Genomic DNA, 126,004 nt, shown 5'->3' with positions numbered 1-126,004 from the left:
TTTTGACTTCAAGCCCAGGTTGCACATGTTCTGGAATGAGCACAGGGCAAATGTGATTCCAGAACACTGTCAACCTGCATTTGCATACTCATTGCACTGTTCAGCAGTCAGCAACATGCAGCATGATGGTTAGCAGGCTGCACCAGACATTTACAATCCAGATGATGCCATTCTCATGCTCCATTTCCATTTTTATATAATTTGCCTGCTAAGTATTGGGTAGGACAGTCGGCTGAGCCTAGAATCACCTTCTTCCGAAAACATGAAATTTGCTTTCCAAGCACATCTACCATTCCTCCTGATTTCCCTGAGGAGCCTCTGTGAATCTCATCCCCTCTCTGTGTAGTCTTGCTTACACACTTCTCTCTTACCACATTACACACTTGTTGATGTGGGCTCAGCACAAACTTGCTTACAGAGACATTTCAGAGATCTGATGTCATATCCAGTGCTGCTGGCTGCATATAGCCTACTGTTATGCATACTTTGTTGATGTTCTGTTGTAAAGGACAACAAGGAGATTTCTTTTCAAAAAGACACTGATATTGTAAAACAGCCTAGCATCATCAGTAATGGGCAAGTGCACAAGGGAACGATGAAATGTCATCATCTCTGTCAGGGATACAAATAATAACACTGTGTACAGTTTAAGTTACGCTCAGCTTTGGCGATCTGTGCACTTGTAATTTTCAAGTCTGCACATGGCAGTCAGTTGATATGTGGTTGGGTTTTTGCTGGAACATGAAATACCAAAGAAACCACATCAAAACAATCTCATACTGTCCTTCAGGGTAGGGGGCTTTTCCCTGTCTGCCAAGGTGCCACTGAAAGCTAGGGCCCTAACAATGACCTGCAATAAACACCACGCAGTGGGTGTGACCCTTGGGATTTCAGGACATGATGGTAAAAGCGCTCTGTGAACAAGCTGTCTATAACTTTGAGATGCAGCTGGATTTGGTGGTGGTGAAAAAAGGCCTCTTGACATAAGGCGTCTGTTTAACTTGGAGAGGCTCTCTTGTACAGAAATGTCACAATATGGGAGATCAATTGCAGCCATCTGAAAACCCAAATTGTACTAGTTGACTGGTGCTTACGTAGGTTTCCATGCTCTGGAAGCCCCCACATATGGCACACGAGACAAGCATATATATATATATTTTCCTTTTCAGTCTCCATGTATGAAAAAAAAAAGAAATATTCCAGTAGAAACACTTCACAGGCATTATATTTTGATTTCTGACAGAAGCAATCAGACTTGGCAATCTCTAAAATGAACAGTTATGGACTAAAAATTGAGGTAAGGCTGAGGTGCTCTTTGTGGTTTTGAAATAGTTCCTGTTCCATCTAGATTTCTTTTTCATCGGTGTTGTACAGTGAGTTGCGGAAAATGAAGACAGATGCAATTAGCAACAATGTTTGGACTCAGCCTTCTGGAGCCGGCGGCACCGTGTTTACTTTGAAATCTGATTAGGTCCCCTGTCTGACCAAGTTGCTTTCACCTCACCGCGAATAACTGTGTACAGATGACTTCAGCACGCTTTGCCTCTGATGGACTCCCTCTATTGCACCTTTGACCTCACCCATATCCTGAGTGAGAGGCCCTGAGCAGGAAATTATGGCACATCACAATTAGGCTTCCTCACTCTCCTGCTCTTCTCTCCCTTGGCTTCAGTGCCAAGAACAATATTCAGTCCCATGTCAGAGCAGCACCACGCTGGTAATTGATGTTACTCACACAGTATGAAGCTCAGGATGTATTGCTCCCCTGACACCTCGTGTAGTAGTGTGATTGCTTATTGTGGATCGGAGTATTACCACATGTAGTATATTATGTGTTGCTAGATTGGTTTTAATAGCCCATCGTCCTTTCTCATTAAATTCGAACAAGGATTTAACATCACCATGCACGAGTTTACCTCTCAAAGTCTTCAGCGCAGGGTGTTGGTGATGGCCACATTCATCATGAGAAGTGATGGTAATTTATACTAAGAAAAACTCATCCTTACAAGTTTTTGAAATTGATTTCCACACGAACACATTCCTGTGCTCCTCCTGGAATTTATTACAGTAAAAAAAAAGTCTTACTGGAGGAGCCTAATCTTACATAATGCTCATGCAGTCTTATTAAAGAGAAAGTTTGATCTCTAAGAGAGTATTTGGCAGTGACGTGACAATTCTGACACCTCGGAGCCAAATATTGAAAATTTTTCTCTGTCGTATCCAAGAATCACATCATCTTCATCTTAGGTTGCGGCAGCTGGTGAAGTTCATTCATTCCAACAGCATTTTTTATATGGTTTCAACTTGAAATTTAAAGCACTTCTACAACCTCTCAGGGGTCTAAGCTGAGGTTTGACATTCATATAAGTCATAGCTATTGTTCACTGGTCTTACTTTCTTTCCATTATTTCAAGAGTGGTTTTATTCGGAGTCCTCCACTTAGCTACATAAATACACACAATAGCAATTATTACAGAAATTTAAAATCCACAGGAAGAGGGATATTCAAATCTCATTCCCCGTGCAGTGGAAGCCTGTAACTACACAGCATAATCTGGAGTTATCAGATTTCACTTTTCTTTTCTGGTAAGAATGGTCATGACCGCAAATTTGGAGATAGCGCCATGTTCTCTGTAATGTCATGTTTTCAAAGAAAATTGCAGAGGAAAAGTGAAGTTATGCAGAACGAGAGGAGCAAGCATGGGAGCAGAGCTTGCAGAGGAAGGATTATAGGGGTCAAGTATTGATCGATTCCCATGTGTGCCTTCTGTGATATTGCTGATGTCTCTGAGTACAAGTCACTCCTTGTTTGTGCAGCGGACATGTGTTGCGCAGATGTTCTGCCATGCTTGGTGCCACTGGGTGCTCGCTGGAAGTTTGTATTGTTTTCTGGCCCATGGGCTTGGTCGATAACCTTCATCCCATTGCCATCGAGTGTGACAGTGCTGAAGTCAGCACTGGGCACCGAATCAGTAGTGTGGGCCGCTGATTTATAACCTGACACACACGCGGAGCGAGGTGATGCATATCTAAAAAGTTTACAAAGGAATCATTGAAATTCATATGAGATGCTGGAATTCAGATTCGGAGGGATGCTTGGCTTTGCAACATCCAGCGCTGAGTCATTTGTCTTCAGGTCTTATTGATTTATATTTTGACAGATATTAGAATGAGGCCAGTGGTGGGTGTCTTTGGCAGTGTCGTCTCCTCTCCCTCTCTTGGATTCATTTGTTGACCAAGAAAGCTTTCAGGGAACTGGAGAGCTGAGGTTTTTCATGGAATATTTGGCCCATCACTCCAGCGCCCTTTAAGTTTATCCCATCAAGGCCGAGGAGTACTTTCTGCAAGACAAACACGTGGAATGATGGATAACTGTTTTGCATGCTGAAATGTGTTGGTGTTCCTGAGAGCATCCCGGCATTTAACCTGGAGATCATGTGTGGTCAAAGCTATCGCTGCCTGCAACTGCTTCATCTTACAAAAACACACACTCTTTGATTTAAAGAGACCGTAATGCTGGATGACTGTTTATATTTGCTCCACTTTTGTAGGCTTTGTTTAAAGTTTTGATAAGCCTTTAGCCCAAACCTCTTCATTCACAAGCCTGGCTGATAGCATGGGAGTTGCTGGGAACAAATCATTAGTTACATTCAGTCTGCTGTTTGGGTTGACCGAGAAACACCTCAGCAGGAGGAGATAACAAAGTTGCATAAATATCACCAAGACACAGTTATGTTGGAGAGCAGACCACCGTGAACTGTATCCACGCAGAGGCTGAAAGTGACAAACAGCAATGGAAGTGTAGTAGGGCTCATGTTTGCAGTACCTGTGCACAAATATCAATTGCACACTGCCATTCTCTCAATTCGGAGACACGCAGATCAATCCTGCTGCGCTGCGATGGCCACAGCTATCTAATGAAGTCAAAGAAGAGAAGCCTACATCCTACATCTGTTTGGTCAACATGGGATAGTTTGTAATGCTCCAATGGAGACAGAGCTGACCCCCCAACAAGGTGTAATTTGGTTTTAGGGGGCAGAGCTCGGCTCAGGTGGGCCACAACCTGCTTTAACCACTGCTCAATTGATTTGTGTGTCAAATTCCGGTTTGGAAGGGTTTATGGGCCAGACCATGTCTTGGCCAGGAGGAGACCCGCAGTGTCTGCTGGTTGCCTGGCAACCTAATGTTGATGACAAGACTTCAGAAAGTCACTTCTCATAGCTAAGAAATATTCTGGTAGATGCTGCAACGAAACGATTTACACTTCGTATGGTTTTTAGAGTAAAAACAACTGGGCGTTTTCCCTTGTTTCCAGTCTCTGTGCTGAGCTAAGTTAACCCTCTGCTAGCTCCAGCTCCATACAGATATGAGATATCAATATTTCTATCTAAGTCTCAGCAAGAGAGCAAATAAACATATTTCTCAAAATGGCAAACTATTCCTTTAAGCAGCTGTTACTTTTAGTTTGGTCTGCTATAATTGGTTCTCTCTAGTCTGTCTCCCCCATCTCAAGATTTACTAGAAAGAGTCCAGCAGGAAATTGCCTGGATCCATCCCCCTGAATTGCTTTATTGTTGTCTCAGTCGCCCCTTGCCCATTTTCCCAACTCTCTGCAATTCATGGGTTTGGCTTTGCCTTTCTCTAAGGAGATGGATGATCAAGCTGGCACTGGCCCTTTTATAAAACATGGTTTGAGCATAATTCAGGCTCTAATGGTGTTCGTGGCTAGGATTGTTTGGTTTGCAAATTTCAATATGCACTCTAAATGAGACTTCTATTAGCAAATGTAAAAAATGATCAAGGGTTAGTTTTGAACAGAAAAATAAGACATAATTAACTTAACACACACATATTCTATAAAGGGAGAAGTCTTTGCACAGTCAAAATTCAAATAGTGACGTCTATGTTTTTGTGATTTCAGCATGTTGTCAGCAAAATAATATTAGTGTGGCGTCAGGGAAGAAAACTGAACAAATTCTGAAAAGAATAAAGATTTCCCATGCACATGTTTTTCCAAAATCCTTCTTCCCAAGCACCTTTCTTTTCTTTCTGTTTTCTTTTTAATGAAGATTGGCTGGTTGAAACATGAGAAACCAAAGCAATTTGGCCTTCATATCAGTGTTTAAAATACATGATTTCTTGTCAGCTTGGATTTAGCTTGTGGTGTTTAACTTATCTGAGAATGCTTATTGGCTTTGCCTGGACCGGTGAAGATCTTTCCCGCTGCTTCCTAATTCAATATTGTGTAATAACAAGTATTATTGCCTGCACATAAAATGCAAGCACACAACTCACGTTGCACTGAAAATCTACAATATAGTGCGTGTTTATGTAACATGGAGGAACAATTATTGGGTTCTGATCATTTTGCACTGAAGTAAGGCTGGAAGGACACATAGAGGTTTTCCTGCTTGGTAAGGGCCTTTATAGAAATGATGATAGGAGTTGAACCTTACGTTTCACTTTGTAGAAAAACAAGGCTCTAAACAGGGTTATTGATGTTTTCTTTGCGCACCCTTCTAAACTTGTCACAACATCACGTCAGTATAACATTTGTATATTAATATATTACTTATTAAACTAACAGTGTTCAATTGGTACAACTTTTGTTAAACATATACCCATGAACACGTTAATGACTATTATCTTATCATATTACATTATTGTATTCTGCAAAGTCCACCTTTATGACCCACGGTACACATGAAAGTTGTTTTTTTTTTCAGTAGCTATGAGACGTATAACTATAATGCAAAGGAAGACTGACTAAAATATTATGATGAGACAAAAAGAAGTCCCTTCCCTGCTCTTGCGAAAAGTCTGACCCTACCTTCACCCAAAAGAAAAATACAATAGCTTCCCCCTGTAGTGATCCCTCAATAATTTTTGTACAGCCCCTAACTTAAAAATTCTGTCAAGAAAAGTAAGGCACATGCTCTAAGTATGGTTCCAGGATGGAAAATAGGAGGTTTAAACATCAAATATTATGACTATGCAACACAGAAAAGTGAATAAGGTTTACAACAAAGTATATCATTCGAATGCTTAAAGAAAATACTGAGCAGGAATACACAGGGGAAAGAATAATACTATGCACAGAACAAAAAAACATGATGAACTACATGTACAGCATGCATAGCTGCCCATGTCAGTAAAACTTGTAGAAAAAAATTAATACAGAAAGTATTTCATTGTGACCTTATACAGCCAATAATAGCGGCCAAATGGCTGGAGCTTTCAATTATAGAAATTAAATTATGAATGATCTAATGGAGACAAATTCCCGAACAATAATTGCCAAACTGACCAAATGATTGTTAGGGTGACTCTTTTCACTGTGAAATGCTTTCCTGAAATGAAGCAGATGACACAAAGGAGTCTTCAGCAGAGTAAAAGCAGCCCTTTCTCTTTTTTCATTTCAAGCGAGCTGCCACTGAGCCAGAGCTGACTGTGTCAGAAGCACCCAGTAAAACAGCAACTGGCCATGGTGAGTGGTGTCTGTTTATGACTCATTTCTACCTGCCGTCAGGCGGCTGGGAGAAGTGGGAGTGTAGGAGAGCGAGGGAGCCCAGTGGTAACAAGGGAAGAATTGTGCGAGGATACGAGACAGTTCCGTGTGGTTGTCAAGAAAACAAGGTACTAGTGAAACCTATTAGAGATGGGCCATTTAGTAGCTGATGTTGGCTGCTGTTGGCCGGGTATGGTCAACACATGGCCACCTTTATGAGGCAGCTGCTGAAGGAGGAGAGAGGAGGATGGTTCAGATGCACAGTGAAGACATTCTAATCTTGTGGAAAAGTCAAATGATTGGAAACGATCTGGTTGTTTTCATTCAAATTTAGCAAGCTCGTGACTGGGGGCTCGTCATGACTATATTTGCCCTCAAATGGTTTTGATCCAATGAAGAAGCCATATACAGTCACACACTGGCTTTTCTGAGAAATATTGGTGGTGTCTGGAGGAAAGCCTATGTTTTCAAATTCAACAAAGTGTTCACTTGGATCCCTCTTTATAAATGAAATGTTTCACTGTATCAACACCACAAGGAAATTATAGGAATTTTGAAAGGTTTACAAGTCACAGTCATGCATCCTTCTGAGAAACCAATGAAGTGAAAAAAGCACACACATTTCCATACATGAGCAAGAATGAAAGTCTGTTTCTCCACAAAAGGGAGCTGAATATTAACTTTAATTGGAACATGTATATATGTATAATAGATAATACACTGTATATAGACCTCACAAGACAATGTTACCCACATTTTACACTCCTGAACTGACAATTCTATTAAAGATGCAATTTTTTTCTTATCATTAAGGAATTAATAAAGTCACCAAATCCTGCACACTGCATGACTGGAACAAGGAAGCGATTTGAAACTATGGAATTTGCCATGAAGAATAACTGAGCAAAAAAATATCAAAATTGAATTGTGTAAGTATTTCAGCATATCAGAGCTAAATAAATTAAAAGGAGAAAGGGGAACAGTGATGCAAGAGCTCATGCAGCAGCTCCAAAAGCTATACCAACTGTCAAAATAGCGCCCTGTTAGAATTAGTTCATATTTACATCATGCAGTCAATGTACAGCATAGACTTGGAAACAGTCGTTATAGCCCCATTCTATGGATTTCTCATAGGGGATGCTGAGAGTGACGCTGATTGGCCCGCCCCTGTGTACAAAGCTGAAACGGGCTTCCACTTCCTTTCCCCGGAGCAAAGATGGCGGAATACGACCTCACCACCAAAATTGCCCACTTTTTAGACCGTCATCTCGTTTTTCCTCTTCTGGAGTTCCTGTCTGTCAAAGAGGTACGGACTATACTAACACATAAACACTTCGGTACATTTTGTCGCAATTTCAAGAAACTATATATGGCTTTTGAACACTTAAAAAGGCCATGTACGACATACAATTGTCCACGTTTTCTGCCGTTATGTAAAGTAGATACTTTTAACCGGCGTGCATCCGGAAATGTAGGTTCTTGCGTTCAAAATAAAAGCGGAAAACCATGTCGCCTTTGACAAAAAGGGATAAATGTCTGTGAGATTAGCACTAAAGAAAGTAATCTAATCTATGCAGTAAATGTGCAATTAAATATAAGTGAAATTTGTCATGTGAATTATTACGCGGTACATTATGACAACGTGGAGACTTCAGTTGATTTACATTTGAAAACAAAGTATCGGAAGTTCTGCTTTTGATTGTGATTATGACTTTACTCTGGTCGAGCGAGCTACACGCTGTTTCACATTCAGGCAGTAGTAGGAGTACGCGTTTTCCTCACTCGGAGTAGTATGTGATATACAGTTGTTGGGCGGTGCTCCCTAACAAGTTAGCATTCAGCGGGTCAGCGGTGTTTGCCGCCCAGTTGGGATATAATGGTCAATAAAACAGTCAGAACTGGTCTCTCAGGCGATGCTAACCGCTGGAAGCTAACAAACGTGCTTCATTTGCAATACTATCCACTAAGGTTAACAGCTGGAAAGAGATTATGAAGAATGTTCACAACACGTAACACATCTTTTAGCGGCAGACACATGCCAGGTAGCATTAGCTTTGTAGGTTAACTTGAAGCTAAGATGAGCGTTATTAACTTTCCAGCCGTCTCCAGTTACATGTAATATTAGTTGGCTAACAATAGCTATCATTTTTGGCCTAGGTTAGGCTGAACGTTGTTACATTGACGAACAAAAGCCAGCATGCCATTGAGGCTTGTTCAGTACAAATATCGTGTTTATTCCCATGAGCACGAGGGGGGGTCATGTGGGTATGAATGGCAAAAATGGGCTTAGTTCATTATCCAGTAAGTAAGTTTGTGCCTTGTCACAACTAATAAATTGGAACCATAGTGTCAGTCAACCTCTTGTTTGGTAAATATTACAGAAAATGTCCCCTCACCTCCGCTTTCTTTTATTGGTCTTTTCCCTAGATCTACAATGAGCAGGAGCTGCTTAATGGAAAACTGGACCTCCTCAGTGACACAAACATGGTGGACTTCGCCATGGATGTGCACAGAAGCCTGTTTCCTGAAAAGGAAATTCCCCATAGTAAGTGTTGACGCCTGGTGTATACACACTCCTCATCCCCATTTCTCAAGCAATTGCACAATGCTTTGCATGATAGAAATTACAAAGGGTAATGGCTACAAAACTTTGTTTTAAGTGCCGGGGTGCAGATCATGTATATGTTGGTTTATGTACGGTTATGTAGCTAATGATTTTCTTTATCCTCCCTGTGCCAGCTCTAAGAGAGAAGAGGACTGAGGTTGTGGCCCAACTAAAGCAGCTGCAGTCAGAGACGGAACCCATTGTGAAGATGTTTGAGGACCCGGAGACAACGAGACAGATGCAGTCCACCAGGTAAAACCAACATTTTTTAATCAAGTGTGGTTTATTATTATTATTATTATTATTATTATTATTACTCTAAAACTGATTTTAAGCAATACATGTTTTTCCTCATTGAGGTTGTGAAATTTATTGCTCGTCTTACTTGCCATAATTCTAGGATTAGTAAAACATGTTATTTGAAATAGTAGACTGCACAGCAGTACTGCAAAGGGATTTTGAATGAAAAGTGTACTCAGCCTTTTCAGGGGCGAAGTCAGCAAAGACAAAAAGTAAAAAGGGACAGATGCAAGATGCTGTGGTTAACTTAATTAAGACTGTTTTGTTGTCTGCAGTGATTAAAATAGTTTGGTCATAGTTAGTCTTTTATCCTGTCTTTTGTGTCTTGGCGAGAGTGTGTACAGTTAATCAAAAGCATTTTCCATTTTCATCTATTTCCAATTGGTACTGTTTTATTATATTGTTTTAGTTGGGCTATAGACATTTGTTTATGTAAGAAACAGATTTGTAGGAACTGTTATAAGATTTGAAGCCTGATAATAGCAACATTGTCTTAGCACATGTCTATGTCATTGTTAGTTTGCTGTCAGCATGGAGTAAGGAGGAAATCTTCCTTTTGGATAAGGAATCATGTGTCTTGTCTTAAGTTATGCTATTTTTTTTCATACCATTGGATTTTTTGAAACAATAGGAAACTCATCTGGGGTCAATGAAGAACTTGCACTGAAGCCAAAGGACATGCAACAGTTTTATTCCGCTGTTATGGCCTGAATAATTCTTGATGCATTTGCTTGTTTTTAACATTATTTCTGGATTAGAGGATCATCCAGTGCTGGAAATGAGAAATGGCTTGATATTTGAACCCCAGTGCCCTGTACTTTAATACATGCAGATCCACAAAGCATTTTACGGGGTAATACAACCTGCTGGTCTTACTACTTTTATTGAACAATTGGCTAATAGCCTTTTATGCTTTATTCGGCTTTATTTGGATAACTACTGAAACCCAGATATCCTAGTAAATCATTTTGGGACCATATTTATAAAAAGGTTGTCATTATTAGACACACTGTGTCGATTATGACCACCATTAGGCTGATCTATGACTTATTTTCTCATTTGTCTGAACTTGTTAAAGCAATGAAAAACACTTTTGGGTTTTTCAGTCAAGATGCCAATGGCTCCTTGACTTTTCAGTGCAGAAGATGGCAGTAATGCTGTGCAGACCTTTACATGAACGGTTGCCACTTGTTGGACATCAGCAGCTGATTCTCATCTAAACCTCATAACAAGTGCAAAGCATAATATAAGATATTTTGTATTACTGTTAAGACAGACGTTATTTGGATAGTATTCTGTTTCCCATTTTGTGTCCGTGCAGAGGTATACATCTGCAGTGCTGTTTGACATGTTTTAAAAAGTAAAAAAAAAAAAAGAAGCATTTTTGTACTGACATGGATGGCATGGCTAGCGACTCAGTTAAATAACGAGGATCTGTGTTCCCATAATGCACAGCAGGCTGACATTCCACACTACAGGAAACCAATATATAGTATCAGCAGAGACGACCTCTTCTGAAGCAGTGAAGAATCCTGCCTTAGCCTAAATGAGATTCACTTAAGACACATTACACATGTGCCAGCAAATGCACACAAATTCATTCACATAGAACTGAACATACTGTACCCGAGAAACACGCATCGTTTCAATGTGGTGTTCACATAAATACCAAGAAGGCAAAGTTGTAAAATGCAGTTGGGATACAACAGTTTAAAACGAGTTTAGAAGAGCCAGTGCATTCCTTTATTTTGACAAAGCCATAGAGACTCAGCGGCACTCTCTCACCAGACATAATTTGTTAGACATGGCTAGCATAGATCTGTAGTAGCCAAACCAGATGTAATAAACAGCCCATCACCCTGTTTTAAAAGTGAAATGGTCTTCATTTATGCACAGCTCTTGATTTAGAACTGAAGTGGAAAAATATACCTGAAAGGGACTCCAAACACCAGGATTTCAGCCAAACAGCAACTCAAGTTAAATGACCTCTAACTACAAGAACTGTGTTTTTTTTTTTTTTGTTTTCTTTTGCAGAGATGGACGAATGCTCTTTGACTATTTGGCAGAAAAACATAACGTAAGTTGACCTGATCTGCTGACATCTCACTTCTTCAATGCATTTCCCATGGCTCTTGTGTGAACCCATGGTTGTTTTAGGGGGGAAGTGGGAGGGGCAGGCAGAGCAGGGAAATGCAGAATTACTTCCCAAAACCCTTAACTCATTTTCGGGGTTTGTATGGCTTGCACAAATTCTGCGGACATTTACATTCTGTGGTGAATTGTTAAGAATAAACGGAGTAGCTCGGGACTCGTGGATAGAGCCGCAAGAATGCCGGAGGTTCTATATTTACCGTGATGTTTGGCTTCTTACCCTCCCCTCCATCGGTTCCCTCCCACTCCGGAATCCCGCTGACCTGCATGCTGTCCTCAGTGCACCTCCACACAGACCAGGCTCAGGGCCCCTCAGCATGCTATGGGAAAGGCTTGGGCGGCCCAGAGCACCCACTGCGTTTCACAGTTGTACCGAATCTTAGTGAATGGCCTGACGTCAGTGCACACTGCTCTGAGAGACTGGACAGCAGGAAGGACAGTTAAATATAGGAAGACAAGTAGGCTTGAAATGATAGCCCTATATATACACATATGCGTTTCTAATTTAGTTCACATGACCACTTCTTGGCAGATTCCTTACAAAAGTTAAATATTCTCTTGCCATTCATGGCAAAATACCACTGATATGATATAGCAGTGTTTACTCTATATTCATTTAGCAGTGGTATGCCACCACAGCAGGAAAAGTATGTTACTGTTACAGATAAATCTGAAATTAAAATTACACCTTTCTATTTAGTTACGATGATCTAAGATATATTTGGGTGTAGCCCTGATGTTTTAGAAGTAAAATATTTATTATAATTACACCTTAACCATGAAATGCCAAGCGATATGACACTGGCATTTTCTTAGGCACCACAGCTGCATAAAATCACAGAGCAAGCATGCTATTTGATTTCAAGAATTGTTTGTCCATGATTCACATTTTCTCCAGTGCTGATATTGGTACTCTCGTATTTCTCTTGAAGTTTCGTCAGGAGTACTTGGACACGCTGTATAGATATGCCAAGTTCCAGTATGAGTGTGGAAACTACTCTGGTGCCGCAGAATATCTCTACTTCTTCCGTGTCTTGGTAAGTTTTCAACTCTTGTCATTGACATTCAACACCAGTTAACATTAATGGTGATGCTAGCTGATAACTGTACACCTTCGCTCACTCAACAGAGGTCTGTAGTATTTTACTATCCTCATTTATATACTGGCTGGAGGCATTTCTCTGACATATTAAAATTGAACATCACATTATGTTTGCCAGATTGCTTTAATTCCTCAAAAGGCCAATGCTTGCATAGGAGAGGAAAAGAACACTTAGAAGTAATTGAATGTGAAAAGCTTACGTCATTGCCTGTTCAATTCCCTGCACGTCTTTTGTATTAAGAGGAGACTGCTGCTCTAAGACTTGAGTAGGATCTTTTACTGGGCCAAGTGATCAGTGGCGGACTGCATAATCTGTCTGTAGTCTTCTCACGGGGCAGGCCTCGGTAGACAGCTTATTGATTTGAGTGCTGTGGCCAGAGAGTCCCTTGTCACGACTTCTGAGGTTATGGTGTGCTGAAGTTATGCAAGGCGTCTCTTATATAGCATCAAGAGGCTGTGCATGTATGATGGCGGGCGTACTTATCGTGAACTTATCAAATGCTATCTTCACTATGCTGCTCTTTCTCTATGAAAATCTCTAAAAATGATGAGCTGTAGGAAGAAGACAAATTTCTGCAATATAAAGAGTTTGAATAATTTTCAAAATTTAATATATTTAAAAATTGAATAATGCCAACAGATGTTACCCCGTTTCCTTTATAAACAAAGACGCTGGTTGCCTGGGTTCTGGTATTTGTGGCCTCTCTCCCTTTGCCCTCAGAAATGAGTGAACAACAGAGAGTGATCCAGGTACAGGTTGACTACAAGGACTACAGGCTCTCTCCAAGCTTGAAAGTCTGTCAGTGTCTCAGCCAAAAGTTTAAGTCACTGCAGAGTTTTGTTTTAACTTTGTGAAAGCCGCCACCTAATGTTTTTGTTCAGATTCTTGAACAAGTGATCCTTGAATTTTAAATTTTTGTTAAGCTTTACCTGCAGTTAGTTAGTCTAGTCTTAGGCTAGTCTCTGATTACAAAAGAAGAGTTAGACTAGTACAGGTAGCTGTATCCTTAGGGAGGTGGACATTTCTGGAGTTGTGGATTCGTCAAGAAGCAACATACTGATTACATTTAAAGGGCCTTCATGCTAGAAGTTTTTAGCAGGAGCGGATCTATTGTTGACTACATTCTGTGGCTCATTTTCATTCGCCTCTGAAGCTGTGTGTGCCCCTGCAGGTCACGTGACATGATGAGGATTTGGTTAGCAACTCAGATATTTTAAATTGTCAGCTCTGCAACAGTTTTAAAGCTTGTATAATATCCAATAACAAATCACTGTGGGTGTTGATGGATTGGGTTGGAGGAAACACAAAAGCACAAACGTCACCAACAATAAGCCACGAAGCAGAGGTTTTGTGGTGTCTGTTATTTAGCATTGCATTTTTTTTAATAGAAAAGTTTATTTACCTTTTTTTCCTATCCATGGGACTAGGAGCTGTGGAGGAAAATCAAATACCAGGACGTTTGATACACTATCACTGTAATTTTATGCACATTTTCTATCACTTTAGAAAAGGTTACAATGGTATGATGGTTTTGCAACAGGGGGACTGGTGCCACCCACTGCTTATTCTTGATAGACCAACTCCTAATAAACACTCAAAGGTTGTGGATGGAAACAAGCACTCATTTGCATTTTCTTTTGCAGATTTTTGTGAAATTCGGTTAAAATTTGTGATAGATTTGGATGGAAAAGTTGTCAAGTGTATGAGACCTGCAACCAATCCATCCTCAGTTATGCAATTGTTACCTAATCTGAAGCTGTCTTCAAGATTACATGTAGGGAATCTAAAATTTTGTAGCTACCCCCCTGTTGACTTGGGTTTTTGAAATACAACACACATTTCCAGTGGGAATTTAGCTCTGTTTTGACTCCTTTGGTGTTATCTTGCATCAAGTGTGAGGAAGTTCAACTCAGCTGAATGTCCTATAATGACCAGAGGAACCAGTCTGCATAGTCGGTGGTTTCCAAGTGCCACTCACTTGTCGTCTTGCTTTTGTTTGTCTTTGGTTCAGCATTTGACTTTGCGGTAAAGCAAGGACTCATGCCAAACACAGCCCTAAAAGAACGGGCAAGAATAAGATCAACATTTTGTCTATTCATTAGAGTGAAAAACATTAAGACCATCTTTTGTTCCTAGTCTAATTGGCATTTGATACTACACTGCGTTGCCTCTTGTCTTTTGGATGACAGTGGCTCTGGCTAGTCATGCACTATGCATGCAGTGTCCCCTCTTCAAAATCTTGGCAGTGACTCAAGCGATGATGAACCCACTTTGCTACAAACAGCCCTCTTAACCCAAAGCAGTTGGGTACTTCATTTGATGGGTTTTTCACTGATCTGCTCAAATCTGTGGAGGGAAGAGTTTCATCTTAGACAAGATGACGGGTAATTCGCCCAAGATTTCCACTTCCACTCCATACCAAAAAAATGCATTAAGAAAAGTCTTCAAAAGCAACGGATATGTCCCACTGTTCCAACAACAGTTGTTTATGGCTTTGCAACTCAGTCTAAATAAACCAAAATTGCTTTAATTGAGGTATGTTGTTCGAGGTCCAGCACATTTTTTTTTCTTTTTACCCCTCAAATTGTTAGACCCCTCATTTTAAGTTCCAGCCAGATCAGGCTCTGTAACTTGATATCTGTTGCTTACTCTTGACAATGCAAGAAGCTTTTAGAGAAGGAAAAGGTAGAAATGGATTTCATTAGTGGGAATGTGTATACCCCTCTCCCCCTCCCCTCTTTATGGTGTTTTGTGGACCTCCCATCCTCACAGGCCCCTCTTCTGTCTCTCCCTCCCCTGTATGGGAGAGGTGAGGCTCCATAAAGTCATTTAACGTGGGAAACCCAGTCAATTAAACGAAGGAAGCCAGCCTTGCAAAATCCATGCCTCAGGTCTTGTTACAGTGTGGCCTAGCCCGAAAAGAGCAACTTATTCATATCATCACTTAATGCAGGGATTGAATGTTAAGAATAAAGATTGAGTGTCCCGACAGATCCCCAGCACAGTAAATTTATTGTTGCTGGTCAGTCAGCGAAAATGTGCCCATTTCACAAACCAATGGAAACTTAAGGTAACTGCTGGAAAAACCCAGGTATTGAAACTTTTCTAGCGTGGCCACTAGTGAAAGCCAGACTGTGTGTGTGTGTAGAAAGCTGCCATAATGACCTGGAGGTCAGCCAAACGTAGCAGGCTGGGACTTCCAAGAGAGGGGAAAAAAATAACAAACAAAACACTTCAACAGATGAAATGCTGACCTTTATTTGGGCAGTGTAGCCAGTTTTTTTTCTCACTGTTACAATACTTATCTTTCTTGTGACTTTTGCACTGAAAAAAAAATCATAATGGACCTGTATCGTACTCTGTCATCAGAGAAACTCTGCTGTTCTCTCTGGCCGGATGGGCACACACACCATTTTACTGTGTTCTCCTTTGGGGGAATACTACAAGAGATTTTCCAAATATTTTCCCCTTATCTGGCATTGTTTCATATTATAGTAGTTCACTGAAATATTATCAGAGTGTAGCTGGTCTTTGCCAAGTAAACTTTATTTCTGAAGGATCTTACCAATTTGTGGGGTTCTAGCGGAAATCTGTTCTTTTTTAGTGTTTCCTCTACTTGTCCATCTGTCGTGTCTCACAGCTTCAGCGGCTGTCCGACGGTCCGCGGGGGTGTGTGGTTAGCATCTAGGTTTCTCTGGCCACTCGGCAGACACCCACCACGACTTCCTGCTTGACTCATGTCACTGCGTCTGGTGTTTGGTGTTATCGTGAACTACTGTTTCTCATGAGCCCTAGGGTGTAGTCCAATGTCCACTCCTGAGTGATTGCCTTGCTGAGGTTCAGAGGCATTCTCAACCTGTGTTTCATTAGCTGATTCTTTTTTGTTTGTTTTAGTCTGTTCTGGAAATCAGAAACGGTAGCCTGCAACATTTTTGACAGTGATTATCCTCAGAAAGATGTGTCTTGTTAGCATCAGTTCATATTTCAGCCTAATTACCTTGTGATAGCGACAGAGTTGTCCAGAGTTACTGAAGGCAATGGATCGAGGTTATTGCAATTACCATTTTCATGACTGAATTGGAGTAAAGTTTGCAAAAGATGTTAACAAAGCAGATCTCACTGGTAGCATTACACTCCCACTGAATATTTTACACATTAGATACTGTTATTTGGCAGGTTAGTTAATGTCATGTTTAAGTGCCTGACAATCAGCCTGGGATATTTCTTCAGGCTCGACACTAAAGCTTCAGTTAGTTATGTTAATTATCAATGGATATATTTGATATTTTTTTACGTTACTGTTTGGTCAGTAAGATAAAGAAAATCTGTATGGTACGAGATCCCAAAGTGGTTTCTTAAGACTGTATTTTTTTCAGAAATAGTCCAAAAACCCGAAGGTAGTCAGTTGACATTGATATGAAATAAAGACAAGCAACTAAATCTTCTAGTTTGAGATGCTGTGAGCAGCAAATGTTTTCTATGTTTCCATCAGTGCCAGTACCTACGGAGTATCCTGTCTTTTAATACTTTCTGAATGACATTTTCTGAGGAACTTTGCACAAACCTAAGCTGATTTAATTTATACTCAAGTTTGTTCTTTTTCTGCAAACTCTCTGTCTGTGCTCATAGATTTTAGTGATGGTGTTGTATCAGCTAAATAAAGCAACAGAATGTGCCCTCGGGCATGGATGATGTAGTTTTTTTGATCAAAGCTCGTACTGTATCATTATTTCACCAACCAGCATTATGCAGTAACAGTGTCACACTTATGTATACAGTAGATCCTAAAACATTCTCTATAAGGAATTTATTCTGGGATCGGTACAGAGTCTTGTGCTAGGTGTGTCTGTCCCACCCATCAGATTGATTGTTATTCTTTCAGATTTGCGCTGAGCTCATTTTTCATTTAATTGAATTATTGACACAATTTTGGCTTTTTCAGGTGTGGCATGTAGGAAGACACAAATATTTGGTTTAGATTTTTTTTGTTGGTTGTATAAAGACTGATCTGACAATGGTGTGGCATTGTCAAAGATGGACTTTACCATCCTGACCCTATCTCCTCTCTCTGTAATGAGTGAATAAAAGCCAAGATGAGTGGATAACCTCCTCTGTAACTCTTTTGACCATTCTTTTGTCTCATGCTGATACACCATTAGATTGATCTGATTGAGAATTATCTTCAGCACTACCCAAGTAGACTCTCTCTCAACCAAAATGTTTTATTTTTAGCAAACAAATTCAGACAGCATAGTGACACACATGCTCGAAATATGCCTTCACGTAATGTACTAATCTGAAAGTATCAAACTGCATGGTCAACTGCAATGTTGTGGCGGTATCTAGAAGTGCAGAAAATTTGGTTTTATTAAAAGCAAAACAGTCTTTCATGATCAAGTTCTCTTTCTCTGTCAAGCTTCATCCCCTTATGATGACGTAATTTAATCAATTTATCCAGTATAAATAAGAAAAGTGATTGTATTGTGCAACAGTGCCACTGAAGCCAAGCAAGCAGTGGCAAGCCCAGTCTCACTGTGTACGGATGCAGATGTTACTGAACTGTCCGTCAACCTGTACAAGGAGACTCTTAATAAAAAATTGCTCTCTCAAGTAATGTGGAAAAGCTGTTGTTTCGTATGTTGGAGTGTTGTGTACTTCAGGTTTTAACAGTGCACCATGTCTGTTTCCAAGGTCCCATCTACAGACAGGAATGCCCTGAACTCGCTGTGGGGCAAGCTGGCCTCTGAGATCCTGATGCAGAACTGGGAGGCAGCCATGGAGGACCTCACCCGCCTGAGAGAGACTATCGATAACAGCGTAAATGCCCCACTTCTCAGAATTTGATACCTCATTTAGATTCCCTTACATAGACTCTCATATTGACATTTTGCTTTCAGTACAGCTCTGCTTTGGCATTTTATTCCTTACCCACATGCGCTCATCTGACTACTTAAGAACTTGGATTTGAGTATGAAGTGTTTGCCTGTATTTGATTGATGGTTATGTAGGAAGCAAGAACACTTCGAACGGTTGTTTTTGTGCCATACCGGAGAATAGGACAGCTTATATATGACTGTGGCAAAACATATTTTAAAAATGTCTTTCTCTCTTCTGTGCTTGTTTTACTCTTCCTTCCTTTCTCCTTCCTGCCTGTATTTCCATCTTTGCCTTGTCCAGTCTGTCACCTCCCCTCTCCAGTCTCTCCAGCAGAGGACATGGCTCATCCACTGGTCTCTCTTTGTCTTCTTCAACCACCCCAAGGGCAGAGACAATATCATTGAGCTGTTTCTGTATCAGCCACAGTAAGTAACATTTATGATATTATATTATTTTATTTTAGTTTCATGTTTTAACTCACCGTTTTTGCACCCAGAAAATTGCAAAACGTTTGAGAATACCAAGTAGTTGTTAAGATAAGATCCATTTCCAAAAAACAAGGGCAACAGGAAAGACAAAGTTCTGAAGCTTGGTTGAATTTTGACTCTGACCTGTATATTTTATTCGGAGAAAATTGGTTTGCATGCATTATGAATTTTGTGTGATTATGTGTGTGATGGAAAAAAATAATTTAACGCTTGCTTTGTGTAGCCCAGCGGCAGCGACACTCTGACAGGATTGCATTTCAAAGCAAAGTTCATCCTTTTTCTCACAAGTGTCACCTTTTCATTGTAGTGGAGTTTTTTTTTTTCATCATAATTCATGTTTGGTAAATTCAACCAAAAGTTGCTGTATTATACTTCAGAGAGACTGTATAGCAACTCATACACACTCTTTGAATATTTTGATAATGGTTGTTGCAGACTTCTCCGGTTCCGTTGCTGTAGCATGACCATTTGTCTATGTGTGTGTCTAATGTATATCGTGCAGTATGTGTGTAGTTACAGTGTTTCCTGTAGGATTTTTTTCCAGCATCAGTGCTGAACTGTGTGAGTTTCATTTTGAAGATATTTGTCATCAAACATGCTGAAACACGTAGGGCTTCAGACACATTTGTACACAGTTGTAGATGTTGAATTATGTTTAATAGACTGCTTCAAGACCCACCTAGACAGCCTATGTCCTGTGGTTGGTATTGTCTCTCCTCCTCTCTCCTCTCTCCTGAAGTTATACTCTTCCTCTTTCCTCTCTTTCCTATCCTCCTCTCACCTCCCTTTCCATTCTTTGTGATCTCACCTGTCCTACCTGTCATCCTGTCTAATAATGGAATGCATGAAGTACAGTACTTGATTAAGCAAGCTACAATAATGCAATTAAATAAATCCTGCTTGGCATTTTCACATTTCACATACAGGAGACAAATTACCTGCCTTCCATCCTCGTTAATTTTATCCAACTAACCTCAGCTTTATTATGACCATCATCAGCCTTTCTTTTCCTTACCAACCAGTTTACCAAACTCATCTGAAAATTGAAAAATATTTCAGATGACTTGACTAAGTAAGTGTATAGAGGTTCACGGTGATCAAGTTTAAAAAAAATATGTGCCATGATGGTCTGTCAACATTGGCCAAAAATGACTTTTGAATTTTCACTCTAAAATAAATCCACAAGTTAAAATATATTTAAATTTCAGTTGGAAGTTTAATTAAAGTGTTGGAAATTTTGACATTATTGAGAATTATGTCAATGTTCACACACTGAAAGTGAATCACGAGGCCTACATTAATTTGAATGTGAAGCAAACAGTCGCCTGCTTGGGAATGAGACAAGTTTGATATTCTGTGAATGAGCGTGTTCCTCGCAAGCCGATAAGAAAATCAGATTAGGGCAAACAAAAGCTCGATATCTACATCTGCCGTTATACTTTTGATCCATATCCCCCAATACAACAATAATGACAGGAAAAGTAATCCTTGGAGAAATTGGTGGAGATTATTGTCAGAAAATTGATGTAATGTTATGGCCGACTCATTGTTTTCTGTGTTTGTATGTTGGCACAGTATGGCATTTAATATTTTAAATACAGAGAGGGGGCCCCCTTTGATAAAGAGGAGTGGCTGACCTTTGAGCTTTTCTGCATTGTTTCTATATCTTCGCAGAACTTGGTTGGAAAAGGTAGGTAGCATAGCCGTCATTGCTGCCAGCTGCGCTTTCAAATGACCAGTGACCATTAACACACTGCTAAATAGTGGTTATGTTTGAGGGTGTTCAATGTATGGTCATTGCTCATCCCTGACTCTGGCTGCTAAAAGTAGATATGGCAAATCTATTGTGTTTGGGGTGATTTTTAAATAGCGCTGCACTGCTGTTGACTGCAAAAAGGGAAAACGCTGTTAAATTTGAAATTTGATCTTTATTTTGTACCATGTGTCCATATTAAAGTATATTGTGTTGAAAATTGAATTGTAGCTCCAAGGTAATTCTTGATTCTAAGAGGATTTGGAAAAAAGGCCAGTTGTTTTATAGCATTAACTTAATTTAGAGAAGGCCATTTGCTTTAATAGCGCATTTTTGGGTGGTGGGCTTCTTCATGAACCCTGCTGGTATTTTTAAAGTGGTTTCAGAAGTGTGTGTTTTCGTGTGGTCTGTTTACTCTCCAAGTCGAGAATGAGGCCATGTGTATTGCAGATCGGAAACTTTATACTCTGTGTTAAAATTTGCACACCACCTATTTTGATGTCTTTGCTCCCTCCCCCGCTTCTGATTGCAGGCTTGTATAATATACAGATGATTGGGCTCCACAGACAGTATGACGGGCGACCACAACACAGTGCACTCAAATGTCTGGTTCCCTGAATTTTACTCAGTTTTTAATTTTATTGTGGATGATTAAGGAGGCCTGCCCAATAATTACCAATGAAAAGCTCACCCAACCATCTGTGTGGACAAACTGAGGTAGTTTTGTGTGCTTTGCAGTTTCACAGTGTAGAAACCTCATGTTTTCCCCACTGAGGCTTGGCTCTTGTTTCCCATCTCTTGACCAGTACTTCCTTTGGCTGAAGTTGGTGACCAGTGGCTGGCCTTCAGCTCCACATATGACCTCCCTTACCCCTGCAGTCAGCAGATGTTGGTCCAAAGCTTTGTGTACTATTGACAGACTGCACTGACTTCAAGGGAAACAGTGCTCAGTAACCAAGTATGTTACAGGTGCAAACTGGGCAAATACGACTGCAGTAATATATCGCGAAGCACTTGTTTGGTTGTTCAACATAATTTTCATGTCCAGACGAGAAGTGAAATGGGACCTTGTTACCATGTCCCTCTTCTGTGTTGCCCCCCCTTTGAACAGTGGAAATTGGAACTTACACTTGATTTCTTGGCTGCTTGCCTCAGTAGCATCTTCAGCAAACAAGTGCTGTAACGATTGTTGCCTCAAAACTCAAAAAAAAGAAAAAAAGAAAAAGATAAAGTCCCCTAAGTAGGATAGGGTGAATGCCCCCCAGCTATGATATAGTGACTCATGCAAGATTGCTTGCTACTGGAGCCCCCCCCTGGAGAGTGAGTAGGTGTAAGTTAATCAGGAACACAGCACGGAGCTTTGCGGTCTTCCACGGGAGTCAGGCAAGAACAAAGGGAGAGTTCCCCTAAAAGCAGGCTGCTGATGGCTTTGCCAAGCAGCCCACTGCTGTTTTTAGACTCAACATCACTACTGCCACAGGTCCCCTGTCCCTTTAATTGTTTCAGCTAATTAAGCTGTTGTCGGCACTCTCTCTGAACACCATGTGTTCCTCTGGCCATGGCTATGGGAGACCTGAAGGGGCCTACTCCACTTCCTCTCTTCAGATTTAATTTGCTCAATTGGAGGTTGAGTGGAGGGTGAGGTTCAAAGGCAGGTATTGAGAAACCAATAAGGAATTTTGATGATGTTAATTGATTGCCATGTTGACAAGGAAGCACAGTTTAACGGAGCACAGTCTCCATAGTTATTGTGGGATTAGGATCAGCCTGTAACAGTCTCCTGTCTCTTGTGTTCAGCCCTTAGCCAGTTGACCTGTGGTTGAAACATCAGTCCCTGATGGATTGGGTTTCAGCTACTGGGCAGGTCCCTGCTCACTGATCTATATCTTGCCAGGGTTTCCTTTTCCTCCTGCCCACTCATAGGACACTAATGAAAGAGACGGCTTAAAGCTGGGACCTGTGTCCAGAAGTGAGGGTCCTGTTAGGACATTTATCTGTTTTAGCTCCAAAAGCTTTTTCTCTGTCCTAAATGCCAGGAGCCCAATAGGCAGCCAAAATGTTATAGTGTGTGTCCTTGTTAAGATCATGTCTTTGATTGTTCTGATAAGTGATTACCTTCATCCTCCCTCATTTCAGATACCTCAATGCTATTCAGACCATGTGCCCACACATCTTGCGTTACCTAACCACAGCGGTCATTACAAACAAGGATGTCCGTAAGCGCCGGCAGGTTCTGAAGGATTTGGTAAAGGTCATACAGCAGGTATTGGACTTAATTATTTCTCTGGTTTTTACAAAGAGTTTACAAAGTGCACACAGTTATCAGGTCATTGCTTATAGACCATACAGGCTTTGAAGGATGAGTAACTGATCATGTAACCCAATAGCATTGCTCACACTTTCTTTAAAGCGCAGGAAATTTATATGGGTTTGGGTCTAAGCTGGAAAAGCTGTGAACCCAGTACTTCTGATGAATGGTAAATTGACTGACTGTAGTGCACTGATGGCTTCTCCATCATTGACAAGTAGCTATTTCAAGAGATCTAAGCACTGTCTTGGTGGGTTGTTAGTAATCACTAAAACATGTGCTCAGTGCTCTCTGCTCTGTAGCCTCAGGTCAGGTTGGGTCTCTAAGCATGATTTGGAACTCGTCAGAGTTCAGAATGTGTTTTCGCTCAAGTCCTTGTAAATTGTCATGTTTATTTAACTATTGTGGAGCAGGTGATTATTATCATTTCATGGCCATTGCTGTCAGTAACTTTAACCAAACTATGATTTCTTATTTTTATTTTATATTTTTCTGAAAATATATTCTATATAGTACCAATTTCTGTTTGATCAAAAAAACAAGAATCACATGTACATTTCAATTTTTCCAGGAATCTTACACCTACAAAGATCCAATCACAGAGTTTGTGGAGTGCCTGTATGTGAACTTTGACTTTGACAGTGCACAGAAGAAACTGAGGGAGTGTGAATCGGTGAGTAACCACTTCATTAACCTTACCAAAATTCATTTAAACCTTTTGTTTCCAAGCTTTGAGAAGCAGTTGGTCCTTATTGTGCCTCTCCGTGACAATACAGAGGTCTTGTGAGGACCTCTGATTTGCAGATCAGACTCCTGAACTTTCACATCTTGTATCGTAGTAGACATTGTCTGACCTTCTGCCTGTTCACACAGCGTTTACTTTTGCTGGCCCTCTGAATGGGGCCAGTGCAGACAGCACAGTGATAGTCTGTGCCTTGTATCATACTGTCAAATATAGAGGTCCTCTTAGACACTGCATGACTCAGGCTTCTGTCAGATTTTACTGTGGCCTGTAATTGACCCATCAGGCTAGTAGTTAACAGTAAAAGCTTTATAAGCAAGTCTCCTCAGAGGCGTGCAGACACTCGTTTTGAGGGGGACATCTGTCACAGCACCACCATTTAGAGCATTTATTTCAATTTTGGTTTGTAATGTTTTAATGTATCTGTAGTCCTTGATGTGACAATAGAATATGGGTAGTATACCATAAAATTCCTCTTTGTATGTTGACCACAAAACTGAACACACAGTGAACACTGATGTGTTTCGAGAAGTTAAACTGACCTTAAATGAGATGATATTTACAGATCTGTGGAAAAAAGCTTGACAAACTTGTGTCAGATTTATTTGATCATTATGTCTCGACCAAAATTCCTGTGATCTTGTAATATCTCTCTGATACAGTTTTAAAGTAAAGGTTTTGCAGGTTTTCAATTAAGAAAGTGGGGTGTGTCAAAAACCATTAGACAATTTGAAGGTCTTCATTTTGCATTTAGGGTCAGCTTTATTTAAAATGGTTCACTGTTGTTGGCCAGTACACTAATTCTTTTGTTATCTTCTAGAAATTCCTCAGGTTTTTTTTGTTTTTGTGTATGTATAAATCTTTTGATCTTCAATGCTGCCACCACAATTTGGTTTTCCCAGATGACTGCTGACCTGCAGAGGAATAAAAGGCAAAACTGCAAAACTTGGGGTTATTTGCCCCCTTTTTCATCTTTTGCCTCTCAACAATAAACTTTCAAAATGAAAAACATCTGGCCTGATCAAATGGCTCTTTCCCAGGAGTAAATGTTTATAAATCACGTCAGCAGTTTACTGACGGTTCCGTTTCATTTTAACCTATTTTTAAGCTAATACAAAGAATATTCAGCTTCCCAAGTCACTATTTACCAAATGGTTTAAAGCATTTAAACCCTCAAAAAAATCTCTGCATGGCCACAAACAATCCAAAGCATGTTTCAGAAGAAAATGAGATTTTTCCTGGGCAAATGCCTCCAGGGGCCATCTCCAAATGATGAAATGTACTATCAACAATATTAGAGCTGTATCGTATTTCAGCTAAGACATGACACACCCTCAATCATCGACCTTGTTAAACACTTGCGCGCACTTTTTTAGGAAATCTCTGGGTTGGTCTTGACCTCGCCTCATGGGGTTCTGTTTACAGAGACTCTTCTGTGGTTAAAACAGACTCTCAATCCCAACTACTTCTCAGGTCAGAACCCAAGTTATTCCAGGTGCTCTTAACACTACCTGTCAGTCTTATCAGAGCATGTCCAGTAGGCACAAAAGCCCTCTATTGACCTCATTCAGTTCAAAAGCAGGTCTAGCAAGGTGGGTGGTTTCAAAAATGTTTAACGGCACCTTTAATGCATTACCTGTGATGGTCTGCAAACATTTTCCCAAAATGGTCTTGTTTGAAGTCAGTAATGCAGTTTTTTCCACTGCAGAAATTCACACGCAAGCCTTTAAAAAGCACATTATTTCAGAGGTAAAGGGATGTTTCACAGACTGTGCAGTGATTGAGGTAAACGGATACTCCATTGGGATGGGCTCTTGTCTTGATGAGCATTTGTAATACATCAATTTCAAGCCGTTGAGAAGTGGCACCCATCTATTTGTTGTAATGGCCAGATATGGGTATTGTTTTCAGCTCTCCTGTCTTCTGTACCCTGTATAATAGTTTGAGCCAAGTGCTCTCAAATGGGGTGTTTAGCTTGGTTTAAATTGTCCTGTTCAGGCTATACAGTTTTTTTTGTTTCTTTCCCACCCCACCCAAATCTGGAATCACTGTCAGATGTTAGATGGTTGCATGTCAAAGAATGAAAAGTATAGGTCTACCTATAGTCAGGCCCTCAGATTGTGCATAAAGGGGCTCTTCGAGCCCTTTCAAAATTTGTTTAAGCTTTGTGGTTTGAATCCCAGATGACAGTAATTAGGGCACTTAACTGTTCAAAGTTTATCAGCCTTAGATAAGTGTTGTCATAGCTGAAACGTGCGTTGCCTGATAGCGCCATGTAGTTGGGGTTTATTCAGGCAGAACTCTGGGCAGATAGCAGCTTTCTAAGCTTAAGCAAACAAAGAGCTGGTAAGTCTTGGGAGAACTTTTGAAGATGGAGGTCTGTGATGTGAAATAGCATTCAGTGGAGAGTTGGAATGCAGCACGTACTGAGAAATGGGAGCATTTCGCACAGTGGTACCTGTGGGTCATGAACATTTACAGGAGATGAATTGGCCATATGCAGTAGTATCAAAGAGCACAAGCAAAGTTGTATTTCTTACTATAACAAGACACAGTGATACTGCATATGGACGGCTGAAAAGACTTGCTCTCATCTGCGAGTTTATTTGGACTGGCGATACTACAGCTGTTGGATGACTGTAGCCGTGAAATTTGGCCATCCTCAACACTGAAGTTGACACTGAACCACCAGACCAGATGACTGGTGATAAGTTACAGACAATGTGGTCATCTCTGTGGTTGGCTCTGTTCTTGCTGTATTGCCTCATGTGGTGTTGGTAGAATTTGAAGATTTGTGGTTGAGTTGAAGCACCTTGCAGGGCCTGGGATTACTTATACCTTATACAGGGACTTTCATCCTTTAAAACTTTTTCCAAAAAAGCCTTTTGGTAATGTAAATGTAGCCACTGCGATCCTCCCCTCCCTGTTTACTCTGACTATATATCAAAAATGGAGGTGAATTTAGTTTCAGTGAATAGGTTTTTTTCCCCTAATTGAATAAGACATGAATTCCTAGAAGTAGACCGATTGAAACTTGTAATGCTACACTCATGACTCCCCTGTGCTCAGTCTGAAAGTCCCAACGTGATTGTCCTAACGAGTCTAAGTAAAGCTCTGACTTTTGTGCATATTGAACTCTTTCACCTTGAACTCTTGTAAGAGAAACTTTGAGGTCGACACAAATAACTCTTTGTAAAATATTTACACTACTCTAATGTAACATGTTTTCTGTCTTATAGGTTCTTGTGAATGACTTCTTCCTGGTTGCTTGCCTGGAGGACTTTATCGAGAACGCCCGCCTCTTCATCTTTGAGACCTTCTGCAGAATTCACCAGTGCATCAGCATCAGGTTGGTCACTCAGTGCAATCCAAATAAAGCAAAACTACCATTTGCAAGTTTGACTTCTCATTGGGGGCACTACAGTTTCTTTTAAATCCTGATCAGGTTGCGCAGCAGAATTCACGCAGACATCTCTTAAGACTACCAGGAAGTCCTGTTTGCTGTCACTAGACTTTGTAAGCAGTCACTGAACAGGAAGTACAAACCTGGGCTTAATGATTAGTGGAATTTTCCTTGCAGACAAGTGTTTATTGCCCCTTCAACATACAGCCATGCTGACCCCACACATCTTGAGGATTAAGTATTGTGAGGTTTAACTGCTTCCAGTTCTCCACAGGTTGGTATAGTCACTAAACTTTTAAGACCACCTGTCCAAGGCCAATTCATGTACGGTTTTCTCTCAGGAAGAGGTCAGGGTTTAGACGGCTTGGGACGTTCCCAGCTGCTGTAACATGCAGGAATCTTTCAGCCTTTATTTTTTTTGTCTGAATGGAGGTCAGAGGGTTTTGTAGGACTCTATTGACTCCTAGTTCAAAATTCAGTTTAGTTGCATTAAAATAAAATTGACCTTGGATGCCTCCCCAAAACCAAGAAATTTAGTTAATGCTAATTATAGTGAGCATTAGTGGAGAGAAAATAAAAGATTATAGTAATTGTCTGCAATTAAGAGAGATTATGGGATTTGGCTGCCTCTTTATATAATTTTTAGAGAGTGACAAAGATAAAGACAGAGCATTCACCCTTCTCAGTCATTAATCCTCATCTTTGTAATGGTGAATTTGTGCTTACTGCTGTACATAATCTCTGATATTAGAAAAGGCATATACTCTTTTGTTTATTCTGTTCCTCATTAATTTATAGTACAAATTTTCCACTGCTTTAAGAAAGCTTTATTCATAGTATATTGCCCCTCAGGCATATCATGAATGCTGTAGGTTTGAAGGAAGGTCTGCATTTCAAATATGGTCCACAAACACATGATGCCCAATGGAAAGAGGGAATGAATTACTTCTGTTGACATGAAAATGATTGCATTGACTGTTATATAGAGCCGTGGAGGTCTGTAGTCAAGGTTGAACCGTGGAACATGATCAGGCCCTGTCGAAATCTCCAGTTGCAGATTGTCTGGAATTGATTAGGAGTCCTAGTTCTTTTTTGGCAGACTTACTGCTATTGGATCCATTTACTTGTTAAAGACCACAAAGGTTAGTGGTAACACTGAAAGAGGAAGTGGAACGGTGATTTTTCTACTTTTCACCTTTTTTCTGTGTTTTGGGCTCTCAGTTTGTTGACGCCTCTAAAGCAGGAACACAAATCAGGGCCAGTTTCAGGGATTTCCGTGTTTATTTTTGGTGGTGTTATGACGATGGACAGAACATGTCTATTTTTGAAAGACACCCAAATTCCAAGTCATTAGTCCTCTACCCAGAAGCCCTCTGCACCCAAGCGTGGACTCAAATGAATTTGATGGCTGCTTTTAATGAGGACATTTTTACAGCTGTTGGCCATGATGGTTTCACAGATATTTAGCTCGCCTTTTGCCCACAGCTTGGGACACAAAAGTAGACCAGAAGTTGGCGTAATTGAGTTATTTTACGCAATAAATGCTTATGTAAAATGCACTGTAGGCAGTGAAAATGTGATTCAGCCTGCACTCGTAATTGCATACACACACATCCTTTTGTCTAGACTTTTCAGTGTCCCGTGTGTGTGTTTTCAATTTAGCTTTGTTTTCCTTGTTTGATTTACAGGGTTTATTTCCTTAGTTCTCCCATGATTTTCAGTGGCGAGACCCTGCTTTGACCTCAAATGCACACTTGTCCTTTGACATTTTGAGTAAGTGCACTAGACACATGATCATTTGGGCAGTTCTTTTCCCCTCATCATGAGAATGTATTTGTACACAACACACAACAGCTCACTGGTAGTTGGAAGGAGAATCTTGTGTATTTGGATGTAACACTGAAGATCTTTCCACCTCACAATTGAGTCATTAAAAAGACCACACGATCATTTCGGTTTCCCCGAAAAATCTATTTTACCCCAAGCCGAAAGTGAAGTTGCTCCAAATGGCTTGGAGTCTCCCAAATGCTATCATATGTTAGTGTTTAACAATGCATTCATTTTAGACCAGCCATGTTAAGAAGCGGGCTATTTTTGAGAAGGATCCCTCCCATCCTCTTTTCTGCTCTAACAGAGTTAGACCCCGTTGCCTGACCCCTCTCTTCAAGTGTGAGGTTGGTATTGAGACCCAAAGGAGTCCCCTAGCCTGAAGTCGAAAGCTCAGGAGCCGGAGCGAGTAAGGGGTCGAAATGAAAGTGATCCCTGCTCCCCCAAGGAACAGGATCATGATTGTGTAAAATAAAACCAGTCATGGAGGCTGTCTGCTTGGCTTTAGGGCCAAAGGATGTCAATAGTGTAGGTTGTTTAAATCTCACCCATTCCCTGCCTCCTTTCACATCTCCCTCCTTTTCTCTTCTTTCCCTTCCCTTTTTTCTTATTTTCACTCTGAGATTTAAGTAGTGGTAGCTGCTGTACACCTCTGAGAGACAATGAGATAAAGTAAACCTCCTGTGATATACAAATGTCCTTCCTGGGAGGAAAACATTGCCAGACCTTCTTTTATAAATTAGATTAGAGGAGTTTGGCTGGTACAGGCCAACACCCTGGGCCTTTTGGGGCACTCTGTGTTCCTGTGTTATGCTGCATAGATTACGTTTAGAGGGTTAGGGGTTAGTTTAACTCCCTGGTGAGGAAACCAGATCGTGTTTGTTTTGATCATCATATCTGACCTGGACTTGACTGACATGTGCCCCCACTTTACTGAATTGCCAAACCAAACACCCAGTACCCCTGCGCAGCAATCACTTAATCACACAGGTAAAATGGGAATCAATAACAAATTTCATTCAAATTTGCCTAAATTACTTGATTGTAGGATAAATAAGTGAAGCGTATTTCTGTGTTACTATACCCTTTATGTGTTATTGCCCTGCTACTATATGTTATGTGTATGCTTTGTGAAGCTTATAGTAGCCAGTATTTGTTGACTGTGTCAGATGGGCATTAATTCGACTTAATAGTCGTTTTTGATTGAGTAGTTTTTGATTGTATTAGATATTACATTATTCATCGGAATACCACCAAGTCAATCAAATCTTTTATTGATTAAGCTATAAATATGAGCTACAACTGTTCGTTACCATGCCATTTGCTCTACATTAGCTACATGTAGACCTGCAAACTACAATCGTTGATGTTAATAGTGTCGGTCTGTGATTGCCAACATGTGTTAACCATCACAACCTGAAGTTGAGTGATTAGACAGCTGACACTTTTCCAAACTTGTTAGGTTCCCAAGAATGATCCATATGAGCAATTTCATTGTCAAGCATCATTTTTCTCCAGGTTTTGATGACCTGAAGTGTAATCAGCTGTCCAGCAGAGCTGTGTTAGTAGTCTGTTGGGGTGAGTGATGGGTTGATCAGTCTCTCTGTATTCCCTTTCCCCTCCTCTGGGCTGCTGAGATACACAACTCACAACTGGTGCTTTTCTGTCTCGTCATCCACCTCCTCCATCACTTCACTGCGGTGTGGTGAAAGTGTTGAGAGATGTGCACTGTCACTTGGAGACCAAACCCCATTTTGCTCATTATGCTGAGGTAATGCTGTTATTTGTTGTTTACGCTTTTAATACCCATCCAGACACTGACATCATTCCACTTCCCTTCTTTATGTGGTTTTGCCACCATTTGACCAACATTCATGGGTTAGAAAGTGGTAGTCTTTTTTTCTTTTTCTTTTTGAACCTTGAGGTAAGACAGACATTATCACAATTCCCAAATAAGATTACTTTCCACCAAAAGAATGTCTTAAATAAGTCAGACTCTGAGAGCGACAGTTGAAATCAGTAATAGTGGTGTTGGTGGTATCTGTGTTTGCAGAGCCATGGCATGAGAAGTGGTGTGGTCTGGGCAGATCCTAGCTTACTAACTGAAGGAATCTCTCAAAATGTGATTAATGGATCAGGAAGTGATAATTAGTGGAGTAAATTGTTTTTTATAAAGGCTTTATGACACCCAATATTTTGTACAAACACACACAGGCTATACACAATGACAAATTCGTACTTACAGTATTTCATACAGTAGTGTGTTCGTAAGGTTTTTTAGGGGTGGGAGGGCGTGCTTTCGAGATGAGAGGTAGGGTCGCTGTAGTAATTGTGGGCAGTGCACTGAGGGGTTGAGGATATTTATCGGGGCCCTTATATGAAATGTGGTAGGCGCGGAGGGTGGTGGGGGTCAGACAGAAGGAAGGGGACAGGAAATGTGGGGGGAAGGGGGGGTCTAGATGGGGGTATCAAGGGGGGTCGAGTTATTTTGAAAGCCACAAGGGAAGCCAGCTGCACTGGGGAAAGCTTTGGATCAAAGAATGCCAGCCACCCTCATACCTCCCCTCCCTCCACTGTGACACATCCATGTCTAGCTGTATCAAAGAGCAGGCTGGCCTCCAACATGGCTTTCATTTTGAGCGACAGTCACTGTTTGGACCTGTGTGTCATGACAAGCCTTAGCAGCCAGGTGGAGAGAGAGTGTGTCTTGGACAGAGGTACAAAGAAATGAAAGGATAAGTAACCACAGAGGCTCACAACATGGGGTAGTTCCAGCACTTCTAATTGAGTTATTCGTACAAGTCTGTAAATCAAGCTCCCATTAGTAGAGGGCTATTACAAGTGTTTTTTGGGTGTGTTTCTTGTTGTGTACCTTTTGCCCTAATACAATATGTTTGCCATTCCGTAATGCCCTCAGATGAAAACAGTGATTTGCCTTCTATTGTGCAACATCCATCATTATGTAGTGTAGTGCTAACAATGTTATTTGGTGCCATTGCATATTTCATGTATGCGTGAAGTTTAATTTATGTCGATGCTTGCAAAGGACTAATCTTACAGAGGAACCAACCAACTGCAGAGAAGCCATGTGCACCTTAGCCACATTTTTGGTAAAGACAGTGGTACTCTAGTGATACCAAGAGCAGTGATTTCAGATTTAGTTTGTTTATCTCATGACATCTGTTTTTTTAATGTACATGCAATTTTTATAATTTGAACGAGACTATGCTGTGTCTTATTTTGAGCTTAATACTAATGGCTGCATGATAAAATGGCTGCAATGGCAATGCTAAAAATGGCAATGCTGGTCTTTCATTAATTATAGGGGTCCTCACATATGGTAAGAATCGTCCCATAGCAGTAGTGCTACAGCTTCCTTAGCATCCTTGGCTATTCTCTTCATTTTCAGGACGATCTGCCCAGCACTGAGACACACGTTCCACACTTTGTGTTGTCTTATACCCCGGTTAATGCAACATGTCTTTCTGTTTCCTCAACAGCATGCTGGCAGACAAACTGAACATGTCGCCCGAGGAAGCTGAGAGATGGATCGTCAACCTCATCCGCAATGCCAGGCTGGATGCAAAGATTGACTCCAAACTGGTGAGACGTCTGTCTTCTTCCTCAATCAGTCAGCTCAGTACTTACCTAATTAATCAAAGCTTTTTAAACAGCCCTCTGCCAATCGGGGTCGTAGTGACAGTCATGTAACCCTTTTAGATGTTCCTTCTGTGTGACTTGAGAGGGATACAGAGGCATTATTTATGGCCTGATTTTATAATTGAAGGATATACTGCAAGGACATTGTACCCATAATATCTCACCCTTGTAAGGTCGGCTTCGTGAGGCTCCATGTTGAACCTGCATGTTTTGGCACACACATCACAACAGTTCTCTGTAATCAGCAAATCACAGCCCAGTCCTCCAGAATGACATAGAATTATCTAGATGTGTCTACAGGAAAGGTGAATGGGACCTGAGCAGCCGTTCCTTGGTGTTTGTAGGATGAGGCGTCTGCAGGACCATATGTGATTGGCTTATTGGTTGTTATTGTTAATCTGTAGTCCATCTGTGTCTGTATTTCTAGGGCCATGTGGTTATGGGGAACAACGCCATATCACCTTACCAGCAGGTGATTGAGAAGACCAAGAGTCTCTCGTTCCGCAGCCAAATGTTGGCCATGAACATTGAGAAAAAGCAGGCCCAGAGCACCAAGACCGAGGTGAGTAACACACATACTGTACGTACAAAATGCACACAAACCACCACTCCCAGCACGTCGCTGAAGGCAGCCATCCCACCCTTAGCCGATCAGATTGCTAGAAGGTCAACGTGAACTCAGGGCAGTTCAAAGCGTCTCAAATGATCAGCTCAGAACAACAAGGCTAAAGAATGTTGATGAACAACCATCAACAAAAGCCCTCTTTACACGAAATAAGCCAGTAAGAGCAAGTTTAACAGAGCTTTCATCCTTCCATTGCTCTTCAAAGGCCTAATGACAAGGTAGATTCCAAACAACCATAAAATGATGCCTGAGCACTGACTCAGCTCAGCAACGTAAATAAGGTGGACCCTCACACTGGCTTTTGGTGAACATTACTCAAAGCCTGGACTTCCCTGCACTTAGGACCTGTTGCAGATGTCTGGCTCAGGGTCCAGTCATCCCATTTAAGTGTGTTTTTGATGTTGACCTTGTGCGTTTTTCGTGGTATGTAGTCTGTTCAAGTACTACAAGTACACACAATGTCATAATCACGCACATAGTGAGCTGGAGCTGTGAGCTATTGCTTCACACAACTCTCCACTCCTTGAGGACATGCACATGTGTCAAAGCAGATTGATGGGTTGGTTACCTCGCCCGATGTCTGACAGCACCAAGGCCACAGAGTTAAAACAGACATGTTAAATGTTCACTTTTTAACTGTGTGTCTATTGAGTGGCTATCTTTTGATGTGCTCAGTTACCCTCCTCCCTATTGTTTGAATGTGTGCAGCAGAGTGCAGCAGTAACCCTGTCCTGTAAAAACACAAACCCCCTCTCTCTCATTAAGGAGTTTTTGTAATTTGACAAAAGAGGCTGCAAACAACTCGCAGAGCACCATTACATCCTGCTGTCCTCAAGGCTACAAATCACTTACATATAGAGAACATTTACTGCTTGCCATCTGGACCGGCTGCTGAGGGTCCCTGTCAACCCTCACAGCCACCCAACGCTTACCAACAGAACACACACATTACACACACCCAACAAGGAAAACGTCAGCACTTAACTGCTTGCACATGTATGTTACTTTTTCACAATTCCCACAATCAACAACAAAAAAATTGTTTTTACGAGGCCCGGTGATCTACAAATGATCTAATTTTCCATTTTCTTCACGCTTTTCTTCCAGACGCCAAACTGGGCAGGTCAGGAATCAGGATTTTAGCCACACAGTGAAGATGGACCCATCCCACTCATTGTGTTACTTTTTTTCCACACTTGTCTCTCAAGGAGCACAGTACTGCTTTGCACTTGGTTCAAGTCATCACCAATTCAATAAAAGTGACCAACAAAACCATTTTCACCCATGATTGCCTTATTTCTGGACATTACAAACGGCGGTTGAGGTTTGAGTGGTCAGACTTTTTTGTATCGGTAATACTTGATGAAGTTTTAATGTGCACATTGAGTCACCGAGTGGGACAGTTAAGACTGCTGCGTGTGACGCGGCTCATGTGTGCGTCGTAATGATGAATGGCTGTTTAGTCTGTTGGTTTTATGGTGTTTTAGTGGTTCGCTTTACCGTGGCAAGCAGTCACGCTGAGTGGGACGTCAGCCCAAGGGGGCACACAGAGGTGATGTACAGTTACCAGTGGTCACACTCTCTGCCAGTCATCCTGCCCATCTGAGGACATGAGGGAGCCATAAAGAACCATTAGCCAGACGGACACAATCTTTTTAATGTCCCACCCCACCCCCGCTTCCCTCTGCTTTTGACCTTCTCATAACTCAGTCCTCTGTCTCGCCTTCGTCACAGTTGCTCTCAAACTGTCTTTCATTCCTTCACATGCCTTTTAATTTTCTTCTTGCATATAATTTTACTGCTAAGCACACTACACATGCTTTATTAGGCTAAATCAAAAGTCTGGAAAGTGTCTCATCACCTGCATGTACACTTAAACCACATGAAGTGATGTATCAGACTCTGTAAACAGACTCTTAAACAGAAGTATGACATTGTTTTGTTGAGAAGAAGAAAGGGGACAGTAAAAAGTGAATTGTATTAAGATGAGTCTGAACGAGTTTCAGCTCTTAAACTGAACCAAATAGAAAGTTGGAAACTTTGGCATGAAACTGCACTGCTGTTCGTCAGTCAATATTTTTTCATACCTCGTCAGGATCCACAGACAGAGCATGAAGATCCTGTCATTCAGCGCTGCCATGTTTTGGTTTCCATTTGTTTTGTTTTTACCTGCAATAAGTCAGTCTTGACTGCCAACTGCAGACCTTCAATGAGTCTGGAAGTTTTTTAAAAGATGAAATCTGTGCACAGAATTTTCAAACTGATAGCATCACAAATGTGCAAGAAACTACAGGTGTGTAGTGGAGATGTAACTGAAGGCCAAGCTTGACGATGGGTGTGGTCCACACAAAGGTGCCATTGCCCCCTCCCCACTTTACGCCCCTGGCCCACATTTGTTTTAAGTTGGGGATCACTGTATCCCACTCTCAATCATTCCAGTCCACTTGAAGACATTATCTAAAACTAGACCATCAAAGACCATCTTGCGGTGGGATCACCAGCTGCAATGTCAAATCAGTGTGTATGTTGCAATGGACATGAGAAAGGTGAGTTTGGTGGAACAGGTGAGCTGTGGCAGATTTATTCAGTGTGCCTCCTTGCATGGTCAACTTATCATATGTAAGTTTCCATCAATATCTCTGTTTTGCTGAAATATTTCCTGGCTTGATAAAGAAATGTACAGAGTCACAACTGTGCAAGAGGCAGTCACAGAACTACAGAGGTGTGTAGTTGATTTTTGTTGTTCAGATTCTGCACCCACATGTACATACTGGGGTTGAGTGCGTCGATTCACTATCTTATCGGTACTTTAATAATCATAAACTCCTCTACTCTTGCTTGATTTGATCATACCTGTTGAATTCAAATATTGCTAAATCCTGATTGGTGCGCTTAAATTTGCAACGTCACAAAGCCTTGCCTGCTTCACACCCGTTAGAAGAACACAGATAAAAACAGAAACAACCAAAACTTTTCCTCCAACTTTGGAAATGTTTGTGTTCACCTTGGACCACGCGCCTAAAAGAGAAGCTGGGTGAGGCCTTTACATGAGCATATACCTTTAATCACAATCTCATAACTTCAATTTTGACACTTTTGGGACAAACTTTTCAAGTCTAACGGGGTTGGATGGTTGAACCATAGTTAGCAATAACAGCAGCAAAACTAGTCGTAAAAATAGTCATTCTCGTTCTTGGATACAGAAGTTGACAAAACGACATCACCTGAACGTCTATTTAACAACTGCTCTGCAGCTTTGGACCGTATCACACGATCTTCATCAACAGGTGGAGATTCCCAGTAGTCTTGGAATTGTAAATGTGTAAAAAAAAAAAAAAAAAAATTCCAGCTACAGAACAGCCACTCAACGGACCTGGAGGTGAAATGGTTTTGTCAGCTAGATTTATGATAGCTATAAAATTGTATTTGTACATGTGGACTGTAATGTTTCAGCTTTGTTTGCAAATGTCATGTTAGATTATTCCTGGACACTGAAGTTTGCCTCTTTCCAGCTGCAAACATGGGAAGTTGCTAAGTATAACTTGAACTTTCTCGGCTTGCCTCACTCTCATCCTGCCCTTGACATTTTCGAGATTCTGACTTGGATGACCACGGTGGCTTGGAACCTTTCTCCTCCTTTTACCTAGCAAGCCGTGACAACAGCCCACGCTGAAGACCATCCAGTCTGGATGCCTGATGAACAGGGTGTACGGCAGCTCCCCTCATTGCTGTTATGGCACTGAGGGCACCGAGCCAGACCATCCAAATGCTGACGTCACCTCCACTTTTGTGCACTGCAACGAGTGGGAGGGAGGGATGGAGGGAATAAAGTGATTGGTTTCCCGGCCCCCTTCTCCATGACACATCATGAAAATAAAAGTGCCGGAGGCCTAAATTATCACCTTCACCTTAACCGTGCACTCTCAGATGTTGTTTTAGAGAGGAATCCAAACCAGCAGCACTGCCTGCGGCTAACAGCCCTCCGACCACAATGTCTGTCACTGTTCTCCGGATAAATAAATAAACAAAGTCAGGACAAAGGTCACTATAGGTTTTGGCAAGGAAACAACCATGATTCCTTCTTTTTTTAACATATTGTTAGAGCCCCCCCCCCCCCTCCACACACACACACACACACTTTTTCCAACTAGTTCCAGTGACGAAATGGAAACTTGCACTTGTGTGCGTGTTTGAGTGAGTGTGTGTGTTTTACTGCATGAGGACAGACATGTCTCTTTTTCACTGGTTTCTCTGGTGTTTCAAGTGTAAAACCAGAGTGTAAAAGATATTTTGTAATGTTCAGATGGGAGGTCTGCATGATCTCTGAGGGCGATCAGACCTGGAATTAAAACAGGTTGATTTTTTTTTTAACATTATTTTTGCACTTTAACTGTATATTCTCTTCAGCAACACACACACACACACACACACACACACACACACACACAGTATCATTCCACTTATGAAGGGCGGTGTGTTTTTCCTCACTGTTGTAGAATTACTGACATGGACAATATAGCTCTCACATGAAAATAATTTCCTCACATAAATAAAAGATTAAGTGCCACACCTAGTGGCTGAAGGGGGTAGAGCATTCACAACTTGTAGTCCAATCAGGATGTGGAGCAGCTGCTGAGAGGGCTATTGTCCAGCATTTCTTCAGTTGCTCACATGTGCACATCACTGCACTCTGACTCTTCCTCCAGGACCCTCTGTCGCTCACTTTCATTACGCTGCTGTCACGTGTCATGTGATTTGTAGCTCAGGGGCAGCCAGCGTTTGGAGTGGGTGCTTGCCAGCCCCTCACATCTCTCCCCACAAGGTAAGTTGGTTCTTCCTGAAGGCTTTGACCATCTCATATATGTTGATGAGGTCGCAAGGGTCAGCGTGAAAGGCCCGGGCCTGGAAAACCCTGAATTTATTCAGTGATTTATTTATGTTCCACAATTACAGCTTTCCCAAAGATTATCATTAGTTTCAGAGGAGGAGAGGAAGGGGGGTCGTAGTCTCGGGTGCGCAATAAAGGAGGCGTGACGAGATGGTTGACTTGCGGGCCCACCTCATTACGCACATTACGCAGATAATTGCTGTTTTTGGCAAACCTCTAATTATTCAACAGGGCTATCGTCAGTGGAAGATAACTGAACCGAGATCGATTGACTGTGTCGCAATGATTCAGTTCATTTTTGATCTCCAGTTGAGAGGGGTCACTAAAGTTTAATTTGAAACCCATATGAAGGCATCCATGAGGGGAAACGTAGTGTAACTGCGGGATGTTATCATAAGGAATCTGGATCCCCATTGGAATATTAAAGGAATCTTATGGACGATGAGATAGGATAAGTTCAGTCGCTACTGCCCACAGCAGACCAGCTGCAATCTCACAGCCCCTAAAAAAAGACTACACTGACTTTCTGCCTGTGTGATGTTTCCAGCTTTTTACGCACACTAGGACCCAGAGGCAACCTCGTACCGGCCAGTGTGGGTGAGTGCGCGGGGGGTGGGGGGCGCTGAGGAGGGGGGAGACTCCACCAAATGTCATCCTCAACATCTTCAATAGGAAGAAACACAAAACTAGAAATCTCCACACGTGACAGCGGCACGGCGCTATATGAGGAAAAAGGCAGCAAGCATCAGGACCAGTTGGGAGTCAGTTACCGCTCAACCTCAGCAGCGCGCAAAACGCAGACTCACTCACCGGCTCGTTTTCCACTTTAAAGAAAGCAACACATGTGTGTTTGTTACTGCCGCGCGGCAGGACGCGGACGGGACAGGCTCGATTGAGGAGACGCAGGTAAACGGAATCTAAGCTTTTACTGAGAGGAGGAAAGGAAATCCCCCCCTTCACCGCGACCACCTTTTTCCTCCTCCTCGGACCTCTGTTCTGTTCTGGAGACGCAAGTTTCTCACACAAAGAGGGATGCTGCATGTTCCCGAGCCGCACTTGCACTCAGAGGGAACCTAAAAGTGGACCGGAGCGGAATTACACTCCATCTGGTGCAAGGTATACACCGACACGTTATTTCACGGAGCGTCCTGGCGACTATTACCACGGTTGCGCTTATTTTTGGAAGGGGCGTTTGAGTAGTACGCATTGCCTGTACATCTGTGACTGTTCCAGTACATTAACACACAGAAGAGCTATTCATTTTTTTGTTTTAATTCCCCTCGTGTCACCCTCAGGCATCATTGTTTAGGAAGGTGTTGATTTCATTACACTGTTATCACAGTAACCTCATTTCTCATTCTCCCCGCAGCGCACCAAAACGGACACTTTAAGTGACTGGAGGATCATCGCGCTTCATAAAATGATCCCTATCGGCGACGTGATAACATGTCGCATCTCGTCTGATGTTCGACACATTTGAGGATCGACTAAAGAAACTGGAGGAAGACATTGCAAAGTCAGAAAATTCATCCCGAGCCCTGCCGGCACCTTTTTACTGGAGTCCGAACAACAGATCGCCGTCCAGATGCAGTTTCGACTCTTCTCATTTGCCCTGATCGTATTGAACTGTATGGAGTACAGCAACTGTCAGGCGCCGTCGCACCGCTGGAGGAGAAACAAAAGAGGTAACGCGGGGTTGTAGCCCACAGAACTTAGAGTAACACCCGGGGAGCGACTTTAACAGATGGTTTAAGAGGTTGTGAGGGTCACGGGAGGCAACGGTCCTAAACAAGGTTACTCACGCATTCTCTTAAAGTCCGTCTCCCTCTCACTGGTGTGTAGGCTATACATCGTATGTAGGTTCCCACAGAGCACAGCGTGCACAGAGCACGCGAGAAGTCAGAAAGAAACGATGCGAAGTGTCGATAACCACCTCTGTTTCATTTTTTAAAAAGCACAGGTGAGAGCCGCCGATCCGACAAAGGTTGCAATTCAGCAATCTTACAGAAATTCACGCTGAGAGAAAGTTGTAATCTAAGCCACAGTTCAGTTCTTGCAGCATCTGATGTAACTTATTAACCTCTTGAAAGAAGATTTTCAATATTATGTAACGATTTCAGAGCTGGTAGCTAATGCGTAAAATGTGCGCAAAATTGGCCACGCGTGTGGCTGCCCAAAATTAATGTTAAAGCATGTTGCGTCAGTGGATTGGCTAATCGTATTTAAACCACGCTGTCAGACGGGCTATTAACGCTACTTCCCGACGCTGTGGCCCCAACAAAGGGCTCCCTATATTATTTACATGTGAAACTGCTAAAAAGCTGCTGGTGCGGATCGGTCTATAGAGAGCCGGCGGCTTATAGAAGGGGAGGGGGTCATATTGTGGGAGTTATTTAATGAATAGATACGGAATCCCCTTCCCCTGACTTATGAATTGCACATCTCCACTCCAGCCCCCTAAGCTGGTTTTAATTGATCTCATAACCACTTTGAACAGTTGGTAGGAAACCCGCATAACAATCGCTCAGCGGAGGCGCAGGAGTTGAAGAGGGGATCAGCCCCTTTGTAAATACTGCTCCATACTCTGAATGAATGGGGAGACAGTGGGATTAGGAAAGTGGCCTCCGCCGAGCCCTCCTCAGAAACTGTGACATAACACGTTGCCAAGATCTTCAGGTTGACCACGAGAGGAGACTTGGTCAGAATGGCGCGCGGGGACCATGTAGCGGACTTTTGGCCAGCGCTAAACTGTCCGCGAAGCGTGATAGCACAGTAGAAAAAGTCACTTTATGTCAGGGGAGAGGGGGTCTTGTAAATTGTAAAGCAATCACAGATCTAATCATATGCGCTGCGTGCCATGGGGAACCTCCACACTCTGCAAGCCCTCCACTGCCCATCTGCAAATAATCAGGCAATCACTGCGGGGTACTGGCACACACACGTTTTTCAGCTGCTCTCTGTGTTTCTTTTTCTGACGACTGTGTGATCTGAGATAGTATATAGGAGATAGAATGTATTTTTCTTATTACGGACAGTCTTATTTTGCAACCACTTAAATCCTGGAGGGTGTTTTGGATGGTCAAGCAGCAAAGCCAGTCTTAACATTTGTCTGTGGTTGCTCCTCTTTATCTGTGTGGTGTTTGTGAGGAAAGAGGGGAAAGGAGAAGGAGAGAGGGCGAGAGGGGGGAGATGATGGGGTGGGCTAACCAGTGAGGATGAGATCAAGAGGTTAACTTCCACATTTGACCCCAAGAAAAAGCTTTAGGCTGAGCACTATAGGCTACTGATTGTTACCGCCAGCTCTCAGAACGGATGTTACACTTGTCAAACTAATCCCATGCAAACATGTACAGGTTTTACAGTATTGCTGAAAGTGTGTGTGTGTGTGTGTGTGTGTGATTCAGGGAAACAGCACTTTGGGCCAAAAGTGCCATTCTAGCAGGCGGTGGCAGCCGGCCAAGTTTTCGGTATTTGCTTCCTTCCTTTATTTATCACGGTTATATTGAAAGAAGCATGTGTAAGAGATCATTGTCCAATAGGCCCAGAAATGCTTGAATATTTTTCTAGCCCTCAAGGTTCCTGTGACAGCTTTATACACAGCCTTTCTGGCATGCACGGAGAGCTATCCAAACCGTTCAGGAGTGTTGAGACCCAGACACGTTCGAAAACTCAATTTGGCCACACTCCGCTCCCCAGGCGCAACTGTTTTAGGCGTAACAAAACACATAATTTAACAAATGTCCTTTTCAGTTTTGAAAATGAGAAAGTTTCACCATTAATATTCTGTGCGCATGTAGCCACATGACCAAGTGAAGTGTAAGGGATTGAGATGCCATTATAATTAGGGGATGTCAAGGAGAAACACAGCCATTGCATATGACTAGTGCCTGCTGAAATGTATGAGTAGAGTCAAGATTGGGATCTTTTTGTGGTTTCTGGAATGATCTTGTCTTGCTCACTCACTGCACGGCATGACCCAACCTCCCATTTGGCTGCGGTAACTGTACATATACATTTTTTTCATGTAAAACAGATGACAAAACATATTAAATTTACACCTCCTTACCCCCTGTCCTGCCCAATAGAAGCAGGGAAATGATGCCAACGAGCCTTCTATGATATCATAGCTAGACACAAGGGTATTACTTTTCATTTTTATTCTCTGGCTAATGATGCCACCTGCTGACTACATAAAATCAGACTGGAGTACCAATGCTGCCTGAAGGAACAGAGACACAGAGGGGCCCTAAGACGTTTAAACAGGTAATGAATAGGTAACAGCAAGTCAAGAGTGGTGAAAAGTTGCCATGTGATACTGTTAACCCTTCTGCATCAACCCAGCAATCCCAGATTTGAATTCCCAGCAGGCCGCAGCAAGTTTCAGATCACATGTGTGTAATCTGTTACTTTCACAGCGTTCCCAGATGTTTTGAAGGACAGAAGTGATTAGATGAAGCCAATGCAGCCTAGCAGGGCGGAGGGGGTGAGGTCAGAGATGCATGACATTTTGTACCGCTGATGGCAGTCAGCAACAAGGGTGTGTGTGGTGTGTTTGTGATGCCAAAATATACAGAAAATAGTCATTTACTTGTGGCTAGATGTACTCTTTTTTTTACTACAAAGAATCCTATAAAGAGTGTGTGGAAACTTGATACTCTCAGGTATGATACTCTTGTGAACTGACTTTGTGGTCTTAGTTTGTTGATCAGCAGAAAAGAAGATGATGTGGAAATTATTTTTAAAGTCAAATGCCGCTTTGGCTGAATAAATGTAAAAATGATAGCAATCTTTGGATGCAGATAAGCAATTCAAACACCCCTTCTAAGCTCTAGGAAATCAGGCCTCAGTGTGCTGAAAGCTCACACAAACTCCCAGGTTTGTGGGTGTAAGTGTTAATGTTGGAACCCTGTGCTTCAGAGCAATATAATACCTTGATTAAGTGCCTAACGGGGAGAAGGAAGGCTCCAAGAGGCTGCTTTTAAACCAGCCTTGCCACTCTTGCCTTTGGAAAAAGTGAAAAAGCCCTGCAGATGGCACATCTGTGAACAAGGCTTTCTCACACGATGCTGCTCTAATCCAGGTGATGTGAGCCTAGCTTCCTGACATTTCTTATATCATAAAACAGAAGGAGTGTGTGTATTTTGTTCATTACAAGCACTAGATTGATCGCTTAAGGGAAATGCTGAAAAGTGATCTGAGATCTGACAGCGTGGAGTAGCAGCAGCAGCAGCCCTCCCTCCCTCCCATCGTCCTCGAAGGTTTTTGGTTGAGGAGTGGTGGGGGCTTTTTAAGGGATGAGAAAGGCGCATTTAAGCAGATCAGCTGGAAACGGCTGAATGTGAACAGCATCACCTGAGAGGGATTACAGCGAGCTGAGTCTTGACCTGAGCCGGAGCTCTGGCGTCAAGGAACAGAGCTCTGTCTTTTCTCTCCCAGGCCCCATCAGCCAGGCCTCCATAAGTGTAAATCTGTGTGTGTGCTCATTGGTGTGTGGTGTGTGTGTGTGTGTGAGAGAGAGAGTAACAGAGTACAGGGCGATACATGGACACCCTGCAGGTGCATGTTCCTGATGCTCTAACTGAGACACCAAGTCCAGAACAGCGTATACACCCCTGACTCCTCAACCAATCGCATCCACAGTCTGTCTTGGGGATTGTCATGGCCACTAAGGACAATGATTCACTTATGCGCAGTATTGATAAATCACATTAGTCTGACCCAGCCTCCGAACTCTGTCGAAAGACTAGCTCCTTGTTTGACCTACTAACCCATGCATGTCGATCCTGGCCTGTAGCGCAGCTCCTGCTCCGAGTCACAGCGGTATCAGATGAAGCCGGTGAAAGGCTCCTCAGTGCGCTCATGCCATGCTACACTGCCGAAAACCCCAGCAGAGGAAAAAACATGCAGTGACATGAATTTTCTACTGGATAGAGAGAGGCACAGAGAAAGATTCTTTCAGGCGCCACGTGACAAAGTGGGGATGATCTGTTTCACTTTGCCTTTGTTTTCCCACAGAAAACAAAATGAAAAATGAATTTAAGCCTAATGAATTTAAATCAGCGCAGCGGTCCTGAATGCGGTGTTTGTGCGTAAGGAACGGAGTGAGGCAGGAAGGTGGGATGGGGGCTTCATATTCATCCATCAGCTCTTTGGGTGTTGCTCCCTTTAAGTGCGGGATCCATTTCACATGGGTAACAAAGCTTGTTTTGTAACACTTCTGCACACTTCCATTTATCACATCACAGCGGAAAAACATTCATTGTGAGCAGATTTGACCCCTCCTTTTCCTTTTTTGATTTTTTTTTCAAGGGGGGGAATACACGAGGGGATCTTCTCTTTCACCCTCAATCATTGTCATCAGAGGATCCCATATGCTGGCAAAGCTAAATGCCAAACAGATGGTTTTATTTCAAGCTACATTTTACCACACTGTAAAAGTTCATTTTTTCGGAAATGTGAAATAAAATGAACTTATTATATAAAATCTTATAATACACTCCATATTTCCTCATGCTGATCGGAAACTCCCGAGCAGCAGACAAAAACTGCAGTGTCCCTCCAGAGCGCGGAGGCGATTTTGTAACCCTCACCTATGCCCGTTCCCTCAGTTGCGCACTCCCCTGCAGCAATTACACCTTAATACGTTTCCTTATAAAGCTACTAAATATGACCAGCCAATTTGGTCTGATTCTCTCAAGTTTATTAGGCTGTAAAAAGTCTAATGTGGGAATCATTTCTAAGTGCCACACATAAAACAACAACACAAAAGGAGCATTTTTTGAAAAAATGACTCATACAAGGGCTTCACAGGTAGGAGAGCTGCCCAGAGCCGGAGATGGAGCCCCTCAGGCTTACACTGAAATGCACTTCCAGACTACTTACCTCTCACATTACTAATACACACCTCTCAGAATTCAGTGAAGAGCTGTTTAGAGGTAATGACGTGGACACAATAGGCATCCATTGTGTTTTTTCCCCAATGAATAGTTAAAAATGACCAATTTCCCCTTTGCTGTTTACAAAACGACTAAATCACACTTGAAGTTAAACTTGAACATTTTGGGAAATGCACATGCTTGCTTTTTATTAAGAGTTAAATGAGAAGATTGGTACCACTCGAGTGTCTGTGCAGTAAATATGCAGCTGGAGCCAGAGGCTGGTAAGCTTAGCTTATCATGAAGACTGAAGGCAGGGGCAGACAGCTCGGCTGGCTCTGTGTGTAGTTCACTAAATCTAAAGCTCGCTAATTAACCGTTATATTTTCTTCGTTTAATGCTCACGGAAACTGTAGTGTCTAGAGCAGTGGCCGGTGGACACTCCAACAAGTTTCTGGTCCCGGCCAAGAAATAGTCCAACACACAACCCCTCATAAAACTGTGAACTGCTTTTTTTTTTTTGTATGGATTAAAAAAGTTGCTTGTTCGTGAGCTTTAGAGGTGTTTGATGCAGGATTTTGTTTCTCTTTGGACAAAGCCATGCTAGCTGTTTCCCCGTTTCCAGTTTTTATGTTAAGTTAACCACTATTTACCATATAGATGTGTAGTATTATTGATCTTCTCATCAAATTCTCGGCAAGAAAGTAAATAAGCGTTTTACCTGTAAACTGGTTTTAGCTGCGCAGCTTGCTGGCTAAGCCTAATTGACTGATCATACATTTGATTTCCCACCTACCTGAAATGTGTGGGAAAGCTGTGCAGTTTTAAGGATCTAAGATTCTTTGGGAGGGTGTTCTAATGTTTCCAGAAAACGCCACCCTCTGTATCTGCTCTTGTTTACCATGTCAGTGTGTTCCTCTGTGTGCGTGCCGACCAGTACCTACTTTGCATCGATCTGCAAGGCCTGGAAATCTGAAACTAAAGGAGGCCCCTTGAGAAAATACAGTGTGCGCAGAAACAAACACACATTCGGACTGTAGTTTGGCACTAAAGGCTGTTTGCATCAGTGCCTGCTCCAATGGCTACTGCTCGAACGACAGCGAGGCATGGGGCTCTGATCGCTACCCCCGTGCCCACCCCTTAACACTCGACAGATGGACAAGACTCCTTTTTTTCCTCCTCTCCCTGCTTTTATGGGACCTCTAATTATGCTTACACGCCACATCAAAATAAAGCTCAGCATGCAATGCCTTTGGTATGGAGAGGAAGTGAGCTGGTCAGATGCAATAAAGAGTCTCTCCGCGGAGCTCGCCTGTAATTTGGTCCAAGTATGGATGTGGAGAGGTAAAGGTAAAGGTGCAGCTGCCCCCACCGTCGCCTACTGCCTGCATGTGGAGCCAGCAAATCTGTGGCGTTGATATGCTTCAGTACACGAGTTCTCGATAAAATAAGGACCTGAGCTTTTCTCACATTTTCCTGGTAATATGATATTGAAGTAGTGTGAAAGATTATACCAACGCAGTTTAAAAGACATGCAAATACGTGACAAGATATTTCAGCACCACCCTTGGCGTATCTGTGCCAGGGGCTGGTTTTGGAGGTTGGGGTTACTCTTGGTAATCGGGCGCCCTCAGAATAAATGAAGTCTTGCCTTTGGAATTGGGCTTGGACTAGTTGGGACAAGAGCTTTGAATGCTACAGTGTGCGAGGCTCACTCTGGATTTTTTGTTTTCTTGGGCAGAGAGCTGTGCCGGGTCTGGCTTGTGCTTCTATCTCCTCACTCTTAGCCTTGCGGTGTGAGGAGGGTAAGGCCTCATGGCTGCCTGCGGAGTGCAGAAGCACCCGGTGTGTTTTTAATCAGGAACAAGGCTGGGAGTCATTACTGGGCCTCGATGTTGAGCTCATTGTCTCTCTGACTCCCTCTGTGGCGAGAGGGGAAGACAGAGAGGGCAACGTAGCGTGCAAGTCAGATGTAAAAAGGTCTTGGAGGGTCAAGATTTATGTGGCCAGAATAGACGGAGCGACGAGGAGGAACGTGATGGGAAAGGAAGATGCGCAGAGCGGTGGAGGAGTGATCGACTGAGACCTGCATCTGTCTGTCATCGGAGCAAAGCAATAAGATCATGCAATCGATCATGTAATGGCAGCTACAGACAAACGTAGCTCCAGCATTCATTCTGTTAGCTGTGTTCTGGTCCACCGACTCCTGAGGGAAACATGAGGCACTTTAGCTGCTAACACTAACTGCTCCTGGCTAGTAACACCTGCTAACTGCTAACTTTGTGTTTTGGTGCGGAGCAGGTAGCAATGGGTTTAGCTTAGCTTTTTGGTTAAAAAAAGAACACGCTTTGTTTACAAATGGTAGTAATTTGAGTCGTACGTAAGACTCAACCAAAAACAATACAATTTCTGGCTGTAAATCCAAAACAGTGAGCTAAAAGCAGCTAAAAGCACAGTAGAGCCAAGAGGAACTGCAAAGTTGAGTGATAATTGTCTGTAGGTTTCAAATTAGGAAAGCTGTCTGCATACAGCCAGACTGAATGACGTCGTTGCTAATGCCTCTCAATATTAGCCCTTTGTGGGCGGATACGACATCTTGTCAATCCAATTACAGTTCACGGATTGAGTCCATGGTTGTTACGGTTGGGTTGCATGAAATCAAATACAGATGGGTGACAAATTTAAGGAGAAACCTGAATAAATGAGTGAAGAATCAACAAAGTAAATTACAGGCTTTGCACTTCATGACCCTACCAAGACACTTCATATTCCCAGAATTTGTTAGCCATATGTAGGATGATGGAGGAGCTTTTGTCTTAGTCAATCCTGCACATTGGATGATGCTTTCTGCTCACCTGTCACTGCATGCAAATGAGTTGTAACATGCTCTCCTAAGCCAAGATGTTTCTCCACCGCTGAGCCCAACATCCACTAGAATGGGTCCAGCCCTGTTCGCTGTAATACAGTGCATGTCTGACCCAGTTGTCGTGTGGTTGTGGTCTCTGTTGTTGTTTGTCTTGTGCTGACTTAAGCCCGTGTACGTTTTTGTGCTTCGCTCTGGCTGCATGCCACGCAGGCTTGGGACACAGATCCACACACACACACTGAGAGAGTGGAAGTCTAATTTTGGGGGAAATCGTAAGCTGTGTTATGATTTTAACGCAGCACATTTTTATGTTGCGCTTTGTCAAAGAGGACATCAATTGTGGTGACTGTTTTTAACTTTTCTTTCTCCATCAGGGTTTCTCACTAATCTTGTTTTAGGGTCCAGACAATGAAACAAGGCTGTGGTAGAGACAAACGCTAGACAGAAAAGTATAAAGATTTAAAAGAAAAAGAAGGCCATTAACATTTCTCAGATTCCTTCACTCTTTTTCCATCTCTAGTTATGCACTTGTATTACATCTTGGCTGACTTCTCCTTAACTGGATATTATTTTATTTGGACTGGAGCCAGGTCTCAGGAGCAGGGCCTTAGCTGTGTAAACAGCTGTCACCAGCAGGAGTCATAACTAATAGTTATCTGGAGACAAGGGTCACATGTAGTTTACATGTTTACCAGCTAATGGCTTTAGAGATGGTACTGCCTTGGTTCAGTAACGGGCAGTAGTGAAGTGTAATGGACAGTGTGTGGCTGGTTATCATCTTGAGCCTGAGGGCACACATGCATATGCATATGAGTAGCGACAACACTATATTCTTGAAAAGATCACATATAACTTAAAAAGGTTAAGGGTTATTTTTGGAGAATAAGAGACATCTAAGACCTTTTTTTCTGACTGTTATGAGAAGACAGCTCCTGTGGTTGAGTTATTGCACAGCTCTTTGGCACATTCGGCGCTATGGAACATTGTTGTAAGAGCAGCCAATCCATGACAACCCAATTTGCTGCTCGTTTGTAGCTGTAAACACTGCGGCGTGTAGGCACAAGACAGGTACGGCTACATCACATCGGTTGCTTCCATGTAATAATACGCGACCTCATGCCACCCAGAGATTTTGGATGCAAGTCTCGGTTTCTTCATCCAAAAGTTTCTTTTATCGCAACATCTAACACCTTTAGATTCTTGCTCACCTGCATACCAAAACTCACGTTTTTCTGCGGCGGCAGATTACATTTCTGCCCAGAAGCACATACAGTACTTTTGCTGAAAGGAAATTATCTTTCCACCCCAGTCGTTTTCATTTTGCTTTATGTGCTCCATTTTGGCCGGTGGAGTCCACTCATCCTTCATACTTTATGAAAGCGTGTATTCCAAGTCTCTCTCTCAAAGGGCACTGCAGAAAATAAATGTGTACTCTTGAGGGCTGAGTGTGGCCTTTTAAAGCCAACACAAGCCGGTTCCTGTTAAGAAGCCCCGGCAGTGCCAGCCATTCAGGTGCAGTTTTGTGGTGGTGTGAGGACATGAGGCCAGATGTGACCCAGACACCTGCTGGAGCAGAGGGTGGCTGCTCTCATCTGGATACAGTACACACGTTTAAAGAAACTGTATATTACAGGCCTGTGAAACACCTCAGATGAACTTCTCTCTAAAGACTTTGTGTGTATGTGTATGTGTGCAAGCGCCTGTACTTTGAGGATAACCCTTAAGTAATTGATCAAGACTTGAACAAGACTGGAACAATATATTAAGTGTTGGCAGCCTCGGTAGAAAAACACCAGCATTATTCTAATATTCAACCCACAATGATCAAATAATGGGGTGGCCATTTCTCCACTAGGACGCAGACTTCAGTGAGGTGAGAAAACAAACATAGCTGTCTTCTTTTCCTGTGAGAGACCTGATGTAGAGATTGGATCCAGCCCAGTTTTTTTTTTTAGGGTAGAAAAATTAGGCTTTGATGTTTAGGGTTTTTTTGTTTTGTGGCAGGCACCATGTGTGAAAGTGAGATCAGGTCTTTGCCATCTGTCCCCTGTGGTGCGCTCCACTTTTGACCCTGGCGATCACCTCACATCTCCCCGTTGGCCTCGGCGGGCGAGGAGGGGTGCGAGGTTGCATCTTGTTAAAGGGTTAATGAGGTAGAACTTTGTAGCAAATGTTCGCGTCGCGCCTCCTCGAGACCGGCGTTCGCTGTTTTAACAGTTAGTCAACATAGGCTTATCTTTTTTTGGTCCTTGTTTTTTTTTTCCTTTGTGATTGTTTTGTCTCCATCTTTTATGCTAAGAGCTTTGTACTTCCTATAGATCGCCTGTCAGTCAAACACTATGACTTCCTCTTCCTTTTCTGTTAATGAAACCTGAGTTTGTTTAGGTTGTGCTCTTCTATTTGTTTCAAACAAGTAAAACAAAGCACTGCTGTCCAACCTAAAAGCCTCTATTAACATCCTACAAGATAAATCATGTGAGTTGTAGCAACCAGCAGTCAGTGGTTGAATGTAGTGCACATACTAAAGCACTTTATACTTATATTTAATATTAATATTAATAAGTACTATTGCTACAAAGTAAAGGATCTGAATATTTCTACCACTGTCAGCAGGATTGGGAAGTAACTGAGTACTTTTGCAGAATTAATTTTGAATTTTGAGGTATGCGTTCAGGGACAGTTCACACCAAAGCGCGACTACATTTCTTCTTACCTGTGTTGCTATCTAAATTGTTTTGATGTGAGTTGCAGGGTTCTGGAAAGGCTGTAGAGGTGTCTGCCTTGTATCGAATATAATGGAACCAGATGGCACACGGCTTGCGTTGTCCAAAGCGCCAAAAAGAATAGCTTTGAAAAACTCAACAGCGGTGTCTCTTTCCAGAAAACACGACCCGGCTACTCAAGATAATCCACAGACCTTGTTGTGACAGTGGGAACTATTTTCTTTCTGCCAAAGTACACCTGTCAATCATATCACCCTGCAGAAGGAAATGTGCATCTACAGCACTAACGCTAGTCTGACATTGGTAGCTTGCTGAGATTGGTTTATATCAACCCAATGCTGCTAGCTAACCTTACAGCTCAGCTGTGGAGGACACCACTGATGTTTACACACTGTCACAAGGATGAGCCTCTCATCCGCGAGTCGATGCACATGTCCTCCTGCCCACCAAAACAATCAAGGTGGATAGATAGCACCGCAGGTTAATTGTGTTTGATTTTGGGGGTGAACCGTCCCTTTAAATAAATATATCAACATCATCATATCAAAGCTTATTTGCTTTCCTGCAGAAAGTTAGTGGAGAAAATTGATGCCATTCTTATATGTCTTGTAAATATAAATCCAAACAGACAGAGACAGGCTAGTTGCCCCCCCGTTTCCAGTCTTTGTGCTAAGCTAAGCTAACCATGCGTTAACTTCATATTTAGCTGACAGACATGAGAGTGTTTCCCAATATCTTGAACTTTTTCCAAAAAATTTAACTCCACTAATAATAATAAAAAAAAAGATAACATTGGCTTTAACTTCTTGAACACATTTCCAATAACAAACATTAATGCGTTTTATTGATCCATCCAGCTTTTTCTACTTTCCCGGAAGGATTTTTTTTTTTAAATCAGCATTGTCAATCAATGATAGGAAGCAATAAAACACTTTTTTATAGCAACATCTGATATTTTTGTAGTTTACAATGTGTTTTTTGTGTCACATTTCAACAAAAGATGAGAGGGCCCCATCTCCCATCTGGATTCGCAGCAACAGTATGTTGTGCTTTTTGGCAAGTATGAAAAATCCACATCCAACTTTTGTTTTTTTTTTTCAGATGTGCGAGCTTGAGGTCGGGATGAGTTTAGTCAAGGTGATGACAAATGGGGAAAGGCGAGTGAACACGGGTTAGTGTGGGAGAGACAGAGCCATGCTACATGGGGTGCAAATATGCCAAGCATGCCCGCCAACTTCACTGATCCTCGCCTGTGATGTTCCCTGCACAGAGGGAAACCCACGGCCAGGTCCCACTCGGCAGTGTGTGTGTTTGTGTGTGTGTGTGTGAGTGAGTGAATTACTAGACTTCCAGCACGTTGAGCTACAGGTGTGAAAATTAGGTGTGAGGTTTATGTGTGATAAATTACCAACATGTGGGCTAATCGGAGCCACTCCACCTTTTTCTCTTTTCTTCTTTCTAAGGGGGGAAAAACACATTTCTCCCACAGCTTGAGTGGATTTAAGGCAGTGTAAATATTGAAATATTCAAAGTTCCAAACTTTTCCCTTCCTTCTGGGGCTGCTTCACACTGCTTTTACTTCATCTTTAGTTTGTCTTTTGGTGGTTACTGTCAAAGACTTGGGAGATTGGGGAAGAAATGGGGTGTTTCAGGCTCCTGAGCAGATTTCCATGAGATATAACAAAGACTAATCACAATCTCTACATCCACCCTTGTTACCTCCTGTGACCTCTGAAGTGAGGCATGTTTTCCCCTCAGACTACGATGAAAAACTTTTAAATATTCAGAAATTTTACCAAAAGTTTCAGAGACATTTCATAGAGCATCATTAACACTGCTTTGTCTTAATTAACTGGCTTTCCTGCTATAATGTTGATCAAGGTCCCTCCATTTTGATGCCTGGTCTGTGTAAAAAACATCAGGGAAAAACACATACAGGCGCCATCTACCTGGTTTCTTATTGGGTGTTTTCCTCCTGAATCTTAGAAGAAATCTTAAGAGCCACAGCAGCAAAAGAGTCTGGATAAGTTAAAACTGCTTGTCATAAAACAGATTTCTTCTTTTTCTTCATTTTTGGGCACAAGCTCCATCAGTTGCACATACTTCCAGGATTTCTGTATTTCTCTGATAATTTGAGTTTCCTGAAATACTTACTATATTTTGCAAACATCTTTTGGACAGTTCAGCTAATCATTTCCAAATGTGGCGTGCACCATCTCTGGACTCTCATGACTAAAAGCTATAAAACTATTTATTATACGCCATATAGTTGTGCAGCTAAAAGCCAATGTGCTTTTGGCACACATTTACAAAGAGGCCATAATTTATCAGGTCCAATCTTCACAAATCCTAGGAATGTCAAAATGTCAAGTTTTATATTGGCATACTGTAGGTATGGTGTGAGTTGCTGAGAAACGGTGGAGATGAGGAGAAAATTACTCGGGCGTTTCACAAGAACATTAACCTTTTTCTGTGAATGAGAGAATAAAGATGGGCGAGAGAGGGAGATCTAGCAAGAAACATAAACCACATGCTCGTCTTCTAATGCGTGCCCAGGGAGCGATAAAGTCCATCCTTATGAGTCACTGATGAACCCCTGTGGGGCCTCCATGCAAGTCCTTTTACACCTGCACTGATCAACCATAGCGTCCGAAACTAGTATCACTGTCAGGAGATTCAAAGACAGGTGCTGAGTGATGACCTGTGCCACTCAGCAGGAAGTGCCAGGCTGATTAAAAAAAAAAAAGAAGCAAATTTTAGGCTTTAGTCTTTTAGAATGTGTAGAGGTGAAGGGAAAATCCCACTCTGTGTGTGATGTTTCATGCATTATGTTGTGATGAAGTGTTGCAATTTACACTATTTTTTGGTGTAACCACTTTATAGCCGTGCTGTTAATATATAAACTGCACCACCAAAAATAAAGTGGGCCTTTAAATGCAGCATCACCAACAGCTTTAAAAGTGTTAAAACTGTGTTTTAGACTAGATTTTTCCTTCCCTGGAACAAAGTTTTAACCTGATTAGAGGTTTGCATTGTTTCAGTGCATTGTTTAAACTATGCCGACAATGACTGTGAGCAAATATTCTGATGTTTTCAAGGCCTGACTTGAGCTGTAAAACGTTTTATGGGGCCGCAAGCCACAGCGAAGACGTGGTGCTGTTGTTTGACCACCACATCAAGGTTATTCTCTCAGTTTTTTCTTCCTATGTGACCATAGAGCTTTCCAGAGCGGTCACACGTCTGCTATGGTCAAGGGTTTAAGCGGCCATCAGTGTGGCCTAAAGTGTTAAAAGACTGAAGCACATACCGTGAGATTAGGTCAGATAGGTCACCTTTTATTTCTAATGTTCCTCAAACAGGAATTACGAGGTCTCTTTCACATCAGGGGATCCAGATGTGGGATTTCACCCAGAACATGGGATTTGAGTCATAATCCATCATAAAGATGTTAATAAGGAAGTGAACTAACCTAGGGTCTTCATATAGAGCTGGAGAGAGTGCAGGGGTGAGAGCCATGATGAGTTCAGCTGGACAGATGGGTGAAAGGTGTTGAGAGTGTTTCCAGACTGACTCACTGTCAGTGTCTCTTTCTGAGTGGCTGCAGGTTCAGGACTTATAGGACAGAGAGATTCTCATTACACACTGCACAGCTCACATTGTCTGGATCACTGAAATAAAGCCTAGGCTACAGTTTCGCCAACTGATCTCTTTGAATGGGTTACATTTTCTTATAACGAGATGACAGAAATTGATTTGATGAGAGAAGAAATATTATTTTTCTTACAAATTGGAATTAGAGTTCATGAGCAATAAAACACACTATTGTTGATTGATTCAGTACATTCAAGGGGTTTTACTGTTACATCTCGAAAGTAGCTCAGCATTTTAGCTAGTAACAGCAGTATTTGCTGGTAGTCATGTAGCATTTAGCATTATTTTCTAATTGTACTTGTAGCTGCAGTGGCAGCTGGTCAGCAAAAGTTACAGTCATCCTTCAAAGGAATATAGGAATATTTTTGGAAATTTGCTTGTTCAATTTCTTGCAGAAATTAAGCAGGAAGAACAATATCACTCTTGCATTTGTCCGGCAAATGCAGCTGGAGCCAGCAGCTAGTTAGCTTAGCTTAGCATAATGACTAGAAACAGGGGAAAACAGATAGCCATGCTCTGTCTGAATTGATACAAAAGATCTGCGTAGCAGCATCTCATGTTCTTGCAGATTAGCCTTTTAAAAGTTGTTGGGAAGGGGTTACTGCTCTGTATATACTGTATTTACCATACAGTGGTGAGAATGGTCTCAATCTTCTCAATGAACTTTGAGAAAGAACGCAAACAAGCTTATTCCCCAAAACGTTGAACTGTCCTTAATGACAAGCACTTTGTAGGATAATGATGTGGTCACCCAGTGACTCAAATGTAGTTTTCTCACCTGCATGTGAGAAAACGACATCACAACGACAGTTATACCAGAGTAAATTACCTTGTGCTTCTGTTTTATTGTGCACTAAAAAGTGAAGCTTTAAATTGGGCCCCATTTTCCAGTTTCCCGTTTGAACCGCGGCTGCCTGTTTTACCCATTCACTATATAAACCGCTACCCTTTCAAGTGAAGGTTCACATCGCTGTGCTGCCCGTCTCGCCCGGTGGATCTGTGTCACAGGAACACTCAGGCCGGGCTAATATGTCTGACAGCAAATGTGTTTGCTCAGTCTCATGCTGCAAAATCATTATAAGCAGCAGGACTGTCCTAAATTATAAACATGTGCTTACAGTATGATCTGTTAAAGTAAACTGGGGGAAAAAACGTAGATCCTAAAACATGACCATTTCCAGCTGGAAAAGAGTCACAGGCAACTCCAACATATTTTCTGCTAAATTGGAACAGAAATGTGCCTTCAGCGCACAGGCCTGAAGTACCCCCCTCTTACCCCTTCTGTTTTTTCTCCACAGTTTTTGAGCTAAGTGCAACTTCCAGTTCAACGACAAATAAAGTCACGGGCCTGAAAAGCGGGCGGTTTGATGCCATGTTCTGTGTACCAGCTTTTAACGGGCTTGAACAACATTGAGACGGTACCACGGCTGGTGAACTCTGAGTGCCAGGGTTGACACTGTTGGCTCTCCTGCCTTTCAGCTACAGAGCGTAAGCCTGGATAGTTAGGTGGTTTCAACAGAGATCCAGAAAGCGGCTGTTGCTTCTTACGGTTTGGTCCGCCGCCCGTCGGCTGGTGGCTGCAGTGCGGCTCTGTCCCGTATCTGCCCTCTCTCTCTCTCCCAAGCTTTCTCTTTTTCCTCTTAAGTGGAGCAGCAGTAAGCTTATACCATCATTTAGGGGGAACAAGGGAGGTGGACAATAAACAATAATTGTCTCAGTGCCATGAGGAAAGCGTATAATTCTGTTGGTGAATGTGATGCTTTCCACATGAGAGCACAAATCTTCTTGACCTGCTGCTGCTATGTAACTCCAAAACTTGAGGTTTGCCGTCACCATATGACATTTATAGTTGGTAGATGTAGTGAATAAATTGAATAGCTCTTTTTGTCGTGTTACTTGATGATACCACACGTTCTTACATAGGCTGTACTGTAAGTGTCGTTTTTGAACAATGGACAGTGTAGCTGCTGGTTAGAAGCATTCGCAGTCTGTATTATTAGATTTACATACCAGGGCCCCTTGGAGAAATGGAGGAAAACTGAGAGAATAGAAACAGTTGTGTTTTAATATAAGCTCTTATCCACCGTACGCTGTGTTTGGAATTCACTGCTGCCTTATGATATTGCCTCAGCAGTCAATCCGCACATCGTTTTCAATTTAACATGCTCTTAAAACAATATCTGACAAGATAAACTAGGATCTAATCAGAACAACCATCTCACAAGCCTCTGGTATAAACCTTTGTGCCCAATATCATCAACTATTAATGTGGATAAATTTCAGTTACATTTAACTTTGGGTGACCTGCTGCACTCTTTGGGTTTTTACAGGGAGAAAAAAACCTGTAATCCTTATAAAAGTAGTGGTAACAGCTTAAAGAGGCGATGAGTGGATGGAGTTTGGCCTTGAAGAAAGTGTCTTCTGTACTCGTGGAAGCTGCCTGTGTCTGATTGAAGCAAGCAGCTGAGAGGTGAAAGAGAGGCATGCAACCACTTTTTGAAGCTTTAAAAAATCGATTGAGCAGGAGTATTTTAGCGTAACTTAATCTTATTTAGTCCATAAAACATGAAACATAAAGAAATTCTGCTAAAACCTTGAGGATTGGTTAGAACTTTTATGAAAAATCAGATATGATTTAGCATTACTTATGCTACACTATATTTCTAATGATATAATGCATTTTCTTTATGTTATTGTCTGAGCATTACAATAAAATTGTCACACTTAAAGACCTGAAAATGGTTGCAAAGTATCGGTTTTCAGCCGTGCCGATCCTAAAGCGTTTGCATCGAAGTCGGCTTCCAAGAGGCCACATCAGTGAAACCCTACGTAAGAATGTCTTCTTGTTCTCAATGTTCAGGGCTCTAAAAGAAACACAAAAATTATGTGCAATTTGCCTTGTTAGGGTTTCGGGTTGCAGAAAGTTGGAATGGGTCAATGTGAATGATTTCATGGGTAACGGTAGGTGAGTGGAAGGCAGGAAATTAGCTGGCAGTGGGTGGAACCCCCTTGTATATGTGGAGATTGTTGGCAGCCCTGAAAGCAGTCTGTCACGCTTGCTTTGGACTCATAAAAACGTACCTGAGACAGAGTTGGAGTTTCTGCTGGATCTCACTGCAGCCCTAATTGCTCTTGAGCTGCTTCAGAGCAAACCTCCCAGCAAGCCTACGGCGGTAGAATGAAAGCGCTACGCTCCAAACATGCTGTCATTGTTCATGTTGTGAGCTGTGTGACAGCTTCGCATGAATGTGCTCGATGCTCATCAGCCAATATCTGCAAGGCCATCGCTGTGTGCTGTAGATTTTATGGTCTCAATTATGAGAGTTTTTTTTTTAATTGTCAAATAGTCTCAAAGATGATGATGACCAAAACTGATTGGTCTTGGATTTTGTTGACTTTGACATTTTAGGAGTACAATTACTCACTTCTTTGGCCAGAGTTAGCTGAGAAGATTAACACCAATCTCACATCTGCACGGCAAGTATGTAGTTGAAGCTAACAGCTCATTAGCATTGTATAAAGACTAGAAATGGGTAAACAACTAGCCTGGCTCTGTTAAAGGTAACAGCATTCGCTTACCAGCATCTCTAAAGCTCAATACATAACACATTTTATATCATTTGTTTCAACTGTACAAAAACCACAATGAAAATCCACAAGTTTATTTCATGTATGGCGGGAAGCCCCTTGTTTCTATTTGTTTTGTTAAGCTAAGCTAACAGGCTGCTGGCTGTAGCTTCATATTTACACAAGACATAAGAGAGTTAAACTGAGAGCATTTCCCAAAATGCTGAAATATTCAATCTGAGTTTCCAATGAAATTCAAAATGTATTTTTTCTGTTTGTTACACGAAATCCTCCTCAGTCTGGCTGTCACAGTATATTGTTGATGGGTGACGAAGAGGATTTGTGAAGGGTCCTTCATGTGGTCCATGCAGAGCAGCAGCTCCATGCCAGTCCTCTGTCCCGTAGACATGATACATTGAGGCACTTATTAAGTCTTCGTGTTAAAAGGTCTTTGCAGAGGCTTCTTCAGCGATGTTCATATGGGCCCTGGCTTTTGTAAATACAATACTTGGGGCTCTGAGGGATCTTCAGATAGCTGTCAGAAGTGGGAACTGCGGATTTGTTTTGTTTCACGTAATATGTTTTCTGTGGTTGAAACTGTAAACGCCATCGGTTTATTGTGTGCAGGGAGTGGCACTTCCAATGGCGTGTACACTCCTCCTGTCTCAGAAAACATGCATGGTAAAACCTGGTATCCATAATCTCACAATGACCACTTTCTGTGTGGCTTTTCTACATGTCTATTCTACGCGTCTGGGTCACTTCAGTTTCAGCGTGATTGACAGAAGAAACACTGGAAGAGCCGAGGCATTAGATGATTTGCGGGGAAAGAAGAAGCCATAGAGGGCAGTTGAGCATGTGTCAAAACATGACGTGTAGCATATCTCGTAGCATTCAGATGGACTGGGTTTAAATGTGTCTGCTGTTCCAGAATGGGGAAAGACACAATATGCAAAACAAAAACCACATCCATAACTCAGAACACATCCCCCAGCACGCTAAACATACAGCTTTATGTTCCTGCCAAATTAGGTTAAGCTGCAATGATCTATAGAGTCTTCAGAACTAACACTTAACCCGTTCCCTTTTGATTTTCTCTTCTTTAGTGCCACTTAAAAACATGGCTGCTACATGCTTTTGCAAACTGTTTTCAATTTTCATGCCGTTAAAGCATGCAGAGATAAAATTTTTCGCTCACAAGAGCCTCCAGTTCCACTTCTGCTGTAACGGGGCTGTTCTTACGTTTCTCCTAGTCTCAAAAATCCAATTCATGTGAATGAGTGTTTTCTTTAAGAATGGCTGAAACCTGTTGGCAGCCGACAGATTGATGTAAAGTGCACTAGACATTATGCCGGTAGTGTAGGACGTGAGTTGGACAGCGCTGCTCCAGACACTGTGAATTGTGGCCTCCTTCCTGACATACCTGTGGCCTGAACCCCCAAACCTTTCCACAGACACACACACAAGCTAATCTCCCAAGATCAGCACCAAAAGAGTTTCTCTTCACCGTATACAGCCTTTCCTATCCCCTCCCTTGAATTTTGCACAATTTCCAGTATGTGGGATATGCTGCATTCAAATGGCGTGTGATTATATTATCCTCAATCAGCGTGCATTGCGAAATTAGCAACCAGCAAAACAAAAGTTTGACAACAAAGAGTGCGCAGGATTTTTGAGCCAGAGTCTGAAGAGACCTTTCAGTGACTATAATTTCTCTGCTGATTGACTGGCCGGTGATCTAAGATGATCACAGGCCCTGATTTTATTTTTCTATTGTCGTAAGAATAGCATTGTTAGCACAGTGTTAATAATTGTAGAGCTGAGCCCACTCGAAATGGGCTGGAGAAATAAGCTTTCCATCCTCACAGTCCCTTACTTTTGCCAACTTGGCTTCTCCTTTCTGTCAGTGTTGTGTTCAGGTTTGGCCAGGGCAGAGGGAGTAAATGTGACCAAGTTAATGTGAATGTCAGTTTGCTGTAAACACTTACAGGCTGTATATTCAACAGAAATATATGGTCAAGCATGAGGTTGCAGTTTAGGATTGACAGAATGAAACATGAGATATATTTAAGAAATGATGTTTGTGGTGTTACCTGATAGGAAAGATTAACACTTTTAATACAGCTGTAATTACTTTTCAAATAAAAATGACATTTGCTGTTTTTAGCATGTTAAGTATAATGCTGGAAGTATTTTTGCATGCAGCTATTTTTTAAATAAGAAAATATAAAAATGTGAACATAGATCAACCATTCATGCCTGCAGATTATTTGAGCAATTTCTGTGAAGCACATTTCAAACCTACCTCAGAAAGTCAGAAAAACAGCTGCACACTTGTACTTTGGCCAGTTGTAAACTTGATAAACAGCGCATGTGTCCAACAAGTAGAGGCAGCTGACCCTGAAGATGTACTGAAATGAGAGACAACCTGCGTTGGCACAAGTGAAATAAGAAATAATATCTCAGACACTGGACATTTGAACATAGGACGCAGTTTTCCATCTGAGAACTGGAAGAGCCGAGACCAGTCATGATTCGGGGTTTTCATTTCTCCTTCATGTCTTACTGAGCGAGTGCCGACTGGAGATGAACTATCACCGGCGCGCGTGATGGATGGGCTCGGAGAGCACACCCCGGCGCTGCTGTGATCGATGGGGTGTCGCTGTAAGCCTCATCCCTAAAGACCATCAGAGACACATTCTGATTAGCACTTAATCTTACTTCCATCCACCCTGGCTTCAGGAGAATGAGTGTAGCTCGGCGGAGCCAGCGCACCTCTCTGAGGACTGCCTCCCAGCACTCCAACAAAAGAAATGAAAAAAGATGGGCCTGACATCCGCTGACTGATTTTTTACATGATTACAAACTGATGCTTGCACTGGGCCCACTTAGCGCTCGCTTTCGTCTGGGTGAATCTGTTCGGAGAAATGTAATATGCAGATCCACGGCCAGTAAAGCAGGCGTGCTCTGCTCTGTCTCTCAGGGTTTGTCCGGTTTGCTGCACGGTGTTTTATTAAGCATTGTGGTAGGTCGCTCAGTTTGAGCGCCGCTGTTACCCGGTCCCTGCTTGTGATATTTAAGACTTGGCTTACACCAATTGAAGTGTCTCTCGTTCGGAGAGATTGGATTCGCCCAAGGACATTTTCCTGTAAACGGGGGACGCTAAGGAGTTTACACTGAAAGTCACTTACTGTGGAACGGACTGTCTTTTTACTGGCTGCCTTTGTCTTCCGTAGGCAACTCGAGCCGAGGCCTGAGCCACTGTGGTTTTGGGGGCTTTCATCGGCTGTCTCAACACAATCGTTCAGGAGGCCAGCTCTGACCAGAATTAATGCAATATTCACATTCATAACCAATCAGCATTCGAACATTGAGAGGGGAGCCAGAGTTTGCATGAATGACAAATTGTTGAATTGAACATATTTACTATGAATTAGAGAATATCCTGCTGATATATCTATTATGGTTGTTTTGGTTTTATTCCTGTGCTCGGGTTGTCTTCTGCTGGTCAGCCCTCCCACAGTTGAGTCCGCTGCCTCAAGTTCACCCTGTCCTTGTTCTCGGGTGAAGCCGGGGTCGTTCACAGATGAGTGACGATACAATGATCTATGATAATTCTGCTGCTTGTTACAGTACATAGTACAGAATAAACTTCTGAACCTTATCTCGTTGTGCAATGTAATGCTATGATACACATGCGGAATGGACAGAAGTGGCTGTGTGAGGAACGAAAAAAGGACTTGAAATAGAAGTTCAAACTGCCTGTTTTCTCTCTTCAACACACTCGACCGATCGCCGCGTGAAGCAAGTTACAGAAAACTGGTGAAGGCAGTGGTGTATTGGCATCAGAAAAGCGTGTGGGGAGGGGGTTTCAGATACTGTTTGACCATCCAGCAAGCACTTCAGTTGAAGTATACTGACACGTCTTATTAATCGCCTTTGTTGTTTACTCCTCTGTGTTTGTCCTACAGCTAGCTATGGAGCGTACCCCATCTGTAAAGGCTGCTCGGTGTGCTCCAGGGACAACGGCTGTGTAAACTGCCAACCCAAACTCTTCCTGTTTTTGCGGAGGGAGAGGATGAGGCAGTACGGGGAGTGTCTTCACGACTGTCCGGCCGGATACTACGGCATGCGCAGCCCCGAACTCAACATGTGCTCCAGTAAGTCGTCTCGAGCTCAACCCAGCTATCCTCCCTCACACTCCGCCGCCGCCCCTCCATTTCCCACACCGCTGACTTCCCCCTTCCTTTCTCAACACCCCACCTTCCCCAGACACACATACACATTCCCTCAACATCCCCTTTTCCCACAACACGTGATTTATTGTCAATTACCCAGAGGAGATGCACATACCTCGCATTTTGAACGGCTCATCCGTTCACACAGGTGGATGTAAGTAGTGAAGCCTCGCCTCCCTCGGGATTCAACACCGAGCTCCAGCGAGGATGAGCGCTGTTTCTCATTTCTCTTTAACGCTCCCCTTAGACTTGAATTACCAGCCATCCTGTTGTCACTAGGAAGGCATGAAATCCAGGTGCAAATGCAGTCAAGATGCACTTTAGATTCAGCCATACGTACTCCAGAGAGGTGTATCGCCGCATTCAGAGCAACATGTAAAAACAAGGCCTTTTGGCAATGCCCTTCGATGTCATCCGACCTATGAAGGTGATTATACAGTATATTAACATTGGGACATGAAGCTAGCTTCTTTCGTTGACAGTCTGCAGCGGCTTGTGGATTGAGACTTTTACCAGACAGTGTTATTTCTTGGCAGCCAAAGTAGTTTTTGACTTTGAACAGAAAGCCAGTCACAGCTGAATTGTCCAGATCCTCCGCAGACAACTGTATGTTCAATGAAGTTCGATGAGGAAAAACAAAGCATCAACTCTTAAGAATAGGAGTGTATTAAGAGGAAGGCAGACACGATCTCGTTCTAATCTTCTCTCACATCAAATCATATTGGATGTTTTGCGAACAGCCACCTCATTGTTGCACATATTACTCTTGTGGACTGTTTTGTAGAAAACATTGTTTTGGTTTAATAACTTGAATCAGACCACACCTTCAGTTTCACACACTCTGAATTATGTTTTACTATCAAAAAAAAACCCCTCCAACAATAACAGTGAGAATTGAAATGTCCTCATGATTCTCGTTAAAGAATAACTCCAAAATCCAATTAATGAAATGTCTCCCACTCCTCCTTATGTAGCACCCGATCTCATAACCTTATTTTAACATGGAATATGCTCTGAGAGAGAAAGGGAGAGAGAGAGGGGGAGAGAGAGAGAGAGAGAGAGAGAGCCTTTATAGGTTTACATGGAGCCCGAGGTGTTGGCTGAGTGTTTCATATGAAAACCGAGAGGAACTTGAACTCATTTGGTTCCCTGAGCCAAACGCCTGACAGATGCACTAAAATGAAGCCCCAGAGGAGGGTGTCCGGACCTTTAGGCCCGACAACGTGAACATGCAGCAACCGCAGGAAGAAAAAAAAAAAAAACATTCTGCTTACCCATTCACTGCCGACCTAGATGCAAGCACATCCAAGGGCTCTATTCGATTATGAAAATGAAAAGCATGTTAAAGCTGCACCAGCCAACTTTGGTAGTTGCTTCCCCTACATGGTTGAGAACACTGAAACTTCAGTAATAATTGTTTGAAAGTAATAATTATTAGTACATAATTAGCAACACATTTTTGCACCAACAAGTAGCATCGGACGGAACAGCTGCTTTTTCCACTCGACTCGTTTGCTGTCTTACCGGGAGTTAGATGAAGGCTTTATATCCTCTCTGTGCATTCAGTTGACAGATATGGTGCAGTGTGTGTTAGCCTGGCGTAGGTGTGCAGATGTAGTTAGCCTCTAATGAGAAAAATGTGCCTCCTGCTACTCAAAGTTGTCTTATTTTGGACGTGACGTGTCACGTAAGCAGGTTTTTTGCCTGTTACACTGACTGTGTGATAACTAAGCTGGTAATGCAGGGTTTGAAAGTGCAGGCTGTGTGTACTGTCACTGAATTAATGAACTGGATCCTTCTAACTCCAGGATCACCGATACACATTGATTTGGTTGATTTATTTTAATGTGAATTGTAAAAACACAGATGAGGTTGCTCTGCTGTGTCATGTGGCCAACAGTGAGGTATTTATTTTCATCATTTTTAAACAACTTGTGCTCAGTTTTATGTAGTTTTCAACTGTTGGATTGCCATGTAGAGAAGACAAAATAGATCAGCCCCATAAAAATAGAGATGATGTCCTTCCGTGCTCAGTGCAGCAGCTCCAGCTGATGATAATGGACTCGCTCAGCTGAGGGCGGCAGACGTGTCACGCGGCGCCCCATGTATTTCAGCCGTTAGCTGGCTTGCTTATGTTAGCCTACATTACGGTTAGCCTACAGTCAGGAATCACTTGTCGGGATCATTTCTTCAAGTATCTTGTCCAACACTGTTCTTGAGACAGTGGAGGCCAAAGATATTCAGGATTTTATCTTGTTTGTTTCTCGTGATAGAAGGAAAAGATTTGCAAAACAGCGTCAATAGCAAAACATCAAAATTCCTCTTTAGCGCATAAGGTCAATCTATGTGATAACATTTTCCTCTCTTGTGTCATTTAGGCTGATATGTTTTTCAGAAAAATCTCGTCTACAGCAGTTTTAACCAGTAACAGCCTATTTTTATGACTCAGAGAAAATCAGAACAGAAGGACATCTTGTTCTCTGGTTAAAAGCCTTTTTTTTTTTTTTTTTTTGCTTTAACCCTGCTATCCTAACCACTGTATTCCCATGCCGGGTGAATTTTGACTTTAACCGATCCTGATGTGTGGCAAGTTAATCTGAATCCCTCTCCTTACCAACTGCTCATAGAACAACATCTTGTATTGTCACGTAGCATCAGATCTCCGAGCGAGACCTACTTTGATGTGATCGCTGCTTCAGTCACGGCTCTCTAATCCAGTTTCCTATTTGACCCTCATTCTTAGCTGTGCTCCACATGTCATTTTCACTAAACAGTTCACTTCAGACCTCCATAAACGGATATTTTGCCGGGTTGGAAGCTAATCGTCGGGTCAGCGACTGTTATTTGTGCGTTGACACAGGCAGCTGGTATGCAAGAGCTCAAAGGCGCAGTGGACAAATGACAGTGAGAGGGTTCTACGCCGGCATGGTCAGAGCTGCTGTGGGCTCCTGGTTTCCAGAGAGGCCTGGAACGTGGCATTAAGTCTCTGTTATCATGAGCTTTTTAAACACAGTCTCTGAAATCACTTAGAGAGCAGCTGCTTATTATTACAAGAGAGTTTGTCTGTGTGATCTTATCTCATTCAAGAATTTCTTCTGCGGACTGCCCGGGTTAAGGAAAACTAGAGTATGTAGCCGTATATTGTAGACCTTCTACTTCACTTGACCTGCACGTCTTGGACTTTGGGAGCAAATACAAGAAACAGGAAGTCTGGACACAATTTTTTTTTTTGCTTTCTTGTAATGAATTACAAAAGAAAATTGAGCAATAGGATCATTTTCAGTTGTGCAGTTTGGAAACATGTAAAGAAATCTGCATTCATGGCTGGTTTCAGAGGCTTTAATTTTAGAGGATCCACTCAATGCTGTAGTTACAACATTTCCAGCCCACTATACCGTAATTCAGAATCCTAATTTATCGGCTTTGCCATACATAACCTACCAATTTCTCAGGGCTACTTGAGAAACTGTGCCTCACTTGATGAATTTAGATTTAAAGCTCACTGTTCTGGGGGTTTTTCCCCAGACGCAGAGAAAATAACACCATAATTAGAGCCAAAAACAATGGGAACTATATACTTTCCGCAATGTAACATAACTGGAGGCCCATTTACAGCTACACTTCAGCTGGATTCCAAAGAGTCCCCAGACATGGGAGCCACAGTGTTAACTACCATGACTGAGATGTACTGTTGCTGGTTCGTTTGCAATGCCTTTTTGTTGCATAATACCTTTCTGAGTGTCCATATATTATGTTCCTGGGTCCCTGCTTTGCAAGACCTCCTTTCAGCAGCTAATGGGCAGTTGATATGAGCCATAAACCATGTGTAGTAACTCCAGTGTTATCCACAGGGCTCCTTATCAGCCGCCCAGAAGAGCCCCACACCAGTTTCTGTGGGTGTCAACCCACTGCTCCACAGGGAAGATTTGTAGCAACGGTCGTACAGTGTGCTGCTTTATTACAGCCAAAGCTGTGTGAATGCGGTGCAGTCATGCTCTCGCCTCAGTCACATTTCACAATACCTCGGTTTTAACATACATTCCTAAGCCAAAGCATATTTTGTCATTTTGTATCGCAAGCAAGCTCTCCGGCTGGAAGAATTATGAGCTGAAAGGCGACTGTCAGAGCTGTCTTTTTACAGGGAGAGTGTTGAGAGGGTTAGCATGGGAGCAGGGCTACATTCAAAACGTACTCCCTCTGGGCGTATTATGGACCCCCCACTGCTACACACACATACACAAGCTCTAGCCACCAACCCAATTGCCTTACCCCACTGCAGTGGGTTTTAAAACACTTAGAAACCCCGGCCGCGTTTGCTGCCAACCGACACCCGGTCTGATCAAGGCCTGAGATTGCCAATATCCGGTGTGTGGTTTAAATATCACAGCTCATTCAGTGCCAGCGTCATGTGCCACAGAGGCTCTTCTGTCAAAGGTAATTTTTGTCAGTTGCGATTTCTTTCTTACTGCACTTCTTGGACTGCAGGAATCTGTTACCAGATCCCATTGTTGTATTTGTTGCTGCTATGTCGCAGTAAATTAGGGCAGGAAGTAGAGGGTGATTGGATTGGATTTTCCAAGATTGTTTGAGGTAAAAGTACATCATGGGAATTTGTTGGGTTGGAGATGGATAAGAGCCATACATGATGGGTCTCAGCCTAATGGGTACGAAGGCTGTGTAAAGGCACTAACGTGAGTTTTGCAACTTTTCGTTGGCAGCGCTGGCAGCTGTCGCTCCTGCTCTGCCTCTCTGTGTCTTTCATTCAAGCTCGCTCTTTCTCGCTCTTATTCTGAGCTTGTGGGTATTTCCATTGCACAGTCTAACCAACAAAAAGACCAGTTGCTTTTGGCCTTTGAGCTTTACCAAGGGACATTTAATCATCACAGCTTTACTAACTGCACTTTCAGATTTGCCAGACAATACAATAGACCCACCAAACCAAGCCCTGCTCCCAGGACGTTAGGAGTTCAATTGGCTTTTTTCTCAAAACACTGTGTAATTGTGCATGCTGCAGTGTGAGTGGAAGAGCTGTCTGTACTTGACCACTGTCTGAAGCCTGAGCTGTCTGTGTGTATGCTGGAGCTGGCTGAGCAGATACAGAAGCGGATCCTGGTGTATCACAGACTGTGTTCCTTGGATTGAAGAAGCTGGGAGGACCGCTGACACATCTGTCATCCCCGTCTCTCTCTGGGAGATGCTGATTGACAGGAACACCACCTCTGCTTCACCTGGCTCTACACCGGCGTGTGGGGAGCACCCATGTGGAAAAAACAGCATGGAGAGAGTTGGGACGAACATGGCAGCTCTGGCCTTTGCCATGAACTCCTGCCATCCGCAGCTCCACACGACATGGCTGGGTGGCAGCGAGCAAGCCAGAGCTTCCATGTCAGCCAAACCCGGGGCCTAGAGAGTAGGTCAGAGCTGTTCGACTCGGCTTGGAGGCGAAGAATGGAAAAATGGGGCTGTTTTCCCCCTCACACTGCCAGGCCTTTTACGACATGGACACTCCTGCTGCGCAACATCGGGTCTGGTTAGCTTTCTGAAAGAGGCTGAGACTCTCGGTACAAACCCACCTCCCAAGATCAGATAATGTAAAAGACCCCGTCTGGAACCTGAGAGACTCATCAATCTTTACACAGAGAATATTCATTAAAATGAATAGAGTGATTACACATGATGCTGTCAGCCTGTGGAGGACCAGCAGTTGACACAAGGCATTGAGTGTCCGTGATAAAATCGGTGGGTTCCTTATCCAGACCACAGCAGATGTGCCATTAGATCGCAAGTAACGCTCACTGACTCATGTCTCAACTTCAAATGCACTTGACATGCAAACCACAGAAGACACTTAAGTGCAAAATCAACAAAAAAAAATAAAAGTAGAGCAGCGATGCGTGTAACGGTGCAGTGCTGATCTCTTCAAATCGTGCAACCTCGGTCACTTCATTGGCAGCTTTTGAAATTCCTCTCAGAGCTGAAACATAAGGCTTTTCCTCCTGTGTTCATAATGTTCCTCACAGCCAGATCCAGGCTTGGAGATAATGATGATAATACGTTTAAGTCTCAGGAACACTGGGCCTTCAATGGGATCTGATGACCTCATTATTTCTCATTAGTCTCCCTGAGGCACCTAGATGAAGACTTTAAAGGTGGTCCAGAGGTTAATCCTGCAGGGAGAATGAACCCGCTCCCCTGTATCTGTTTCTGGAGCTGCAGGACTCGGCCAGTGATCAGTGGAGGAGCTTCTCCAGTGTCACAGATAGCCCCCGCCGTCGCAGATAGCCTTTTACCAGATAACTGGACAGAGGGATGAATGTCTGTCACGGTGATCCCTGCCGACCCACCTCGTTCTCTGATGACCTCCGACCCTTCAGCTGTGCCTCCCTGCATTCTAACTCCCATGGAGCCACATTGATGTGTCATCCACCTCCTCCATCTCTCAGAGTGACATTATTACTTATCTTCTATTTAGAAAACAAGATTTCCAAGCATCTGAGCCGTCGCCTTTTACCATACTTGAAATTGAAACCAACGGCGACATTTAAATCAAAAACCTTGTCAAGTGCTACTGCTGCTGCTGCTGCGAGGATGCAATATTTTGCACATCTGCGTTGCTCGTATTTACTGTCAATAACTGAGGATTGCACAACAACCCCAGTGCTTGAGAGTACTGCCAGATGTTCTTGTTCCCCCTCTTGCTCTTTTATTTTTTTTGTTTGAGAGCTAAAAGTTTCTCAGGTGATGACAGGCCTGGGAAGTGTGAAGGCTAAAAGACAGCTTTGTGCTTTCCAATTAGCCTGGTGATTTATTAGCCTGCTCCCGGTATTGGGCTTGTCTTGTATCAAACCCAAGCCTGACTGATTCAGTTTCACCCAGAAAAGAAGTGGATGAGAGGCAGAGAGCTAAAAAAAAGAGCAACAGAATGCATTCATACCTCCCTTAGACTCACACATTCCACACCAAAATCTCTACAGCACTGCGTAGCTCCAGAGATCCAAGACATACAGCATGTTGAGATGTGAGATAAAATGGAGCAAAAGTAATACCTAGATGAGCTAAACAATATCATGTGACTGAATAGATGGAAACGATGTGAGAACACAGGAAATTACCAAAGAGATCAGTGATTTCTGGTCAGTGTATCTGCATTTTTCAGAATGTGGAGTACAGCTTCATCGCAGAGCGGGTCTATCTCCAGCCATATCTGATTGGTATGTGTGTGTTTGTGCATGTGCGTGTGTGTGTGTGTATCCATGGTTTGTTTAGACTGGTCGGGAAAGCGTGAGATCAGAGTGAGTGGGCAGAGGCCATACTTTAGGGTTCAAAGTAAAGCGGGGAGGGACCCCCTCGTTTTGGAGGAATGTCGTGGAGGAGGCCTGATGGTTAGCTGGAGATGGTGTAATTAAGGGGTGTGATTGTGAGAACCTTCCCTTCCCCGGGCCCTGCAAGGGTCACAGATAAAAGAGCAATCCTCAGCCTCCGTCGCTCTCGCATGTGGAAAATCACAGTAACGCAGGTTTACGCGAGAAGTGCACACGCGCTAATTCATGGTTGCGTGCCTGTGCGAGATGCAGTCAGAGTAGCAGATGACACCCTACCTGGGAAGCCCCCCGCAAGCCGGGGGAGACGGTGGCTGCAGGTTATAGATTGTGGTTCCCACACACTGGAAGCCTATTGGGCATTAGGGCCACATAGAGCATCTGAGGAGCATCATAAATTAGACATCTCTGGGAGGCTCCTTCTAATCATGTGAGCCTGTGCGTCGCCCTGTTGGTGTGGTTGTAGTAATTTGGTCCTGCCTGATGTGCTATTTGCAGAGTAAGAGCTTGATGACACATCGCCGTGCACTTCTTTGCGCGGCGCTGTGTGACATGCGCAGTGGCAGGGTGTGGCGTGGGAGGATAAGTGTGCTGTTGTGTTTGCTGACTAAATGCATCAGCATTTGTTTGGCTAGGTGGCACAAAATGTTGTTGTCCCCCACGCCTCACCCTTCACTAACCCACCTTCCGCCCTGTATATCTTAACCGAAACTTAGCGTTGTGCTCATGAGCCATCATTCACACATGAATGAAAAGCTTAAAATAATCCTCAGTTATGCAAAGATTGGAACAATGTGCAGTGATAAGATAGCGTATTAAGGAAACTATTTAGAGCCCTAATGGGATGTGTTCTTCCTGTTGCAGCACACCATTAGTTGAAAACATGTGAGCTTGAGTGTTTGTGTCCAGACCGTTAGATGTTGATGCATTTTGTTGAAAGAGGTCAGCGTGACTTGATTTCTCACCATCCCTGCTGTTGTGTTTTCATGCTGTTGATTTGCTCACTCTAAACAAGAACAGGAAGATAAAAGAAAAATCTCTGTCAGGCAAAACACTGTCTGAAATACACTTGAGCCCTGGAGAGAAATGATTCACAGGGCATCAACGGCGTTTTTTGCGGCAGAGACAGTATAATCCTCTCGAGAGCCCCCTTCCCCAAACCCCTTAGCTTTCGATCAACTCCAGATGAGAGGGCTGCTCAGACCCTGATGAGTCTCCTTTTTCTCTCCTTCTTCCTCCAGGGTGCAGAATAGAGAACTGCGAGTCCTGCTTCAGCAAAGACTTCTGCACCAAGTGCAAGTCAGGTTTTTACCTACACAAAGGGCGCTGCTTTGACAAGTGCCCCGAGGGCTTTGCCCCGCTGGAGGACACCATGGAATGTGGAGGTATGTGAAACAACTATGTACAACAATGAAAGAAAATCAAGTTTCGAGAGAGTAAACAACCTTGTCTTTCACACCTTTCTTCACCTGTACACAGTATTCTATAATTTCTCAGTTGGTCCGCATATCTTGGACTTGGAAAACAAACGGTTCAACTGGGACCACACACACGGAGGTTATGGCACCCCAGTAAAGCTCCCTCACCCTGCATTAAAGCTTGACCTGGGGTCTTTGAGTTGCCTCTAAATGGCGCTCCGCTGTGGTTTCACTGCACGTCACTTTGTCTGTGTGTCTCTGCAGAGGGCTGTGAGGTGGGCCAGTGGAGCGAATGGGGATCCTGCACCAGGAGAAACAAAACCTGTGGCTACAAGTGGGGTCTGGAGACCCGGACGCGGCACATTGTAAAGAAACCACCCAAGGACACAATACCCTGTCCCACCATCGCTGAGTCCAGGATGTGCAAAATGGCCATGAGGCACTGCAGGAGAGGTAAGGATGGTGTACAGCCATACGTTGATGTGTGTGAGAGATACTCTGTCTGTCAGTCCCAACTCCATGTTCACTTCACTCCACTCTGGTGAATATTAAAGAAAACAGCCCACTTATCCCGTAGGAAAACTCTTTCCCCCCTCTCAGAGTACCACCTGTTTCATGTAACCCTTGTACCTGACACTCAGCCTTGTTTTTTCACCGTCTGCGTTTTTGAGGTGCACAATGGTGTTTCCGTGCATGAAATATCAGTATTTTTCCATGGCGGCCTTGTTCAAGCCAGCTCTCTTTCTGAGGTATATTTTTCCTCGCTCTCTCCCATCTCCCTTCCCCTCCTCAGTGGAATTCTTAAAAGTACGAACTGCAGGTTTCCTCAAAGGCCGTCTCTGTTTCCTCCTGTCAGCTTGAGAGATATTTGCGGTGCACACAGCATGTATGTCAGGCCATTAAATGAGAAGTCAAATCTGGAATTTCTCTGTGTGTGAATACAGCTAAGGGAAATATTTTTTTCAAAAAGTAAACCATTTCTCTCAGACGGTCCAAACACACCATTTGGGGTGATGGCCTCAGTTAGCAGTGCTTTTAAAATAAATGTCTTTTCCCTTAATGTACTTTAACATCTCTCATAAACTTTGGATTAGGATAGGCCAAGTGTAAATATTTAATTCACCAAATAAGGAAGCAATTACAGTGGCAGATATCATTCAGGCTGTCAAAAAAAGAGAAACACTGTTTAACAGAACGAGGAAAATATTAGAACCTCGAGGATTTTTCTCCATGTTTGGCCTGGAGTGTTGAATGGGAGGATCGTTTAGTGAAGTGGTGAAAGAGTAAATAAACTTGAAATAAACCCTGATAGTTTCTCATATTTCAGGACGACCAAGGCAGCCGCTGCTCTCTGGGCTGGAAACTGTGATTCCATGGGGCATGTAGCTCCTAAGCCCCTGTCCTGTTTGTCGGGGAAATTCTCCCCCACCCCCACGCACCTCTTCATGACTTTGCCATGCCTGCTTGACCTTTTCCAAGAAACTTTATGACCTTCTTTAATTAAAATTTGGCATTGTTGTGCATGGTTACTGCCGTTAATTATCTCAAGCATGAAGTCACTGATGGGAAATTGTTGTGAAGTCTAAATTGAGTGCATAGCAGAGCCATTCTTCTTTAGACCTTTAGAGACTGACAGCAGACTCCCCATGTCCATTTACTTAAAGCTACTGTTCCCTGGTGATGCGGCTGTTACAAACCTCAGTACAGTTCCCGATCCAATGACTGAGTTAGGTCTCAGAGGAAGATCAGTGGCCTCAGCTGTGTGTAAAAGTGTCACTGCATGAGCATCTTAGGACTCTCTGGGCTTGTGAAGTGCCACGGTGGCCCGTTTAATAAAGGTAAATTTCAGACTTCGGCATGTGTTCCTCATTCCCCACCTCTCGACCGCTAGTGAAAAATCCCCACTTGGCAAAAACCAGTGAAACGCAACACTCTTCAGTTCAAATAAATACAACGTAAAAATATAAGCCACTGAAGTGAGATCCAGCGCCGTCGCATGGGAGCTCGACCGACTGGCATTGTAAAATAATCACTTCCCGTGACTGATAATAAAGCACAGTCCAATGGGAGGAGAGGCCACCTTCTGAAATGCAGATGACGAGGAAGTGGAGGTTCAAAAAAGTGCTGCAGTCTGGCCTCATCATGAAACACCTTCCCAGGCGACCGTTTAAATTAATACAAATTTCAAGAACTATGCTTGCCATAGATCCCCAGTAAATATGATCTTTAAACAGCTTTCGAAAAACTGACCTCAACGTATGGATTTTATAATCACAAGAATATATAGAAAGAGAGAGAGAGAGAGAGAGAGAGAGAGAGAGAGAGAAGTGCTTATATTATAGTGATCACCTGTAACTTAAGACTTTAGTCTAAAAATGAACATTTTTATCAGCTCTTCTCACTGGACACCAGACACCGATGTTTAGGATAAGCATAGGATTATGTAACTGCAGGCCATGACGATGCTGTGGATTAAACAGAGACAAAGGAAACAGCATGTAGGTATACACTATTTATGGAAATGCTTATCTGATCACCCTGGCTTGCATTTCTACATATCTACGTATTTAAATTACACTGGATGTCACCGAAGGATCCTTGCCTCCCAGCTTAGCCACGGCGCACAAGGACAGCTCAAATGATCTTCTTCTTTTCCCCGTGTCGGCAAAGATCTAATCCCCACGTAAAACACACACAAGCAGAGAAAGCAAAGCCCAGATAATGTCAAAAGGAGAGGCAATTTCACAGCAAACATGACGAGTTGTGTAAACCGTGTCTGATGTGTTCCGTACAAGTTGCAGATCAGTGTAAACACCGTATATCATTTGCACTGCTGGGATTCATTTGCTGTTCTCAGCCGGTGTTTGCCAGCAGTGTTCTGATAACACACTCACAAAAATGGCAGGGAAAGACTGTGTGGAGACCTTGCACAGACAAAATATGTGGCGGTACACTGTTATAAAGGCTATCTCCATCCAACTGTCAAGCTAATTTTAAGCAATCTTTTCAATTTTGGTAAAAAAATTATATGGGAATTTGATAAATTTCCACCAGCAGGGTTGGATGGAATATTGAGGAAGTATTCTCTGCGGAATATTTCTGCACTGGATTATGGAAATGAAGTGCATGCATATGATAATGCAGGAAGGCTGTAGTGAACAGATAGTTTACGAAAGCAATTTGAAAGCATCTGCTGCCATATTGAACTGATTGACCTGCCTGCTTGTTTTTGGCAATAAGATTAAACAACTGCACCATTACTTATTTGGAAAAGCTGCTCCCATTACTACTAATCATATTACTACCGAAAATTTCAGGTGATTAGAAAACCTTCCGTGCAATATAGATGAAAATCAAATTCTACCATTTTCACCCCAGCTGTTTAAAGTTGGTGCATAATTTCCAAATAATGCTTTAATGGAAAATGTTCTAGAAGGTCTCCAGAGGAATAAGGAACTCTTGTCTCATGGCTGCTTGTTTGGCATGTGCTGCAGGCATTTGCATTGTACCCTTGAGACGGTAAAATGCTCTTCTATCCTCCGGGCGGTGCTCTGGACAGGCTATAAACAATAAAGAGACTTTATTAATAGCTGCTTCGGCGCTATCAGCATTGACAGACTGGGTTCCCCCCTCTCTCCGTCTTGTGAGCTGAGGGGAGGAGAGGAGAGGAAAGGTGAGGAGAGTGATAACACTGAAGCTGCTCCATATTGATGCCATTAAGGAATTCCCTACAGAGATTTCCCAGCAGCCCCTGTCATCAGATTCACTGGTTTACAAACAGATGTGTGTGACAAGTTTGACTACTCTTCCTCCCGCTTCTTTTTTCTGCAGCCTTGCATTGCCAATCAATCCATCTGCCTGTTTTCCTACTTGCCCACCCACTCTACTGTAATCTTTGAACAACAGCTGCTTCTGCCATGCCAGTGACATTAGATGTTGAATAAACAACTTAAAATGTTAAAGCTCTCGAAACTCCCATTCTTAATGTAATCCCTGATTTGAGATTTAAGAGGGAGTAAAGTCCAACACAAACACACCAGTGCAACTCGGGCTAATTTCCAACAGTTTTACAAATCGGCTTTCAGATTCTCAGACGGCACAGAAGTCTTTATGGTAGCAGGCCAGAGTGACATTTCTGCAGCTCTGCTTGCTTGATTTGTAGGTAAAAGCAGATTCATTTAATGGGTATTAGTTGTGCAGGAGGCAGCCAAGCCCAAAGTAAACCCAGACAAGAACAGAAGTTTTACAATATGAAGTTATGGAACAGTAAAAATTCATGGCTTCATAGCAACTTTTGGAACTGATAACAGAAACATATTCAGGACCTGGTTTTCCAGAACGACGCAGTACAACTCGCACTCTAAATGCTTCTATGACTGTTTCTACGAGCCCACGAAGGGTCACAGCCACCCCGTTGACCTCATGGAAGGAAAAAGAAGGAAAGCAGTCAGAGGCAGAGAGAGGAAGAATAAGAAAGAAGGAACATATAATGATTATCTTTGGCCAATGGGTTATGTACCTGTGCTTGGAGAGCTACAGGCCTTTGTGGGAGTATTGATCTCCCAAGTGTGTAACCAGAGAAACCCTTTCTGCTGTAGGGCTCAACCGAGGCCAAGCCTTCCATCCCATCAGTCATCTGAGTGCTCGGATCCAGCCACCACTAATACTGTCTGTCATAACTTCTGTGTGCAGTTTGTGTTTATGCCGTAACTGTGATAACTGCCTCTTGCAGCCATGATGCCCGGTCTATTCTCTCTGCCATTGATTGGAAACCCTGGATAAACAAGTTTTGTTAAACGCTCTGTAGCTGCAGTGTTGAGGAGGATAAGCCCAAAAAGACTCAGTTTACCACCTCATCAGTCCTCCGCACTGTGATGTCTAAAGTCCCTGCAAGGTCCTTGTCCGTGTTTAAGGCCAGTGGACATGAGGCGGGCAGTTGTTTAATTTACCCCACAAGCACGTCCAATGTACTGCAGGGGACCGAAGTGAACCCAGGTCCTCCCTGAATCCACCAGACCCATGAGGATTTGGTTGGCTGGTGGGATTTACGCCAGGTTCTGTCTGAAGCAAGCTGGTTCTGCGGTTAATCCACAGTGCTGTGGACCTCCTGGTCCTCACCGTCTGCAAACCATCTGCTCCAAAGTCTCTGCTCCTGTAAACCAATGCACAGAGCAATGGTGATTGCCTCAAATCCGCTCTGGAGGAAGCTCAACTGCCTCGTCTGTAACGCACAACGTTTGAGACACCAAACAATTCCGGTTTCTGGCAGTCTTTGCATACGAGCGCGCAGTTAATGCGCGTGCGTGCATGTGAGCGTGTGACACACAATTTTGGTTGTTTATACTCACTGAGCCAAGAGTTTTAAGCTCTGGAGAAAGATGCCATTCACTTCTGAGCATTTTAGTTACGCACTCAGCATGATCACATCTGAGTCTGGCCCGTGTTTGGCTTGGAAACACGACATCCATTTCTGGATGTGTTTTTGTCAGATGTAGCTTACTACCATTAGGCCAGCTTTTTTGTCTAAAACAGACGCATGCTTTCAACTTGAGGCTAATTGATCGAACGTGTTCGTCTTGTCTCAGGAAAAAAAGCTCATGGTGCAGTTTGTCCAAGCCAAACAATAATCAAGCTGTGCTCGCGCCATCACTCTGAAGTCTACCCAAAGCACTTGAAAACAGAGCTTTGCACTCCTGTTCCTTCATGTACTTATCTCATTATTCCAATTAATGTTCCCCGGGTTTGCTCTACGGGAAGTCAGGACTTTGGTAAGGGAGAGCTGTTGCGCAGATGACAAGTCCCGCTCTGATTTCTGCCACAGTGGAATGACGGGTGATTAACGGCGATCTCTGGCCTGGGTAATATCACGGACAATCCGGATCAGTTCTTCCCGCCAGCGGGAGCGGAGTGAGGAGCGTTTTCCCAGGACAGAAGGAGGGCTCTAATTGGCAGCCGCCCTGTCATAGTGATTATGTATGCCTCACACCGCTGCCTGTTGTGACTGGGGGAGCCACGGCTTAATCTTCATTTAATAAGGCTGCTCCATAGGGGCTGACACAGTAGCTGGTGAGAGGGCCTCAGAAGTACCCAGCCTCCTTTGGACAGCATAGATGGCCTGGCTCCGGACGCAGGGCCTGGTTTGGTGCCTGACAGGGAAATCACCCCCCCCCCCCACCCCCCCACCAACACGGCCACCACCCCACTACCCCACCACCAACCGCACAAGCTTACATCGATCATTTATTTGATTAAATGCTACTGAAATCTGCTTGTGAAGACGAAAAAAAAATTGCGAACAGGAACATAATGATGATTTTGCAAGTATTTTGGAAGTTTTGCACTGTGCTGCAGTGAATAAGTGTATGGGTGAAGAGGAAAGACACATCAACCTGTCATTGGCTTGGCCAGGTCCCCAGCATCCCAGTGCCCATGGCAGTTATGGTCACCGCCGTGGTCACAGTCGCAAATTAACACAAGTAATGTTTCAGCTATCCCACATTTACAAATCTCTGCCATAGATTATTATCCCTTCTTCCCCCCCCGTCTCTGCACTTATGTTTCACATCTCGTCCTAACCAGATGAAAATTGATCATCTAGCTCATGTCTGGACAGACAATCAACACTTGCTTTATGCTGATGTTCTCAAACCAAACTTTCGGGTTTATTTTTCTGCCTCTCGTGCAGTTTAGCGGTGTTAAATCTTCCATCGGAGCAGAAAGTCATTACCAGTAGTCTCTGAGACTTCTCTGCCCTGGGTACATTCCTTATTGGGGGGAGAGGATGATGCTGGAAGCCGGGGGTAGAAGGAGGAGGAGGGGGGGGATCTCTGATTAACTTCCCACTAAGTGCCCCTGCTCTCTGACCAAAATAAATATGGCTGCTGTCATTTTGTCAGCAACTGTCTTCAGAGAGCAATATTTGAAACACCCCATGATCCTGCTGGCTTTTATATGGAGAATCCATCGTCATACCACAGGCATGAGCCATAAACATGTGGAGGCCTTTCAAAGACCAGGGGGTGGAGGGATTGAAGGAGGGAGGTGGAAGAGGAGGGGTCAGCAGCGCTCACTGGGGCTCCATACTCCACATTATTGTCATCTGGTCTTTTCCAAGCAGGAAGAAAGAGGAGGGGTGTGAGTGAAGTTTTTTTTTCACACTCTTTGGCCTAGTTGAGTTGTGGTTTTGCTGAACTGCCTTTTGTAGACTCGTGTACACACATTAGATACAGCAGTCCTGTTATTTGTTTCACTCGCTTTATTGTGAAGTTCGCATTGGTAGTAATGCTCTTCCAGTGAGTCCTAGCTAGTGGATATAGATATCTTTGTAGAATACACTGAATAGATTGACAGCCATGACATCAACATCTGATGTCTTGGCTGTCAATGGTTGATGTTTATACACAGCCATGACTACAACTTGCATATTTTTAGGAAATCATGACCTATAGGGATCTTCTGGGAGCTTGAAAACCTGGATATCCTTGCGCATATAGTTCAGCGTGACTTTGTCAAAGAGGAGGAACACTGCGCTGGTTGCCAGGCTTCCGTTGTCGTCTTCTGGCAGAGGAAACGAGGCATATGGGCCGACATCAACAGCCCCATCAAAAACAGACGTACGCAAACAAACAAAGTGGCAGCAAACTGGAGGGGGGAAGAAGGAGGAGGAGGAGGAGGAGAGGGGGGGCGTACTGTACAGAAGTGGAATGTTTTCAAGTTCTCATGCTCCACAAACGGGAGCTATTTCCCCCCGCTGAGCAGTATATGGGCTGATATTGCCCATGACATGGTTGGGGCTGTAAAGCGCACCTTCAGTGAATGTTCCCTTGATGGGCAGTTTATGCTGTTACACGCTGTGATTTTTTTTACAGCAGTCGAGACATGGTCTGTGTCTTTACAGGGATGGATAGCAACAGCTTGTGTTGAGATCTTTGAAGTGGAGTTCAGCTCATATATGGGGCTTTTTTTGGGCTTAAAATACCATAAAATACCTGATGACTGCACTTGTGACATGACGGACATTCGCTTCTAACTACAGCTGGTAAAAACGTCCTTATTTTCTATCAGCAGGCCGATGGCAGACATCGATACAGTAAGGTGTTAAAGGATTTTACAGAACAGCTTTAGGGGTGGCAATCTGTAAAAGCTGTAATGAAACCTGCTCACCCTGCTTTAAAACATTTCATTAGTATGGATTTGGAGTGTGCCATGATGTTCCAAAGGCAGTTTCAGAGGCTCTTCAACCCTGACAGGAATATATTTCTAGCAAAACACTGAATTTTGTACTTTATTGGAAATATTTGGAATGGGGAACATTTATTGAATACAGGCACAAAATATCATCTGTTTCTTCTTCAGTCCAGTCAAAAAACATCAAATGCCTATATCAGATTGACCCTATGTTGAGGTGGGCCCCTGTCTCGGGCTTTCTCACCTCATATTTAGATAACCCGAGCTGGTGGGATCTGTTTGATCGTGCTGCATCCCCGCACCTCCTCTCTCTGTCTGCCAGACCTCCAGTCCGGCACCGCTGCCAGCTCTCCTGCGTGAAACGCTTTCATCTCCACATCTACACCACACCAGGCAGATGAGGATGCATACGCACATACACTTACAGACGCACACATTCACGTAGCCAGAGCGTGAGCCGCACGTAATAGACACCGACAAACAATAAAAACAGACCTCACAGGCAGAGCAAGTCGCCACATTATCTGCTCTTTTCCTCGTCGCTGTTTCCATTCTCTTTTCCTGTCTCACACTCGAATGACACTCTCTCACTCATGTATCACATATCACAGTGCGCCGCTGTCTGAAGAACAACGTGCATGTCGCAGAGGAGGATGTGTTCGCGTGGCGCACATTGTATGAGGCAGCCCCGCATGCACTCTCCAGCGGTCTGGCTGGAGGAGAAAAAGAAGGAAGGCGAGGAGCCGAACGGGGGAGCCTTAAAACATCTGGTGCACAGTTGCACTGGCTCAGCCGCCAGAAGCCCCTCTCCTCTCCTCTCCTCTCCTCTCCTCTCCTCTCCTCTCTTTCTCCATCATTGACTGACGTCTTGATAGAGACATCAAATCTTTTAATTACAGCTGGTGATTCAAAGGGAGGCTGTGGCTTCTGACCCACTCATGTCCATGAGCATGGACCGAGCGCACAGACATGCAGACACAACAAAGCAGCAAGTATAGGCCTGCCGGCCTTTGGCTGCGTGTGCGTCTCTGGTCTGGGTGTTTTTCTGTGTGTGTGAGCTAACAGTGACAAATACAGGGGAGGACACAGACTAACAGCACGGCTATTATAGTGGTAAGTAGAGGCCAGGGCCAATTTACCGGGGCTGAGAAGCACTGCACTCCCATCAACATGAAAGCGCAAAAAACACAAAGGTGATGTCACAGGTTAGCGATTTCAGTTTAAAGGAGCGATGCACAAGTCGCTAACCTGAATGCATTTTCTCAATGCCACTGCTAAGACCAGCCTGTCTGCGGTTAAAAACTGCTTATACGCGAGTTGAAAGAAGGTCGCTGGTCTGGAGCCAGTAAACAGGCACCTAACTGTAAAAATAACATTGACATAGCATCCCCCTTATAAAACTGATATGGCACCAACTCCTAAAGAAAATATCTGGCTCTTTAGCGGCTAAAATGCTGTGTTCAGCAGCTAGTCACTAACTTTCTGTGTTGTTTGGTGCTGCCAGGCAGCATAAAATGGGTTTATTAGAGCTTTTTTGCCTAAAATAACTGCCTGATGCTGTTGAAACCTATATCTATATGAGCGGTGAGAGTGAAACAAAACAGTAAAGCTGCAGATTGTAAAACAAAAACAATTTGGTCAAAGAAGCTGAAATGCTCTGTGGAGCTGAGGGGAACTGCAGAATCATATGATAATTTTCTGCAGGTTGTCACTGAGAGCAAAGCTTTTCACTTTAAACTTCATCATTTGACTCAGTACTAATACAAAGACATTCATAGCAGCAGCTTTAAACATAAACCAAAAATGCTCCTGACTGCCTTAGTTGTAGAAAATATTCTTGAATACTTGACATAAAAAAAAAAAAATTATTGCCTCTTGTTATTACTTTTGTAGAGGGGTAGGAGAGGTGGAGAAAAATGGGCTCGATGACAAAATGCCAGACATGTAAAGGGGAATTCACTGTAAAATATGCCACTATGAGTGTGATACTTCCGTAAATTCAGACAGGTGTATGCGCAAGATGCATTCCTGAGCTTATCTTTGGTGTTTGTTCAGTTATGGCGGTTGCACGTATTGAAAGCATTTAAATTGAACTGAATGTAAATTGTGAATATGCCATTTGGTAGTTTACATATTAAACAATGTGTTGACACAACAATCAATACTAAAATTGAATTAGATCAGCAATACATTTAATTATAAATATACAGTTTTGGCACACACTATAACATCACTACAATGAGTCTCAATCTTCTTCCAGGTTTTAATTTTTCTTTCTAATGGGAAGTTCACTTTGGCAAGTATTTTACTCAAGTCTGTAGTTGCTCATTTAGTGGTATTAACATGTAATGCATGCAAAATGCAAGATTTTGAGTCTTGTAATGTGAGGAATACCCGTTTTATTTCCTTGTCAGAGGATATTTTGATGGCTCTCCAAGGAAATTCTCAAGGCATGATTGAGTGCTCGGTGTAATGAAACTCAACCCTTCCCAGGTATACGGAAGCCCTTCAAACATAAATGCTCCTTCCCGCTGGGTGGCAAGGTTCAGGACCCTGATCCCGGCAGACCTTGAGACATTTCTTTCAGATTAGTGGGAGCTTAAGTCTCCCTTTGATTCGATTCCCCTGCAACATCTCTGGCAGATGCTGCTGCCTTCTGGAGTACACAAACCTCTCCATGGCGAGGTGAGACCCTGAAATGACCGTTGAAATTGCACTGTAATCTTACGCAGCTAAAAACAAGAAAATGTCTGCCATATGCCTCAAAGCCCTCTGTTTGTGTTTTAGAGAGCTGAAGGTGGATTATTGACAAGAGTGGGAGAGCGGTGCATGGGTAGAGGAGCTGAGCGGCGGCGACTCTTACTGCCCGTGTCTGTGATCAGATCTGTCAGAGCCACTCAGCTGTCTGTCTGCCTGGTGTTTGACAAGTGTTTGATGCAGCACAGGCCTTAGAGAGGATCAAGCCCTTCCTGAGTTGGTTTTACCTCTTCCCCCCCCCCCCCCTTCCCCTGTGAACTAATGAACTATTTTTATCTACAAATATGTGCAGTCTGTTGGATCATCAGAGGAGATTGAATGAACGACAGCGTCCTTCCAGAGTTAGTTGAACAATCAAAGAAAACAAAAAGCGTCAGTCAGGCTTGATTCCCTCATCACTGGCCATTGCACAGGGATTGCGGCATGATCCTGATGGCCCCTGTCTCTGTTTTAATGTCTAAGCCCGTCTGACTTAGCTTGGCTCCCCACTTGTTAGGGTCTGGTCCTGTTTTTGGACAGTTGTGTTCCGTGTCCAAACATGTGAGGGATTTCCTCCTGGGGTTTCCCAGTCGAGGGAAGGGGGGATAAAGGGACTCGTGCAGAAATGAGATATAAAGAGGGAATCAAGCTGGACAATTTCCTCCTATATCCTCCCCAGCTCCCTTACGGCCCCACAGAGACCGGGAGGATGCAGACCAGGTGGAATTAGAGAATGAAGAGCATGTGCACACACATGAACGCACGTTCCACACTCGTGAGCACACTGTTGTTGTTGCATGCATGGTGGAGATGGCGACTGTGTGGATCACACATGGTCACTTTTTTTCTTTCTTAATATAGCCAGAACATGCTGCCCCTCTTAGTTACTGTCAAGCTTTCTAATCCTGCATAGCACATTTGCAGTTTGCAGTGTATTAGAAGTCCTCACCAGTTGACGATCTCCGTGGAAGACATGGAAATAAAAACACAGCATTGTTCTTTTATTGTCATGTAGAGGTAATTAGTGCTAGTATTATCAGAGTGATCAGATCAGACTTTTATGCATTCTACCATCTGACCTTTTGGCAGCTTAGCTTATATACTGGTCCATATTTTCTAACAGTGTGTTTTCATTTTTGCATTGCAATTGAAATGGCTTTTAAGATTAGGGCTCTCTGATGTTTTGCAAATGTAACACTGTCTCAGGTGATGAGTGTGGCCAGGGTTTGATCCAATGAGGCTGCTAACGTTAACCCTAACCCTAAACTCTGATAGCATCCTGGACTGTCCTGCACACGGTTGAGGAATACTAAACAGTGGACTTGCTGGTCATGAACAGAGATTTTGTATTTGATCAGAGGGGTTTAGAGAATTCCAGAAATTCCAGTTTTATTTTTCTGTGTGTGTACTCAGATACTGTACCAAAGTAGACCCTACCATGGGCTGTAGGCATGTACTACCCGGCTGAGTATTTGCCAGTAGTTTAGTGTTGACAAACTGTTTGTAGAAACCCTCATCCATCCTTCCCTTCTCCACCTTATAGGAGTGCAGAAAGCCCCCTTCTCTTAGGGCATCTTATTGCGTGCCCCCCATGGCTGTGTTAACAACCATTTTATTCCTCTCCATAAAGTGGGGTGGTGTACTATAATGCAAAGGGATTGTTCATGAAGACCTAGAGGCTCATGAGCCAACCAAATCCCCAAGCCAGGGCCCTCTGTTGGGGGTTGACCCTCCCCATTACCTGAGGCCCAGACTGACATTATGCTTGTGGAAATGCAGATTCACCTCCTGAGATAAATAAAAAGTGTTCCAAATACGCATTTTAGCAGTGTGAAGAGGTGACCCCTGTTGCAGGATGTGCTTTTCCTGCCCTCATCCAATGTTCATATGAGGATGCTTTTAAAAGTGCACAGTTAATCATGGTGGGGTGCTGGTTTACACAGAGAGAAGACTTGTGAGGTCCTGTGATGTGAGTATGTTTCATTCCATTAGTCAAGGGATGCCAAGCCTGATTTGCTGTAAAAACGAGAAGGTAGAGTGTGTAAAAGTACACTAAACTGACCTGCCAAGTCCAGCTTTTATTAGCTTTTACTTCTTAATGGCCCAGCAAAGATAATGAACCATGTAGAGCTGCAGCAGCGAGTGATGCATCACAGTAGAGACATGGGAATGTAGATGACAGTTATATCAGACTGGCTTGGGAGCAGTTGTTATCACAGATTGAATAGAACATTAAATCCATGCTGGATCTCGTGTCTGTTGAAAATGATTGATTTCATCAGCTCAGTGCAATACACTTATCGGAAACTAAGATGAACGACTATCATAACTCTGTGAGACACTTTCTGCTTTATATCACAGCTTGTGGGGATTATAAAATGGATCAAAGCCGTCATAGTGATCTCATCTTGATATAGAGGTCATGGAAATCAAAGTGGAGTGCTTTGGCCCCTTTTTTCTGCCTTTGAGGAAAGACAAACAGAGTTCACATCTGTAGTAATTTCCCAGCTAGAATGATGAATTTGCTACTGTATATCCCAGCAGGTTTCCTGATCTTTGGATCTGCGGTCACATTTTAAACCACTCCCTCATACACTGCAGCTATCTTCAGCTCACCCTGCCTTGCCCCCGAGCACACAACAAATACAAAAACAAACAGACCCACACCAGCGGCAAGCCTTCAGGAACTCCCTTTGATAAGTGCTGAGCTTTATATTTTTCTCATCAGAAATGAAACACAACATTAAGCCATTCATTAAAGTCAACTAAAGCTAATTATCCTTCATTTACCCAAGTGCCCGTGGGGCAGGAGAGCCCCATATACTTAGGCCCAGATGTGTCGATGAGTCAGTCTGGAGATAGCAGACCGCAGAGGGGGCTGCTCACTTCTCTCTGAATCCTGTGGTTTCAAGGCGCATCGGGCTCAGCAGGCCGCTGGTGATGCCTGTTCGCTGCTGCTGACGTTACCCTCATGACACCACTGGCTGCGTAAAAGCCACTGCAATAGAGCAAGGTTCCAAACAGTAGATAATGATCTGTTATACGCCTTAATTCAAAACCAGGTTTCCATTCAAATCACCCCTCGATGCTGCAGGGGGCGACAGTGTGCGCACAGATTCATGCTTTGCAGCTAAACTCTCTTAACGTCTTTAAATTCTGGCAGTTTCAAGTGGAAGTGGGAAAACTGTAACAGATGGCGGCATGTCATAGCCCAGAAACCATATTCATTTTACTCATTAGACCTAATTTCTTCTTCTCCCTGTCTGGTACCCCCCACCAGACATCTAGAAATAATGGCTGAACCACTTTACCGCTGGGATGACGGAATCTAGCCTTTGTTGCTGAGTCCAGTTGTCTCAGGATGAGGCATCTGCTTATTGCAGTTTAGCAGAAACATGTACATTTTGATGTGAAGTTTACATGAAAGACTTTCTGTGCATGGTGTATATGAAGCTGTTAATATCAATTAATTTGGGGGAAAAAGTGGTATAACAACGATAGGATGCCATTCCATTCAATTCAATTTAGGCTGAAAAGCCAGGTGTGTTTTTCCATATAAATCTTGACTAGTGCAGCTTTAAACTAATAAACGTTAACATGGATTGGTAAGAAACCATCTGGTCCTGTGTGGGGCCCTCTTCAGCTCCCCTCGGTCAGGAGACTCAGTGCTGAAGTTGTCGTGTATATTGAAACTGCTAACAGTACGAGCAAAAGTCCAACAAAATCAATGCACTTCACAACTTTTTTAAAGCTGTTGTAAAGCAACTGTCAGAATTGTTAACACAGTCAACAATCCCTTTTGTTCGTTCCATTCAAAGTCAGAGGCTGTAAATTTGTTTCACAGACGTTCTAAAGTTTCAGAGCCGCAAAGGTTGCGGAGGTTATAAAAATGACTGCCTGTGTGAGTACAGTGACGCAGCCTGGGAAAACCAGCAAAAAACCGTGGACGCTTCTGCTCTGTGCACAGCAGAGAGTTGTTTCAACTGCCGGCAACTAAAAGTACAACTTAAAATGTGCAATTTGACTGAATAATTTCAGGAAGTTGCCACAGCAGTGCTGGTCATTAAAGCATTTATGAGCATGCATTACAGTAATGTGATTACCTTTTTTTTTTTAAACAATATATTTATTGAAGTTTTGTGCAGATATATCAAGGTTACACACACATATTTAACAGTAAACAAACAAATAAACAGACATTAGGTCCATTCAAAATCAGCATTTGAGTCCATGAGGTGAAAGAAGAAATAGAAAAGAAAAATAAAGTGCAGCTCTTGATTGTGGTCCTGTACTGGGAGTAGTTATGTTGTCCCAGTTTCGCTCAGCAAGTTAGACAAATCTTTGTTCTTGATATACCAAATATAACCCCCCCACACTTTCTGAAACATTTCTTGCTTATCTTTTAAAGTGTACGTAATTTTTTTCCAATGGTAAACATAAAGACATTTCTTTGAACCACTGCCCAATGCTTGGCTTGCTGATATGTGATTACTTTTTGTTGTAATATTGTATAGGGGATTAGTTCTACAAGGAAAAAGAAGAAATGCACCTCCTGGTAATTTAAGTTGACTTATTTATGTGTGAAAAAAAACATCATCGTGTTACACGTTTCAACAAAAGGCACATGATGTGACCAGCCAGCCAAACTGAAACCTTGCTTGTGTTATCCTTGTTGTTGTTCTGTGTTACCTGTTCGGCTGCAAACCCTCGGCAAACAGTTGAACTGGTTTCACTGGGCTCAGTGGGCTGTTCTCTCTGCTTCTGCCACCTAACAGAGATGGGAAAGGCCCAGGTAAAGTTAGAAGGGACCAGACCAAAAGAGGGACAGAGAGGCTGACAGATGTAACACCCAACAACAGGCAGCCACACAGCACTTGGTTATTTTTATTGAAGCGAGGGCTGGGGCATCAGCCTTGTCAAACGGCCCACCCGGTGGTCCAGATAGCCTGTCCAGCACTGCTCTCACCTCTGATATAAGATCATTTGGTGATTTGTTGTCAGCCTGGCCCAAATCAATTATCTTAAAGGCCAGTCCAGCTATGGTAGCTTGCAATACTATATAAATGACTTTAGGAATATTTCTAGGGATTTCAATGCCATGCTGACATCCCAGCATCAAAGTACATCTCAGAAACCTGAGAAATTGTGCCCCAAATTTCCTGCTTGGAAACCTGACCTAAGGGATTATTCCATTTAATTTTTCCTAGTATGGTAGGAAGAAGTAATTCCCAACTTTCCAACATTTCTCAAACACAGCGTAAGTGTTGTAAATGAAGGCGTAGGAGAGGAGCCAGTTCTTACTTTTTGGACTTTTTGGATGTTGACATAATTTAATATCTGTCATGGAAGGTTTCTACTCGATAACCTGCCTTTGAGCACTCAGAGGTGGTAACCCAAACGGTGCAAGGGTACAGTTCCCGTGTTGTGAAATGCAGCAGAGCATGACTCTGAACTGAGCGGGACTGATGGAGAGAGGCTTTAATGTGAGGGGTCATCGTCTGTCGTGTAGCCTTTCTGGGCAGGTTGTGGCCACTCCTAGCTGGTGTGATCGACCTTCTCCAGAGGGGAAAAAACACGCTGTCTGAACTGACCATCGGGCATATTAATCACCGTGTCAGTCATGCATGTTTTGCCAGGACTTCTCCGCTTAGAGACGTTAATCTCCGAGTCGGGTTTTCGCCTTAACTTATTGTCAGTGAAACGAAGCATCAAAGAGCTGAGTGGTGAGCTAACCTGCTTTTTTAATCTCTGCGCAGATCCTCCACCGGGTCACAGATGAGAAAATAATGACCGACCTAATCCCAACATTAGCTTTTTAAATCGGAATGCGTATGTTTTAAATCATTCTCGCCTCGCAGCGTGGTGATAGTAAGCAGAGCATGGGGGGAAAGGGAACGAAAGAATGAAAGAGTGAATGAAAGAGTGCGATCCAGGGTAACCTTGTTAGGGCGAAGTGACGCTGTGCAGAGAGCCTCATGTCAGTTGGTTGGCAAGATGAGCTTCTTGTAAATGATTGTCCTCTCTGTCAAAGCCCTGATTTCTTTTTTCCTACATGTGACGTCTGTGTCTCTGCCGCAGTATTTCCCAGTAGTGTTCCTCCCAAACATCGTAGCTTTTTCACATCGTCCAGCCCTGCGTTTGTTACAAATTTCTGCCTTTTTACCCTTCTCATCTGCACCGTGTTCCCCTCCGCCTCAAATGTCAGATCACCCTTCTGCAGCATTTCATTGCAAGCAGACAACGGCACAAAGCGTCATTAAAAGTTTTGGCCCACGCCTTAATGAACTATGGGTCACTTGAGGTCATACCACTGTGTCCCACCTATAAATCAACTGGAAGCTAAGTTGTGCAGCAGTATAGGGCAGTGTCAGCATCGGTAACCTTTTCCCAGACGGAGGAGTTGTCGGTGTGTGAGTACAGAGAGCACTGGCTGGCTACAGATCCTTTCCCCTTCACAGCATTATAAATGTATGTGTGAGCAGGCCCTTAATGGCTGCTAATCCAATTTCTGCCACTGAAATCAAATCTCACTGGCGCCAGTAGTTCTCTCCTTCCCTCACAAATAATGGCCTCCGCTTTGGCCTGTTTATGAAAAAGACGAGCCGCCAAAAATTCCGGCTTTACCTTCCTTAAGTCCAGCCGAATCTTCTTCAAAATTGTTTGGATTTTTTTTTCTGCCCCCCCCCCCGCCCCCTGCCTCCTTGTCCTACGAAAGTTATTAATTGACCGTCTGCATCGAGTGGAGGGATGGGGTAACAGGAGAGCGGGGGAGAGTTTTCAGCAGTATAGGATCCCATTTACCGTATGTCTTAATGCCTTCTCGAGGTCAGCCATCGATTTTTCTCAAACCTCAAGCAATGGAGATAAGATTAGGCCTTCGATTCCTGCGCTGCCGCCGGAGCCGTGAGTGGATGAAATCACTTGGCCTGTGCCGACAGTCGGTGCATTGCTCTTTTTAGCAGGTCACGGCCTCTGTGATTACAGGGTAACATATAGATACCCCCACAGTGGCCTCAGGGCGAGCAAAGAAAAAGGTTTTTCCAAAGCATCCTCAGTGACAAAACTGCAACTGAACGCCTGATTTCAGCGGGACATGTTGCATAATGCAGACTTTCTCTCATGTAAACGTATGTATATTCTTGAGTTTGGTCCCCTTTTCCAAAACAAAGATATTAGTTTTGACACAGATGAAGGGAGCTTTGGCTTTGGCTTCCTTCCCTCTGGATATGGATTTGACTGATTATCTTTCAGTGCATCAGTTGGACAAGTAGTCATATTGCCGTTCCGCAAGGAGATATTATTCTGGAGTGCGAGCCTAATAATATGATACGTCTAATAGCGCTTAACTCTTAGTTGGATCTTCACCACGCCGTCGTCTCGATTATTGCTGAGAGCCTCAAATAGCATCACAGGGACATGGAGGGGGAAAAGACAGAGAGAGAAAGATGGGGAAGGAAAAGAAAAAGCGTTGGATCCCGGGCGGCTTTGGGAGGTTATTGAAGAACGTTCACCACAGTGCGTGCAGAGGAGTTTAATATTCTTTTGCTCACTGGTTTGGCAGCTGAAAAGATTGAAAATGACACTAAGTATTTCTCAAGCTCACATAGGTGATATAGAAGCTCGCGATCACTGACGCGCAGGCACACAGAGCATGTGCATCGCTCACAAATGCGCATGCACGGACGCAGATGCATAAAAGAATTCCGCAAAGGTCATTTCTGACAGCGCCGCACAACCGTCCTACCGCAGGCTCTGCTTCTGATTCCCAAATACAAAACATTTTGATTAGCTCTTGAGATTTTTGTTTGTTTGTTTGATCAGCTTTTCATTTGAAACTCAAACACAAACGTCAAGCTGGCAGAGGAAGATTGTATCTCCGAAGGAAAACTAAACAGACGCAACAATTTTGGTTTGCTGTAGTGATAGTAAATGCAGCCAGAACGGAAAGAAAAGCATAAAGACGGATTCTAATTTTGTGATAAAGCCATGCTCCTTTGATCTGATCCGTACTGTGCCAGTTACACGGCAAAACAAAGACAGAGAATGATTTGAAACCTTCTGCGCCTTCCAAGACAAAATTATCTTTACATGCTGTAAGATTTATGAATTTGTTCTTGGTTTTGAAAGCAATTGAGATGACTTAATCATTTCTTTCCAGGCAAATTAAACTGTTTCCTCTGTGAACCCTGGTAATCAGCTTAAGTGATTACAACGGTCGTAAATATGAGATGATGAAAGCTCAGTGTTCAGAGTGCGCAGTGCCCTGAGGAAAAGCTAAATGGGAGTTCTTGGGTAGATATGATAGACCATCTCATAAGGAGCATATCAGATGCTGGGGGAAGGGGCTTTTGTGGGGATTGGTTGCCCTCTAGCTGTCGGCATTGAGATTGGGTTATGAAATATGGTCTGGAATAGGTGTGTAGGTGAGCTCATGAAGTGGCATCAGTTAGTTCGGGGAGTTTGAGCTGAGGCTTGAAACACAGTGATAATGCTGCTGTCGGATTGGATTTTGCAGGGAAACTGGTCAGAACTTAATCTTACAGTGATGGTTTGAAGTTTTCTGTTTGGCAGGAGCATGGATCTGTCTCTGCATCCCATATAAGAATACGCACAGTGTCCTTACAATATCCAGAATGTGGTGATTTGCAAGGGTGCAATTTAACAGCGATGACTGGAAAGCTTCAAGCATCAGTGTGTATTCGGTTCCTGCTGTAGAGACTTCCATAACTTTTTCCTTTTTTGTGAGAAGAATGTACAGTGTCTGACGGCTGTCATCAGCTTGCTGCAACGAAAGCCGCAACAGACGAACAAAGACAAAAACCTTGGAAACAACTGTCCTACAAAGACATACAGCTTAAGTTTGTGCCTTTTAGTTATTTTACCTCAGAATGATCACTGGTATGGAACCTGCGTGAGGACTAAAAGGTACTACAGATGCTTTAATACTGTAATCTTTACAGGATGTGTGAAAAATACCGGATTTAACGACAACATGTGTTCTCTCAGCTTTCTTGTCCATTTTAACTAGTTTGAACAACTCTTAAGGATTAAATATACTGTATATCAATCTGGTTTATTTATATTGCATTTGATATAGATCAGTTATCAGTTAAGACATTGGAATATATAATTTAAATCGCAAAAGTTCCACTAAACTCAAAAGCTGAGGTGGCAGCTAATGAGATAGTTGTCTTCAACAGGCGTTAGCTTTTGTTAATTTGTATTTTATTTTACTTTTTATTATTACTTTTTACTATTTAATGCGTTTTATACCTCTTGAACTCAGTAGCTCAGTCTGCATATGCAGCTGCTGAGTTTGTTTCTGTCCTGCTGTTTTTTGTGTATATAAGTGTGTGTTTTGAGCGCTGTTGCAGAGAGCGTAAAACTCTTTGGATTACAGATCTCCTGCCCAGTCCTGAACTAGCCAGGAAAACTACTTTTTAACTTAACTCTCACATAAGTATTTGTGTTTCAAGAAATTGCTGTAAATGCAGGCTTTTTGAGTTTAAATGCAGCCTTGCGTCCAAGGAATGGTCCACGAAGGCTATGCCCGTTACAGAGGGAGTTTAATGCTGCACCGTGCACTTTATTGCCATCAAATGTAATTCATCTTGAGTTGATTGCACTGAAAGCCGTGTTTATCAGGCACCTAGCAACACTGTTTTGAATGAAAATTACCCCTTTAAAGCACAGTTAGGAAAATGAACCTATAGGCCAAATGCCTTTCAGCTTCAGATTTACTTTAACAAACATTATCATACTGTAAGTCATGCAAAAAATCTAAAGTGGCATCAGCTAAGCAAGTGTACAAAGTCCCAGGGTAATATTTTTCAATTGGAGGGCATGTGATTTTGATGGAGGAGATGTGAAAGTCGTTTTCCAACGGTGAATTTAACTGGGAGCCGTGCGCGAGAGTCTTTATAGCCATGGCTCAGGCTGGCAATGTGACTCAAAATAACAAGATTAGATTAATTGCAGGAAATAGCTCTGAGATGGTTTGATGTTTGCATGCATCTGTATTTTTCATTGGGAGACCCTATTAGCAGAGCAATATCTCGCTCTCTCATGCGTGTCGGCTTAAACAAGTGAATATTTTCAAATGTACCTCATAGTGTGTAGCCCAGAGAATGGGAAATAGGTCTTTTGTAGTGCTTAAAAGGCCACCGCAATGCCAGCACATATGAGAAGGCAATTAGAGATAATGCAACATTTTACACTCCGTTACCTGTTTTTCGTGAGAGCAAAGGCTCGAACAAGTGTACTAATAAGACCCAGAATCAACAACGAAACAGCGGGGCTTGTTTTTCTGTAGCCTTTTCCTGTGCTTCCCCCCTCAGCGAACCATAGCGTGGCTTGTTTCTTTGTTTTCTAGATCAGGATCCAGATAGGGTCTCATCATCCAAGCCTTACTCCACTTTTCCCCCCATTAGATTTTCTTTTCCCTTAAATTCCCTCACACTCACTCCCCCTCGCACACATACATCTCGCACACACACCTCGTTATCTTATTTGTGGCCTTGGCAGCCAGATTGTTGCCTTGTGGTTCGGTAGCCAGAGTTTTCTCTGTCACAGAGAGCCGTGGGTGCAGAACCTCCACCGCACAAGCTTCCATGAGAGCAGGAAGTTAGTTCCCAGCATGCCTTGCCCATCCCAGTGAAACCTGGGATGTATTAACCTTGGGCAGGGGGACCTTTCCAACTTGGAAAGAGAGTTATGCAACATCCCATACTTATCCCCCCTCTCTATTGCAGTGACAGGGAAAAGTGTTGGGCTGAGCAGACATTTGTTTAAAACTGGGGTTCGGTCTTCAGGGTTGGAGCAAACAAAGACCTGATATGTGATGTTCCCTCATAAAGGTCACTGGCAAATGTTTCATAACTTGTTAGACATCACTATAAGGGATTTTTTGGAATCCTTATGAGCCATCAGCATACTTTTCAAGAAGCGGTTTTCTGTCTATTCCAACACCTTTTTCAAATTTTCAAATCCAACTCCAGTCAGTCTCCCTTGAAGGACTTAGCTACCAGTAGCACGCATTTTCTAAAGAGGGAATAAGGCTGAATTTTTGATACACTGCCCCTCTATAAGACAAGGCATTTACTGTTTCACTGTTTCCGACTTTACAATGACTTAAGCTACCAGATCAGCTCTGCTGATCATTACATTGAGAATCTAACAAATGTGGGTCATATTGCTTTAAGGGATAACTGTTCCTCTCTTTTTCTCTCTTTATTCCCAGGTGGCTCAGGGAAGCACCGATCCAAAGAACCAAAGAAGAAGAACAAGCAGAGGCTGCGGTTTCGGGCCCAGAACCAGCACAGCGACCACTTGGCCTCTGCCCGCACCAGCCAGTGAGAACTAAACCTCCGGACTTCCCATTGAACAAAGAACCAACGCAAAGCTGCTAGCTGCTGCTGCACCCATATTCTGACCGACGACTATCCCGAACCCCACCACCTCCCCACCTGCCTTCTAGCCCAACCCCACCTCCTCCCCTGCCCTCCAGAACACAACAACCGCGACCCAGAAGTCCGTCACTACAAAAATACGCGTCTACCGTGCGACATCGGTATCAACACACCAAACACGTGCTTCATGCCTCTGCCTCCCGCTGCTTCTCCCCCTGCTGCAGTGACCAGCCAGGTGACTCTGTTCTCTCCGCCCCGCCCCTTGCCTTGTGGACATTTACAGTTGACATTACTGAACTCATTTCTCGTCATTAACAATGTCATTGACCGTTGATGGAAGACGGAGGGGCAACCGGGTGCTGTGGAGGTGGGAGCGCTGAATGGAGGGGGATGGATAGAAGAGGTGATGAGGGTTTATGCAAGCTAAACTGTTCGTGGAAAATGCGGGGTGGGGGTGGGGAACCGGGGAGGATTTAAAAAAAAATAAAAAGATGGATGAACAGACAAAAGAGATTTGGCTGAAGCAAATGATGCTGATGGACAAGAAAATGGCATCTTGAACTGAAAGAGACTGTTTTTTTGTTCCTGTATTTATGTCACAACTACCCTCACCTTCCCCTCTGAATGGAGACGGAGCGTTCCCATGTGTGGCCTTTATGTTATGTACATTTTTGAGAGTAATATTAAAGAAACTACCATGCATAGTTGCAAAGTATTTTATTCTCAGCACAAACTGTTTACGTTCAGACCGCTTTATGCTCTAACTGTATAGTGTGGATAAAAAAAAAGAAATTTAGTTGTTCGACTAGCATGGCAACAGACTCATGTGTATATAGTTTATCTAATTATGAAAGCTTATTACTGTATTTTCAGTATTGACTCGTTCACCGTTCTAAATGTTTTAGAGATAAAAAGGTTGTAATACCAAGCTACAGATTAAAATGATTAAAAACAAATAATAAACATAGCCGCCACATAGCTATTTCATTTATATGGTATATATTTGATTTATTTATTAATTCTATTTTGTACTTTTTTTTTTTTGTTCAGTGAGAATTTTTGCCTCATACTGTTACTCTTATATGCTGAAATATTCTTTGAGTTCCTTATAACAGTGCATATCTTTAACACGTGGAAAAGGTTTCTGTCTGATGTCACGCAAAGTGTTGTATTACATTCATTTGACCTCATCTACTGATTTCAATGTTTTAAAGAAGAAGAAGAAAAAAAAGACAAATAAACTATGCTTTGACATATTCTAGGTTTAAGAATTAGGATCCAGCAAATGTATGGTCACAGGACTGCATATGTGTACATTGTGTTTTATTAAAATACATTTCATGTGACTGTATGATGAAGCCTTTCATTTATGTCTATGGCTGTAATATATGTGGCTAAACTCCGAAACTCCCGCTTCCTTGTTTCACTTCAGTGTACAATTATGTGATTTCAAAAACATTTGTGAAATCCATCATGTTGCACTGCATGACACAAGTGCTACCTCCAGCCAAAGGATTGGATATGGTCGATTGAGCCTTAACAGCATGACGGCACTGTCAAGGGTTTGTAATTCACTATGACGTATCCTCGTGAATGGTACAAATCCAGTGCATGTCTTTGGTGGCTCGTTCATTTCCAACATCATACTGTAATGCCCTAACAACATGTATTTGGCCGTGGCACTTGTTTTTCATCACGCGCACACATTCGATCACCTCTTTATGCGATGCACGTCCCACTTATTCACTTTTATGGTTCTCAAAACATCAAATAAACACGTATAAAAGTCTTCTCAAGGCTAAATCTGCCTGGTATATGGGCAAAGAGAAATGTTTCGATCCAAGTCATGGCTAATTTAGCCGAGATCCACACTGTATAATCACTGTCCCAAAAGAAAAAAAAAAAAAAGCCAAATCTGCCAGACAGCTTATGGATACACAGTAGCAGATGAATCACGTTGTGTCACATATATATCACCCTGGAAGACACAGACCACAGTCTTCCTGCTCTGGTTAACCCCTCTGAAATCACACATGATATTTCCATGGGGAGGCTGTCAGTGTTAAAATACCCTGCTCTTTATATGCTCCATGTCCATCTTGAGGCCTAATGCACAGCAGATTTAAGTGGCTGAACATCTTTCACAGGTGTTCAAAGTGGCACTGCATATTTTACCCGGGATGTTATTCATTTTCACAGCTTAACACTTCCACCCTGTTGACGTTGTGGTATGGAGGCCCGAAACGGACAGAATGCAAAAGGTTATCAGGCAAAAATTATAACTGAACACATCATGAAGTAAATAAAAATAAGCTCTTAAGCTAACTTTCATCATTAAACTGCACCAGCCAGTGCATGTAGTGCTAATCATCCACATACTGCGTGCTGCTGTAGCATCGCCATAACTCTTGTAGCTAAAACATTCAAGCCATTGAAGTCTACAAAATCTCAAGGATGAGCCAATGAAGTTGTAAACTTCCATTATGGTCCTTGATGAAGACAAAAAGATGAACATAACGTTATGAAGACAGAAGCATGCTGTGAACGTGAATAACATTAGCTAGATAACTTCTTAGCGTTCATGCTGTAGCTACTGTTACAAGAATTCAGGCCTGCACAGTGATGCTGCAGCAGCATGCAGTGCACTGTATGGATGATTAACATTATCTGGTGCAGTTTTAGCAGTTTTTTCAGTTATGATAGTCGACCACTGAAGTCCTCTTTATTGCTCCACAACCCACAGACAGGTTCACACACTACGCTGCACACACACACGGTCATGGTCACGTCATTATCATACATGCATAAAGAAAATAGGAAATAGGATAGCTCGTATTCAGTTACATCTTTGACTTATCTAATAACCTTTTACCACATTTTGTCAGCTTCAGCACTCCATATTGCACTACATGTCTCATAAAATTGCATATTATTTTCAAATAATCCTTAACGCTATGTGAGTTTTCACTGTCATTAAACTGCATATTCTCTCCAAAGTGAAGTCAATAAACAACTCCATGTAGCCAGGGCCCAGCAGTGCATGAAGCAAAGCAAAAGTGACTGTTGCAGGGAACGAAAGAAGGCGTACATGTAGCGAGTTGTTTTTAAAGACATCTGCTGCTGGTTACAAGTTAATGAACGATTCACAGATGTCATCCCCTGGGCCAGACTATCACTGCTCCAGACTGGGGGATTAAACCTAAAGGCTTACGGAGAGGAACTGCACTGAAGTGGATTCATTAAGCACAAGACCACCACTACAGCACACGTTGCAGCGTCTACAATGGGGAAAAAAAGAGGGTACAAAGAGAATCCATCTCACATTTTGGAGAAATGGATCTCTTCATGTCCCTTCACCTTTCTCCTTTGACATCAATCCACTGGGTTGTTTTTTTTCTATTGCTGCAAGAAACAGCTCACTGATGGTATTCAGTGTTGTTAAGAGGGTTAGCAGTCATCCACACATCAGAAGGAGCGGCCCTCTCTGTGTAAACCACTTCTGTGCTGTGTGTATGCGTGCACGCATGCCTCTGTGTGCGTGTGTTTTAATGTTTGTGCTGAATGTGGTTAGGTCGCTGAGACTGAAGCTCCCTTTTAATCTGACAGAGAGCATTTTCATTAGTTCTGTTGGGTCCTATTATTAAAGCCTGCTTCAAAGGCACAACAAGTGAAACCACTAACAGGAAATGACCCAGTGGGCTACACTGTATAGATCAGTGATAGCAATCTCTGTGTTTAAGGCAGGTTGGCATGGCACATAAATGCGTCTGTTGTATACACTCTAAGTACCTTGCAAGACAGTGAGAGGATAAGGGGAGGGGTTCAGGGACCTCTGCTCTACATTCACATTCTGTAGCCTACTGTGAGTTTGCAGCTGTGGCAGTTGTGGCACATGTGACACATTCGTTCCAATGCAGATGGCAGAGATGGAAGTTATGACATTGGTGGGGCAAATAAGATTGCCCGGGATAATAAATGTTGTAATAATTTGCTCTTTTTAATAACTGTATAATGAGCCATCGCTTGCCCTGCGAGCTGAGGGAAATCTGGAATCATTAATCTTGGTATGGTCTAGCCATGGTGTTTGGCACAAGCCGGAACAGCAACGAGTAGGAACATAGTGGTGTCAAAGGACAAGCAGAGCTTAATATTTTGAACAAGTTTGCCATATGTTAGCCATCATGGTGTGTACAAGCCCACGGAATGGTGGCATTAATGGGTGACTTTTATTACTAAACTCGCCCCTAATTGCAAAAATGCAATCCAAAGTCAACTCTCTATGCAGATTTTGGCTTCATCTGAAGTTGCTAGGTTACAAGTTAATCCCAAAAATAAATATGTTCTACAATAAAAGCTAATTGTCTGTGACAGCTTTCTGCTTTGCTGCAGAAACGTTTGAAACAGGAAATTGTAAAAAGACTCTGAGCAGTGCTGGAAGTGCACGACGATCACAGTCACTGAGCCCCTCCACATGTGCCTCACCTGATGCACAGGAAGTGGAAAAGATTCATGATCTTAATTCTCACCTTGCGCATTAATATCACCGTGCTGTGTTTTTCTTTCATTCTTGGACGACAAATGGTGGAATATTTATGAGTCACTTGCTGTGGTAGTGTTTCTGCAGCTAGGCTTCATAACAGCAGGTGCAGTGGGGGACATGGGACTTTTTATCACCATCCATTACATGGAACAGACAGGCCTTTCTGTACCTACCCGGTGTGGCGTTTCCTATGGGTGCTGTAAGCATTTTTTGGCTTATTTAACCCCGCGTTCCTCTGAAATGTCTGGCTTTTTCCTTTTACATTGGGATCTAAACACAACACAAAGCCATTGTCCCTGTTCACTTGAGGGGAATATAGGCAGAGCAGCTCTGTCCTCCCTCTCAGGATATGACACGCAAGGGCTTTATGACTTGAACTGATTCATACTGTGCACCTTAAACACATTACAGGCCGGGCAAATATTTCCTCTTACTGGTGCTTTGAGAGCCATGGGCACAACCATTATATTGGGCTCAAGAGCCAGCTGGTGAGGACAAATCCACAAGGATTCCTATTTTCCCCCTCCTGACTCTCTGGCAGCCCTTCTCCATTCATTCAATTTTTATATGTGCCTAGTAGCCGTGTTACTACTGGTTTCAAGGGAGAATTAATCGAAAACAGGTCTTATTAAAGTATATTAAGACCAGTTGAAGTGGATATAATGTGCTCAGTAAGGGCCCAGAAGGGTTGTATCCGAGCCATAGCTGACACTTGTGGCTTCGGGTAGTGGGGCTGTGTTATTCTGTAGTGGCACTGCACTGGTTCCAGGGGGGCCATTCACTTGAGCCAAGTGTTGCATTGTGGGTAAGCAGATTTTAAGTGGGTATGAGTACAGCAGGGGGTAAAGGAGGGTCTCATTGTCCAGGAATGTTTATCCCACCCCCACCCGCCTTCATTCAGGGCCGGATTATGCAGCGCCATGGTTCAGAAGCAACCTTTGCCCCGACTTGGAGGGTCTGTGGAGGGAATATTCATTCATACATATACACATGTACAAACAGACATTATCTTCCTAATAAGAAGCCAGGTTGATTGCTCCCTCAAGGTGCAAGTAGGTGGAAGTGGAGCCGCTGCAACAGGGTGTTGTACCTCTGTCTCACTGGCAGGGCTGGGCTCTCTGAGAAGGCTGGAGCCAGTGATGCTCCCAGCATGTACAACACAGTCATCATCCTCAGCACAGCACATTTTATTGGGCAGTGTGTGGGTTGTAGAAACGTGTTTAATCAACTCAGCTGTAGGGGAGGTCTTGACCTCATGTCAGTGGTTCCCAGCCTTGATTGTATGTGTGTGTGTGTGTGTGTGTGTGTGTGTGAATGGCTCCCAGCCTTTGCTGTGGAGTGTGACCTGCGGTGGAGCCTCTGGTTCACACTCTGCTCTCCGCTGTTGCTGGTTTAAGTGATTAACTGTAGAAAGTGATGACTAATCTGTCGGTTAAGAGTCTGAAACAATTGCAGTCGGATGAGATATTACAGGCAACACTGAATGCAATGTGGCCCTCTGGATCCAATCAAGGGGAACATTAATAGAAAGCAATTCCAAACTTCTACTCCACAGTGTCAGATATATTCATTTTAAAAAGTATTACTCACAAATCATCAGTCCCAATGGACAAATTAGTCTTTAAAATTATTCTGCCAACCATGGAGTAAAGTTAACTAACATGCTTTGAAATGAAATACTATAAAATAGTCCAACAGACCATAAATAGTAAAATAATTTTGTGTATTCAATCATATGTTGTTATTTTCCCATTAAACAGAAAGTTCGATTCCGTCATTCATCTTTAGCCATGTTAGCAGCATGGCTCCAGGGACGGCAATGTCAGCCTGTCCGTTGGTCAGTCCATCGCTAATATCTCAACAGCTAACGGACTTGGTCCAGTCATTCATGGTCCCCAGGGGATGACACCTACAGACATTGGTGATGAATTTTTCCTGTAGCATCACCAGCTGGTCAGAATTTTAAAATGTGCGCTGAAAACATAGCTCTCTCAGTCACTTGAATGGAACAAGTCTGTTTTTGAAGTGGGGGGCCTGACGCAACATAAAGCAGAACCCTAGGGCAAATTAGGTTTAACCTGGTTCAACTTTTGCTGCAGTGCAACATGATGCCATCCGGCAAAGTGCTGCATTGACCCCTCACATACATTCCTGGAAGATAACCATGTAACATGAATACTGTATTTCTCTCAATCGTGTTGACAAAAGCTAAAATTGTTACAGCTGCAATAGCAGAGAGCAGGGTGGTAAGATCAAGTATTGCATATGTGAGTATTACAATTCATGATGCAGTGATCCTGAGTTTTACTCTTTTTATCGTTGAAACAGCAAATCATGTGGATTCATGTGTCCATCTTCCCATCAGTCTTGCGTCTGATCTCTCAGGAAAACAAAAGATACCATGACTACCTGTTGCTCACTGCAGCTTCCACGTCTGTGCGTCTCAACAAAGATCTGAGGCTATGCCATCGGCGTCTGAATGCCATCAAGAGAGAGTGTTTACGAATCAAATGACCAACAACAGCAACATCCTGTGACTTCCTCAGCTTACCACCCGCACACTTTAGTTTGTACACTTTAAAAACACTAGCTTGAAGATTTATAAAGCTAGTATACTGTAGTTCACCGATGAACAGGCCCCTAATTGCTGCCTGCCTGCCTGCCTGCATTGTGTTTTGTGTGTGTATGAGTCAGATAAAATAAACCACATGGTGCGTGTGCGTGTCTGTGTGTGTGTGAGGAAGCTGAACAGAACCCTCTGCTCATTTACTATCTCCTTGTGTGGTTTGGCAGCTGCTCTGTTGGTATGGGGGCGTAGAACGGGCATCCGTCTGGGCGTGAGGCAGGCCTGGCACGCCGCTCAGCCCCCTGCAAGGCTGCATGAGGGTGGGATCAGAGCAGGAGTCCGCCAGGCTCCAGACTGTTAGTCTGTGCATGTGTGAGTGTGGGCAAATGTGTGTGTTTTGCCGTGTACATCTACCTCTGTGTCTGTGTGTGGGGGGGTAATTAAATCGTAATCATATAGCCATCACAGGTTTGCTATTGTTCTGCTTGTCACTTGCAATATACTGACCTCTCTGTATGTTGTTTCAACATTCATAACATGATCACTGAATCTGAGTCTGTGTGTTCCCCTTTTCTGCACTGAATTAACACCAGACCATTTATTTGACCTTTGTGGTCATTATAATTGCGAGGTGCAATCCAGCAATGCTGAAATAACACAATAGCATGCATACCACCATGGCGAGATGCCATACCTCCCCTCACTGTGCTCGATAACAAGCGAGGCATAGCAGAGCTGAGCTGGGCCTGCTTAGCACTTGGACAGCAGACCGCCCTTGGAAAACGAAGCGGCCTCATTGTTGCTTGTTAGACGCCAGTGGAGAACCCTATACTAATTGTATACCACACCAGTTCCATTTATTGTAAATTAACGGTTCATCCGCAACACTTGTCACTCATCCTGGTCATATGACATTTTATTGATATCAAAACTGTATGTTAAGGAATAGCAATAGAATCTGCAGGTACAGTATTTGATATAAGCACGTAGTAACCACAGCATGACCAGATTTAGGATAAATTTTAGTGGCTCCCAGGCTGGTACAACAATCCTGTTGCCTCATACTTGCACTTACTTGCCTTCAGATATCGGCTTGCATCATTCTGTGGGTGATTCTGGGAATAGGAAAATCCTGAGGAATGGGATGTTCTCTATGTTTCATTACAGGCCCAGTCTGCACTAATGAGAATTATAAGCAATTTATTAAAAAATGTGTCCCATATAAATGTCCTATGAGACACATAAGCAAATCTATCTTCAGCAAAAATAGTAAGCTTGGTGTCTTGTTAATACATTCTTGATATATACAATCCAGTTTAAAGTCTGATATACATTACAGTAATATTACAATAACCTGAATTGTCAACAAAAACCGCCTAACGGTTGGTTATATTTGTATATTTTGACCTTCACTTCACTTAAATGTCATAAGACTATCTGATAATGTAAAAACCATATTCAAAGTACAAATGAAGTAATATCTGTTTGCAGTCAACAAGCCATTTCAGTTTTCACTCTTCGCACAAATCTTGTGCAATAACCAAACTGCCCTTGGCCTCGTGGCTTCATATCACATCTGTGTCAACAAATAGCGGAATGAATAGGTCCACATCTGAATTTACAACTGACTCCCCCTTTTTTTTTTAATATTTATTTTTTTTAAAGGGACTGTTCACCAAATAAAACATGAATTTTCTCCCCCTCGTACCTGCAGTGCCTTTTGCAGATTGTTTTGGTGTCAGCTGCAGACTTCTGGAAATTTCGGCTGGAGCGATGTCTGCCTTCTTTCCAGTATAATACAACCAGAAGGCAGTCGGCTTGTGATGCTCAGACCACCAGTAATCATGACTACGATAATCCACAGACCTTGTTGTAGTTTCATGAAGGAACTATTTTATTTCTATTGAACTACACCTGCCAATTGTATCACTGAGCAGTCTTCTTCTTAGTTTCCTCTTTCTGTCTATAAAGAGGCTCCAAAATTGTTTATGCGCAGCCTTTAATTTGACGAGGCATGTGTGGAGGAACATCACACACGATGAACCACTTTATTTAATCATGCACAAACAACTTGGCCTTTTTGCACAATAAGCACAAAAATGTCTTTGCTTGTGGGTGCATTAGACTCATACCTTGACATCCTGGTTTATGTGAGACATAAATTGACATCAGACTGTTATAAGAAAAAACAATGTGAAAAGAACATGTTGGCACATTATATATTAGTGAAATTGAAGTTTATTGTGATAATACTCTGTAGTTTCTGCAGATATTTAGCACATAGTGTGGATGATGCAGTCACAAAACACATGAACTGCAGCATCCAGTAACATCCTCAGATATTTGGAACCACAAGTACAAGTGAAAGTTGTAAAAGTGCTTTCAGACAAAAAAGCTTCATAAATTAATCTTCAGTTGTTGTTGTGGAAGTTCCAGGCTGGTGCAGAATCCTCAGAACCTGCAGCAGACACCACATCCCTGCATGTCAGGACAGCAACCGCAGCAAAAGCGACAGTCAGCGGGGCCGCTTTGACGCTTCAGTCTGTTGTTATACGGCATCTGTGTGAAAGACAAGAGACGTGAGCGAGGCGTTCATCTCCAGCATCATCTCTCACTCTGTTTATTCTCTCTGCTGCTCTGATGCTCCTGCTCTCATGATTTCTTCTGCAGAGACCATCACAGCACTTTGCAGTGAAAATGCATCCACTTCCATCACAACTGGCTCATGGCATTTGGCTTCATTCAGTCAGTTCACTGAAGTTACCTTCCACGTTTCCACTGGCATCTCCACATGTTCAAGGCTCATTGGCTCCTCCAGCTCTTGCTCCTGTTGATCAATTTGATGCGTTTAGGAACAACATCTTCGCATTTTGACAAAACACTCACAGCTGACGAGAAAATGAAATGATTGAAGTCAAGTTCTCACTTCAGTGACTGGGACAGCAGAGCTCTCCTGAAGGCAAACAAAGGTGAGCACGACGGCCACTGCAACTGCAACACTGAAGGTCTTCATCTTTGGAGGCTTTGAGTGGATGACTTGTGAAATCCTTTCACTCTTTCTGTGACTCTTGTCAGCTCCTTTGACTTCTTGTCCTGTCTGATGGTTGACTTTGCAAAATGTGCTGCTCTTTATACTCACTTGGACCACTGTTGCCTCATCACTGACAGCAGCTACAGTCCATTGGCTGCTTTCAGGCTCGGGCTTGCATCACTGTCTGAGGGATGCTGGGAATGAGAATGGGAAATTCCTCAGTAATGGTGACTGGAAATCCTCCATTTGTGTTTGTCTACTCCACAAATCAATCATTAACATTTTTGTCTCTCATTGGTTTAGTGGACTTTCACTTCTGTCAGAGAGGATCAGTTAATACTTATCACAAAACAGACAAAAACCAAACAATATTAAAATAAAGTCAGATTTTGTGTCTGCTTTGACTTTCATGAACATCATTAAATTAGCAGCATTACTGATGTTCTTCCAGATGTTCCAATTATTAATGAATCATTGCCACATGCACAAAAAATGCTGAAACATGTTACTCAGTTTTACCTGAAGGATAGAAAAGACAGAGAAATTGCAATTATTTCAATCGTACACAAAACTATAGTAAATATAAAAAAACCTCTCCTTTTTTCCAGGGACCAGTTGAATTTCCAGCAACTTCAGTCTTCCCAGATAAATGATGCAATCAACAATATTCCCTTCTTCACTCATTTCATAACCCTGTTGTCACACCTGATTTCTTCATGTGACCAAATGAAAAAACATTAAAAAAAACAAAGTTGCAACCTCATCTATAAACAGTCATCTTGTCTATGAACTACATTGAAGACACTCGTAATTTATAGTCATGATGATGGCAAATCAGTTGGTGTATCAGCAACAAATGTTTCAGTAAATCCACACAGCTTTCCTGGACGTCATGTTTTGTGCATCAAGTGTGACATTTATTTTACGTCAAAAACAAAATCTTGGTACAACAAATGCAACAGAGACATGATGAAACACATATTTTTCTGTCTTCCTCCATGTCTGAAACATGCAGTTTTCCAGCTCATTTAAAGGAACCTTCATATTTATTCAATGATATGTTCACCTCAGCAACTTAAAGCAAACCTTTCATTTGTTGCACCTGCAGTAAAAGCAGCAGATATTTTCATGAATGTTCACTGTGTGTGGGAAGTGAGACAGGATTCAAGTTTCTATTACAACAATATCTAAAAGACCATTTGCAGTTGGTGTTGACTATCCCTGCTTCACCAGGACAAGTGAGTGAGAGCAGCCAGATAAAACAGAACTGGAGGTAAATTAGAGAGTCAATAATAAATCGGTTTCGTAAGCTCAGCATGTTGACATTGTACCTTTGTGCAGGGACTGGAGGCCATTGTAGATAATAATCAAGTTGCCCTGACCATCAGTAAAAGTGAAGCAGGTTTTCTATCACTGCTGCAAGAAAACTGATGAGTCAGCTCATGTGCACCAGAGCATTTTTCAAGATTGAAACAAACAACAACAGGTATATGTCAGTGTTTTCATGAACTGGCTTTTATTGAATCACTATAATGTATTTCAGGGTCTTGACATGATGCAGGTAGAGAATATATTGAGAATAGTAATATGCCAGTTGTGGAAATTCATTGATGGAATAACTTGCTGTTGTTGTTCATGTGTGATGTAGCTGCTGAACCAGGAGATGAATTTGACACAGTTCAAAGAAAAGTTAACTGTCACAACTGTTAGCAGATTGTTGCAAGACAAAGCAATGTGAAAAGAACATGTTGACACATTATATATTAGTGAAATTGAAGTTTATTGTGATAATACTCTGTAGTTTCTGCAGATATTTAGCACCCAGTGTGGATGATGCAGTCACAAAACACATGAACTACAGCATCCAATAACATCCTCAGATATCTGGAACCACAAGTACAAGTGAAAGTTGTAAAAGTGTTTTTAGATAAAATAAGCTTCATAAATTAATCTTCAGTGGTTGTTGTGGAAATTCCAGGCTGGTGCAGAATCCTCAGAACCTGCAGCAGACACCACATCCGTGCATGTTAGGACAGCAACCGCAGCAAAAGCGACAGCCAGCGGGGCTGCTGTGACGCTTCAGTCTGTTGTTATACGGCATCTGTGTGAAAGACAAGAGACGTGAGCGAGGTGTTCATCTCCAGCATCATCTCTCACTGCTGCTCTGATGCTCCTGCTCTCATGATTTCTTCTGCAGAGACCATCAGAGCACTTTGCAGTGAAAATGCATCCACTTCCATCACAACTGGCTCATGGCATTTGGCTTCATTCAGTCAGTTCACTGAAGTTACCTTCCACGTTTCCACTGGCATCTCCACATGTTCAAGGCTCATTGGCTCCTCCAGCTCTTGCTCCTGTTGATCAATTTGATGCGTTTAAGAACACAATCTTCGCATTTTGACAAAACACTCACAGCTGATAAGAAAATGAAATGACTGAAGTCAAGTTCTCACTTCAGTGACTGGGACAGCAGAGCTCTCCTGAAGGCAAACAAAGGTGAGCACGACGGCCACTGCAACTGCAACACTGAAGGTCTTCATCTTTGGAGGCTTTGAGTGGATGACTTGTGAAATCCTTTCACTCTTTCTGTGACTCTTGTCAGCCCCTTTGACTTCTTGTCCTGTCTGATGGTTGACTTTGCAAAATGTGCTGCTCTTTATACTCACTTGGACCACTGTTGCCTCATCACTGACAGAACCTACAGTCCATTGGCTGCTTTCAGGCTCGGACTTGCATCACTGTCTGAGGGATGCTGGGAATGAGAATGGGAAATTCCTCAGTAATGGTGACTGGAAATCCTCCATTTTTGTTTGTCTGCTCCACAAATCAATCTCATTGGTTTAGTGGACTTTCACTTCTGTCAGAGAGGATCAGTTAATACTTATCACAAAACAGACAAAAACCAAACAATATTAAAATAAAGTCAGATTTTGTATCTGCTTTGACTTTCATGAACATCATTAAATTAGCAGCATTACTGATGTTCTTCCAGATGTTCCAATTATTAATGAATCTTTGCCACATGCACAAAAAACTCTGAAACATTTCACACTGTGTTACATGAAGGATAGTAAAGACAGAGAAATTGCAATTATTTCAATTCCACACTAAACTATAGTAAATATAAAAAAAACTCCTTTTTTCCAGGGACCAGTTGAATTTTCTGCAACTTCAGTCTTCCCAGATAAATGATGCAATCAACAATATTCCCTTCTTCACTCATTTCATAACCCTGTTGTCACACCTGATTTCTTCATGTGACCAAATGAAAAAACATAAAAAAAAACAAAGTTGCAACCTCATCTATAAACATTCATTTTGTCTATGAACTACATTGCAGACGCACATCATTTATAATCATGATGATGGCAAATCAGTTTGTGTATCAGCAACAAATGTTTCAGTAAATCCACACAGCTTTCCTGGACGTCATGTTTTGTGCATCAAGTGTGACATTTATGTTACGTCAAAACCAAAAGTCTGAGTACAACGAATGCAACAGAGACATGATGGAAACACATATTTTTGTGTCTTCCTCCATGTCTGAAACATGGAGTTTTCCAGCTCATTTAAAGCAACCTTCATATTTATCTTTGTTAATCTCAGCAACTTAAAACAAGGCAATCAATTGTTGCACCTGCAGTAAAAGCAGCAGATATTTTTGTCTCAGCCTCCCCAGATTAATCAGGCCACACCCAACCCAGTCCACATAACCTTACCGGATGCGGCTGCTGATGCTGCTACTGCCGCTGAGACGTCAACCCCTCTCTTGCCACCTGAGCAGATTAGTATACCTGAAGTACAAAGGGTGGTAGTTGAGCACATTGTAAAAAGCAGTGACATGTCTCAAACTTACCCAAGCTCCTCTAAGTTCAGACCGTTCTCAGGAAAGAGCCCCTGCCCGAACATGGAAGTTGACTATGACAGTTGGCGGAGTAATGTGGAGTTTTATCTTGCTGATCCCTCTGTTTCAGACAGACAGGTGGTCAGGAAGATCATAGAGAGTCTCTTACCTCCCGCTGCCAACATCATCAAACATCTGGGTCCTCTTTCCACGCCAGACAATTTCTTGACCCTTCTGGACTCAGCCTACGGGACAGTAGATGATGTTGATGAGCTATTCGCAAAATTTCTCAGCACCAACCAAAATGCAGGCGAAAAACCCTCTGGTTATTTACATCGCTCACAGACCACACCGGCCAAAGTTGTAAAGGGTGGTGGTGTTCCTGCTGCAGACTTTGATCGTCAACGTCTGAAACAATTCTGCAGAGGATGCTGGGACAATAGCTTACTCATTCGCCTCCAGTTGGAACAAAAGAAATCCCAACCTCCCACATTCTCTGAACTGTTGCTACGAACAGAAGAAGACAAACAAGCTGCAAAATCTAGCCGCATGAAGCAGCACCTTGGGCTCTCAAAATTAAAGGTGCAGTCCAATCCTTTAAGTGTTTACTCAGATGTTGACATGACAGCTAGCACCGATGACAAGACACATACATGGACACAGAAACTACAAAAGCAAATAGCTCAACTTCAAGATCAGCTCACATCCCTTAAAGCTTCCATAGATGAGCCCACTACCAAAAAGTCACAGACAAAAGCAGCACAGCCAAAGAAAGGGAAGCTAAAAGAGACAAAAACAGAGAGACACACCACAGGGGATGAGAGTGAAAGCAAGAGTAGCAGGAGGCCCCGTCCCTGGTACTGTTTTAACTGTGGTGAGGATGGCCATATTGCCACCACATGTACCGAAGAGCCCAACCCTAGTCTTGTTGAATCCAAACGAAAAGAACTAAGAAGAATCAAAGCAAAGGGCCTGGGAAGAACACAACAAGACTGATTTAAACTGAACACTGTTCCGGTTGAGGGACAGACCGGAACAAATAACACTGGATGTCCCACGCACAAAGCTTTTCTGAAACCCTCCTCATATAAGCCCAACTTAAAGCACCAGGCCAAAATTCCAAAGGGGTTAATTGGGGAGAAGTGCACAGCTAACATTATTGTAGCAGGTGTTCAGTGCAAGTCCTTGCTGGACACTGGGTCACAGGTGACCACAATATCAGCTTCCTTTTACAATGAGAATCTGTCAGACAGACCTATACAACCCATCAGTGATTTTGAAGTTGAGGGTGCAAATGGGCAAGCAGTCCCTTACCTGGGTTATACAGCAGTCAGTCTTGAGTTTCCAACAGAGTTCATTGACACACTACCTGAGATCTCCACATTAGCTCTAGTTGTTCCTGATCTGCGCTCCAACACAGACTTGCCAGTATTGATTGGCACAAATGTTCTTGACCTGCTGTATGGTGAACATTGTCAGGACAGAGCTATATCTGACATCTCATCTGTCTATAGTTATAGGCAAATTCTGAAAACTCTCAAAATTAGGCACACAGCAACCACCACAGGGAATATTGCTCTGGTGACATTAAAGAATCACAAACAACATGTCGTTCCAGCACATGATAGGGTCAGACTTGAAGGCTCCATTAAAGCCAGAAACCCCATTTGTGAAAAATGGGCAATATTGGAGCAACCAAGTTCATCTGCCTTACCTGGGGGAATCTTTGTTGTCTGCTGCCTTGTCACGTTGCCTGACCATGGCCCTCATACATTTCCTGTGTGGGTCAGAAATGAGACAGATCATGATATAACTCTTCCGACCAACTGTGTCCTTGCAGAGCTGCATGTAGCTGATCAAGTTCTCACCCCCCAGAGCTCTCCTGGGTCGGACCCTGTTACTGCGGCCTGCTGTAGTGCCTCTATTCAATCCTCCAATCAGCCAAAAGAGACTGAGTTGACATTTGACTTCGGCAATTCGCCTCTGCCTGAGGAATGGAAGGAAAGAGTGACACAACGTCTTCATACTTTTTCTGATGTGTTCTCATGTCACGATCTTGATTTTGGTCATGCTACAAGAGTCAAGCACAAAATAAAACTCACAGATCAGGTGCCCTTTAAACAACGATCGAGGCCCATACATCCTAATGACTATGAGGCAGTGAAGAAGCACCTCCAAATGCTTTTAGAAGCTGGGGTGATAAGACTGTCAGAGTCCCCGTATTCTTCACCCATTGTCGTAGTCAAAAAGAAAAACGGTGATGTTCGCTTGTGCGTTGACTATCGCAAACTGAACACACAGATCATAAGGGATGCCTATGCGCTCCCAAACCTTGAAGAGACTTTCTCAGCCTTGTCTGGTTCAAAGTGGTTGTCAGTAATGGACTTGAAGTCCGGTTACTACCAGATTGAGATGGAGGAGAAGGACAAGCCCAAAACCGCTTTTGTTTGTCCTCTAGGGTTTTATGAGTTTAACCGAATGCCACAAGGAATCACCAACGCGCCCAGCACCTTTCAGAGGTTAATGGAGAGGTGCATGGGGGACATTTACCTCAAGGAGGTCCTAGTATTCCTTGATGACTAAATTGTGTTTTCTCATTTCCTGGAGGAGCACGAGAAGAGGCTGCAGCATGTCCTCCTGCGCTTGAGAGAAAATGGCTTAATCTATCTGGGCCACATTGTCTCGAGAGAGGGAGTTGAGACCGATCCTGAAAAGATCGCTGCCACAAAGACCTGGCCCATGCCACAGACCTTGAAACAGCTTCGATCATTTTTAGGGTTACCGGCTATTATCGCCGCTGCATAAAAGATTACTCTAAGATTGTCAAGCCCTTGAATGACCTCACAGGAGGTTACCCTCCACTGAGGAAAGGTCAAAAGAAAAGAGTTCATTGTGCTGGCAAGTATTTCAATCCCAGAGCACCTTTCGCCGAGAGGTGGACCCCCGCTTGCCAAGCAGCTTTTGAATGTATTAAGGAAAAACTGACTTCTTCGCCTGTACTGGCATTTGCAAACCCAAAGATCCCATTTGTCCTCCACACAGACGCCAGCTCAACTGGACTAGGCGCCGCTCTTCCAGCAGCCATGAGACCAACAGCTTTCAAGCTCCTCCACGATGACATGGGGTACATGGGGTGGGAGCGTACCCATGATTTGATGAGGTCAAGGTTTTACTGGCCGAGAATGGCTGCTGATATTGAGGCCAAGATAAAAACCTGTGGACGGTTTGTGAGTCCCCCAGCCTGAAAGGGCAGCACCTTTGGTCAGCATCAGAACATCGCGACCAATGGAATTGGTCTGTATGGATTTCTTGTCTGTGGAACCGGACAGCAAGAATACCAAGGACATTTTAGTCATGACAGATCATTTCACAAAATATGCTGTTGCCTTACCTGCACGAGATCAAAAAGCGACAACAGTTGCTAAATGTCTTTGGGATCACTTTTTGGTACACTATGGGTATCTGGAGTGCCTTCATAGCGATCAGGGCAGAGATTTTGAATCCCGTGTCATCAAAGAGCTCTGCGCTATGGCAGGTATTCGGAAGGTGCGGACCAGCCCATATCACCCGAGGGGCAACCCAGTTGAGCGGTTCAACCGCACCCTCCTCAACATGTTGGGTACGTTAAAGGAGGAGCAAAAGGTCCATTGGCGTGACTTTGTCAAACCTCTTGCTCACGCATACAACTGCACTAAAAATGAGGTAACTGGATTCAGCCCTTATGAATTGATGTTCGGGCGACAACCCCGGCTGCCAGTCGACTTAGCCTTTGGGTTAGCAGTGACAGATAAGGAGCCGGTGCCTCACTCCCAGTATGTCCGCCATCTTAAAGCTCGTCTGGAGGAGAGCTATCGACTTGCTCAGGAGAACTCAGCAAAACTAGCTGAGCGAAACAAAAAGCGGTTTGATAAGCATGTCAGAGAAGCTACCCAAATGGGAGTCCACTGTGTATCATGTTGTGAAACAGGTGGAGAACTTACCTGTACACACAGTCCTTACAGAGGGTGGCGAAGGCCCTGCCCGCACCCTCCATCGGGATCTTTTGCTTCCATGTGGTCATTTGTCTGAAAGTGAAAGCACATCAGAAAGGCCAAAACCTCCACAGTGACCGAGAACCAGGCTCAATTACAGGAGCCTGACTGTGCTGACTCTGAGGATGAGTATCTAGGTTTTCGTGGAGATCCACCTGTTCACACAGAGACATTCATCAAGGTGTGTGACAAAAATAAATACTTAGAACCCCCCATTGTGTATGATGAACGGGATGAGCCTGAAACCTTTAACATCCCATTACCTCTCACTGCAAGTGACCCTCACACCATGCCAGATGAGGTAATACAGACTGATTCTGACACTGACGGGATGGATGGTGAACAGGAGTCGGTTGACATAGTAGAACCATCTGGTGAGGAGGTTCCAGGCAATACTGATACAGACGATGTGCGTGTGTTTGATCAGAGAAACATTGACAATGACAATTCAAACATTGACTTACCTGTGGAAGAGACTGAGACAGTTGAGACGAGCAGTGAGAATACAAACGTAAGGAAATCAGTAAGACTAAGACGAGCACCAGGTTGTTTTCATTACCCGCAACTAGGTAAACCTCTCATTTCTTTTGCTCAGAGCTTTCTTGAGAGTTTTAATCAAGCACTTGATTCATTTAGTAACAGTTCTGGTCATTCAATTTATGATGTTTAAATCTGAATGTTAAGCACATGATGGGACTCATGCTATTTAAAGGGGGGAGGGTGTAACCCTCTCACTAGAAAGTGTTTGGCAATTATAGGGTTAACTCCCCGCGAGTCGGCTGTTCATTGTTTTTTACTTCCTCGGCACCGGTTGGAAAGTCCGATCCTCCTTCGAGAGTAGGACGGGAACGTACAAAGCAGAAAAAAACAGGAAGTCAGTGAAAACGGATGTATGGTCAGAGTGAGAGTGCTAAGAAAGTTATTAAGAAAAAGAAAAGAGGTTAAATGGTGCAGAACGTGTGATGCTGATGTGTGGTTCTACTTACCGTTACCTTGACGAAGTCCGACGAGTGTTTGTTACCGTGGAAAACTCAGACTGGTTTTTGGTGACCCCGGATCATCTGAGAGACATTTGATGGCAAGCCAGACCCACCAGAAGAACTCTGAGGCATCCTGTTAGTAGCCTGGCCAGATACTACAGGGTCCTCAGCCGGATCGTCGTGCAACAAACAGGATTTCCCAGATAAGGAGACCTACAAACGCACACACACTAATACCTACCCGGGTAGTGTAACTCTAAACACAAGACCAATCACACAAAGAACATTATCAACACAAACGAACTGAAACCCACTGAACAAAAAGGAAGTGGACATATTTTTATTTATTTTTATTTTTTCAAAGAAAAGAGCTCTATTTTATTTGGGGTATTTTGAGTCACTGTAATTGTGATATTTTTGTGTTCTTTCTACTGAAATAAAACTGTCAGTTGTTTACCTCACTTATTCTCTATTACTCCTTAGAACCAAGTTTAAATTTAACAAACAAGTGTTACATTTTCATAAATGTTCAATGTATGTGGTAGGTGACACAGGATTCAAGCTCCTATTACAACAATTTCTAAAAGACCATTTGCAGTGGGTGTTGACTATCCCTGCTTCACCAGGACAAGTGAGTGAGAGCAGACAGATACAACAGAACAGGAGGTAATTAAGAAAGTTCAACAATAAACCAGTTTCTGAAGCTCAGCATGGTGATAATGTACCTTTGTGCTGGGACTGGAGGCCATTGTAGATAATAATCAAGTTGACCTGATCATCAGTAAAAGTGAAGCAGGTTTTATGTCGCTGCTGCAAGAAAACTGATGAGTCAGCTCATGTGCACCAGAGCATTGTTTGAAACAAACAACAACAGGTATATGTCAGTGTTTTCATGAACTGGCTTTTATTATTATTTTACATTTATCAACTCTGTATTTTACAATGCAAACTCACCTGAACAGGCCACGGGTCCCAAAGAGAGACTCTAGCTGGCCACACCCCCACCTTATCTACACTTCCTCTTGTTGGATCTCTTCCTATTGGGAGAGCGAGAAGATGGGGCGGGGAAAGCAGAGCAGAGGAGAGGTGTCTTGTTCAGACTTCAACCTCTTCTCCCGCTAGGCATTATTCCACACTGGTTTGCCTGGGCCAAGCCCCAAGCCTCCCCGGCCGAATGTATTGTAGATCATCAGTACAAGTGAAGCAGGTTTTCTATCACTGCTGCAAGAAAACTGATGAGTCAGCTCATATGCACCAGAGCATTTTTCAAGATTGAAACAAACAACAACAGGTATATGTCAGTGTTTTCATTAATTGTCTTTTATTGAATCACTATAATGTATTTCAGGGTCTTGACATGATGCTGGTAGAGAATATATTGAGAATAGTAACATGCCAGTTGTGGAAATTCATTGATGGAATAACTTGCTGTTGTTGTTCATGTGTGATGTAGCTGCTGAACCAGGAGATGAATTTGACACAGTTCAAAGAAAAGTTAACTGTCACAACTGATAGAAGATTGTTATAAGAAAAAACAATGTGAAAAGAACATGTTGACACATTATATAAGAGTGAAATTGAAGTTTATTGTGATAATACTCTGTAGTTTCTGCAGATATTTAGCACCCAGTGTGGATGATGCAGTCACAAAACACTTGAACTACAAGAGAAAGTTGCCAGAGTGCTTGAAGATAAAATAAGCTTCATAAATTAATCTTCAGTGGTTGTTGTGGAAGTTCCAGGCTGGTGCAGAATCCTCAGAACCTGCAGCAGACACCACATCCGTGCATGTTAGGACAGCAACCGCAGCAAAAGCGACAGCCAGCGGGGCTGCTGTGACGCTTCAGTCTGTTGTTATACGGCATCTGTGTGAAAGACAAGAGACGTGAGCGAGGCGTTCATCTCCAGCATCATCTCTCACTCTGTTTATTCTCTCTGCTGCTCTGATGCTCCTGCTCTCATGATTTCTTCTGCAGAGACCATCAGAGCACTTTGCAGTGAAAATGTATCCACTTCCATCACAACTGGCTCATGGCATTTGGTTTCATTCAGTCAGTTCACTGAAGTTACCTTCCACGTTTCCACTGGCATCTCCACATGTTCAAGGCTCATTGGCTCCTCCAGCTCTTGCTCCTGTTGATCAATTTGATGCGTTTAGGAACAACATCTTAGCATTTTGACAAAACACTCACAGCTGACGAGAAAATGAAATGATTGAATTCAAGTTCTCACTTCAGTGACTGGGACAGCAGAGCTCTCCTGAAGGCAAACAAAGGTGAGCACGACGGCAACTGCAACTGCAACACTGAAGGTCTTCATCTTTGGAGGCTTTGAGTGGATGACTTGTGAAATCCTTTCACTCTTTCTGTGACTCTTGTCAGCTCCTTTGACTTTTTGTCCTGTCTGATGGTTGACTTTGCAAAATGTGCTGCTCTTTATACTCACTTGGACCACCGTTGCCTCATCACTGACAGCACCTTCAGTCCATTGGCTGCTTTCAGGCTCGGGCTTGCATCACTGTCTGAGGGATGCTGGGAATGAGAATGTGAAATTCCTCAGTAATGGTGACTGGAAATCCTCCATTTTCGTTTGTCTGTCCACAAATCAATCATTAACATTTTTGTCTCTCATTGGTTTAGTGGACTTTCAGTTCTGAAGGAGAACAGAAGTTGGTGCTTATCACAAAAATTCAAAAACCAAAGAATATGAAATTAAAATCAATTTTTGCAGCTGCTTTTGCTTTGTTTTTAACAGCATCAAATTAGCGGCATTACTGTTGTTCTTCCAGATGTTCCAACTATTAATGAATCAATGCCACATGCACAAAAAACGCTGAAACATTTTACTCAGTTTTACATGAAGGATAGTAAAGACAGAGAAATACCAATTATTTCAATTGTACACAAAACTATAGTATATATATATATATATATATATATATATATATATATATATATATATATAAACTCTCCTTTATTTTGCAACTTCAGTCTTCCCAGATAAATGATGCAATCAACAATATTCCCTTCTTCACTCATTTGATAACCCTGTTGTCACACCTGATTTCTTCATGTGACCAAATGAAGAAACATTAAAAAAAAAAAACAAAGTTGCAACCTCATCTGTAAACATTCATTTTGTCTATGAACTAAATTGAAGACGCACATCAATTATAATCATGATGATGGCAAATCAGTTTGTGTATCAGCAACAAATGTTTCAGTAAATCCACACAGCTTTCCTGGACGTCATGTTTTGTGCATCAAGTGTGACTTTTATGTTACGTCAAAACCAAAAGTCTGAGTCCAACAAATGCAACAGAGAAATGATGAAACACCTATTGTTGTGTCTTCCTCCATGTCTGAAACATGCAGTTTTCCAGCTCATTTAAAGGAACCTTCATATTTATTCAATGATATGTTCACCTCAGCAACTTAAAGCAAACCTTTCATTTGTTGAACCTGCAGTAAAAGCAGCAGATATTTTCATGAATGTTCACTGTGTGTGGGAAGTGAGACAGGATTCAAGCTTCTATTACAACAATATCTAAAAGACCATTTGCAGTTGGTGTTGACTATCCCTGCTTCACCAGGACAAGTGAGTGAGAGCGGACAGATAAAACAGAACAGGAGGTAATTAACAGTGTCAACAATAAACCAGTTTCTGAAGCTCAGCATGTTGATAATGTACCTTTGTGCAGGGACTGGAGGCCATTGTAGATAATAATCAAGTTGACCTGATCATCAGTAAAAGTGAAGCAGGTTTTCTATCACTGCTGCAAGAAAACTGATGAGTCAGCTCATGTGCACCAGAGCATTTTTCAAGATTGAAACAAACAACAACAGGTATATGTCAGTGTTTTCATGAACTGGCTTTTATTGAATCACTATAATGTATTTCAGGTTCTTGACATGATGCTGGTAGAGAAGATATTGAGAATAGTAATATGCTAGTTGTGGAAATTCATTGATGGAATAACTTGCTGTTGTTGTTCATGTGTGATGTAGCTGCTAAACCAGGAGATGAATTTGACACAGTTCAAAGAAAAGTTAACTGTCACAACTGATAGCAGATTGTTGCAAGACAAAGCAATGTGAAAAGAACATGTTGACACATTATATATTAGTGAAATTGAAGTTTATTGTGATAATACTCTGTAGTTTCTGCAGATATTTAGCACCCAGTGTGGATGATGCAGTCACAAAACACTTGAAATACAGCATCCAGTAACATCCTCAGATATTTGGAACCACAAGTACAAGTGAAAGTTGTAAAAGTGCTTAAAGTTAAAATAAGCTTCATAAATTAATCTTCAGTGGTTGTTGTGGAAGTTCCAGGCTGGTGCAGAATCCTCAGAACCTGCAGCAGACACCACATCCCTGCATGTTAGGACAGCAACCGCAGCAAAAGCGACAGCCAGCGGGGCTGCTGTGACGCTTCAGTCTGTTGTTATACGGCATCTGTGTGAAAGACAAGAGACGTGAGCGAGGCGTTCATCTCCAGCATCATCTCTCACTGCTGCTCTGATGCTCCTGCTCTCATGATTTCTTCTGCAGAGACCATCACAGCACTTTGCAGTGAAAATGCATCCACTTCCATCACAACTGGCTCATGGCATTTGGCTTCATTCAGTCAGTTCACTGAAGTTACCTTCCACGTTTCCACTGGCATCTCCACATGTTCAAGGCTCATTGGCTCCTCCAGCTCTTGCTCCTGTTGATCAATTTGATGCGTTTAAGAACACAATCTTCGCATTTTGACAAAACACTCACAGCTGATAAGAAAATGAAATGACTGAAGTCAAGTTCTCACTTCAGTGACTGGGACAGCAGAGCTCTCCTGAAGGCAAACAAAGGTGAGCACGACGGCCACTGCAACTGCAACACTGAAGGTCTTCATCTTTGGAGGCTTTGAGTGGATGACTTGTGAAATCCTTTCACTCTTTCTGTGACTCTTGTCAGCTCCTTTGACTTCTTGTCCTGTCTGATGGTTGACTTTGCAAAATGTGCTGCTCTTTATACTCACTTGGACCACTGTTGCCTCATCACTGACAGCACCTTCAGTCCATTGGCTGCTTTCAGGCTCGGGCTTGCATCACTGTCTGAGGGATGCTGGGAATGAGAATGGGAAATTCATCAGTAATGGTGACTGGAAATCCTCCATTTTTGTTTGTCTGCTCCACAAACCAATCTCATTGGTTTAGTGGACTTTCACTTCTGTCAGAGAGGATCAGTTAATACTTATCACAAAACAGACAAAAACCAAACAATATTAAAATAAAGTCAGATTTTGTATCTGCTTTGACTTTCATAAACATCATTAAAATAGCAGCATTACTGATGTTCTTCCAGATGTTCCAATTATGAATGAATCAATGCCACATACCCAAAAAACGCTGAAACATTTTACTCAGTGTTACATGAAGGATAGCAAAGACGGAGAAATTGCAATTATTTCAATTGTACACAAAACTATAGTCCATATATATAAAACTCTCCTTTATTCCAGGGACCAGTTGAATTTTCTGCAACTTCAGTCTTCCCAGATAAATGATGCAATCAACAATATTCCCTTCTTCACTCATTTGATAACCCTGTTGTCACACCTGAATTCTTCATGTAACCAAATGAAGAAAAGAAAAAAACACAGTTGCAACATCATCTGTAAACATTGATCTTGTCTATGAACTACATTGAAGACACACATCATTTATAATCATGATGATGGCAAATCACTTTGTGTATCAGCAACAAATGTTTCAGTAAATCCTCACAGCTTTCCTGGACGTCATGTTTTGTGCATCACGTGTGACGTTTATGTTCCGTCAAAAAAGTCTGAGTACAACGAATGGAACAAAGACACGACGAACCACCTATTGTTGTGTCTTCCTCCTTGTCTGAAACATGCAGTTTTACAGCTCATTTAAAGGAACCTTCATATTTATTCAATGATATGTTCACCTCAGCAACTTAAAGCAAACCTTTCATTTGTTGCACCTGCAGTAAAAGCAGCAGATATTTTCATGAATGTTCACTGTGTGTGGGAAGTGAGACAGGATTCAAGATTCTATTACAACAATATCTAAAAGACCATTTGCAGTTGGTGTAGACTATCCCTGCTTCACCAGGACAAGTGAGTGAGAGCAGCCAGATAAAACAGAACAGGAGGTAATTAAAAGAGTCAACAATAAACCAGTTTCTGAAGCTCAGCATGGTGATAATGTACTTTGTGCAGGGACTGGAGGCCATTGTGGACAATAATCACGTTGACCTGATCATCAGTACAAGTGAAGCAGGTTTTCTATCACTGCTGCAAGAAAACTGATGAGTCAGCTCATGTGCACCAGAGCATTTTTCAAGATTGAAACAAACAACAACAGGTATATGTCAGTGTTTTCATGAACTGGCTTTTATTGAATCACTATAATGTATTTCAGTGTCTTGACATGATGCTTGTAGAGAATATATTGAGAATAGTAATATGCTAGTTGTGGAAATTCATTGATGGGATAACTTGCTGTTGTTGTTCATGTGTGATGTAGCTGCTAAACCAGGAGATGAATTTGACACAGTTCAAAGAAAAGTTAACTGTCACAACTGAGCAGATTGTTATAAGACAAAACAATGTGAAAAGAACATGTTGACACATTATATATTAGTGAAATTGAAGTTTATTGTGATAATACTCTGTAGTTTCTGCAGATATTTAGCACCCAGTGTGGATGATGCAGTCACAAAACACATGAACTACAAGAGAAAGTTGCCAGAGTGCTTGAAGATAAAATAAGCTTCATAAATTAATCTTCAGTGGTTGTTGTGGAAGTTCCAGGCTGGTGCAGAATCCTCAGAACCTGCAGCAGACACCACATCCGTGCATGTTAGGACAGCAACCGCAGCAAAAGCGACAGCCAGCGGGGCTGCTGTGACGCTTCAGTCTGTTGTTATACGGCATCTGTATGAAAGACAAGAGACGTGAGCGAGGCGTTCATCTCCAGCATCATCTCTCACTCTGTTTATTCTCTCTGCTGCTCTGATGCTCCTGCTCTCATGATTTCTTCTGCAGAGACCATCACAGCACTTTGCAGTGAAAATGCATCCACTTCCATCACAACTGGCTCATGGCATTTGGCTTCATTCAGTCAGTTCACTGAAGTTACCTTCCACGTTTCCACTGGCATCTCCACATGTTCAAGGCTCATTGGCTCCTCCAGCTCTTGCTCCTGTTGATCAATTTGATGCGTTTAGGAACAACATCTTAGCATTTTGACAAAACACTCACAGCTGACAAGAAAATGAAATGACTGAAGTCAAGTTCTCACTTCAGTGACTGGGACAGCAGAGCTCTCCTGAAGGCAAACAAAGGTGAGCACGACGGCCACTGCAACTGCAACACTGAAGGTCTTCATCTTTGGAGGCTTTGTGTGGATGACTTGTGAAATCCTTTCACTCTTTCTGTGACTCTTGTCAGCTCCTTTGACTTCTTGTCCTGTCTGATGGTTGACTTTGCAAAATGTGCTGCTCTTTATACTCACTTGGACCACTGTTGCCTCATCACTGACAGCACCTACAGTCCATTGGCTGCTTTCAGGCTCAGGCTTGCATCACTGTCTGAGGGATGCTGGGAATGAGAATGGGAAATTCCTCAGTAATGGTGACTGGAAATCCTCCATTTTTGTTTGTCTGCTCCACAAACCAATCTCATTGTTTTAGTGGACTTTCACTTCTGTCAGAGAGGATCAGTTAATACTTATCACAAAACAGACAAAAACCAAACAATATAAAAATAAAGTCAGATTTTGTGTCTGCTTTGACTTTCATGAACATCATTAAATTAGCAGCATTACTGATGTTCTTCCAGATGTTCCAATTATTAATGAATCATTGCCACATACCCAAAAAACACTGAAACATTTTACTCAGTGTTACATGAAGGATAGCAAAGACGGAGAAATTGCAATTATTTCAATTGTACACAAAACTATAGTACATATATATAAAACTCTCCTTTATTCCAGGGACCAGTTGAATTTTCTGCAACTTCAGTTTTCCCAGATAAATGATGCAATCAACAATATTCCCTTCTTCACTCATTTGATAACCCTGTTGTCACACCTGATTTCTTCATGTAACCAAATGAAGAAAAGAAAAAAACACAGTTGCAACCTCATCTGTAAACATTGATCTTGTCTATGAACTACATTGAAGACACACATCATTTATAATCATGATGATGGCAAATCAGTTTGTGTATCAGCAACAAATGTTTCAGTAAATCCTCACAGCTTTCCTGGACGTCATGTTTTGTGCATCACGTGTGACATTTATGTTCCGTCAAAAAAGTCTGAGTACAACGAATGGAACAAAGACACGATGAAACACCTATTGTTGTGTCTTCCTCCTGATCTGAAACATGCAGTTTTCCAGCTCATTTAAAGGAACCTTCATATTTATGCAATGATCTTTTCACCTCAGCAACTGAAAACAAGGCAATCAACTGTTGCATCTGCAGTAAAAGCAGCAGATATTTTCATGAATGTTCACTGTGTGTGGGACGTGAGACAGGATTCAAGATTCTATTTCAACAATATCTAAAAGACCATTTGCAGTTGGTGTTGACTATCCCTGCTTCACCAGGACAAGTGAGTGAGAGCGGACAGATAAAACAGAACAGGAGGTAATTCAGAGAGTCAACAATAAACTGGTTTCTGAAGCTCAGCATGTTGATAATGTACATTTATGCAACGACTGGAGGCCATTGTAGATAATAATCAAGTTGACCTGATCATCAGTAAAAGTGAAGCAGGTTTTCTATCACTGCTGCAAGAAAACTGATGAGTCAGCTCATGTGCACCAGAGGATTTTTCAAGATTGAAACAAACAACAACAGGTATATGTCAGTGTTTTCATGAACTGGCTTTTATTGAATCACTATAATGTATTTCAGGGTCTTGACATGATGCTGGTAGAGAATATATTGAGAATAGTAATATGCTAGTTGTGGAAATTCATTGATGGAATAACTTGCTGTTGTTGTTCATGTGTGATGTAGCTGCTAAACCAGGAGATGAATTTGACACAGTTCAAAGAAAAGTTAACTGTCACAACTGATAGCAGATTGTTGCAAGACAAAGCAATGTGAAAAGAACATGTTGACACATTATATATTAGTGAAATTGAAGTTTATTGTGATAATACTCTGTAGTTTCTGCAGATATTTAGCACCCAGTGTGGATGATGCAGTCACAAAACACATGAACTACAAGAGAAAGTTGCCAGAGTGCTTGAAGATAAAATAAGCTTCATAAATTAATCTTCAGTGGTTGTTGTGGAAGTTCCAGGCTGGTGCAGAATCCTCAGAACCTGCAGCAGACACCACATCCGTGCATGTTAGGACAGCAACCGCAGCAAAAGCGACAGCCAGCGGGGCTGCTGTGACGCTTCAGTCTGTTGTTATACGGCATCTGTGTGAAAGACAAGAGACGTGAGCGAGGCGTTCATCTCCAGCATCATCTCTCACTCTGTTTATTCTCTCTGCTGCTCTGATGCTCCTGCTCTCATGATTTCTTCTGCAGAGACCATCACAGCACTTTGCAGTGAAAATGCATCCACTTCCATCACAACTGGCTCATGGCATTTGGCTTCATTCAGTCAGTTCACTGACGTTACCTTCCACGTTTCCACTGGCATCTCCACATGTTCAAGGCTCATTGGCTCCTCCAGCTCTTGCTCCTGTTGATCAATTTGATGCGTTTAGGAACAACATCTTAGCATTTTGACAAAACACTCACAGCTGACAAGAAAATGAAATGACTGAAGTCAAGTTCTCACTTCAGTGACTGGGACAGCAGAGCTCTCCTGAAGGCAAACAAAGGTGAGCACGACGGCAACTGCAACTGCAACACTGAAGGTCTTCATCTTTGGAGGCTTTGAGTGGATGACTTGTGAAATCCTTTCACTCTTTCTGTGACTCTTGTCAGCTCCTTTGACTTCTTGTCCTGTCTGATGGTTGACTTTGCAAAATGTGCTGCTCTTTATATTCACTTGGACCACTGTTGCCTCATCACTGACAGCACCTTCAGTCCATTGGCCGCTTTCAGGCTCGGGCTTGCATCACTGTCTGACGGATGCTGGGAATAAGAATGGGAAATTCCTCAGTAATGGTGACTGGAAATCCTCCATATTTGTTTGTCTGCTCCACAAATCAGTCTTTAACGTTTTGGGTTTTTTTGGTCATTTTTCCACTCATCAATCATTAGGACTTAATTAACCATAACAATAAACAATAACAGGGCTTATTTGAATATTCAGCAAGTTCAGCCTTTCTATATGTACTGTGCTATAATCAATATTCCTTACTTTACTCATGTGTTTTCAGTCCTGCTTCCTTCATTTGACCATAATAATAAAATAAATATGATGATCACATAAATGTTTGCTGGTCTTTCATTTTTCTTGTTGTTTTCAAACTACTTTGAGGAAGCTCATCATTTACAGTCATGATGATCACATGTCATACTGTTTAGCAAGCAAGAGATGTTTTTGGTAAATCTCCACATCTTTGTTGAATCATGCCTTCAGCATTTTGTGTGCCATTAATTTGCCATCAAACCAAGAAGCTCATGTACAAATGTTGGTGTGGTCATGAGAAACATAAAGATATAATTTTCTGATTTCATTCTTTTCTGAAAGATGCAGTTTTTGAGTTCATTTAAGACTTCCTCAGAATGTTCATATTGAAGCACTGTGACAAAAGAGAGACAGGCTTGTGTGTGCTTTGCTATGTTAATTGATATAACCCAAAGCAAAGCTTGATTTTGTTCCACTTGTCACTAAAGCAGCGAATGTTTTCATGAACTTTCACTGTGTGTGGGAAGTGAGACACGTCGTGACATTGCCAGAACATATTGCACGCTAATGTGTGTGACTTCTTGCCATTGTTCAAAGCTGCCTTCAGGTCCAATTCGATTACATTTGGGGGGTCATCTGGGCTTGGCTTCGCCTGCTGGATCCATTGTCCTGATGCCTGAAACACGACTGATGCAAGAGCGACTAACCCGGCCATGAGAATCATCCATCGCATAAATTGAGAGTCTCTGGGCATCCAGTGGAGATGTCTTCAGCTGTGTGAGCTGCTGTGGGAGATCCAGAAGCTTTTGAATGTCCTCGACGAGCAGCACTTCAGTGGAGGACCAACAGTAGCAGAACAGCCACCTGGGTTGGTCAGACTCACTGATGTTGCAGCATTCGTGCCTCACAGAGAGTTCAATATGCAGATTTCAGATTCTGGTTCAGACATGAGTTACAACAGTATCTGTCAGCAGATGCGTGAAGGTTTGAAGGAGAAACTCTCATAGTTAGCAATCATTCACTCAGTCACAAAATGCTAAAACCAGGAACCTTTAAAGACATGTTAACAAACAAAGACGACCTCACAGTCGCTGAATTGAAACATTTTCTTCAATCACACATGAGAGACAGAAGAAGCGCTGAACTTTTCCAGGAGCTCAGTAATGCTTGGCAGCAGGACAAGGAAACTGCTCAGCGGTTTGTTTACAGACTCCTGGGGTTAAAAAAGAAGCTACTTTTTTGCATCGTAACAAAGTGGATCATCGAAGCCTCACTTGTCTTGACCTGCCAGTGACTGACGACTTCATTTTAGAGCAGATCACCAAAGCAGCTACTGAAGCCCAGAGACAGAACAGGTTAGGTTTTGCAGCCAGACCTAAACCCATGACTGTTGAGTGAGTCCACTGGTGAGCCCTCACAGAGAAAAGTTGAGGGAGAGGTCAAAGCTAGCCGTGGTGCCATTGTGGAACTGACGGTGAAGGCTTCAGCTTTAGCTAAGAACGTGGACAAGATGTTAAAGCCTCCTTATATTGTAGTCCAACACCAAGCTACTCCATCACTCCCAATCTTTCAAACCCGAAAGACCGTGAAAAACATTGACTCTGCAGTAACTACTGAGACCCCAGAGGAGAGATAGATCAAGATAAGAAAGAGAGACCTTGTGATCAATCGAGGTGAGATTTGTGGAGTGAAGTACAGGGTCAGGTAGTGGCCAGAAGGTGGAGTTTTGCTATGCCGACTAGCTATGTCTGATTTATATCTCAGTAGGTGTTGGAAGGCTCTTTGTTTTCAGCTCAACCTGTTGAAGGTCTAAGGACCAAAATGTTGTATATTTAATCAAGTAGAAGTACAAGGACAGTGCAGGAGTTCTCTCCTCTCTTGCCAATGGATTTCTCCTATACCATCTACAAGAAACTGAAGGTGCACACGAGCCTTTATAGTAAAGATTTACATGTTTACATAATCTTTAACCTGCTATTTGACATTTGCACATCATATGCAGCCATGAGTTTCCCCTCTTGGGGATAAAATAAAGGATTATTTTAAATATACATAAGACATATTGAAATATGTCATTTTCTTTTGCAGACCTGACTGTTTCTTGTTCTAAATCACAGCTATGATGGAAACATTGTCCTGCAAATCCAACAGTTTGGGAAAAGCGCTGCTGGAGTGGGAATGAAAGCACCAGTCTCACCCCACTCTTGTGAAAATATCAGTCGTGTGTGTGTGTGTCGACGAAAACAAAACCTAATGCACAGTTTACACTTGATGTTTACTGCTGCTGTTTTTCCAGGAAAAGACTGTGGGCAGATAAACAAAAACAGAAGAGCAGAGAGAAAAAGATGAGACACACACAACAAATGGAGCAAAAGAAACAGGTGACAGTATAATAGGAGAATATGAGTGCATTGGAGGTGATCGGTGCAGATGCACTGCACTATTATTTGCTTCTTTTTAACTTTGTATTCTTCTTAGGTTTTCTCTCTCTGTCTATAAAGAGGCTCCAAAGTTGTTTATGCGCAGCCTTTCATTTGATGAGGTATGAGTGGAGGAACATCACACACGATGAACCACTTTATTTAATCATGCACAAACAACTCGGCCTTTTTGCACAACAAGCACACAAATGTCTTTGCTTGTGGGTGCATTCGTCTCATACCTTGATATTCTGGTTTATGTGAGACATAAATTGACATCATATTATTATTAGCCCAAAAAAATGTTAAAATAACATGTTCACATGTTCTGTATTAGTAATGTGCTGGTGTTTATACTCACTTGGACCACTGTTGCCTCATCATTGCAAAACTTGACCATTCCTTGACTGATGCAGGGAATGGGACTTTTTCTGCTTTAACACTTATCATCTGACATATCATCTGTTCTACTGTGCAAACACATCAGCTGATGCCTCTGAAGACATCTTCAGTGATGTTCCTGAAATCATCACGTGCTTCACATCTTTCAACATCATACACTTCCACTTGGTGACCAAGGGACATATATAAGTTTACCACCATGACATACAATTAACATTACTAGGATGGCAGATCTGTCATATGTTATATTTTATAGTAAGGCTGTACAACAAGGACCTGTCTGGTGCAAACGGTATAATTAACCATTTGATGCATACTGGTCATTACAGTGGGCTATTAAAAGTGGGCTTTTAATGGTATAGTTGCACATCAACCACCACAGTGGATGCTAGTGCATCATCTGTTACACTGCCACCCACTGGCCTGCTGGTGTAAGTGCAGCACAAATGTCTCAAAAAATGGTTTGAAAAAAATTAAGTTCAACTTTTTTTTTGATGCCTAAAGACTAATAAAAATACTTACTACTAATAATTCATGCATGAAAGGGTTAAGACAACTATTTAAAAGACCTGGAGTTGTTTCAGATATCCATTGCAACAACCAAAATCCCTTTTTTAC

General features: G+C 42.7%; 7 protein-coding genes across 7 annotated transcripts; 2 read left to right on the top strand and 5 right to left on the bottom strand.

Annotated features, from left to right (window-relative positions):
• The first annotated feature begins 7,703 nt into the window (after positions 1–7,703).
• eif3ea (eukaryotic translation initiation factor 3, subunit E, a) lies at positions 7,704–34,625 on the top strand. Its single transcript, XM_041941758.1, has 13 exons — positions 7,704–7,814; positions 8,936–9,053; positions 9,248–9,365; positions 11,448–11,490; positions 12,497–12,601; positions 18,359–18,484; positions 18,845–18,969; positions 22,922–23,048; positions 23,665–23,766; positions 27,075–27,184; positions 32,566–32,668; positions 33,153–33,287; positions 34,458–34,625. The coding sequence occupies exons 1-13, from the start codon at positions 7,725–7,727 to the stop codon at positions 34,491–34,493; spliced, it is 1,338 nt and encodes a 445-aa protein (XP_041797692.1). The 5' UTR covers positions 7,704–7,724; the 3' UTR covers positions 34,494–34,625.
• Positions 34,626–39,010: 4,385 nt separating this feature from the next.
• Positions 39,011–93,609, top strand: rspo2 (R-spondin 2). Its single transcript, XM_041943133.1, has 6 exons — positions 39,011–39,354; positions 39,608–39,923; positions 61,892–62,080; positions 70,719–70,862; positions 71,160–71,348; positions 93,058–93,609. The coding sequence occupies exons 2-6, from the start codon at positions 39,824–39,826 to the stop codon at positions 93,171–93,173; spliced, it is 738 nt and encodes a 245-aa protein (XP_041799067.1). The 5' UTR covers positions 39,011–39,354; positions 39,608–39,823; the 3' UTR covers positions 93,174–93,609.
• Positions 93,610–102,654: 9,045 nt separating this feature from the next.
• Positions 102,655–103,472, bottom strand: LOC121609828 (hepcidin-like). The gene is made up of 3 exons (XM_041941531.1): positions 103,259–103,472; positions 103,097–103,159; positions 102,655–102,891 (listed from the first exon to the last, which is right to left on the bottom strand). The coding sequence occupies exons 1-3, from the start codon at positions 103,343–103,345 to the stop codon at positions 102,784–102,786; spliced, it is 258 nt and encodes an 85-aa protein (XP_041797465.1). The 5' UTR covers positions 103,346–103,472; the 3' UTR covers positions 102,655–102,783.
• A 1,509-nt stretch (positions 103,473–104,981) lies between these two features.
• On the bottom strand, positions 104,982–112,362 carry LOC121609827 (hepcidin). Its single transcript, XM_041941529.1, has 4 exons — positions 112,225–112,362; positions 105,817–106,115; positions 105,655–105,717; positions 104,982–105,464 (listed from the first exon to the last, which is right to left on the bottom strand). Exons 2-4 carry the CDS (start codon positions 105,901–105,903, stop codon positions 105,357–105,359), a joined length of 258 nt encoding a protein of 85 aa, XP_041797463.1. The 5' UTR covers positions 105,904–106,115; positions 112,225–112,362; the 3' UTR covers positions 104,982–105,356.
• A 1,561-nt stretch (positions 112,363–113,923) lies between these two features.
• LOC121610396 (hepcidin) lies at positions 113,924–114,569 on the bottom strand. Its single transcript, XM_041942471.1, has 3 exons — positions 114,451–114,569; positions 114,289–114,351; positions 113,924–114,083 (listed from the first exon to the last, which is right to left on the bottom strand). Exons 1-3 carry the CDS (start codon positions 114,535–114,537, stop codon positions 113,976–113,978), a joined length of 258 nt encoding a protein of 85 aa, XP_041798405.1. The 5' UTR covers positions 114,538–114,569; the 3' UTR covers positions 113,924–113,975.
• A 1,634-nt stretch (positions 114,570–116,203) lies between these two features.
• Positions 116,204–122,164, bottom strand: LOC121610331. The gene is made up of 6 exons (XM_041942370.1): positions 122,046–122,164; positions 121,884–121,946; positions 121,589–121,678; positions 117,031–117,306; positions 116,869–116,931; positions 116,204–116,678 (listed from the first exon to the last, which is right to left on the bottom strand). The coding sequence occupies exons 1-6, from the start codon at positions 122,130–122,132 to the stop codon at positions 116,571–116,573; spliced, it is 687 nt and encodes a 228-aa protein (XP_041798304.1). The 5' UTR covers positions 122,133–122,164; the 3' UTR covers positions 116,204–116,570.
• On the bottom strand, positions 118,781–119,695 carry LOC121611077 (hepcidin). The gene is made up of 3 exons (XM_041943467.1): positions 119,537–119,695; positions 119,375–119,437; positions 118,781–119,169 (listed from the first exon to the last, which is right to left on the bottom strand). Exons 1-3 carry the CDS (start codon positions 119,621–119,623, stop codon positions 119,062–119,064), a joined length of 258 nt encoding a protein of 85 aa, XP_041799401.1. The 5' UTR covers positions 119,624–119,695; the 3' UTR covers positions 118,781–119,061.
• Positions 122,165–126,004: the final 3,840 nt, after the last annotated feature.

This window comes from Chelmon rostratus, chromosome 8, assembly GCF_017976325.1.
Source record: "Chelmon rostratus isolate fCheRos1 chromosome 8, fCheRos1.pri, whole genome shotgun sequence".
Lineage (NCBI taxonomy): Eukaryota > Metazoa > Chordata > Actinopteri > Chaetodontiformes > Chaetodontidae > Chelmon > Chelmon rostratus.
Note: the sequence above shows the minus strand (reverse complement) of the source record. Positions and strands in the feature narration are given on the sequence as shown.

Bases quoted from the DNA above. Each gene is read 5' to 3' on its own strand.
- LOC121609827 (XM_041941529.1), bottom strand. From the start codon at position 105,903: ATGAAGACCTTCAGTGTTGCAGTTGCAGTGGCCGTCGTGCTCACCTTT. The intron at 105,718-105,816 runs GTGAGAACTTGA...ATTGATCAACAG, and splicing joins CTGCTGTCCCAGTCACTGAA to GAGCAAGAGCTGGAGGAGCC. The intron at 105,465-105,654 runs GTAACTTCAGTG...TCTTTCACACAG, and splicing joins TGCCAGTGGAAACGTGGAAG to ATGCCGTATAACAACAGACT.
- rspo2 (XM_041943133.1), top strand. From the start codon at position 39,824: ATGCAGTTTCGACTCTTCTCATTTGCCCTGATCGTATTGAACTGTATG. The intron at 70,863-71,159 runs GTATGTGAAACA...GTGTCTCTGCAG, and splicing joins GGACACCATGGAATGTGGAG to AGGGCTGTGAGGTGGGCCAG. The intron at 71,349-93,057 runs GTAAGGATGGTG...CTTTATTCCCAG, and splicing joins CATGAGGCACTGCAGGAGAG to GTGGCTCAGGGAAGCACCGA.
- LOC121609828 (XM_041941531.1), bottom strand. From the start codon at position 103,345: ATGAAGACCTTCAGTGTTGCAGTTGCAGTGGCCGTCGTGCTCACCTTT. The intron at 103,160-103,258 runs GTGAGAACTTGA...ATTGATCAACAG, and splicing joins CTGCTGTCCCAGTCACTGAA to GAGCAAGAGCTGGAGGAGCC. The intron at 102,892-103,096 runs GTAACTTCAGTG...TCTTTCACACAG, and splicing joins TGCCAGTGGAAACGTGGAAG to ATGCCGTATAACAACAGACT.
- eif3ea (XM_041941758.1), top strand. From the start codon at position 7,725: ATGGCGGAATACGACCTCACCACCAAAATTGCCCACTTTTTAGACCGT. The intron at 9,366-11,447 runs GTAAAACCAACA...TTTCTTTTGCAG, and splicing joins AGACAGATGCAGTCCACCAG to AGATGGACGAATGCTCTTTG. The intron at 18,970-22,921 runs GTAAGTAACATT...CCCTCATTTCAG, and splicing joins CTGTTTCTGTATCAGCCACA to ATACCTCAATGCTATTCAGA.
- LOC121610396 (XM_041942471.1), bottom strand. From the start codon at position 114,537: ATGAAGACCTTCAGTGTTGCAGTTGCAGTTGCCGTCGTGCTCACCTTT. The intron at 114,352-114,450 runs GTGAGAACTTGA...ATTGATCAACAG, and splicing joins CTGCTGTCCCAGTCACTGAA to GAGCAAGAGCTGGAGGAGCC. The intron at 114,084-114,288 runs GTAACTTCAGTG...TCTTTCACACAG, and splicing joins TGCCAGTGGAAACGTGGAAG to ATGCCGTATAACAACAGACT.
- LOC121611077 (XM_041943467.1), bottom strand. From the start codon at position 119,623: ATGAAGACCTTCAGTGTTGCAGTTGCAGTGGCCGTCGTGCTCACCTTT. The intron at 119,438-119,536 runs GTGAGAACTTGA...ATTGATCAACAG, and splicing joins CTGCTGTCCCAGTCACTGAA to GAGCAAGAGCTGGAGGAGCC. The intron at 119,170-119,374 runs GTAACTTCAGTG...TCTTTCATACAG, and splicing joins TGCCAGTGGAAACGTGGAAG to ATGCCGTATAACAACAGACT.
- LOC121610331 (XM_041942370.1), bottom strand. From the start codon at position 122,132: ATGAAGACCTTCAGTGTTGCAGTTGCAGTTGCCGTCGTGCTCACCTTT. The intron at 121,679-121,883 runs GTAACGTCAGTG...TCTTTCACACAG, and splicing joins TGCCAGTGGAAACGTGGAAG to ATGCCGTATAACAACAGACT. The intron at 116,932-117,030 runs GTGAGAACTTGA...ATTGATCAACAG, and splicing joins CTGCTGTCCCAGTCACTGAA to GAGCAAGAGCTGGAGGAGCC.